This window comes from Lepisma saccharinum, chromosome 23 (assembly GCF_977018435.1).
Source record: "Lepisma saccharinum chromosome 23, izLepSacc3.1, whole genome shotgun sequence".
Taxonomy (NCBI): Eukaryota; Metazoa; Arthropoda; class Insecta; order Zygentoma; family Lepismatidae; genus Lepisma; species Lepisma saccharinum.
The window spans coordinates 25404729-25548907 of NC_139251.1; the positions used below are offsets into that span (position 1 = coordinate 25404729).

Sequence of the window (144179 nt, forward strand, 5' to 3'; positions counted from 1 at the left end):
ACATTCTATGATGATGGGATACAAAAACTAGTGCCACGCTACGACAAATGCTTGAACAATGGTGGAAACTACGTAGAAAAGTAGTTTAAGGTCTGTAGAATGCAATGCAAATAAAAAAAGTTACGAAACTATTTTACTTTATTATTTACACCCTTTCGGTACTTACTTTCCGAATACACCTCGTATTTCGGCCTTTTCTTCTACAGTAAAACCTCGTTAATCCGGACACCGATAAGCCGGACTTCGCTTAATCCGGACAGGCAAAAGAAGAAAAAAAAAGCAGAATGCAAGGTTTTAAATGTGGCTAGAAGTCAACAAGAAAACTTCCCAAAGAAAAGGCAGTCAACCACTGATGAAATTCTGTTTCCCGCAGACGTTGTACTGTACTGTATAGTGTATTTAGGCCTATGCCCTTTAAATACACTATAATAAACGTGTTTTGTTGCTATAAACGGAGTTTTAATTCACTTTCTACTATTATTTTAGGTTATTGCAGTTAATCCGGACTTACGTTAAACCGGTCAACATATCCCCCTATTAGTCCGTATTAACGAAGTTTTACTGTACTATCTTTCATTTCTTGTCCCTTCTCTATCTCTCCTCTTTCCTCTCGTTTCCTATCTCACTTCCACTATTTCTCACTCTCTCTCACTCCTTCTCCCTCTCATTCTCCTCTCTCTTTCTTCTTGTTTCCCTATTTTCCTCCTATCTCCTTTTCTCTTTCCCCTCTCTCTCCCCATCCCTTTCTTCTTAATCCTTCTCTACATCCCTCTCTTCCACTCTATTTCTCTCTCTTGCTTCTCTATGTTCTCTTTTCATCTCTCTCTCTCTCTCTCTCTCTCTCTCTCTCCTCTTTCGAGAGAGAGAGAGAGAGAGAAGGAAGAAGAGTCTACATAGCAAAAGGGTGCAAAAGTACTTTAGCACACACCACAACAACTACGCAGCCTCCGAATGAAGTCGGTGACGTCCCTGCCTGAGGGAAATTTCCCCTAAAAATTTCCCTTTCGCATCTAGAGATTTCCTGTTGTTCTTCTCCAATGCATTAATGCAGTGCATTAACGCATAAAGTTTAATTTCTCCGCTTCACTTACACACTTTCAGACGTTCATTCCCTTTTCCGTTCCTGTAATTGTGATAACAAAATTCCCCCGTTACTAGGAAAAATCCCTGTTGCGAATAGCACTACGATCTTAGAATGAAGCGTGTAATACTACGAGAAAACCAGCTGTTCTTGGAACGACGATTGCGTGGACTTCCAACCTCACTACGAGGAGAAAAAAAGCATCTACTGGCTTGACCTTGACCGTTTTCGTAACACGCTTGACTTCTTGCCGCACCAGAAGTGTACTTTTCCACACTCGCCACTCGCGGCGCTAGTTGACCTTCCTTATCGTAACCATAAGAAATAGGTAATGTAAAGGTCTTGTCCAGGACTTGCGTCATGGATACAAGATATGATTCCCAGACTAGGAAGACGAATACCATGCATTTCGTGCGCTACATCTTCTGTTGATATTTTCACAACTCTGCCTAGACGATCTTTTTAATAGAGTTTAGTAAATTAAAGTCACGACTCACGACAGCTATAAGGCATAATTTTGACTACAATTTCTGGATAAAAGACCTTGCAAGATTATATCAATGTTTGTTTCAAGTCCATTTCAAACTCAGATAGGCCAATAGGGGCTGAACCAGTGTTGCCACATGAAGGTAAATTTCCCTTTCGTGGGGAAATTCGGACCGTTTTTTAAACGAAAAGGGAAATTCGATTAAATATATAACAATATTAGGAACATTTTAAGACATCTGACTCTACAGTATTACAGTTTACGTTAAGTTCAAGGCTCATATTCACATCTTTTGTTTTTATTTATTTATTTTGCTGTTACTTTTTATTTCTGCTTCTTTGAAAAACTTGTGTAACATTTTTTTATTCATAGGAACATGGACCAACGGAAATAATACTACTACTACTACTATGTTTGGGTGAAGGGAAAAAATTGCTCCAAAAGGGAAAATTTTGCCCCTTGGAAAGGGAAAATTGTGCTCTCAGATTGTGGCAACACTGGGCTGAACCCCTTCTTTACAAGGCGACCATGTTTTTGGTGAGACATAGCTCCCTCTCCCCCCTCTCTTTCTATACCTGAATAAGTAGGAGTGAAAATATGAAAAATATATTAAAGGGACTCCCCGATAATACTTGAGTGCACAATGAAGGGCGGCTCAAGGTAAGATTTTCACTCTGGTGAGGTGAACTTTTGGCACCCCCTATTTCCACCCTGCCATCCCTAACTTTCCAACCCGGCCCCGTACTTTCCACTCCTAATAAAACCTTGTTGCACATTTACTGTTTTAAATAAGAAAAATAAAAGCCTTATTTTTAAATACTTTACGTATTGCTGTTAAAGAATACGTTTTATTAAAGGTATGCATTTATTTAATACTTTCATAATGACATCAAAAGTACACTCATCCCTTTGAAAATTAATGCTGGCAATCTACTGTTACGCAGTAGTAAATTTTTACTTCGTTGAATATTTCTTTATGCGAGCCTAACAATTGACTACACGCTTTAACTTGTTAAATAATGAAAACAATTTTTATTCCTTTCCATCTATCACATATATTTTTATGCTTTGTCTTAATCTTTTCTACATTTTTTTCTTCATATTTCTACTTTCCCTAAATCAATATTTATCTTACAACAATTTATTTATATTCGTTCACCTTGTGCTGCTATCTATGTTTGTTTTTCTAAACTACTACTTTCCATTTTGTGTCATTGAAATGTCTGGTTTGTAACAACTCTTTTTGAAACAAATATGTAATCAAAATTAAGGTTTTGGCGCTACTCAAGGAGGACATACCAGTTTGGCGCCCCCCTAAGGGTCACCCAGCACCTAAGCCGCCCCTGTACACAATATACAATCAAAACGATTGTGGCAAATTTTTACAGTAGGTGGATAGCAGCAGAGATTGACGGTCTTATACAGCCATGTCTCCAGATAACTGAATGTGGAAGAAACCGCTAAAAGGAAGGAAGAGGGGCAGAGGGGAGAGAGTGAAAGACATAGACAACGGGAGCGAGAGAGAGAAAAAGATAGCATAAAAGGAAGATAGAAGAAAAAGAGAAAAGAGAGAGAGAGAGAGAGAGAGAGAGAGAAATATAGAAGGAAAATTGGGAAAAGCGAGAGAGAAAGAAACAAGAACAAGAAAAGGAAAATAGATAGAAAAAGGATTTAGAGAAACTCTCTCTCTCTCCACTCGTGCTGAGGTGTAGCTATTGAGTCCATGAATAGAGATTTCATAAATGTCAATTACCAAATGGTAACATGCGAGAAGAAATTTTCCAGCGTCCTTGGTGAAAGATAAAAACAAAGACGAAAATAGTATCCTAATCGGCCATTAATGTGAAGGGAAGCTATGATAAACTAATTGGTCGTTGGCTCAGCCGCGCAGTAATATGCCACTGGTTTGAAAACAATTCGGCTCGATGGTTGAGGTTCCGAGGTTCGAATCCCGACCTAGGCATGGGTGTTCTTTATTCATCAATATCATCGAATCATCACTCATCCTCATCGTCGCGATTAACCAAGAGGGGCAGGAAATCGACACTATACTCTATCCCAAGGATCTACGAAGCCAGAGAAGGGAAGAAATCGAGTGGGCGGAGCGAAGCAGCTGCTGCGCTTCCCTCCCCCAACACGCGATCCCGTTCCTTCTCACGTGTTCATTGGTGGAGCTGTCTCGCGTCACTACTTGCGCAGAGACTTGCTTTCGTTCGGTCCAGAGATACCCCGGACAGAGTATACATCATGAAAATACAAATACGAAAGCAAATAGGTTAGAAATGCGATTACATCAATTGCGTCTTTTGCCGGTGCTGATCTAAAGTGGGGCGGGGTTCGTGTTACGTACCTTTCAGTCAGCTCAGGAATTTACCCTTCGCTCATCTTGTTGTCAAAATACACTTGTAATCACCAGGCGTGGAAAACAAAACTTAGGTAAATTTCTCGTATCGGACAAACGGATTTCTTCAAATTTACAGGAGAAATTACTTACCGAATGCAGTTTCTTTATACTTGTGGAAGTTCGGGGAAGTGTTTTCTCGCATGTTCATTGAATTTTGCCGGTAATTCATCTATTTTTCGATATAAATGTATGACCGATGCACAAAAGCTCTTGCATCCATTTACTTCCAGGCGGATGTAGCCTGTGTGTGTGATGACGTCCCGGTCAGTGTTTCCAAACACGTGTTTTTGTAACTGAAGAAGGTACGTTTCCGCAAATGGTTTGTGGGGCTATGTGTCAATGGTTCATGAGGCTATGCGAGAATGATGTGTGGGGCTACGCATATTTTTTTTTCGAAACCAATTTTTAACTATTGTAACCTATACGTGACCCTACCTAACCTAACCTTACCGGAAATGGTTCGTGGGGCTATGTATGAATGGTTCGTGGGGCTATGCGTCAATGGTTTGTGAGGCTACGTAGGTATTTTTGGGTGCAGTGGGGTGGAAACACTGCATGCCGTGTACGGTAGTGAAACTGTGACCGCCATTTTGCGTGTTACCGAAGGCAAAAAGAAACGAAGAAAACTTACTCGATATGTCACAAATATATATTTCCGTGAAATAAGCAAAAAGCCACCTTCAGCAATGTTTCTCAATGCAGAATACGTAAGTACGAATATTGAAATTAAATGAACTAGCAAATTTCAGCCGTTTGTCCGATACGAGAAATTTACCCAAAGCTTACTATTTCAACTTAGTAGTGGTGGTGGGGGAGTTCACCAACCGAAAATGGGGCTCGGTGGGGCTCGCCTTAATGGATTTCTCTTGTAAGGCATGAGCCCCATTTTCTCGCAGTGTTGCCAACTCCTCACTCGAAAAAATCACCAAGATTTTTTTTGGTCTAACCTAACCTAAAGCAAGGAGCTGGCAACTTTGCTTGAGGCCTCTTAATGGTTTGCTCTTGTAAGGCATAAGCCTCATTTTCTCGCAGTGTTGCCAACACCTTACTCGAAAAAAATCACCAAGGTTTTTTTCTTGGCCTAACCTAACCTAAAGCAAGGAGCTGGCAACCTTGCTTGAGGCTTGCCTTACAGTGCATAAAGCAAGGTTGCCAACCTACTGGTGCTTTTGCCATGGCTTTTTACAAAAAAGAGAGAGGAGAGAAAGAGAGGGAAGAGTTAAACAACCGACAGCCTACCTACAGCTTTTTTTTGGTCTAAGGCCACGTCCGAATTGGCAGCAGATGTCACCTAGAGCACCGTTCCATCCGGGGACTCAGCCAACCTCCGTTGTCCGAATTCGCGGCAGACGTGGAGTCGGAGGGGAGAGCAGAGAGGCGCGACAGATGCATGCTTGAACTCGCTGTGACGCTGCGCTTGGCAGCCATATTCTAACCTTTATTTTGTCCAGACAACATTTACTGATTAGACGATGTAAAACTCAGTTATACTTTAACATTTTATCAATAATACTGAATGTAGAAAAATTGTAAATGATGAAATAGCGTGTTACATTTTTAACTAGGTGGAAATTATTGTCATGTTTGTTTGGCGTCTGCCTTCTGCTTCCGTGAGATGCGCCTGCGCCCCAGAGCGCGGTTGGTGAAGTTCGGGCTGACACCTGGCGGGAAAAGTGACAACCGTACTACAAGGGGACATGTAGATTCGGACGACTTGGACGCGACTTCTACGGCACTCAAGAGCAACGGTAGAGAACGGGGCGGAGTGCTTGCCAATCTGGACACGGCCTAACCTAACCTAAAGCAAGGAGCTGGCAACTTTGCTTGAGGCTTGCCTTACAGTGCATAAAGCAATTTTTGCCAACCTACACACACTGGGCAAGGAGAGCCGGCAACAAATATGTACTGCCGTAAAAGAGAGATGGGTGGATGGCAACACAGTATGCTCCGTATGGAACGATGTGCCACACACACGCACGCGCGTGTCTCTTATTATTTCCGTATTGTGACGCAAACAAACAAATAATAATTGTTGTTTTTTAGGATACCTGGCCCCTATAACCCCGCCAGGGTGCGTGGTGCCCAACCAAAAAAAGTAAAGGTTTTCCCGTACGGCCTTCGAACGTAAAATTGATTGACGTGGGGGCGAATCTCTTCGGGGGTGTTTTTCAATTTGTACATTTACCCGTGCATACTATTCATCATTAATTTAGCCGTGTTCTGTTTGGCTTCCACGCCGCCGGTGTGGGATTCGTGACGCCGCGATAAACATCAACTTCCGTACCGGGTGGAACGTCCGCTCCGGCGGCGTGGAATTTGCGCCACTCCCAAGTTCACGCTGAAAGGGGGGGAGGCCAGCTGCTGTACGTAACCCCCGACCAGCTTGTGATAATACTCGAGATGCTGCCGTGGGAAACACAAACATTGCTTGTTCTGCAACGCTTTGCTGAAATAGTAATGCGAGAGATGCCAGTTGAGTTTGTGCCCTCGAACCTGGTCCGCGCGCAACACGCTCTGGCAGCACAATTCGGGTCGCCCTAAACTCAGAGGCCTAGTGAGTTGGCAATACTGACACGACCTAGTTTTTGCTTATATTGTCACCGCAACCGGATGCGACGACGGGTGGAGAGAAGAGAGAGAGGGGGGGGGAGATGACTTTCGTTTTCTGTGGAAGCTTCTAGACAGAACAGTGAAGTTTTTGCGACTGTGCGCGATTATACTACCATTTGTGAGTGTTAAATTGCTAGCAGCTTTTTGTAGGTAAGTTTTGTTTTTTTGTTATTTGTTTTGCATGTGTGTGTGTGTTAATAATAATAATTACGAGTGGCGTTAGTGAACAGAAAGTGTTGTTTTGATTAAACATCGAAATTTACGATAAACAAAAAAGAATATGAGCATACATAACGTGCGCTTGAAAAAAACTATTCTTCATCGCGAATAACATAAAAGCGAGGTAATAATCGGAGGGAGGGGAGGGACGATGATTATGATCATGTTAGTTTACTCATGGTGGATGGTATTGACGCGTGTACTCTAAATTGGATTTGTTGTTTTATGCACAGTAAGGTTAAGCGAAACTGGACCTACAGTGGGATCTGCCGGGTATCGAACTTGGAGATTAAAATTATACATATACACAGGGGGAAACTTTATTTTTTTGAATGTGTTGATACTTTAAATTGGATTTGTTGTTTTATGCACAGTAAGGCTAAGCGAAACTGGACCTACAGTGGGATCTGCCGGGTATCGAACTTGGAGATTAAAATTATACATGTACACAGGGGGAAACTTTATTTTTTTGAATGGGTTGATACTTTAAATTGGATTTGTTGTTTTATGCACAGTAAGGCTAAGCGAAACTGGACCTACAGTGGGATCTGCCGGGTATCGAACTTGGAGATTAAAATTATACATGTACACAGGGGGAAACTTTATTTTTTTGAATGTGAAGGTTCTAAGGTTTTGTGAATATGTTGGAAAAGCACTAGTATATACATAGAGCAAAGTTACAAGATTTTACGTCCCATAGGAGTCCTATTGGAAACATAATGATTAGTGCTTAAACAAAAACATTTTCATAGTTTCGCACCTCTACTAGATTGGTAGAAAAATATACTAGTAGGCAATAAAATCTGAAGAAGATTCGTGTCTAGCAAAAATAAGCTAAATAGAATTACACATACATACAATATTTATTGTGCTTTTTCTATCTACAATCATATTTTTTCTTATATATTTTTTTATAGGGTTGACTAAAACGCATATTTGAGGAAGACAACACCACCCATATATAAATAAACCCCTCAAACTAACACTAATTAGAATTAGCTTACAAAATTTTTCTCATAAGGCATTTTTTCGTAAACACTCTACCACCAACAGATCACATATAAATAAACATACCCCAAAAAAAAATGCGCTCCATGAAAAGTTGCCCTGTGTGCAAAACAACCATATCAAGCAAACATTTTGCAAGACATTGTCGCACCTGCGTGCCAGGCAAGCATTTGGCTGCCACCGAACTGTGTTCTGGATGCAATAAACGCATCACAATTGCGTATGCCAAGAAGCATAAGCTTACTTGTCTAAGCGAAAGTACATCTGGGGCTCAGCCTTCGACCTCCACCAAGAGGAAGGCAGAAGCAGCCTCCATCAATGCACCACCCACGAAACGCGTCAAGCCTGCGATGAAAGCAGACCGGTCTGCTTTCGAGCGTTTGTTAGAGGACTTTGTCCTCACTTCGGAGGGCTCATGCGACGTGCGTAGCTTTTTGGAGAACGTGCAAGCCAAAATTATTTCCATCCTCGGCGATGCACTGGCTACGTACTCCACCAAATTCTACGCATCGCTACGTTGCCAGTACAAGAAGCCGTCTGATGAAATTTACAGCTTCTGCCACAACACCAAGGCGAAGACGCTGCATCTGGCGGATGTCGACAACCTCGAGGTCATCTACAACCAGTTTGCCGAGGAGCTGGTGGCAAAACAAGAAGAACATCAAGCTAAGGGCTCGGGGGGTTCGCTGTGTGGCGAGCCTCACGAACTGTGCGTCAAACTTTGCAAGTTTGTGCCTCTCTCCGCCTCCAGCTACGTCCCCTTACCATCTACCATCGTGGCAAAGAAGGCCGTCCTGAACATTCAGAACAGTGACGCCAAGTGCTTTCTCTGGTCGGTGCTTGCAGCGTTGCACCCTGTCGACTGGAAAAACCAACCACACCGAGTTAACCACCACCTACCCTACGAGTCAGAGCTGGAAGATGCGATGGTTGGGATCGACTATCCCGTGGAGGTCCCGGACATTCGAAAGTTCGAGGCCCGTACACACAACCCTCGGTTGGCCATCAACATTTATGGCCTCACTGACAAAAATATGGTGTACCCCATCCGGGTGAGTGACGTAGAGGGCGATGGTGCGCAGGAAATTCACCTTCTGCTCATCAAGGACGAGACCCACCATCACTACACTCTTATTCGCTCGCTCTCCCGGTTGGTGTCGAGCCAAAAAAGCAAGCATCATGGTAGTATAGAAGTTTGTCGAAGGTGCCTGATCACTTTTGACAATCGAGAACAGCAGGATTATCAGCGCATCAGAGGTCCCAACATCGCTGCAGAGAAGCTCGCTCGCCACAAGTTCTACTGTAGTAACAACGAGCCGGGTGTGGCAGTCTTGCCCAAACCTGGCACCGTGGAGCGTTTCCACATGCACGGTGCCATGGTGGAGCACCCCGCTATCATCATCGCGGATTTTGAGGCCTTCCTCAAACCCTTGTCCACTTGCGATCCCGATCCCGAAGTTTCCTCCACCACCCCTTACCAACTCCACGAGGCATCCAGTTTCGCATACGTTGTGGTGCGACGTGACCAGCACATCGCCCCTGAGCCCTACGTGTACCGTGGTCCCGACGCAGCCAAACACTTCCTCGAGAGGATGGTTGTTGAGGCCATCGAGATAGGGAAGGTACTGTTGGCCCCCAAGTCTATGCTCCCACTGTCCCCCGACGATCAACGTAGACACGACGAGACCATCGCTTGTCCTGTCTGCGCCAAGAAGTACACCGCCAAAAGCCGTAAAATCCAACACCACGATCACTTTAACGGTAGGTATGTTGGTCCTTGGTGCAGCGGATGCAACCTCATGGCCCGGGACCCGCGATTTATTCCGATCTTCTTCCACAACGGCTCGGGGTACGACTTTCACCACCTGATCAAGCATCTTGGGTACGACAACGAGGGAATCAACGTTCTCGCCCAGAACGAGGAGCGTTACATCAGTGTGAGCAAACGAGTGTCGATCCCGGGATCACGCTCTACCGTTGAGCTTCGCTTCCTCGACTCCCTGAGGTTCCTCCCGGCAAGCCTCGATGCTCTCGCGGGGAAGCTTAGCGGCGAGCAAATGCTCATTACCTCCGGAAACTTTCCGAACTTGGACGCCGGTCTCTTCAGGCGTAAGGGGGTCTACCCCTATGAATACGTCGCAGACCCTTCCAAGTTTGCGGAGACGTCGCTACCTCCCCAGGCGAAGTTCTACAGTCAGCTACGAGGCTCGAACATCACCGACGAAGAATATCACCATGCCCAGTCCATGTGGCGCGAGCTGGGTTGTCGAACTCTCGGGGACTACCACGACGCCTACCTCAAACTTGATGTGACGCTCCTCGCCGACGTGATCCAGGCGTTCCGTGCAACCGCAATGAAGATCTACCAGCTGGATCCCGCCTACTTCTATAGTCTCCCCGGACTGGCGTGGTCAGCCATGTTTCTGGTGACGAAAATCGAGCTGGAGCTTCTTTCCGATTATGACATGGTGCTGTTTGTGGAACGCGCCATCCGGGGTGGCATGGTCCAGGTGTCGCAACGGCACGCGCGCGCCAACAATCACCACATGGCTACTGGCTACGACCCCTCACAACCGTCCAGCTACATCATGCACACGGACGTGAATAACCTCTACGGACACTCCATGATGCAGCCACTCCCCTTTAGAGGGTTCGAGTGGGCTGACCCTTCCAACTGCAACATTGAAAGCTTCGACGATGTGGAATGTGGATTTTTTGCCGAGGTGGATCTTGAGTTCTCCGAGAAGCTGCAGGATTTGTTCTGCGATCTTCCCCCTGCACCCGAGTTCAAGTGTCCACCCGATTCGAACCAGACGAAGCTCGTCATGGATTTCGAACCCAAGACGAATTACGTCCTGCACTACCAGAATCTCCGGTGGTTGATGCAGCGAGGGGTCACGGTCCACGCAGTTCACCGCATCCTCAAGTTCGAGCATTCTCCGTGGTTGCGTCCATATATTGAAGTCAACACCAAACACCGCACCACAGCCACGTCCGAGCTTGATAAGGATTTCTTCAAGCTCATGAATAATGCGGTGTTTGGCAAGACCATGGAGAATGTACGGAATCGTGTGGACATAAAATTAGTGACGAGGAAAAAGCGATGTCGTCAGCTTGTCGCGAGTCCATTGTTCAAGTCTCGAACAATATACAACGAGCAGCTGGCTCTGATTCACATGAATCAAGGTGAGGTGAGGCTCACCAAGCCCATCTACGTTGGAGCCACGGTTCTGGATCTGAGCAAGCTACACATGTTCGAGACGTACTATGACATATTACGTCCACACTACGGCCACAACATCTCGCTTCTCTACACGGACACGGACAGCTTGGTGTACCACGTTCGCACAGCCGACGCATATGGGGATATAGCCACAGTTCCATCTTTGGTTAACCTCTTTGACACCTCGGGCTATCCCCAGCAAAACAAGTACGGCATCCCGGCTCGCAACAAGAAGGTGCCTGGAAAACTCAAAGACGAGAAGGACGGTGATGTAATTCTCGAGTTTGCCGGTCTTCGCCCCAAAGCCTATGCTATTCGGGCAGAAGAATCCATCACGAAAAAGGCTAAGGGTGTGGGCAGGCAGGTCGTCCAAGAGTACCTCAAGTTCGAGGATTACGTCAAAACCCTTCAAACTAGGACGTCAATTCCAGGAGTGGAGCAGCGCATCCAGAGCGTCGACCATGTGTTGACAACCAACCGGGTGAGAAAGGTTGCCCTGGACGCACACGACGACAAGAGGTGCGTTCTGAAATGTGGGATTCACACGCTCCCATGGGGCCACCATTGTCTAGAAACTAGTAAGATGTGCCTCAAATGTAGTAAATAGTATGTATGTATGAAAAAAAAAAAAAAAAAAAAAACAGGTGGAGGTTTGGGATTTTTTTTAGCGGGACTAACTCCCTGCCGCGCCCTACGGGGTGAATATGGGGCACACGCAGGGCCAAAGGGGAAGTTCCTTTGTGCGTTCAAGTGTGATTTATTTCTAAAATGCATTAAAATTAATTTTTTTTATTATTTTTTTATTCCAGATTATTCTCACAAATGTAAGAAGGTGTTCCTCGCAGTACATCCTAAACATTGCGTTGCAGGTTAATCTAATATTTGAACCTACGGTCAGTATAATTTTTTGAGAATTATTTGATTTTTTTTTACTTAAAACTGTTCGGTCACTCTTTCATTCTTGACATCATACACAAAAGACTTCTCTGCAATCAGGATGACACTGCATAGGGTATCATCGGGCAGCGCGTCGTGGAACTCGCAGACGACCTTCATGTTGGTTCGATCGTTGACCACCACCTGCTTTCTCTTAGATGTGTTGATGACGAACATGGGTCTGTGGGTTTTGAATTCGCTGGGCGTGTAGTACACGTCCACGCTTCCCTCGGTCACGCGTTTGTAAGCCGAGAACGCTTCGTAAAGTTTGAGGTAATCGTTTTTGGTCATGTCGAGGTTGTAATTCTCGCGCGGGAACACTTCGTTCCTACCGTTCTTCAGATAAATGTTCTTGATTTTACAGTCGTCGAATTTGCTGGAATCTTTTTCCTGATCGTTATTGCGTCCGGTCTGAAAGAGCACTACGACAAAATTTGGCATGTCGAACTGTATGTTGTTGAACTGCGTCGTCACGTCGAATTCCATGTGACTTCCCGACGCCATCTTCTGCACGCACTGGTAACCGTGAAAGTGAATCGGCACCTGCGGACTTTTCAAGATCTCCGCTTTGTACTTGAGGGCGTAGTTCGTTTCGTATTCCACCACCGGCATTCTCAATTCCATGCTCCGGATGACGCATTTCGCTGCTTCGGGTAAAGTGTTGGCTATCGGCGTGGTGCCGTCCGGACCCAAAGTAGCGTATCGCATCAGTGCGTCGTTGTCGTTGGCCGCTCTTTGAAAGGTAGCGCGCAATCCTCCCTTCCACATGATCTCCTTGTAGTCCGAGAAGAAACCAGGCAGCAGACGCATGGGAAAAAGCGCCGTGTGACTTGTCGTCGATATTTTGGTCCCGGCTTCGAATCCTCCCGCTTGATAGTACGCTGCGTCCGTTTTGGATAATTTCGTATCAATCCCTAAGATTGTATGTTTATTTTATTAAGTCTCTCTGAACGCTTCATGTTGACCAGGGCATTCACTTGTTTTTCTCAGCTGTCTCAAGCCTCTTAGGCATGTTTACAATGCATTGTGTTGTGCCATGCAAACCTCCTGAGCATTCAGGAAACAGGTAACACTTCTGGGTTTGGTGTCAGCGGTTTGCATGGTAGCAATTATAATAAACACGATTCGGCGATTCGGCATCGAGGAAGAGCTCGATGGCCAGGGAATATAGAGGTGAGACAAGCTGGGAAGTGACTGGACTTTGGGAATTGAGTTGGTAGAGAGAGGAGGTCAGCAAGACAGGAGGTCGATAGTGGAAGCACGCTTTGGTCAACAAGTTAGAAGCTTACAGAGGACTTCGCTATTTTCATCCAGCTCAGAGACTTCAGTTAGACAGGTAATTATCCTACACCCAGCCATGATACAGGTTCAACGGTTCACAAAATCCAACGAGTTGCCATTGTCTTTTCAGTAGTTTAATTCCTTTGTGTAATTTGTACCTTTCGCATGCCAAGCAATAACTCGTCATGTCAATGACGAGTGGTCTCATCAAGAGGATGAATGATGAGTAGTTTACATCACCCCATCAATTAACTGGTTCAGATCCCTTCATTCTATAGAATGACACGTGGTGGAGATTAGCGGGTCTTTTCATTTTTTCAGAAATGAAAAGAAATTTTTAACCAGTTTAAATTCAACCCCACCCCAAATTTTGTTACATGGTTTTAAATTCAAACCCACCCTAATATTTTGCTCATTTATTTAGTTTCTTTAGTATGTCCTTGCCATATTTTATTTTTGAAAATACATAGGGCTTAAAGGTTTTCAAATTAATGGGGGGAGAAGAATTTACTTGTGCCATGATAGATGTCGAGCTTTCACCTTGCTGATGAACTCGACGAAACATAAGATCAATTATTAGATATAGCACGAGGGACTACAAGTTTTAATTTAGATGTCAGCGGCCCAGCTGCAAGTTCCACCCCCAAGTTTAAACGTAGCCCAATCTTAACTAGACGCCTTCAGCGAGAATTATTGGAAAAACAGAAATGTGAACCACAATTAGAGCAACAAGATCAGGATTTTAGAGATTTAGACCAAACACAATTCGCAACAATGGCTCAGTCGCAGTTTGTTCCCCCAACTATTTTAGAGGGTATCCCATTTCAGGGGATAGCCGGGGAGGACGTGTCAAAATTTTTAGATAAAGTGGATAGCCTTGCCATATTAAATGGATGGAATAATGCCCGTAAACTGGAATTATTTCCAGCCCTTCTGGCCGGGCCAGCATTACGATGGTACCAGACCTGGAAAGATGGTACAGAAAATCAGGAAGTTACTTACGAGGAGATACAGAAAAAATTTAAAGACGAATTTACAGGGTCCTTGGATCAACTCCAGATCGAGGAGCAAATTCGATATAGATTACACAAAGAAACTGAGCCAGTTACGAATTATGTTCGGGACAAACAATTACTTCTACTCAAGGCAGACCCCAAAATGAGTGTTCAACAACAGATCAAGCAGATCATTTTGGGATTACAGGTGGATTATATGAAAGATATCCACCGTAAAGAGTATGAGTCCGTGCATGGGTTGCTTAAAGATTTAAAATCCTTTGAGAAACTCCAATTTTTGATGAGACAGCGCAAGCTGAAGGAACTGAGGTACGAAGAGCAAAGAGAGAGTTTATTCTCTCCTTTGCATAATACACCAGCACTTTCGCAACAGCAGCAGATTTTACTGCAGAGTAATAATCTGGCTACTGCTGAGTCTGCGCAAGCGCGACCCACTTTAGACATTGAGGCAAAATTCAAAGCATTGCAAAAGGAGGTTGAGCTATTAAAATTATCCAATAATCCTCCCAACACCAAAGCTCAAGCCCAGGCTCAGGAAACTGGTCTGGAAGCGAGATTAGCCAGTCTCACTTTGAGATTGGATAGCATGGAGGATCAAAAACAGAACCCTGGCACCGACTCATCTACTCCACAACAATTTAGAGAACCTTATTATAAGGATAATTATCAGTCAAGTAATAATTATAGAGGCTCCTATCGGGGTAATAATAATAGACGACAATTCAATAGGGGGTACAGGAATGGACGTAATAATAATGGCAACAACACAGATCGCAATAGGCGATACGGCAATACCCAACAATGGCGAGGACGTGGAAACTTCCGCGGACAGAACTCGCGGGGTTCCTCGTCTTCAGCAGGGCGAGACCAGGAAAACAGGGAAGAGCAACGGGGGAGACCTCGCTGCTCAATTTGTAATTACCCTAATCACACAGCAGCCACTTGTTTTCAGAACACGGAGGCTTTAAACGAACAGTGACTGCCCATAGAAGAGACGTATGTGCAGATTTCGTTGGCAAACAGATATCAGTCTCTACTTTCCCCTATGAGGAATTAATTTATATTAACGCAGTATTAGGGGGACAACGTCAGAGGTTTCTCGTGGATTCCGGAAGCCAAGTATCCGTCACCAGTGATCGAGGGATTCCTTCAACCGCCAAACGTTTTAAAATTCATACGGCCATAAGGGGAGTAGCAAAAGAACAGATTGAAATTAAAGAGATTGTCCTATTAACTTTTGCAATAAACGGCCGCAATTTTACCCATCCTTTTCGGATGATTCCAAATTTTGAACATGGGACAATCCTGGGAAACGATTTCTTAAGAGCTCATAAGGCAAATTTGGATTTTGATCAAAATCGACTCACATTGAGGAGATTTGGTACTCCTCCGCGAAACCAGTTAAGGACGGAACACAGAAAGACCTTTGACGTTTCCATAAAAGTTGCTAGTCTGATCAGGGATTTATATGTGCCGGAATTTGTAACTTCCAGACAAATTAGAATCAAACCTAGATCTCATTTGTGTATTCCTGTCAAATTGACAAATTCTAGTAATCAAAATTTAACTTATTTGGAACCAGATTTACAGTTTCAAATGGACACAGGCTTAATGGTGCCTCGAGCCATTGTAAATCCGGAGTCATTTTTAATTTGGATTACTAATCCAAATTCTTACAAAGTTAAAATTAGGAAAGGGGCACGCTTAGGTACCGCAGAGGCATGGCAAAATCCAGTACCAGCTTCACGTCATATTGCAGACGACGAAGGACCTAACGTTATGGTGACCAAGGAGACTGGCACCGTGACAAAACCAGTGCACGACATTACTAAATTTGACATCAATCCAGCATTGGAACCCGATCAGAAATTGCAACTTAGACAATTATTAGAGAAGTATGTAGATGTATTTTCTTGGTCTGAGCAAGACATTGGTTGCGCCACTAATTATACGCATCGTATAAAGTTAAAGGACGATTCGGAATTTCACGTCCCAGCCTACCCTATACCAGTTCATCTGCGTAAGGAAATTAACCAGCAAATTGACAACTTGCTAGAAGCAGGGGTTATCAGTCCTACAACATCACCGTACAATTCACCAGTTTTTCTTGTCAAGAAGAAATCAGGAGCTTATCGCATGGTGCAAGATTTTCGATTATTGAATGCCAGGTCCGTTTTCGACGCAGTTTCAATTGGAAACATTTCAGAGATATTGCACAATATGGCCGGTAAGAGCTACTACTGTAGTGCTGATCTGAAACAAGGATTTTTTCAAATTCCTTTAGCAGAACAATCGAAAAAGTACACTGCCTTTACTATACCAGCCAGGGGACAATTTGCGATGAACTTTACACCTATGGGACATGTGACTTCTCCTGCGGCAATGACCCGATGTGTTCAGCTCGCTACAGCGGGGATGAACGACAATAATTTCGCCTTCTATATCGATGACATGTTTGTTTTTGCCAATACATTTAAGGATATGTTAGTGAATTTAGAAAAAATGTTTCAATGTTTACGATCTGCCGGATTGAAATTGGCTGTACCTAAATGTTCATTTGGATACTATGAGACAATTGCCTTGGGCCACAATGTGGGCAAATATGGCTATCGTATAAGTGATAGAATACTGTCATCCATTAAGAATTATAAGGTTCCCACCACCACGAAGAAGGTTAAAATGTTTTTAGGTCTTTGCAGCTATGTGAGGAAATATGTCAAGAATTTTTCTGATATTGCATCACCATTACAGGGTTTAATTCGTAAGGGCAAGAAATTTACATGGGGTCCTGAACAACAATCGGCATTTGAGAAATTGAAGGAAGCTTTAATTACTGCACCTGTTTTGTTACCGTACGATCCAGCGAAGAACACCAAGGTTTTCACCGATGCTTCATCTCATGCGGTCAGTGGCGTATTAATGCAGCCCAATGCAGAAGGAGAGTACTTGCCATGTGCGTACTGCAGTAGAACGTTGACCGACACTGAAAAAAGATTGAGTGTTATTGAGCAAGAATTAACAGCAATTTTATATGCTTTCAAATCATTTAGATTTTATCTTGTTGGCCGCCATTTTGATTTATATACGGACAACAAAGCAATTACGTACATTAGGACATCCCGTAATTTGAGCTCAAAGCTTCTTCGATGGAGCAACCTTTTGGAGGATTTTTCATTTACACCGATCCATGTTAAAACTACGGAGAATATCGCCGATCCCCTCAGCAGAGAATGTGGAGAAAGCGTAGAGGATGGCAACACTGAAGAGGACATTCCCGAACCCAGGACACTTACTTTATTTGATGCAAGCACAGATGTCGCAGAACATCAGAGACAGGATTCATTTTTTGGCCCAATTATTAAAGTTTTGGAGGACCCAGACAGGGACGATGGAACATTACCTTTACACATCCAGAGGCAGGTCTATCATCATGTGTTGGAAGATGGATTATTGTATAGACAGCAGAAATTAGGAGCTACTACCAAGAAATTATTATGCATTCCAATGACATTACGTGATTCTGTGATTGAGACACTCCACGCTTCACCCATAGGAGGTTCTCATCTTGGATTTACCAAGTGTTACAATGTGGCCTTACCAAGAATTTATTTTCCAAATATGAAGTTGTTTATACAGAGGAAAATTAGGGAATGTATAACATGCCAGCAGAATAAACGCCGTCCAGGTCTACCAGCAGGGGAACTGTGCACTTTTCCCGCACAGAAGCCATTTCAGCGGATTTGCCTGGACTTTTCAGGTCCATATCCTCCTTCATCCAATCTTCGTCATCGATACATAATCGCTGCCACAGATTTTGGGACGCGCTATTTAATAGCCAAACCAGTTGCAGATTGCACGGCCAGTACAGCAGCAGAATTTGTGTACGAAGAGATAGTGTTACGCTACGGAGTCCCACAGGATATCTACACGGATCGCGGATCTGCATTTAAATCTAAGCTTTTCCAGGAATTTGGCACTAAATTGGGAATCACCATCAAGTTTTCACCAGTCGGTCTTCATAACTCTATAGGTCTTTCGGAACGTAACCACGGGGTCTTACAGAGTATAATGAAGTGTTATGTCAACTCAAAACACACTGATTGGGTCCAATATTTACAGCCAAGTGTATTTAGTTACAATACTACCAGGAATCAGAATTTGCGGTATAGCCCATTCTTTTTAGTACATGGATTCCAACCTACTTTGCCCTGGGAGCTTGCATTACACACACCAAGCTGTGAAAATGTGGAGAATGATGTACGGTTCCGAGTATTGGAGAAAGCAAGAACCAATGCTACGGATAACTTAGCAAAACGACATGTTGAAGTGAAGAAATATTATGATCAGAAGAGGAAACAGATCAAGTTTCAACCAGGCGATCAAGTATTAATTTTTGACAGCACCCAGAAAATTGGAACCGCACGGTGCTTTTCAGGTATTTATAAAGGCCCAGCCACAGTTATTCGAGAAGAGAATCCCAATACATACCTGGTGGAATTCCAAAACAAGCGCGGAAAGACAGTAGTGGACTCTATTGCCGTCCAGAGACTCAAAAAATATTATGCGCCAGATGACGGTGAAGGCGAAGAGAATTTGGCAGGTGAAGATGAAGATCAGCAAGAGGACAACGCGGACTCACGCGCGGACAATGGTCACTAAAATTGAAAATTCATATAAGTAACAGGTTTAACATTTTAATTTCACTTGCATGACATAATAATAATAATAATTTATCATAGAATAGCACTAATAATATTAAAGATTAAAAGCAGAGTTATTATTTAATAATGTGCTTTAGGCACAAAAGTTTTTGCAGTATGTAATAATACTAGCTCAGCGAATACATCACTAGAATTTTATAGTTACTCTTCAGAAGAAGGTATATGATTATATTAGCAAAGTTTATTTTTAAGCGCCAATTATGAGAATATTTATATTATATGAATATGTAGACGTCGACGTCAGGATTTTTTTGCGCTCCTATAACAAGTATTTTCCTTCGGATATTGGATCTAGACCAAAATCCTGGAAATCCATTCTGCCATCGCAGAATGATTATGGTTAAACCAACGGTTTTAGTTTAAAGCTTTGCCACAATAATATGCTAAGCATATTTTAGAATGAGTAGAGAGAATTAAAGATTCTTCAAGTTTTAGTGATGTTAGTATTTTAATGCATTTAAAGATCGCATAAATAATAATTATTATTTTATTTCAGGTAGTCAGGAGTAAATCAGACTCAATTTTTCCTTACCTTGTACTTTAGTACGGTTCAATTAATTTTAAGTATTTAAACATAACGTTAACACCTGAAATTAAAATAAGATAAGTTTGCAGTAAAATTTAAATAACATAAGTTAAACAGTGCTAATAAATTTAGAGAATAAAGAAATTATATTAAATAAATAAATTACGCAGATAAATTGAGCCTAGAGTCAGAAATAATTAAAAGTTGAGTTAAACTATCTACTAATTAGACTAGGCAGGCTTAAAGTACGTGTTAGCTTTGAAGAACTATTTGTTTTGATTGCCTAAGCAACATGAAAATCATTGCGATTTTAGTTATTTTAAACGGATTACTTCCACACGTAAAAGCTTCTAATTTTATTTATCTGTTGAACAAGTCCTTTGATTATCCTTATAATATAATTACAATTTTATTATTAACAACATTTATTATTAGTATTTTTATAATTTTCCTAATCTGTTATTTTCAATGTCAACGCAAGAAATCTATTACTTATGACCATGAGTGTACCAACGAGTTACAGTTAAGCAAACTTAATAATGATCCACCGTCCATTGATCAGATTTACGACGATGTTACACAAATTGTTGAAGTGGTACCATTAAAAACGAGTCACCCGCCAATTCCCCCTCCACTGCCTCAGTCCATTATTATTCAACCTAGGGTACAAGAAGAAGTTCAGGATGCATCCAGAAATAGTTTAGTCACTAAAGATGACAGTATAGATTTGCCGAAGAATATTTTATCCGTTAAAGATAGAGTTCAAAAATTTGCCGTAAGCAAGGATCCTAATTTTGTTCAAAACAGTCGCAAAATGGAAAGTGAATTGCCTATTTCACACTGTGTTCAGCCAGTTGTAAATATTAAAGAGTCATTTGCGAATCAGTCACCAGTAAAAGTCGAGAAAGTTTCAAGTGTTACTTTAAAAGCAGAAAGTAAGCCAAATTTTCAGGTTCCCGAACCTGTTGTTTCGTTTACAGACCACATTTTCTACGACTTCATGTTCACCTAGAATTTTATATTCATTACGATTTAAATTTTAAGTATAATTCATTTTTTTTTTTTACGTTTCATTGTACCTTATGCAGGTTTATTAGTCATTTAGTTTGCTAGCAGCTTTCCAAATTTTGTTATTGTACGAGCACGGAAGTGTTCAAGTAATACGCTGTCGCAAGCGCAGCGAAGTTTTTTTCTTTCCATCATATTTATTACGTCATTTCAAAGTCCTTGACTTTATTTCGAACTCCCGCAGCGCTTACTAGACTTTGTTCGTAGTAAGTTAAAGTTTTGTAAACAGTTACGCGTCATTCAATGTATCAGCGAACCATCGCCTTGCATTTTCTCTCTCCGTTCCTTTGCCCGCTGCTCGAAGCAGCGACCTTTTCCCCTCCACCTCCCGAACGGAACCCGAACTTCCCCGAAGTCACCGATCACGGCAGCGAACTTGCCAGAGCTCTCGTTGTCGCCATAGAGAAATTTTCAGTTACGTCCAGCGACCACAAATGCAACCTTGCACAATTTAGAATGTCTGGTATCAGCGAATTCCTTTTCTGCACTCAAGCGCTCTCCCGAGTACTTTGAACACGCTGGAAGCTCAGAAAACACTTACCATAGGCTTTGCATATTTTCTCGCCTCAGTGGCGTTCATCCATTAAAATTTTATGGGATCAGTTTAGTTACGCATATAGCCATTAGAATTTGATTTTCACGATAGAAGTTCATGTTAACAAGGTTAGGGATATTTTGTTTATATAGATAATTTTTTTCCGTAAAACGTCGCATTTATGCACTTCAGACTAATCACGACCAATAAGTTTTTTTTTAAGGAACAACAAGACGAAACTTTTGCGTTTTTTCCTCGCAAAATTTTCCCGTTTTTCATAGAGACATTTATAGTACGTAAATTTTTGGGAAATCGACGTACATTTGGTTTAAATCAGGATAAAAATAAACGTAATTTTGATAAAATCAGGGAAATTTCTACAAAGGGCAATTTTAGCACTTTATGCACTTAGAGTAATCAAGATTATTAGCAACATGCCAGGCTAAGCCTCGGTGATTGGCACAGGCATGTGCAGCAAAAGTCGCCACGGCATCGTTAGCCTTTCCAAATTTAAACAGTGTGGTTTGCCACAAATGTTAGAATTTGAGAAATTATTATTATTTATTATTAGGAAATTTAGCTCACTTACCCAATTTGCATCTTATTTGACAATGCAGCAATAAATTCATTACTTCTTACTGATTAACTTCATGTTAATTTTAGTACAGTAGGTAATAATTAGTAATTTCTATTTATATTTTAATATATTGCATAACTATTCTCTATTTATTTTGTTTAAACATTACTAAGGGATTGACACACCATTCTTATATGGGTCAAGTATACCTTTCCGCGGCGGGTCTGTTTTCACGACCAAGTGATTTGAGGTATACGGCGGACTCAAGAAGTTTTGAGTGGATACATTTCTTTTGTTTAAAGGAAATTTGAAATTGAGAAAGTTTTTATTATTTTTATTGTGTTTCAAATTTGAATTTCACTTTTTTAATTCCCTGATGCTATATTTTGTTACCACCTGGAGTTTCAACGAAACTCAGAAGTAGCATTTACTGAAATTTTGTTTTATATTGCATTATATTCAACCACGGCAAATTGCACCGGCCTATCATTTATTAGGAGGCCATTAGAGGCTTGTCAAAGCAACCTCTTAGGACACTAATAGCTTGCTTTGCGCAACTCCAATTTTATATATTTATTTTAAGGGTTCACGACATAATAATTTTTTTTTTACATTTAAACAGAATTTAGAACATGCTTGCAACACTTATCTTTGTTTATTAATTCTACATTTTGTAATTTTGAAGTGAAGTCTATTACTGACAATAAATTATTTCAGTTTATCAGAACACGCAATGGTATTTTAATATCAGGTTCAGGTCAATTTATTGTCATTCAGAATTTGAATAATAATTTGAACACGCACAGATCAGTTCAGCTTAACGAAGGCCAATCTTTATTTTTTAATTATCAGGATTTTTCGCAAATTATTGTGGATCAACAAATTTTACACACAAGAATTTTAGCTTTCGAACAAGTCAAAATGAAGGAAATTGAGTTACTACCTAATATTCCCAAGAATTTATCTGATTTCACTATTCCCCAATGGACTCCGCTTGAACTTGCTTTAAAACAACTTAATCAATCAATTAGTAAGAACATTTCATTTCAAGAATTAGTTTTAAACCCTTTGCCCATGTCGATATTAGTTTTTGTTATTTGGAATGTTTTATTAACCGCAACCCTAGGATATTATTTGTATAAACATTATCAGCTTTCTAAACAAATTCATTTAGAGCAGCGCAGTAATAATTAATAGGTTAAGGCAACACATTAATCATGGACATTAATATTTTAATTACGGTTGGATATTTTATTTAAATTTTCCTTATTTATTTTCAAAGAGTTATGGCAATTATTTTATCAATTTATTTTAATCATATTTTAATTTTGATGAGACAATTTAATTTGATTTTAAAGAAAAGGCAGTGGAAATTAGTTGGTTTTGTGTACATGCATACTTGAATTATATATACCCATCCTATTGCAATTTCCTTTCTTTGTCATAATTTTTCCTTTTAACCTAACCTGTCTATACGGAGCACCATGGACAAGCAATGCCTACACCATCCATGGGCATTTTTCGTGACGGACATCCGCAGGCAGTCTATTACCAGGCAGAAAGACTGATTACCATTCTACGAGGGAGACATGCAGACATTTGAAATATTATTTCAAGGAGAGACTCGTCACCACCAATTTGAGGGAGACATGCAGACATTTGAAATATTATTTCAAGGAGAGACTCGTCACCACCAATTTGAGGGAGACATGCAGACATTTTAAGTACTATTTCAAGAAGAGACTCGTCACCACTAATTTGAGGGAGACATGCAGACATTTCTACTTATTACTGCACGGAGACTACCTTTTACAGGAAGGATGTACAACCATACATTTCCCAGTATAGCGGACTATACATTATCAACAATACCTAGTGATGGAGCTAGATAAAATTTCCCTCCACACTGTTTGCAGTTCAAACAACAACTTTTCCCCATTTCCCAAGTTCTACGGGTAATTTACCACATTTTTACATTACCCCAATGCAGTCAAGACGACAAGCAATCCAGAAAGAAGAAGAAGCATAGAAAACATACTTTCTACAAACAGCAGTTCTGGTCACAAACAATAATTACAGAATTGTGCTACAGTGTTTCTACACATACACATGTGAGCTCCTATCATGTGTATCTATTTGGTCATTTAACATGCATTATGGGAAACAGTACTTTTCCATAGCCCTTGTATACATTTTCAGTTTTGTGCCATGCATAAGAACCAGTTTTATATGCATTCAAGTTTACAGTATATTACAAGGAAGCGACAAGCACCAGTGGTGTCAAGTGACCAGTGCTAGCATCAATTAGTGCATATTTTTTTTTTCTTCTCAAGATGAAATTTTGCACTTTGAATAATAAACGGACATGCAAGCAATAAATAACATAATTACAGCACTTTCGAACATTTTAGAAAGCTTGCTTTAGTGACAATATTTTATGCATATATTTATAGCATGCAGTTATTATTGTGATATATTTTTTCTTTCTTCTCACCAACATGGAATGTTAAAAGCGACACATTTGTTCGCAGAACATTTTTATAACTCAAGCACATAGTTTTGTCACTTGCAAGATTAATAATTTTTGTGTGCAGTCATACAAAGGTAATCACCAAGCCAGATATATGTATACAGTGTACAGTTTAATGTAGAAAAGAAAATTGAACGCTATAATTAAGTTTTACCAGCGACAGTTTTCAGTGTAACTCACTATATGCTTTGAATATTGTATAATAATACATTGGAATGTGCAACACAGCCATGCAAGTTTATATATTTGGCGATGTTAGGAGTGCAGTGCTTCGTAGTTCGTAAAACATACGCACTTTGATATGATCAGGTTTTTACACGGACAAAACAGTGAGAAGTGACAATGTTTTACATGCTTACTTACGTGTACTTACTTGTGCACCTTTTTAAGGTATTTTTTATTTTGAAGAGTTTATATCGAGCGGCAATATAAACAAACATTGTGAATTCCGTTCTATTTTGCAAAGACGCTCCGCTCCAGCCGTTAGCCTCGCGGAACACACAGAGTCGTTACCGCGTGGCGAGGCATCACAGACTCTTGACTAGGAGCAAATGGATGAGCAATTATACATAATACACATTACGTACACGCACATGAGATACATTAAGAGTTTTATCGCTTAACGACACGAACGTTTGTGATTTCTAGTCCTATAATAGTATATATTATTGTTTTTTACATCGTATAAACATACGAATTTGTTAGTATTAAGGGTATTATTCATTTTAGAGTTTAGGGAATAAAATTTTTTTTTCATTTAGGCTACGGCAAACAAGGGAAAGTTATGTTTTGGTGGATTTTTTTTTGTATATTTGGTTTTTTATGAAAATATATGGAATTGGCGAACCTGAGTCATGTCAAGCTTTGCGATTTGACTTTTAAATTTTCAAAGGAGAAAATTTTTCCTAGGAGGCGCGAACGTATCAATCCCTAAGATTGTATGTTTATTTTATTAAGTCTCTCTGAACGCTTCATGTTGACCAGGGCATTCACTTGTTTTTCTCAGCTGTCTCAAGCCTCTTAGGCATGTTTACAATGCATTGTGTTGTGCCATGCAAACCTCCTGAGCATTCAGGAAACAGGTAACACTTCTGGGTTTGGTGTCAGCGGTTTGCATGGTAGCAATTATAATAAACACGATTCGGCGATTCGGCATCGAGGAAGAGCTCGATGGCCAGGGAATATAGAGGTGAGACAAGCTGGGAAGTGACTGGACTTTGGGAATTGAGTTGGTAGAGAGAGGAGGTCAGCAAGACAGGAGGTCGATAGTGGAAGCACGCTTTGGTCAACAAGTTAGAAGCTTACAGAGGACTTCGCTATTTTCATCCAGCTCAGAGACTTCAGTTAGACAGGTAATTATCCTACACCCAGCCATGATACAGGTTCAACGGTTCACAAAATCCAACGAGTTGCCATTGTCTTTTCAGTAGTTTAATTCCTTTGTGTAATTTGTACCTTTCGCATGCCAAGCAATAACTCGTCATGTCAATGACGAGTGGTCTCATCAAGAGGATGAATGATGAGTAGTTTACATCACCCCATCAATTAACTGGTTCAGATCCCTTCATTCTATAGAATGACACGATTTCAACGTTCCCACTTCCGTCGACGTGATGCCTGGATAGTCTATTCTGTCGATGACGGTGTTGTGTTTCCTCACCTCCACCTGCGAGAACAGGTGAGGCACGAAATTGTCCACGAGTATCAAGTTTGCTGCTGCGGGAAACGCTTCTCCGCTTTCCTTCTTCACCACGTCGAATTGAAGGTAGAGGTCCGCTCTGTGAGGATGAATGAACCCGTCGCCTACGTCCACGTCGTATTCGATCTCCCTGTTCGCTTCGTTCAGATTGGCGAACGTGCGACGGTTGGGAGGGAAAGATTGCAATTCGTAACTTTCGATTTGCTCCATTTTACATGTATGGTTATTTATTATACGTTGATCTCCACGATGGCCGTCGTAGTGGCACCTGCGAAATCCACCACGTCTCCTTTCTCGTTCGTCACCACCAACTCTATGTCGTCTATGCGGTTGCGACATACTGGAAAATAGATCGGCGAAGAGGGCGTGTAGATGATCGGTTCCATGAACTCGGAACTTGGTTTGAAAGTGGCTATGATTCCCGTCTGCTTGTGACTTCCTAATAATCTGTCCGAAGATTTCGTGATCATGCCTTCCGCCACGTTGCAGTGTACGTTCAGAGTCTCTATGGCCAAGAATTTAGGAATGTTGGTTGCCGTGTGCTTGATGCCAGCTTCGAGTTTGGTGTCGTTCTCGAAACCTAAAAGTTCTCCCATGGTGCCCAGGTCCACGGTCTCCGTCGCGGATAGGATTTCCACTCTGTGCGTGACCGAATTTTGAGAAAGGTACGTGCCATTGGGTAACTGAGCTTGCAAAGTGGAAAGATTGTATTGTCCTGGCGTGACGACGATGTGTTCGCTTCCGACGCTAATTTTGTTGTTGTGCTGCGTGACGTTAGGTATGAGGTACATGCTGTAGAATGCACGCAGAGCCACGGATTTAGGATAGACGATGTCGTCGTGCAGCGTGAGTTTCAAGATTGAAGATTCGCTCGTGAGATGGAACACGCCCATCCTAGTGATGCTGTTTGAGGTTCCACAATGCTTTCTGGAAATCCTCGATCGTAGGGTTATTTATTTTAGAGAGAAACGCGAGCACGGAGAGGCAGAGATGACCGCAGTTCACGTCTCCGAAATTTTGAATGCGTTCGTCGTTGTAGTATATAGAGGTTTTGTTCGTTTTCAGATAATGAATTAAATTTGTAGGTGGAACACCTCCGAAAGAATCGAAAACGAATGCTTTATCATCATTTTTGTGGTAACATATCCAATGCGTGCCTGGATTTTCTTGACCGTCCAAGTTGACTACTCCGCATTCTCTTTTTTTTCACGCTTGAAGGTAACGAGTCGGACATAAAAACTCCTCGGAAGTGTTTGATTTGTAACGGTCCGATCAGAGATTCAATGTCTCGGTTGGTGAGTGCCGTCGTTTCTTTTTTTTAAACTTTCTCATCACGCCCTTCCCCCCTTTCTTCTCCATGGCCAGGTTGTGACGTTTCTGTTCTTCCAATTCCGCTTTGTTCTTCTTCGAGTCGATGACGGTTTTCGCGATGGCGGCGCTACCCCCAGCCAAACTTCCAACGGCCCCCAATGTTGCCAGGATGGCCGGGATGCTGAATATGAAACCTCCGATCTTTTGCTGTTTCCGCGAACGCTGCAAGCGTCTCAATTGAGGTGTGCTGAGCAGCAATTTCATTCCATGTCCTTTCGACAAGCAAGAACGTTTCTTCTCGCGTTGTTTCTTGGTGAGTAACCCATCGAGGGCACCTAGATTTTTAAGATTGGAGTATGGTATCTGGTACACGACACCCTTGGGCTTCATGTTGATGCTCTATGTGTTATTTTCGCGGTATGTTATTTATATATATATTCTGATATTTTTTCTTGTGTAGTTTTTTTACGGTATGTTATTTATATATAAATGTTCTGAGATTTTTTTTTCACGGCCCCGCAGTCGCTACACAAATTCTATTACGTGCTTCGTTTTCTTGCCAAGAAGTTCCTTTGTCCCCTTGTACACGATTCGAGTTTTGTTCTCGATTAAAATAGATAGCTTCTCGTCGGATAACATGTTAGCGTATCGATCTGGTAAAAATAGACTGTATTGTGCGTTGAGCAACAGGCGTACCTTGGGACCATACTGGGTAGAAACGATTGAACCGGAAGTTATCGTGTAAGGTTTGTCGACTTCCAATTCCTGAATTTTTACATACTCGACTGACAAATTTAGCATTTGTTTTAATGCTTGGAGGTCACTCATTTTTTCAGTTGTCATATCAAAGAAAAATTTCAGAGTGTTAGAGAAATTTAATTGTTTTTTTTTTCACAATGTATGTTATTTATATATACCGAAGATTATTTTTTTTCACGATGTATGTTATTTATATATCAAGTTTTTTTTTCACGATTTGTATCGAAGATTTTTTTAACAGAGGAAGAAAGTTCGTGCTTCGGAGAACGCGATGATGTGCGTGATGATTTCTTCAGTTTTTCTGTTTGGACTTACGCCAATCATCAGTATACCGTCTTCTCCCCTGCCTCGCCTCGTGCAGTTCGTCCAACCTCTCGTTCAATTTCTCCCCCGCGGCCGACAGAAGAGTGTCGAGATCACCGCACCTCATTCCACTGATCTCCCGAAGGTGGTCCTTGAGAACTATTTCGCATCCCATGTGAAATGCCGGCGTCGTTTTAGCTACGATCACAAGTTTATTAACATCTCCGTTAACTACCTTTTTGAATATTTTAGATAGTAGTTCGTGCGGCAAATCAGTTATGCAAGCCATGTTGTTTTTTTTTACTGTATGTTATTTATATACCCCACCCCAATTTTTGTTTCGTGTTCATGGCGATGGTGGTACCCAGTGCGGCGACCCGTTCACCCAGCGATGCGTCTCTGCTCACGAACCTTTCGAAAGCTGCGTGCTCTAACTTTCTGTCTGCTTCGTGACGTGCATCCAGATCCGTCTGCGTGGTGTTGTAAGCGATGTCGTGATCTTTGCATGCGGCGTCCAACGGATTCACACCCTTGTCTCCTCTCTCCAATCTTTTCTCGAGTTTGGTACCCGGTCCGCAATACTGGTAGCCAGGTAAATGCATCTCGAAAGGTAACTTGTTGATGATGTCGTTCACGAGTCCTTTTCCTTCGGCCACGTTCCAAAATTTCGGAGGCAGCGTGTTGATGATTTTGATCAGGTAACCTATGCCCTTGTCGTCGTTCACGATGAAGTTGGAAAGTTTCGTGCTGATCATGTCCACGATGCCAACCTTCTCGTTGTAGAAATTACGATTGCCTGCATTCTCTTCGCCGGCTATCACCAACAATCGGTCCACGAGTTTCCTAACGTCGTCCACCCAAACGAATTCTTTGGGTAACGTGTTGTAGCGTTTGACGCCGCTGCCTGTTTTGACCTGGTTCCAAATCGGTTTGATGAGATTCCTGTACTTCTCGCCGCTGCTCGATTTCACCCTATTCTGCGAGGCGTCGTTGTTCTGGTACAAGGCATCCGTCATGATCAGAATTTCCTTGTAACTTTGGTAATCATCGTCGGTGTAATCTTTCGGCTGCTTTTTGGCAACGAGTTCCCACAGTCCCACCGTACCCGGATACCTGGTCCAACTATCCTTCTCGCCTAAATTAACTTTAATGTCGTTGCCTTCGAAGGTCACCTTCGATTTCCCAATCTTCCACACCACACCACCGCCTTCGTTGGTTTCCATGCTAGGATACAATCCGAACACTTCATCCTTGTCGAATTTCCCCGTACTCAGGTAGTCTCGTGCCAAAGGTCCCAACTCGATTTTATCCGAAGACGACGACGTGCTACCTATAGCTCGACGTCGTGCCGGTGCATCCTTCAGTTCGAACGGTGTCGAAGGAATGCTCGAAATAGGCGTGGGTACGGCGTAACTTTTAGCTGCGAGCGGTACGAGTTCGTTGATCAAATTTTTATTTTGTTCCGTGACACTTTTAATTTCTTTACCTAGACCGCTGATGGCATCGATCACAGGTTGATCCTGACGTTTCTTCTCTTCGTAGAATCCGCGATTCTCGGATTTCCAACCTTTGAAGCGTTTCGCGAGGTAATCGCGAAGCTTGAGATTTTCGTCTTCGATTTTTCGTTTCGTCATGACGTTAATTATATACGTCGTTTCTCACAACGTTGCAACGTTTAGAAAGTCGTTGATTTTGTTTCTGTATTTTCCGTCGTTGGGTTTCCTCGTCATGTCGATCGTCGCGAATCCGAAATCGTCACCGTTCCAGCAAGTAGAGCAGCAGCGTTCCGAAAATTGATTGTAGTTCATGTCTCCGCCTACGTAGTCATCGTACGCGTGCTTGAGGTTGGTGTGATCTTGACGAAACAAACATATGAAATTAGCGTTGTCGCGTACTAACTGTTTTGGAATTTTGGAAAACGTTTGAGCTAGGTAGAAGCAATCCATTCCTTTGTGACGACCTTGCGTGAAAAAGTTGCGAATTTCATTTTGATTTTCCAGGATGGCGTCGTCGAACACAACGACTGAATTTTCACGACAATCGTCGAGTGGTTTTATTTCCGAGGCGAACGTTGCAATGTCCAGACCATTGTACAGTTTCATCAGTTGCTGGTATTTGGATTGCTCCAAACTTTTCGAGAACACGTACAGGTGCCTGTTCTTCCAATCTAACCAATTCGGTGCGAGGAGAAAATTGTCCACGAGCAATGTCGTTTTCCCGCACCCCGAAGGTCCTACGATCAGACAGCGGATGCTGTCGGGAAGCAACTCACCGTTTCTTTTTCTCGTTTGACTTTCCGGATCCGGTAGACGCTTCACCACGTTCCACGTACTCACAAGATCACTTCGTTCGCGTCGATCCAACTCTTTTCCGGAAGTCCCAGCCATTTGACAAACAGTTTGTCGCCTCTCTTACGCAATACTTTCTCGATGAGATACGTGTCGGGGTGTTTCGTTTTAGAGAGTTCCTCTTCGTAAAATCTTCCTTTCAAAATCTCGCCGCTACTATCTTTTATTATATACGTGTGTCGGTTTCCGGGTAAAACTAGAACCACCGTAAAGAGTTCTGTGCTCCAATTTTTTGTGAATCCCTTCTCGAAGGTGCGTTTGAATTTGCTGATCCTCACCTGGTCTCCAATTTTGTATTTAGCTCTTTTTGTCGTGGGTGTGTACTTTGGACAGTAAACTGTAGAAATTAAACGCTGCTCGTCAGATTTCGTAACGTCAACTGGCTTCATGCCTATCGTTCTGTGTACCGTATCATTATAGGTGTCGACGAGTTCCGGCAGGATGTCGACCCATTTGTAATTTCCCCGAAGCGTGAATCGTTTCCACATGTGTGTTTTCAAGGTTCGATTAAATCTTTCCACGATGCTGGCTTTGATGTGACTGAAGGTCGAATAATGTCGAACGTCATGTTTCCGAATAAACTTTTGGAATACGGCGTTGTAAAATTCCTTCCCCTTGTCCGTGTGCAGAAACCGAGGTCGTCTGCCGCCGCTTTCGCGAAAAATTGTCTTGAATGCTTCCGTGACGCACGATCCCGTTTTCGCCTTCAAAGGTAGAGCCCACGCGAATTTCGAAAACGTGTCTATGACGGTGAGGAGGTACTTGTTGCCCTTGTTCGATTTATGTACGTTTTTCAACTTGCCGCTACTCATCTCGACGAGGTCGCTTTCCCAGAGGTCGTCGATGCCCTTGGTTACCACCGCCAAACGTTCGTAGTTGCGGCGTGCAGGTTTATGCAATTCTTCGACAATGGCTTGCCTAGACATTTTTTTAGAGATTACGTTTCAAGAGAAGCACAAGCGTGATGGGATTCAAAGAGGGTGGCACTTCGCTCGTGTTTTGAATGATCAGCTTATCGCCGGCACTCACGTCGAAAACGGTAAGATCTTCGTCTTCGTGTATTTCATATACGTTGCGCGTTTCGTTCCAACGTGCCAGAGGAATGTTTCCTGCTTTCTGGACGCCACGATTCGATATCAAAGTCATGGTGGGAACGCTAGCTTTTCTGCCGTGAGACCAGTACGAAAATTCGTTTATCTGAATCGTGCCATCGAGGAGAAACTTGTAGTACGGATGATAAGGATGTAGCATGTACAGTTTGTTACCTTCGACGAACGTGGAGATTCTCTGTTGATTGGGAACGCTGTTGATTTCAATGGCTTGCAAGGTGAACAATTTGGCGAATTTAGTGTCGAAGGTGACGAGATTACTGTGAACTTGTCCGAGTTTATTTTCGATGGGCAGCAAATGCTCGATTATGGTATCCGTTACGGCAGAAAACGACGGTTTGATTTTCACTTCCACGTTCAACTGCTTGTAGTTTTCGTTGAGTTCTTGCAACTTGGCACCGAAAGAGGCCAGCGTCGATTCCTGCGTGGATTCCAGCACTCCAACTTGATCTCTGATGTTGACGACAATGTTCTGAAGGTTCTCGACTTGATTCAATTTCGAGCTCTTCTCGGTAAGATCGTTCACGATGCTTCGCATCTCTGTAAACTGCGTGTGAAGGTCGGCGACGCTCTGCGAAGTGGGCAGCGTCGACACCAGCGAACTGATTTCGTCTCGAATCTGTTCCACGTTCGCCGTTTCCGTTTCTAGTCGTTTCAGCATTCGAGATATGTTTCTTTTCAAAGCGTGCAATTCTTTGGAGGTGGGGAGATTGGCCACCCTACTCTCGAGATCGCTCAATGAACTTTTGATGTCGCTCGAATCGGATAGTGCCGTCACCGCCGTTTTCAATTTTTCCAAATCTTCGCTCGAAGGCACGCTCGTCCGTAACGATTCCAAGTCACCCTGTATGTTGTCGAGTACGTGATGAAAATGAGCGAGATTCGTTTCGACGTTCAAATTTTCTAAATATTCGATCTTCTGCTGAACCGTGCTCAACGTGTCTTGAATGCTCGTCAACGCTCTCGCTTCAGCGTGAATATTTTTAATTTCTTCGTTGATCAATTCCAAGGACGTCTGAAGCGTAGCGATGGTGGTTTGAATGTGTTCGAAATCTCGATACGCCTCCAATTGAATTTTTATGTTCGCGACGCTTTTACCGATGACCTGCAGTTCGTCCGACGATGGTAGGTTCGTCATTGTATCTTCCAAAGTCTGCAACTTGGATTTAATTTCTTCCAACGTGCTGGTGAATTCTTCTTGTAATTTGGAAACGACGACATGTAAGCGTTCTGCATCTATATCGTTCACGACGGTTTGAAGTTCAGAGAAATTCTTTTCTATTGCGGAAGTTCGTTCTTCGATTTCGAGTTTCAATTTTTCCAAATCTTCATTTTTCGATTGAAATTGCTGTAATTTGGCCAAATCATTTTGAAGCGAATCCACGCTCAACTGTATATTTTGAACGTTGTCGTAAGAAGGTACGTCGACATAATTTTTTATCAGCGTCTTCAGTTCGGAATCGATTTTCAGAATGGGGTCGAGACATTGCGTTTGGAGCGTAGCGATTTCCGACTCTAAACTTTTGTTTAAGGTCTCCTGCAAAGCGATCAAATCGGTCCTCAACTTCTTAACTCGAATGTCCAACATGAGAATCTCTTCTGCGTGGTCTACACGCTTGGTGTTGCCGAAAATGTCGTTAGGCATTTTTGGTTAACGGTTATTTATAATAGGATAGACGATTCGTAATTCTACAAAGAGAGGAATGAGTTTGTCGTAATCTCCGAGAAGTTCCATGTAAAGATAATCTCCTGCAGAAACATCGTACGTAATGTTAGAAAGCATCTTGTCGTGCTTGATTCGAAAAATATTCTTGCCGGTAGAAATTTTGATTTCGCCCGCGTTTTCCGGATTCACGGTGATTTGAAGTTTCCCGTCGATCGGAATTTCGTAGAAATGTAAATTGTTATTAAAAACATAAAACATCTTGCCCACATCGTCATTCAGTTTCGTCCAAATGCTGTTGAGATGAACAATCAGTAAACCATTGAGTTTAGATAACACGGAAGGTAAGAGGTTATTGAAATTTGGCGGTGCAGTCTCCATGTTGATCTGTTTGCGGAAGCCAAAAAGATATATTGTCCTTGTTAGTTATTTAAGAATACGGTCAAAGTTTTTTTTTTTGTAATGACAGGCAAATTTTTTTTTTTTGCTTGCGTCACAATACAGGCACGCGCGCGCGCCAGTGAAAAATCATATAGTGGAATTTTCTTCGGATGGGTTGGCAAAACCCAAGCCTCAAAAAAAACATCCAATAGAGTTGCCAAATGTAAAAAGACAATAGGTCCCCCTCATAAAAAGCTACAGTAAGAGCCCACAGTGTTGCCAACACTAGGCCCCCAACAGTGTTGCCAGACATAAAAAATACATGGACCCCTCAGGCCCTTTGATGAAAATTTACAGTGAAAAACCCAGTAGGTTAACAACACTGTCAAAGAATCTACGGCGGTGTTGCCAGATGTAAACAGACAATAGGCCCCCTCATAAAAAGCTACAGTAAGAGCCCACAGTGTTGCCAACTCTAGGCCCTCAAAATATACATCATAAAAGGCTACGACGAGCCTCGAATGATGATTCGAGCCTCAAAAGAGGATTTAGAACTGTCTTATTGTGTCTACGGCAGTGTTGCCAGATGTAAACAGGCAATGGGCCCCCCTCATAAAAAGCTACAGTAAGAGCCCACAGTGTTGCCAACTCTAGGCCCTCAAAATATACATCATAAAAGGCTACGACGAGCCTCGAATGATGATTCGAGCCTGGGGGGGGGCCATTGCCCCCTGTTTACATCTGGCAACACTGCAATAGACCCCCTCATAAAAAGCTACAGTAAGGGCCCACAGTGTTGCCAACTCTACCCTCAAAATATACATCATAAAAGGCTACGACGAGCCCCACATGATGATTCGAGCCCCAAATGAGGGCTTAGAACTCTCCAATTGTCTCTACTCAACTTTATAAACGGTTTATATTTACATAAAATCTCTTAACAGCAATTTATAAACTTTAAACCACACATTATTACCATTATGCTCGACCTTTTCCCCACTATTCTATGGTATTTTATGCTTGTTGATAACTCTATCAGTTTGTTAAATGTTGCCAGGTCATGGCACATCAAGGTTAGTCTATTTGTCCATCTGTCACTAGTTGTATATGACATCATAAATATTTGCCAAATTAGAAAACGAACAAACCCAATATTTTAACTAAATTACAAAGAATTACAATGTAATGTCCAGGTCATTACAATCGAACCAGGACCTCTTTATCGTCCATGTGGGAAGCAGCAATGCTCATTTAATGAAAATTGGGCAGAGAAGGCAAGGTAGTCGAGAAATGTAGAGTGAGAATCAATAAAAATTGTGTAATAGAATTGATTTGCTTTATTTTACTTCGCTTTTTGTGCCACTTTTGGCTAATTTGCGAAAATGGGGATGAGTGATGATATGATGAAATTGATGAAAGGACACTCACAAATATCCATGCCCAGGCTGGGATTTGAACCCGGGATCCTGCTGTCGTAGCGCGATGTGCTAACCACTCCGCCACGAGGGCCGGCAAATTGTGTAATAGAAAAACGTGGTAATATGTTATAGAAAAATCCAAATCGAAAAGGTGGGTAAGGTCACAAGATTTAAATTAAAAATGAATGTTTCCAGTATTAGTCAAGCAGTGACATGGACCTTAATGAGCAATGTTCAACTCGGTTCACATGTAGCACAAAAAGGCTGTCCAACGTTGGCAAATTATTATCGTTTCTTGCCATGTGTACCATGCCATTCATCTCCCAACCATTTGCCAACAGTTAGGGGCCTCCCCGATGTTGCAGTGGTAGCGTCGTCGCCTTGTACTGAAGGCGGTCTCGGGTTCGATACCTGGTGGAGGCACACTGTGATTCTGATCACATTTTAAACTGTAGGTCTAGTCCCGAATAGCCTTACTGTGCATAAGGTGGACTTAATAACACCAAATCAGTCAATCAGTCAAATCAGCCAACAGTGGGTTTCGCCCAAAGTATTGTAAGTTTGCTGGATGAAAAAATCAACAAATTATTTAATCCATTGCCAAAGATTTCAGTTGAAAATAACTTGTGGTTTTACATTGCCCATATTTTCGATGGCATACCTGTTAGGAAATTTACATATGCAAGTTATGCTGGAAAATGCATTTAAAACTCACAAAACCACAGGAAAGGTGCAAAAAGGAACTTCAAATATGATTTTAAAAAATGCAACAAAAAAGGCAAAAAAATACCTAAAAGACAAAAAAGGCCGGAAAATGAAAAAAATTAAAATAAAAACAAATTTATCAAGTTCAGAATTGTCTTCAAAACCCATGAAAAACGATGATTTTTATCAACCTCTGAACATTAATCTTAACACAAAAGGGACAAATTTTTATGAAGCATACTTGTTTATGCTCACGTGACCATTCGCATCAGATACGGTCTATTACCTTTCGGACACGGCCCGCGGGTAAAATGAACTTTGACACTGCGGAATGCCCAGTTCAAGTCAGCACCATTCGTGCCCCATCAGCCACTGTTTTGCCTTCATATCATTCCTTTTCAGCAAAAGGAACCCGCCTGAGTTGACGAAAGTGTCGATGGTGAGGCTGTGCAAATGAGGAAATGACTTGCAAAATATCTGTTGACCTTGAACTCTTGAGTAATTGCAAAGCAGATTTCCTTCGCCGCGGGCAAATTCCAAGCAACGCTGTTTCGGCATGAAGTTTCGAGTTATCGTTTCGGAGGCGGTAGAAAGGTCCAGAGATAAATCTCGTTTGCCAAATGCTCCATGGTGGTGATAAGGATGCAGGAATAGGATGCTGCGAATGAAAGAGAGATAAGCATGTTAATTATAATGGGGCGGATTCTTTGTGACCATGAACTCCCATAGCAGCCAAGTTGAGGGATAAGAACGGCTAAGGGTACTAAAAGAGGGAAATAAGAACAGGGAGAGGCACTAAAATAAGAAATATGAGCAGGGAAAGGCACTGATATATTAAATATGAACAAGGAAAGGTACTAAGAATAGAAATATGAGCCGGGAAAGGCAATGATGAATTAAATATGAACTAGAAAAGGTACTAAGAACAGAAATATGAGCTGGAAAAGGCACTAGAGGACAGAAATCTGAACAGGGAAAGCCACTAAAAAAGATACCTATGAACAGGAAGAGACACTAAAGAAAGAAATCTGAACAGGTAAATACATTCAAATATAGTAATATGAACAGAGTAAGTTACTAAAAGAGAGATTCTCGAGCAGAAAGATAATAGTATGAACAGAAAAGCCAAATTGCTACAATACTACAGAAGAACATACATTCGCATCAATATTGTCAGTTATTATACTACGCCATAACTGCTCAATGGAACTATTACCAAGACCCAATGGAAATGATTGACCAGGTTATGGATCTACCTGAATGTGCCCAGGGAAGCTGCTTCATTTACGGTACCAGGACAGAGAGATTGTTCTGGAATGATTTTCGTACTAAATTTGTTATTTCAGTGATCGAACGACTTACAATTAGATACTGTACGAGATATACAACTGTAATAAATAGGAAAATGAATGTTAGTTCATTTTCTGAATAACAATTGTAGAGGTTTCATTCAGAAGCCAGATTGGACACATCTCGTTTTACTGAGGACGAGGCAGCGAGTAGTTGAAAGGAATTCAGGATTTGATTGATTAGTTGATTTAGTTTATTTTACTTCGCTTTTCTTCCACATTTAGCTAATCGCGAAGATAAGGATGAATGGTTATGAGATGAGGTGGATGGATGATGGATGAAGAGAGACTCACATGTTTGGTACGACACATACAATGGACATTTCCACTCTAACCTAAAATATAATTTTAACTGTATCACTGCATGCCATTCACTTTATATTAACGTTGTGCAAGATAGTTTGAGTTAATTCGAAATAGTTTGCGAGAAATTGGCCTTAGAAGTTGTGCTAAATCGATGCTATACGTCACGAAAACCGAACGGCCTCTGATTGGATATTCCAGTTATGACGTTCTCGTTCGGCAGTGAACTCGATCGTTTGCTTAGAGCTCTAGAAATCCATGCACGAAGGCGTTCGTTGCTCCTCGTGTTTGTAACGCTGAATATTGAAGAGGATTCTCTGCGATTTTCAAAATTAAAGTTTCGATTATGACATGCGAGAGATGTACGAAAGCCAATTCCGGCAATCTAACATGTGCAGATGCATTCACGGTAGCTCCATATTTTGCACAAAGAGAAGCGAAAGCAGGGAGTTACGTTTTCCAAGGGAAATTTGGCATGGTGTTTACTTTCATCGACAGCTTATTCACGATCATTTAATATTATTCTGTTGAAAGATTTTTCTCAGTAGCAATCAATCGTCCGACTCCCCTCCTTTCGAGGACCATGATTCCAACAGAAAAGTCAAAGTAAAAAAGGTGCGAGATCGAAAAAGTTGAGTGTAAAATGCAGGAACCATATTTTTTATTATTTAATCCAAGGAATAGGTGGTTCAAGTTTTCAAAATTCCAAAAATTAGATTTCTTATGTGAGAGGTCTCACTATATGACCAAAACTGACTCCTAACTTACTTTTTCCTTGAACAAGGCGTGTGAATGTAAATAACAAAATATTGTAATTTGCATTTCAGTACACTAACAGTATTTGAAATGTAAAAAAAAAATAAAAATAAAATAGTTGCGCTGCATATTCGCTCATCTGGTGGACCGAAAACAACAGCCTACCCAAGGAAGGATGTAATAAAATTATTATGGAAATAAAAACTTTTATTTTATTAGTTGATAATAGTTATTGTTGTGCAATAACAATCATAACCATTATTATTATTTTTAATGTTTTAACTTTTATCTGAACCTGAACCCCCCCCCCCACCTCCGTACAAAAATTTCTGGCTACGCCCATAGTAATGCACTACAATGCAATCAAATAGAACAGTATTTTTAGTAACTTGTACTTTTACATAGCTTTCACAGACCAATTTCATTGTTCTTGTAGCTTATCATTCATGTGGCCTCGCCATGTAAATCGCACACAAACAAGTCGTCTGTTTTTTTTTCTTTCGTGGGTACATTGAGAAATATCATATTGGAGCATCTGGTACTCGTATTTGTGCATAATGGTGAAATCTTTATTTTCCACTGTGATATCCACAACACTGACCAGCTATAAAATTCTGGCTGCTCTGCTGTTGTAATTCACAAGATGGAAACTTGTTTCGGCACAAGGCAACAAAAAATCTTATTTGTAATGTTAACTCAGCAGATAAAACTGTGGTAAAGCACTGACTTAGTGCTTGCCTAGTGGTAACGACCATTTCCTGTTCTAATAGTTGCGTATCATTTCCAATCCATTATCTCATAGCAAACGCAGACACGTCCTAACACCAAATGCAGCCAACGCGAAGTGCAGACGACAGGACGAGCCGAACGACGACGTCACAACATGGCGTTTGCGCGCAACGCTCGGCTCGAAAATTAGAAACTCGATTTTGTTACCTAAAAATGAACGCACATGAACGTGGCAAATTGCAGGGGTTATTTGTCGATGGTGTAAATTTTAAAAATGATCTTCAAAAAAAGTAGTGGAAATGTCCGTTGATTATACTGGCTATAGGCAAGCGCGAATCCATGGGAAGGACGAATCAGAACAAGTCTACAAGGGAATCACTGCAGAGAATGATTTTTTTATTTCTTTGTTTATTCTTTTTTACTTCTCATATCTGACCATAAGTTTACCGAGACAATGGGAGGAATTATGATGATAACAACAGAGGCGTAGCGAAGGGTGGGCGAAGGCCCCTCGCGTCCAAAGGCTTATTTTTCTCTTTTTAATGTAATAGAGGTGAGGAAAATAAATGGAAAGGGCTATTTTTGTGGACGATAAAACTGCAACATTATGTTTTTAACCGGTTATAAATTCTAGTGAAACATTACACTTTGATTGAATACGTCAACTATTTAGAATTTTAAATAAACCAGGTGATAGTCGTCTGATTTTAGAATATCCAGGAAACCAAACAACAACAACGAAACGTTCTCTTACCAAGGTTGATAAGCATAAACACAATTTTTGACTTCTCATAATTTAGCGGTTCGAGAACATGGAGAAACGTGATACACAGCAGAAACGGCAGAAAATTAAGGAAACTTCACGTATTTGGTGAAATGTCTTTCGAAATATGAAAATTACCACAAGAACATTTCAGACGTACACAAATAAATGATTGATTGGTTGATTTGGTATTCGAAGTCCACCTTATGCACAGTAAGGCTAATCGGGACTGGACCTACAGTTTAAAGTGGGATCCGAACCATTATGTGCCTCCACCGGGTATTACAACGCGACGACGGTACCACTGCCCCATCAGGGAGGCCCCACAAATAAATGAGATTCACAATAATTATCCACGTTCTGAAATTGAAAATGAACTGATACAGGTAAAGAGCAACGATGTAAAAATGGCTATATTAAAAAAAGATTAAAATTAGCTAAGTACTGAGATTTACTAATTTCACGTTCAGTTTCAAAATTTCCTATCCTTACGTTCGAAACTTCTTTTACATTCTAGATTATTTCGTAACGTGACCTAACACAAAACACCACAACAATGTCTCGCATGCAACAGTTATTGTTCATTGTTGAAGCTCGTTACAGTAGCTATGAAACCACATCCAAAAACTGACGACCAGACACGCATAAGAATTATTGTACTAAACCTTCAATTCAAAACTGGAGGGAGAGATTCTGAGGAAAGTGCGTAAGTTTTTTTATTTTTATTATTTTCAGTCGTTTATTTCTGGCTAATAGCGATGATGCGTAAATTAATGAAAGGGCACTTACGATCTCAGATCGAGATTCGAACACGGAACTCCTGTGGCAAGATCGAAAGTCGGCCACTTAACATACTCGGTCACCGAACCGGCGGTGTTATTAATGCTACATTTATTTGTCTTATTTTACTTATCTTTTCTACCACTTTTGGCTACTCGCAAAGATGAAGATGATGGGGCAGTCACAAAGAACACCCATTTCCAGGCCGGCATTCGAACCAGGGTCCCTTATTAATGCTATATCTGTTCAAAGGTGTTTGTCTGTAAAATAGATACACCCTGTGGCCAACAAGTCTTAGAGTGCCAAAGCCTGCCAACCAGATTTCAGTTAGATGGCGTCTACTGAACGCATAGAATCCCATCGCCGCTGCTGGAAACAGCTTGATAGAATGCTAGTTATTCTCTTTATCTGCTATTTTATCTATTAGTTATATCCTGTGTGTTATATTATGTGCTAACAAAATATAACACACAGGATTTTCCTGAAGTAACTTGGATTCTTGCTGTAACACGATCATGCCTTGTTTCCATATTGAGCACACTATGGTTGCTAACAAAGGCAGTTTTTTTTTAAAATTAAGAGCACCCTATATCTCATGGGTTCTTGTCATTAGGATGGCAAAAAAAACTGTAGGATCTCTCCCGATAAGGTTTTTCCCTACCGTTTGGTAGGAGACCTCGTGGAAGTTCCACCTAGGACAACGGGCCTGCCTATGCGTTGGTGGCCCTATACTATGGTGCGATAGTACATGAGGTTTTCCAAGCTAGTACAAGTTTGTCTGCTCTGGAATGTTGCTGGGTCGGGAAGGTCCTACGTTTTCTCAGCATCCACTGTTGTTATGCTGGGGTGAACTTGGCCAGCTTGCCACAATACAATTACAGCAATGACACTAATCCCTGAGATGTTTCCATGTCACTTCAGGAAATGTAGGTATGTAATGAAGTAAGTCTTCATAGCCAGTATGCAGGTATTCAAATAGCAGGTATGTAATGATAGACCAGTTCTTCCTCTTGGGTCAGCGAAGTAATTCCTTTAGCTTGTAGGTTAGGTTGAGTGATAGGTATTTCAGTACTTTGTGCAATTTTTATTACCTTAGATTTAAACATGTCAGTATTAGAGACTCAAAAGGAAGAATGGTGTATTACAAGAGATCGCTATGGACATGAAAGCGAGATCTTGTTATACACAGATGCAATCGACATATATATCGAGTGTATTTGCAAGCGATATATCAAGTCGATTGCAGTTGGTTCTCCGGCGCAAGGCTGTAAGGTACAAATGGCCTTGCGTCCCTCTTCCAACTGAAAAAAAGAGGCCCTCACAGATGGTAGAGACTTTGACGCAGTTGTGAGGCTTTCCACCAGCGTCTACCTGTACCATCTTTTCAGGACCTTGAGAGACATAGATTGCCCACGAACCACATCAGATGTCTAACTTCACGGCCTCAAAATCAGCAACGCAATGATCCATTCTAGGTCCCGAATTGTGGAATGTAAACTTGGAGCCATGTCTCAAAAAATTAGGAAATGTATCGGAGATCAAAAGCACAATATACTTTGCTGATCATGTAATAATTGTTATGGAAGATAATTCAAGAACAGAGTTGGAAAGATAGACCAGTATTGCGATAAACTCTTTCGAGGACTTGTGTGATACGGTGAAATTGACGATTGCCACCCAGGAGACCCACTTTATAATCCTAAAGGGTTAGCTGAATGCTAATAAACACCCGCAGATGAAACTCACAAAAAATCTTAGAAGAGTAAAGGGCTCCGGTACCCCTTTCTACACCCTCGATTTCAGGCACATTTCAAATATTTTCGTGAAAATATTTAGTTCCTCAAAACTTCTATGATGGCGAATGATGGATTCATGTCACAGGCGCACGTCTGATTTTTTTCTTTTTCTTCTTATGACTAACTTGTGCAATGGGAACATTTGCGATTGCGATATGTTATTTGTGTGATATATTGGCGGATTGGACATTTCAGACATTGGATTTCATTTATGCGACTTCAGAAATTGGAATTCATTATTTATTTTTGGCAACTGCAGGCCGTAAAGAGAAAGGTTGTTTTTTTCTAAATGACTTGTGGGATGGGATAATTTGCGACTTCTTATTTTTATGATGGGAAGGGAGTGGAGAGTGGTATTCTGTGGAAAAGGACAACAAGGACTTTCAACGTAGGAGTTACTTCATTTTTGGACTTACAAATTTAACTTCGACCCGCAATTCAGTGCCAAGCCTTGGTAAAAAGAGGTAAGTTACCTTCTTAGGTTTAATTTTAGCCTTCATTTTTGGTATCTTCATGTGTCAATACGGAAAACAGTGAGAAATAGTGTTGGGGGCAGGTGACTCCGGCCAATTTCTAACATGCCTTCAAAAGGGACTCTATAGATAAAGGCGGGGCCGCGGTAGCGGAAGGGGGCGGTAAGTCAATTACCCCAGGGGCGGAGCCCGGAATCGGTGGGAAATTTGGACTCAACAATTTCAAACGACAAAATCTAAACTTTAAACGGCTGTACAGTCGTAAATACTTATTTCCGCGCTCCAATTGTTTTTTATTCACAATTAGGATCACATAATCTTCATAATGAAAGAAAAAAAATTGAAAATTCGAGGGTGTAGAATAGGGTACCCGACCCTAAAGGGCTCCGGTAGTGGAAGGAAGAATGGACTAACAGCCTCCACGGCAGGAGACTGTGTCACTTCTTTCCATGTATAAGAGAAAGAGGCTGATAACGACAGATTGCTGTCGTTGAAATCTCCAACAACGAACGGACACTTCACTTACGGTAAATGGTCGACCAGATTCACGGTTTCCAAATTCCTCAGCACACCAAATAACTTTATGTTTAAGTGATGCATGAGTGATGTTTCTGTCAATCCACTTTTAATGTCCGTTTGATGTGCACTTTGCTGGCTCACTGGCCACCTATTTACAAGAACACCAGCATGAAAACAAATCACAAAGATCACTACTAAAAATGGACTGACCCTTTGTTGTGAAATGTTGATTGTTCTAACGCTACAAATTTAATGGAAACAACATTTCGTTAACGGTGATATTTTTTTACCACTACTTGTACATCGGTAAAACATCGACGAGAAAACTTGATTACTGGAATTTGCAAGTACTTCATTCTATATTACACTAATACCATGGTATATTTACCCACAGGGCTAGAATTCAGGCGCCAGTTCCTTTTTCTCAGGAGCACTGGCGTACGCAAGATTTTTTTTTCGGGAGAGGCTAGAATTGTAACGTTGATATTCTCAAAATTTCGGAGGGGGCTGAAGCCTCCTCCTCTGCGTACGCCAGTGCTCAGGAGCCAGCTCTTTTCTTTTTTTTTTATTTGCAAACATGGTCTAAGAAAGCCATGAATCCAACTAAGATAAAGCTACACATTTTGAATTATGATCTTAAACATTTAATTTATTAATTGGATTTGATTAAAAGTAATTAATTCTTGTTCCTCAAGAACGCTCAACTGGTAACAACATGAAAAACTATGCAAAAATTCTAATATATGCCCGACTCAACCATACTGCCACAGATTTTAAAATTCGCTAGCAACAGTGAAAAAAATATAATGGCATGCTTATTATTATGATGTAATGTTACACGTGATACAGACAACACAAACATTAAAAACCCATACTGTTCTCGTTATTTTTAAAAAAAGGCAATGGAAATTTCCATAAACGAACTAAAAAAATGAGCACTGAATTTGAAAATTCAGGCAGTAGGTGAAAATTTCGAGGCGTCCTGTATTTTTCTACCCCTGTTTATGCATATACTCTGATCAATGCACCATCGAATCCAAGGTTCACCTAAATTTTCAAGATCAAAGACCCCGAGCAGAAGGTGCGACTGGGATTCGAAGAAATGCGGCATTTAAATTTCATAATACGTTTGCTGACGTTATGCCTGAAGATTCTGTATCTATGCACTTTGAGATGTAAATTTTAAACAACGGATCGGGGTTTGCATTCTGATCTCGCCCAGGCCCTGCAATATGGATAACAATGTAGAAAAACAACCATATATTCCGCCCTGGGCCCCTTAAAAGAGCTAATCCGTAGAGAATAGTTGTACCCTGCTAAAATAACCATATATAGGTATTATTCATTGTAGGTTCGGTGAGGTACCCAACTCTGAAATTCGCCCCCACCCCCAAACAGTAATTTCTGAATCAGCCACTTCTATGGTTCCAGACGCTAGAGCCTCACTATAATATCCTTGAAGAAGGTCATCCTATACACCCCAGGAATACAGGAAAAAGTAACTCTGTTACTTGAAGGGCTCGGCTCGGGTTTAAAACATGGCAAGTAACATTTGGTCATTTTTGAGTTCCAAAGTTAAATGCGCCATCCTTCAATTTTCGAGTGAGATTGCCATGTCATACAATTTGCACTGGACTCACCGAAGCCTTGTGAAATTGGTAAACACAACACGAAAACAATTTATCTACAGTATAGCTTCAAATAACCTTTTATCTTCATGAACTCAGAAATTACCAAAATGTCACCATGCTTTACACCTCCAGCCCTTCAATTGTGAACACATGAAATAAAAAGAAACGTTACAATTGTTAAACAACTGAAAATAATTGTTAATTGTATGGAATTCATGAAGAAAATATTACCCAGAATTCTCTCCTCTTTTATGACTCATTGTCCATTTCCGCTCAAGCCATTCCCTGCAGATTTTATACCCAATGTTTCTGCTTAGAAAAATAAAGAGCGTGGAGAGAACTATTGTGAAAACCTCCATGTGTCGATAATATCAAGGTCTGAAAAAAGCACGTATGTAATCCATTGTTAGCGACGCATTTTCCCATGGATGAATTGATATGTAGGAAGGTGTGACAAAGAAAGGTGCAGGCAGTGGAGATTACATTTCTAAGGAGTATATTGGGGAAGACTAGAAGGGATCGAATAAGGAATGAGGAGATCTGACAGACAGTGGGTGTGGTGAAGTTCAGTGTTCAGGACAAAATAGATCAGGCACAGATAGGATGGTTTGGACACATGAAGAGGATGGATGAAGAAAGACTACCAGTAACAGCTTACAATGCACAAGGAGTGGGAATAAGGCCAAAGGGGAGTCCAAGATGTCGGTTGTTAGCACATCGCGCTGCGACGCCAAGGGTCCCGGGTTCGAATCCCGCTCGGGCTTGGTTATTTGTGAATGTCCATTCATCAATTTTATCACTCATCCCCATCTTCGCAAATTAGCTAAGAGGCACAAAACGCGAAGTAAAATAAACTAAATCAATCAATCAATTTTCCAGCTAGTTTCCTTTTACTTGGGCGGACTACTTTTCACTAATTCCATGATCTGTAATAATAGCACTTGTACACTTTAAAATATTGATACGTCTGATTACAAATTATTCATTAAACTTCGATAAAACAATACATTTAGATTTAATAAGAGAACACACACCTAAAACTGCAAGGCAAGAAATTCCTTCGTTCTACCTTCATGGAATAAGCAAGTATATGGATCACAATATTAAGGAATTTTAATGGTAGATTGTCTTCTGCCCCTTCAGCGTCTCATTTTTGTGCTGCCCCCTGGCTATAGCCTAGGATAGCCTAGTGCCAACGGAGGCGCAGGTCGCGGGGGCGAAAATCCGCCATTTTCCAAGATGGCGGCCGCGTTTTTTTTCAGAAATCTCAAAATCGCATTCGCAACTTTTATTCCCTTGACGTGGGTTACCTTTGTGCCGAATTTCGATTCCCTGGCTCGAAAATGAAAAAAAATGGCTTAGGGGGCGAGAAGCGCTCCTTAGGGGACGAGAATGGAAAATTCCTATGTGTGTAAATTAACTGATCAACAAATTATGCATGGATTGTATGTTTCCCCAACCTTTCACTCTTAATTGTTAAGTATGGTAGAATGCCACGTGCGTGTTTCAAATATCCCATTCATTCCCTTCAGTGTGTGTTGCAAAACTGCACACAATGGTCTCGACGAGAAACTTCCCAGAAGTCTTACTAAAATGCATGTGAAGATTCTTCAGAGGTTGCAATTAGGCCAATGCAGCGAGCGATGATCACAATGACCGAACGCGAGGGTGGGTCGGTCGGGAGGGGGTGGGGGGTCTCCCTTTTTGTTTGAAGCTTTGGCCGAACTAATTGTCAGCGAACTTTGCACCGGAAGCAAGCATCATGGTCTATTTGTCCTTTGCGGAGTCTTTTCGCCCAAGGCCATTTTTGTTCTGAAACTGAGATCACGTGCTTTCGATTCCGCGGAAACCAAATGCAGTGATGCCTTCTGCAGATAAAATTTCCTATTCCTCGTCCATTGCAAAACCGAAGTCAATATAAACAAATTCACGTGGTCTATGATAAATCCTATTGGTGTGCAGGAATCTTGCGCGTAAGAATATAGTGCGTGTGATAACGCCATGCCACTGAACGTTGCTGCTGTACTGAAGTTGTGGAACCTTAATTTGTATACGTACGACAAATATATTCATTGGCAAAATAAAGCCAGAACTAACAGAAAGGAACTATTTTTCAGAAGTCGCGTAGTTTTGTTTGTATCAACTTTGTTCTTGCACTGGGGAGGATAGAATACCTTCCCGAAATGGAAAATTAATGTACTAAATATAAAATCTCGAAAATATGATGAAATTTGAAGATGTTTATACCATTCAGTACAAACTGATTTTGATCCTAAGTATGAATTTTGGATCTTTTTTTTTTTTAACGTTGATTTTCCACCTCTGATAAAATTGTTAGCCGAAAAAAAAAATAAAGATTAAAGAACCAACCAATTGACAATTTACACTATTGTTCGTTAGTATCACAGTTTCTACATAGCCTATGGTTATGTATCTCGGGTTCGATCCCCGACGGAGTCTCCAAAATTGCATGAGGACAATTGGGGAGCTATTTGAAAACGATAGCAATGGACTCCGGTCTGGAAAGCGAGTGATGAGAAATTGTTGCTCACATATTTTTCATAGACTTCCTTGAGTATGTTCATGTTCACTTTGTTTCAAACAACTGTACACTGTCAAAACAATTTCGTCAAAACTCAATAAAGATAAATCACTTTTGTGTGTATCCTTCCACTATAATTACTACCCCGTAAGAAAAGAGTCCCCTTTTATTTCAACGTTTATTGCATGAAAAACTGGCAATTTTGAAGCTTAGAACAGTTTACTTGCATTATTAATTTATTTGTTACGTCTTCTTCTGCGTGGCGAAGTTAAGGCTGTGGAGTCTTTTCTTCCACTTGGCCATGTTTTCAAAAATTTTTGAATGTGGAATATTGAAATATTGAAAAAAGAAAGAAAGGAATAAAAAAAATACATATAAGAATGGTAATCTAACCTGTAGATACGGGCACACACACTCACACATTCATATTTTGGCCCTTACACATACACACATACAAGCAGATACATAACATTACACTTACTTAAACACAGTCCAAAACTGTATACTTTGATGATAATTCATCTTAACTATTACCTTAAATCATTTTTGTGCCTCCTATCATTCTCTGCATAAGCCACTTTATTAGGGAAGTCAAACATTTAATTTTCATTATATAATATGTGTAACTTTAACAATGTTTTGAACGTCACAATTGAGAAAAGGACATGAATTTCAGGTGGCAACTTGTTCCAAAGACAGTAACAGTAAAAGAATTTGCATAAAAGTTGGATTTGTGGAGTTGAATGGAGAGCAGAGACCTTTCGCGCGATCTGGTGTTGCGGCTGTGAAAGTTGGAAAGATGTTGAAATCGGTTATAGAGATATTGCGGGTCTTTTATTTGGAGGATTTTGTGCAGTAAAATTAACTTATGAAAACTACGTTTATCGCTTAATTTAAGCCACTCGACCTTCGCAAAGTACGATGTCAAATACTCTGAATATTTTAGATCGAAAACGAAACGAATGCAGGCATTTTGGATTCGCTGCAGTCGTTTAGCTTGCTCGTGATTGACATCCAAGAAAGCAATGTCGCAGTAGTCAACAATGGGAAAGACAAGAGACTGGACCAGTTTAATTTTTATGCGTTCAGGGGGGAAGTTTTTGAGCCGATAGAGTGAATGCAATGCACCGAAAGCTCTTCTAGATACAGAGTTAACTTGCTCTGCCCAGGTGAGATGGCGGTTGAGTATCACACCCAGATTCTTATTGCTAATCAGAAGAAAAGAATTAATCCGATTTATTCAACTGTAAGACTGTCAAATGTTAGTTGGGGAAAGCAACTCTTTGAGCCAGGCCAAGTAAAACATGAATATTTTAATCTAAGGACCGAGACATGTTAAGTTTGTAGCAGGCTTTATATATTAATCCACGCGAGAACTGGCATCTCCCGTGCCAGCTCAACCGCCGAGCATATCACAACAGTGAGAATATCGGCAGTATTGCTGCGATTCTGCGCTTACGTGGGCTTTAGTTACATTTGGCTGTCAGATGAAATAGTATATTTCCAATGCGAAGTTTAAGAACTCAAGAAAAGCCGGCAACAAAACCGAAAATAATTCTGCTTCAACAACAAAAGGGTATTTTCTACCAAAGCAACGATGCAAGTCCACAAACAATTGATATCATTATCTTCCCAAATGGCGCGCTTGATTAGTTATTGCTAAAAATCAAGAAATAGTCCACGAGAGAGTTTTGTTTCTCAAGATACGATGCAAGACGAAGGATTTACATCGTTCTTTTCAATAAATTTGTAATGAATATAAATTTCTCCTTAACGTATAACCAAGTTGGCATTGCACAATAACGTGCAAGCAGGTGAAACACACTTGCATACCTGAAAGAAATCGCAGCACCCTCTTTCGTCAGAAAAAGAGAAATGTTCAACGTTCTGTGACCTCTTCCGTTTTTTTCAAATTCCCCACTGGGTGTCTCCACTTTACAGCAAGGTCGATTGTTACTGGCTACGACAAAAAGGTTTTTGTGTTCACACGCCCTTTCTCAAAGAAATAATTACTTATTCGTCTTCCTTCATTTCTGTTTCTTTCCATACCACATCCCACTCTCTCTCTATTTGTTACAGAGGAAAACTTATTTATTTGAATCAACAAAACACGTTTGGTTAGTCATTTAGTTAACCTCACACAAAGAAATTGATAACTGCTAAATTTGAAAATTTAGACTAAATACTTTAGTAACTCTAATCAAATGTGCACGGTTACTAAAAGAATCCGGTTATGGCGAACAATTATTGGATTGTCGCTTGTTTAAACAAACTGTTTTTAATTCGAATTGCTAGATAATTCGAACAGAAGTTTATTCCCCTCGAAATCATCTTTAATGACGCGATGTTTTTGTTAATTCGAATTTTGTATAATACGAACCTGTTTCGTGTTCCCTTGGAGTTCGAATTAAAAAGAGACTCCTGTATTTGGTTGCTACAAATGTTATTTTTAGTTGTTCCAAACAAACTTTTCCTCCGTAGGCCAATGCCGGCGGAACACTTTCTGGTGTGTGTGTGGGGGGAGGGGACCATTGGATGACTTAGCCAACACTAAGTTTAAATATTGGAGTAAAAAATAATTATAAAAATTCAAGTGTTTCAGTGAGAATATGTTACACTGAAGATTCGATTACATTCAAAACATGACTAGTAATAATTAAAAAGTTATTAAACTAATCAATAGTATAATGTGTTAAAGGAATTACACTCTATGATCCTAGGCTTTGGAGAGCGTGCTCCGAAAGCAGAGATTCTGGGTTCGAATCTTCTAAGGTTTCCCCCATCATATTCATCATTGCCTGTATACGTTCACTTAATTTTTATCATTATTTTTTTATTTTATATTATGTTTTCTTAATTTTGGGTGGGCCATGGCCCACTCTGCCCTCCCCCGTGACGCCGCCCCTGGTCTAGATTATTTGGAAGAGCTTAGACGTGCAACGAAGACATTTTCACGTTGGGGGTCAAAGCCCACCTTCTTGCTTTTCTACCCCTTTAGGCTCATCGCTACGAAGGAGTGTGAATGATAATCAGATGAAACTGATGAAGGAACACCCTTGACTAGGATTCGAACCCAGAACCCTTGGTGCTGAGAACAGAAACCGACCACTCAACAGCATGTAAAATATTTGCTCTGCGAAAAATTGTTTTACTTTTGTAAGCTAACAAATACATTTTCGTCTAACAGCAACTAAAGCATTTCGCGCTTTTTTTAAAAAAAATCCTCTCTTACATTTTGGGGAAGGCCGAAACTCCACTAGGCCCCTCCTTTGGTACACCTAAGACACAAATGAAGACGCGAATAACACAATTCATTCTTTCATTTTGGACCTAACAGCTTTTACGCCGCTTTTTTGTCCATAAGTTTAAGAGAAAAGCACGACTTTAAACGTCAAGACTGACATAAATTGTCCATAACATTTGCTATGTTGCAATAAGTGGCCCCAACCGCAGACTTTATGGGTAAAAGTTTCTGGCCAGCGGTAGCCTTTTTGCCCTTCGAGAAAGGTGACTGTTGAAGAGAAATAGAGGCTGTATGTTACATAACTCCATTTATTCAACCACGTAGGGTTCTCCATGTGGCCTCATGTCCTCCCTGACATATTAAACCGATCTGTAACGTTGCATGGAAGGATGTTGCGAAGGTCGTCTACTTTCTAGCGCGGTGCAGCACGTTCGAGAGCGTCGATTGATCGATATAAATGTCAATGATCCGTTACCTATTTGACGCAATATGCACCTCGTTTTTCAGTTGCTATTATTGCATATTTCATTGTCTAAATTTCCTCACCTTTACTTCCGTTGATTTCGTTTTGTCAATCTGTTTCGTTTGACCTTGAGATTTCGTTCCAAGGACCAATCTTTAGTCTCTCTATTTCCTTTGTAACCTCCTGTAAGTGGGTCAGTTTCTTGGTATTTTTCCTCCTTGCGTAATTTTTACTCTTCCACTGGGTTATTCCTGTTCGTTTTCCTTGTTGCTTCTTTCTTGTTTTTTAACATCATTCTTCTTTTAATATTAACGCAGTGGCACCAACTTATAGAAATAAAGTCCCCGCGTTAAGAAAATAAAATGTATAAGCACGCCACTGTGTAGGATGCAAAACAACAGTGAATGAAATTAGTCATGGATAATTTGTGGAGCAGATCCTTCAAGACCAGATCCAGAATCAGACAGACAAGACTTGGTGACGTTCCAGACTTCAGTAAACAATGAAAATCTCTATCTTTTCCTCAGACACACCAGACGCAAATATACCTAATTATTTGCAATAAGGTCATATTTTCACATGGTAATTGCAAAGTCAATCTATAAGCGAGAATTCACGCCGAAGCAACAAGCGACAGGCGACACCTGCCGCTTGAGGATTTCATCAATCGAATGCAGACTTGTACGGCCTGTCATGTCGCTACTGATTGGTTCTCCCGGCGGTCTGAAATCTCCATTACACAAAACTAAGCAGATGTGAAACGTGGTTCCATGTATTCAGGATAAAACAGCCGTTTCTCAAGAGTTCGTAGACAATTATTATATTCTGTTTACTGATTTCATACTTCAAACTTACCTGGAATGTTAAGTGCCAATTGGGGACACTGTTGAGGCGAGTGTACCTATCCGGAAGTCGAACCCGGGACCCGTGGTGTCGGGGCTGGTTGCTCAGAACGACCATGATACGGGGTTAAGGAATTTTAAATGTTTTTCTTGATGCTTTCTTTCAAAGTGAACAGTTAAGTCAACATGGGAGAAAAGTTGGTCATTTCTTCCCTAGGTTGGATACACTGTCCGCTAACAGAATCGGCAAAGATGGTCTTTTATTTAGCTAAAAATCAAGGACTGCTTGTGACGCACTATATTTCATCATCAATGTACATAAGAAAAGGCAAACATATAATAAAAAGGATACGATTGATGCCTCCTGCATGTACCACCATATGGCTTTCGTTTTTAACACAGAAGAGATATCAATCATTTTTTTCTCACAGCCTGTACGTTTTTTGTTGTACAACAGTAGATTCTCACACCGATGGCGTGCTGTATAAAAGGCATCTAATGAACTCGGCAACACCCGCCAAACAGTGTCTGCGTTATGTAACCATGAAATGCAGCACTTCAACATCGCAGTTACTTCTTTTTTTGCTGAATTCTCCCCCGCCTCCTGACCCCCCTTAATATTAGCGTAGAGAGAGAGCACCTCCCCCCTCTCCCGACCCATGGAGTGGAACTTCCTCTCTCTCTTTGGATCACGTTTGAAGGGAATATGAGTGTGTGTATGTGTGTGTGCAAAATTAGGTCTCCTGACGTTTCGTTTGAAGGTCATTCGCTAGATGGCAGTAGTGTGCAACAATTAATTTAGTGCTCGTGTAAAGTCATACGCAAAAGTTCTACTTTATTTGTACTTACAATATTGTTGCCACTATTTACTCCGGATGGCCAAACGGATCCGGATCCGAAAGTTCCGGATCCCAACATCCGGATCCGGATCCGAGAGTTTCGTATCTCAATTCCATTATAATATTACCACACCTTAAAAGGTATTATGATCTTCGATTACAAAGAAATTTTTTATTAGTTGGTCTTCAAGATTTCTTTACAAGTGTCGTTCATAAAATACTTTGCTACGCATCGGCTAACACACTCGTGCACAAAAATAATCTTACTTGTTTAACATAAAATGTCAGAGGTGATTTTGTAAATGCCATTGAAACGAATATGTATTCATTCGAATATATTGGAAATGGAAACACACATAAATGTGAGACATTCCATTCCAGGATGAAACCTTTAACACATTTAACAAGATAGAAATGTTATACAAAAATTATGCAATTGTTCTACAGTTATAGTTTTAGAAATTAAAATAAAACATTATAATATATGCCGTGTTATATAATTACAAAGTGTAAGACTAACAAGGGAGGTTATCTAAGTGTACCTCTCCGATTTCCATGAAACTTAGCAGGTGTATAGAGGGGCCCAAATGAAGAAATACGTGTTTTTTTTGTTTCAGCTAAAAAACGGTTTTAGGGGGCAAAACCCCCTCAAATGTCAAGATGAGGACAAATTGACGTAGGGATCTGACCCCTGTGTCCCCCTCCGATTTTCATGAAACTTCGTAGGTGTATATAGAGGGGCCCAAAGGAAGAAATACGTGTTTGTTTGTTTCGGCTAAAAAACTGTTTTAGGGGGCAAAACTCGCCTCAAATGTCAAGATGAGGACAAATTGACGTGGGGATCTGACCCCTGTGTCCCCCTCCGATTTCCATGAAATTTGGAAGGTGTATAGAGAGGCCCTATGCCCCCTGTGTCTTCCTATGCCATATTTACGTGGTTTCGGGGTCAGCTCCCCACTTCAATTTCTCATCTTGACATTTGAAGGGGGAGGGGTGCCCCCTAAAACAGTTTTTAGGTGAAACACAAAAACACGCATTTCTTCCTTTGGGCCCCTCTATACACCTGCCAAGTTTCATGGAAATCTGAGGAGGACACAGGGGTCAATTCCCACTTCAATTTGTCCTCATCTTAACATTTGAGGGAGGGAGGTTGCCCCCTAAAACACTTTTTTAGCCGAAACAAAAAACACGTATTTCTTCCTTTGGGCCCCTCTATACACCTGCTAAGTTTCATGGAAATCGGAGGGGGAGACTTAGACCTCCCTTGTAAGTGTATTAATTACAAATCGCGCACGCACACACACTATATATAGGATATATATATATATATATATATATATATATATATATATATATATATATATATATATTTATTGGCAGGTAACAATATGTTATAAACTCATTCTTACTTTCCAAACAAGCGCTCATGTGGGATGGCAAAACGGATCCGGATCCGAAAAATTTTAGGATCCGGGTCCTAAGGATCCGGAACCAACCGGATCCGGATCCGGATCCGGCCATCCCTACTATTTAAAAGGTACACAAATTTCAAAAAAATGATTCAGAATTTTTCATACGTAGTGATTATCGCTGATATGGGGTGAATATCTCAGCTTCAAAAATGAAAAGAATAGCAACAAGTTATGTCAATGTTTGGGTAAGTATTATGTGCGTCTTGGCACTTCTCCCTTTCTTTCCGATCATATATTTCTGTCTGTCTTATCTCTCATTTTGTCACATTACTCTCTACTTTTATTGCTCTTTCTATTTTACTTCTATCTCCTTCCTTATCTTATTTTCTCTCTCTCTCTCTCTCTGTCTTGTTTCTTTATTTCTCTTTTTATCTTCGGTTCTCTCTCTCCCTCTCTTCTAGGTCATTTCTCTTCTCCCCATTTCCCTCTTTGTGTGTGGAATCCCGTGGCTGAGCCCAGATCGTATCCAACGGGAGGCAAGGGCCCTGGGGAACGGTTGAAAAGTTGCATCTGATCCATTGCGCTTTTTACATTGGAAAGTAAATATTCCCTTTTATTAATTCAAAATAAAACATTGACACAATTTCGAAGCATAGGTAGTATATTACTTGCGCTCCCTAGGGAAGTGTTGTTTGTCCTGATAGAAATAAATGTTTAACGACCTTGGAAAAGGCTCATGTTGCCCCCATATACAATTTAAATTGTAACTTCTAGGCCAAGCTATGTCAAGTAATCAGTTATATTTATTATCTTTTCAAAGTATTTTTTTCCAAATGAGTACCTTCTGCTGGCGGACCGAGACTGTATGTATCCTTACCCAAGACCCTCTTAAGGCGAGGAGGGACAATTTCCCCTAGGTCTTTCTCGCTGGGGCAGCTGCTGATCACTGTTGCCAACTTCGCTCTTTTGGAGCTAGATCTGGCTCTTTCGTGCACTCGTTTGACTGTGAACTGTGGCACCCGCCCTCTGCCCCACTATGATGCCACCACTGGCTCCGGCTCATAAATACCAACTTTTGCCATGAGTGTACATTTTGCACGTGACGTGATATTCGTATAGCTATAGGCTGCGTCACCCACCTCTTCTTTCCTCCCCATGTATTTTTATATATAGCGCTGTGGCTAAGATGAAGATGACAATTTTGTTATCCGGGAACCCTTTATTTTCGATTTTATATTAACATCATTGGATTATTGAGATGGGTGATGCCGCCAAATCTAGGCGGTGAAAACTAAGAATAAATTGCCATCAGTTTAAAGCTAACGGTAATAGCAGCACCCCCACCCCTCTGACAACTAAAATTACCCTAGTAGGCACTTTATGCAGCCTTCGTTAATCTAGCTCCTTGAAAGTCCTCTTTTGCTATATTAATGGTTAAATTTAGCTCTATTGTGCACATCAGGTTTGGCAACACTGCCAGGATGGCCGTAGGAGGCAAGGAGAAATGCACTAGGCTGATGGGACCATTATTTTATTCGTTCTCTCGGGAATATCAAACATCCGATGACGTAGAAAAGTACATGGACGGAAAAAGGACACGTTGAACTATGTCATAGTAGTAGGAAAAGTCGAAACTCCCATTTGATGAGCCGTAACTTGAAGTTGAAGTTGATGTCCCATAAGGAATACATGGGATTCGGTAAATACTAATTCATCATATTTTTCAAAAATCGTATAAGGCTTAATAATCAACTTAGGAAACCGCTTCCACTTGCCACATGGGGAGAAATTCATACTCTTCATTTCTGGCGGAGATCTTTTTAGTAGCATTTTTATTAGAATAAATGCATGCCTGGTGCGTAATTGTCCCTCTTCGCCTTAATCAGTGCCTCTGTGCGCGCGTGTGTGTGAGGGACAGAGACTTACTTCTCTCATTGTACATCGCTTCTTTCACATCTATCGTTTTCCTGTCTTCTCTTCCAAAAAAACAACAACAAAAAAAAAAAAACAGTTTTGCTTAGAAAGTTTTCTGCGCACATGAACACGCACTGTATTATTTGGAACATCTATTTTTTTTTATATATAGAGTGCGCGTGTGCGTGTATGTGTAGGTGGGAGGTTGGCAACTTCTCACGAATCATTGCGATATTATATATGAAGCATCCTCTACAGGACTAAAAAAAAATGGAGAACTCCCCCTACATATACATGACTGGCGACTGCGTTGTATGGGGCAACGTTCGTCAACCAAACGCTTCATGGATTTCTGGAACAGGAACAGCTGAAAGCATGGCAACTTATTTCGTCATAAGCGTTAACGCATAAAGAGGGCGAGTCCATGCGAGCGGGAGAGATGGTATCAAGTAGCAATCGGGCAACATATTGCATCATAGAGGTCGATGACGACAACAGGAAGACCAAAAAAAAAGGAAGAGAACTGAGCGTTTATGACGCAACATTTTTCGGAATCATTGAGGAAAACTGTACTAGGAGAACAGTTGTTCCGCGGAAGAAAGAACAGTTTCACAGAACAGGTGGTTGCCCTTGAGTCTCAGTGTCTGGAAACCGGACCTTAAGGGCTAGCGAGGCTCTGGCGTCTGGAACCACTCCGTGAGGGTTGTGTCCAGTTTTTGTCCGTAGGATTTTCTTTTGTGCTAGACGTCGAAACCCGGTTCGTCGGTCTCCTCTGTAAATAGGCATGGCTCATTACAAGAAAAGGTGTTAGTTTCATTGTTACTAACAAAAATAACGTCCAGTTAACATTCGAACAGAATAACCAAAGTAAGAACTGAATGCGAACAAGAACCAGTTGAATGTTAGTGATAATGATTCTACATTACCATGCAATGTTAATTGGACATTATTCATTGTCTAGCGCTTAAAACTATATTATAACACTACTTTTCAAAAGAGCAATATCGTATCTCGTCTTCAGATGAAATTTAATTTGCCGTGTGTAACGAACCTGAGAGTTTAAGATTTTATATTTGTAAGAAGTTAAGATTTTTAAAATGTTTGTTACTTCAAATAATGTGCAAGTTGTCACAGACAATTATAGTTAGTTGGAACTTTTATGTATGTTTATAAATACGTCAAAATCTGTTCGTGTTGACGTCACTTTCTCATGTCAGCCGAGGAAGTGAACCCACCTGAATGTTCCTCACCTGACGACAGTCGGTGTTTGAAAAAACAGGTGAAGGTGAGGAATCAACAAGAACTTGGTAACAGTTAATGGAATGCCGGAATAATGTAATTGGTAACTATTTTAGTTTCATTCTGGCTATACTCGAAATAATAATTAAGTACAGAAACTTTCGTGTATTTATGTTTGTCTCGTCCAACGTTAATTCTCTATTAAGAAAGTGTCTTTAGTGATTGTGATGTGATTTCATATGATATAGAATTGTTCCTCTTCAGGCAGAAACGTAAGCAAATCTGTGCCTTGCTTGTAAGTACACATACGATAGAAAATATAAGTGCTTATAAAAACTACGTTTAACTTTGAAAACTGTGTTGTGTTTCTTTTCTACCCAGCAAGCCCTGATGATTTGCAAAGATTCTAAAGGAGTAGCGGACTAACTTTGTGATGACTGGTGTACAGTGTCTCTCAAAAGTTTTAGGACAACGACATTTTAAACTAGGCAACCCAATTTACACAAGCCGTTGGTGGGTTGCGTGCAGTGTTAGGCTCAATTTCAGGGTTGCCACATGCACAATAGATATCTATAAAATACGCGAAAGAAATATAAACAAGTATTATTGTATAAAATTATTAAAAATATCACTATTATATCGCAAATGACAAAATTCTTTCTGAAAGAAAAAAATAGGGTTTCTAGTATTTCATCGCTGATGAGTCTACAGCAAGGAAAAGAGGTGAGAGTAAACGAAATGTTACAAAGGAGAGGAGAAAGAGAAAGCGAAAGGAGAAGAGGAAAAGTAGTGGAGAGAAGAAAGATAGGATAGACGAGGAGAGGAGATGTAGTGAGGAGAATGGAAAAAGATTCGAGGAGAGATGAGGAAAAAGAACAAAGAAGAGAAAAGAGGAGGAAAACGAGAGGAGAGGAGAGGAGAGGAGAGGAGGAGACGAGCAGAGGGAAATGGAGAGTAGAGTAAAGGAGAGAAAAGGAGAAGATCGAAAAAAGAGAGTGCAGTGGAGTCGGAAATCTAAGACAGGAAAGGAGATAAGAGGAGTGGAGAAGAGTGGGATGGAGATAAGATGCGAGAAAAGTAGGGAAGGCGATATGAGATAAAAGCAGAACAGAAAGAGGGGAGAGAAGAAGGAGAAGGAACTGGAGAGAAGAGGTAGTTGCAGAAAATATCGTCTGAGCGTCAAGAATGGATGCATTGGTCAAATTATCGACATGAAACATTCAATAACATTTTGAAATGTATTGGAGAATATATTAGATCGGTGCGAAATGCCTTTTGGCCGAGTTCAGAGCAAATTAAAATCTTCCATGTAAGATCTTTGATTTTACCTGCGATTACACCACTAAAAATATGAACGTAATTTTTAATATTTATAAGAATTATTCAATTTTTCTCCACTTCTCGGTTCGTTGAAATTGAGATTTTGTAATTCAATATTTCCCCTCCCCCCATCGTTAATTCCAAACTGAATCATTCTGTTCCACACGGCGTGGACAATGAACACAATGGGATACGTCTAAAACTTACGAAAATTTTCTGCCACCGGAAGGGTTTGAACCTACGACCATCAGATTGACAATCCTGAACGGTAGCCACTACCCTACAAGCTTTCGCTCCTTAAACAAGGTAGAAGAAGGACTACACCACGCCTTTACTTTCGAATGAAACAACATTTTTTTTTAACAATTCTGTCCCTCCAATATTGTAAATGTCGTTTGGTATACGTGTAGTTGAACTTTTACTTTAATTTTGATTTGCTTTCTTGTAGTATAACCGATATCTTCGAGAAATAATTTTCGAAGTGATTAAAAACGAGAATATTGGTAGTTGTGAAAATGCGAGTTATTTCTTCTAACTTATTATTGTGATTAGACATTACTAATGGAAAATATCTAGAGGCTTGAACATTACAGGACGATGTTCTTTTCCTGTGATACTGTAACAGACAAAATGCTTGTTTACTGATGCAAGTCTTGTGTCCAGAACAGTCTTATGAAATGTACGTACCGTGCGTCCATTTCGATCTGCAGCCGAGAGATCGGGAGAAAGGTGGCGGGCGGCGCTGACGGAGGTGCCGACATTTGCGGCCTGTAATGCCCGCATATTTTTATGGACATATGCAGACATTTATATAAATATTGCAAAACTAGCACTAACCTGTGTTATAAGAGTTGTTCAAAGTGATGTCCACCTACATTCACACATTCCTGGCATCGTTTGATGAAATTTTGATTCACACGCAAAAGTTCTTCTTCCGTAATTCTTCCTAGTTCTGCCCTTATATTGTGTTTTAGTTCGTCGATGCTATGAGAGTTATTTCGGTAGACTCTATTTTTCAAGGTTCCCCACAAATAATAGTCACATACGGTAAGATTTGGATAACGTGAAGGCCATAAACCTCTTGAAATTATTCTGTCATCAAACACCTCCCTTATAGCGTCCAAAGAATCAGCGGCGGTATGGGCTGTGGCCGAATCTTGTTGAAAATACCCATATTGTCTCTCATTATCTGATAACAACTGAAAAAACGGCGCGAGTATTTGTGTGCGGTACCTCTCTGAATTTATTGTGTCTTCAAAAAATATAGGCCCTATTATTCTTTTGGCACTTACAGCACACCACACACCAATTTTTGCATCGTGTAACGGAACTTCGTGTATTATTCGGGGATTTTCAGTGCTCCAGTATCTATTGTTCTGTGAACAAACATTACCACGCAAGTGAAACCATGCCTCATCCGAAAAAAATATTAACTGTGGATCAACAATACCATCTACAATATTCTGCAAAACCCAATTACAGAAATTTACTCCACTTACGTTGTCAGGGGGCCGTAATTCTTGCACTATAGAAACTCTGTACGGTTTTAATTTTAGTAGCTTAGTGGCTGTATGTGCTGATGATTTTGACACGCCCATCTCCTGTGAAACACGGCGTAGAGGTTGGTTTGGAGAACGTTCTAACGCTGCACCAATTTCATCGAGTTTTGCTTCGGTTAGAATCCGTCGTTTTTGCTTAGGTGTTTTAAAATTTAACGATCCAGTTTCTCGTAATTTACGGACAAGACGTCTAACCGTATCTCTATGTGGGGGTGAAACGCCTGGGAATTTCTGTACAAATTGCCTACACACGTCTCGACACGAGTCTGTTTTCACGTAAGTGTCATACATAAAAAATCTTTGTTCTAACGTGAACCTTGCGGCTGGCATTCCAATCGTCCGACTGACACAACACACATACACACTGCAATAACACAAACAAGTAACGGCAAGTAACCAAGAATAACACTCTTACGCACAGTACGAAATTAACACGCTCTTGGTTTACATCTGCCTGCCACTATATTCACAGCTCTGTAGTCGCGAAGGAACAAAAAAATTGAGCTAGGAGATTTCGGATTGCAAGGAAGCTCACGAACACCATTAGCTTTTAACGGTTCGTCTGCAGCGTAATCTTGATACAGTGTTGCACATTCGAAACCTCCAAACGATCCCCATCGACACAAAACTCTTTCAAGGATATAAACTTAAGCAGGACGTTACTGGTCAAAACTATGATTAAAATGTTTTACAGAGTATTATCTGTGGCTCTTAATATAATTTCTAAAGCGTATTTATTTGTGTATATAAGGGTGGAACTTGGAAGAATTACAGAAGAACTTTTGCGTGTTATAACACAGGTTAGTGCTCGTTTTGCAAGATGTCCACAAAAATAAGCGGGCATTACAGGCCTCAAATGTCGGCATCTCCGTCAGCGCCGCCCGCCACGTTTCTCCCGATCTCTCGGCTGCAGATCGAAATGGACGCACTGTATTTGCTGTTGCGTAAGGTAACACGAAATAATTACACCGTGTGCGAACTACCAAATCTGTGCAATGTTATACGTAAACAGGCGGAAAATTTTATTCATAAAATCATGTCACATTTGACAGTATTAGTCAAGAGAGACTCGTGGGACACTGTGTTAAGGTGCTGGACTAAATCCTTCTAATTTTTCTTCCTCGAAGAACAACAATTTCTAAGGAAGAGCAACAGTGATGATCTTTCTTATTTGTTTTAAATGCTTACACTTTCCTTTAATTGGGTTAAAAATAAATAAGAATATTGCTTGCATTACTGTCATTGACGTAGACCAGAGAGAAAGACAGACAGACAGACAGATATTACAAAATAGTTCAAATAGTGCGAGCGCCATTAAAAAGTCATGATAATTCTATGTTGCGTACTTAGAATTATTCATACAATAAAGAACATGTCTAATTGTGAGTTAACAAAAAAACAATTATAAAGAGACATTTTCGCATCACGATTGATTGCAGTTCGAAAAAGTCGGGACAGGGATTGAAAGTAACGCACTGTCCTGACTAAATCGCTGAATCGGACGTCTGGTAGCCTTGCATCAATGATTATAAAACTAAAACCACCCAATATTGCAGTTTGAAGACTTTTGCGCAAGAAACAGATTCATTTATGCAAGAGCAAAATTGAAATTTTTACACATTTCTAAAATCGACGATGTTATTTTTGTATTTATTTATTTATAGGTTCACATTTAAATATTTTAGGGTTCGAGGGGGGAGCATGGCCCACATGGCCCCTCCCCTAGGTACTGACCTTACGTAGACAGTGGAAGATAAATTTTGGAGAACCTTTCTATTAAATTTAGTATTTACATTCACCTTATGCTCAGATAGGTTAAACCGTTTATTGACAATCGTGAACTTTTCGTTTAATAGATAATATTTGGTTTTAGACGACGGGAGAACATTGGTCGAATTTCCTTTCCTGCTCTTTTGAGAGAATATATACTTCTATACATTGGCAATCGCGTTCGGAAACCGTGAAAAAAATGACTTGGTTTTCAAAGGCAGACAAGCTTGGTAGTCTAGCTTGCTCGCGATCAAAGTGACTCACTCACGCTATTCAAGGCCGCTTCTTATCGCAAAACAGTGTGCTTCGATGCACAGTGTCTGCACCGAGTACGTTACAAGTGACCAGAGTCGAATTTTAAAGAGAATCTGAACAATGGTAGATTCCATCAGAGGCGGCTAGGTAGGCACCAGCTCAACATGCAATAGTTTAAGTGATAATTCCTGACAAACAAAAAACCATATTGAATAATTATTGGGATAGTAATACGTGTATCCGCTCCTTTTTAACAATGTAAGCTCGAAGACAATCTGTATTCCATTTATTTATATTGGCAACTTGGTCAACCGGAGGTTATTTAATCGCCTTCGATAATCGAATTGTCTGATGGATTACTTTTCGTTTATCCAGGAACATCCCCCATAGGAGATTTCCGAGACCGGGTTACGCTACTCACCCGTAGCTCCCCAATTTCCTCAGGATGGTGGGTTGCTACCGGTCCCATACACAGGCCGAGAACCTAGAGAGTGAGCATAGGCGGACTCGAATCCATGCCGTCCTGCAGTCGGAGTCCAAAGCACAGCTCCTTAGACCGCACGGTCACGGAGGAGGACTTTTCTTATTTTACCTTTGGCTAATCGCGACGATGAGGATGAATTATGAATAGAAAAATAAAGAAGGTCAGGCACAACGTAGAGGACGATCTTCAACCTCTTAGGTGACGAGTTCAAGCCCTAAATATGAGGATTTCAACCTTAGATGACCTCAATTTCAAAATTATATACAAAATGCCTACTTACACTAAACTTCTCATCAAGGCCAAAATAGTGTGTAACTGTGAAACTACCCCTGAATACAAATTGACATTTTTTTCCATGTGAGTAAGAATTAAATGTGTGGCATACAGAGATAGATGATACCTTTTGAGAAACAATTAACTGTACCCTGTCCCAGCATCTCTGGAGCAAAGCCGCGCATAGCGGAAGAGAAGTGGAGAGAGGGGAGAGGGGTCGAGTGGACAGAGCGAATCAGTGCACGCTGCTGAGAAGGCTGGTAACTGCAGTGGTTTTCCTCCCTCCACGCAATCCCATTCCTCTCACGTGTTCATCGCTGCTCAGATACTTGTTTTCGTTCACCTGCTCCAGAGATAAGTGGGACAGAATGTAGTTCGCATACATGTAGCAAGTAAAGAAACTTATCCCAGAATGAAAATTCCACATAGTTTTAAAACGTTTGTTTAAGCAATGAATGACTGGAAATCTTGCCAAAATCTAGTGGTCGAAAATTAATTTCAAGACATTTTATATCTATTCACCATATTCCAAGTTATAAGGAACTACAGGGAGGTTATTTCAGTCGTTCACCGCCAGCGTGACGGCCGTTCGTCGGAGTCTTCATGCAACAGGTCCCGGCAAATTGCATTACAGGAAGTCCGTAACAGAAACCGCTTGTTTTCTAATGTTTCCACTTTTCACAATTACAATTACAATTGAAATAAGCACGTACCTTGTCGCAAGGATGCTGGAAAAGGTGCCCTCCCAAATACAAATATTTCTGGCACCTTATTTCTGACATCTAATCTTAGATTAGACATCGCTACTTTATCCTCAGTTGTCGCGACAGCGCCGGCAACTTATCGGAGGTTGGGGGAGTTGTCAGCCGCGAGAGGGCGCTTCAAACTGCACGTATCGGCAGTGATGCCAACCGTAGGGACATGTCCCTACGCATAGGGACTTTTCACTAAATTTCGCCCGCGTAGGGACGTAGGGACAGATTTTGCCAAATGAGGGAAATCGTAGGTACTTTTTTCTATCTTGGAAAATTACATTTTATGTATTAGTTTATCTGGATACTTTAGCGAGGAGGAAAAAAAAGAACTAACTGACAAGTCTCCATCAGAATTTTGGAACATGTTATCGGTTACCAAAAACTTTCAAGGCACGTTCTTTTTTTAAAACATTTCCACTCTCGCGAAAATAGTGCTAACATTGCCCCATTCTAACGTGGAAACGGAAAGAATATTTTCAATGTTAAGTGATACAAAAACAACAAAGGGAAATAAAATGGGACCAAAATTGTTAAAGACTGCAGGAAATACAGCATATATCACCAACCAACATCTATCTCTTCACAGCAACACCATGTATGACTTCAAATAACATAATCAATAGTAAACGACTCAACGTTATTCATTAGGGGTGTGCGGGATCCGGAAAAGTCAGGACCGGGATCGGGAAAAAAAATTACCGTCCCAATCCCGACTTCGGGAAATGACTTCCCGACTTTTCGGGATCCCGAGCAGTCGGGAAATACCGAATGGTCACTTTAAAAAGTCGTTAATTCTCGACGTTTTCTGCATTGTAAGTTTTTGAAACTTATCGAAAATTGTAAATTTTTATTCTAGAAATGCAAAAACAATCACTTAAAGTGAAAATGACTTAAATTTCCAGTGCTTCGGAAAATTTCGAACATTTCCCGTCCCGAAAATTTTCCGACTTGGTCGGGAAATTGCAAATTTTTCAGTCCCGAATGTCGGGATTTAAAAAAATTACCGTCCCGATCCCGACCCAAAAAATTCTGTCCCGCACACCCCTATTATTCATTAAGGCAAGAATTTACAATACCGGACCCTTCTGTAATTTCTATGCTACGTCTTATACTCACGAAATAATTAGTCGTGATGATTTATCTCAAGTTAACAGGTTGGGGTGAGGTGAAAAAATTGTTCATTAACGTGTAGAAATTGTAAAATAAGCTTTTCAATTCTCGCAATGATTCTCCGTATACAAGTATGGTAGCCATATTTGTTGATATGAACAATTGACGTTTGCAATTAGTTACGCTTTCTACAGCGTTGCCACACTGTTGATTTCATACTTGGAGAGCATGAATTGTGTAATAATGGCGGAAGAGAACAGTAAAAAGTTGTTAATGTTGTACAGATTGTTAGGTTGAGTGTGCAGGAGGATGGCTGTGGGCTAATTAATAAACTTATGGATTTCAGTATATTGCCCAAAGAACGTCCTTACATGTGACAGCGACAATCACGATGTAGAACAACTAATTTGATTACAGGTAAATTTGGAAACAGTACATCAATCATAAAATTGCAGGATACGAAAATGGCGTCTTCGATGATGAACGTTTGCCGTTAAAGTGCTACGAAAATAAGATTTTTTATCGGTTCGTAATCACCATTAGCGCAAAACCATTCACGGATAGCCCCACTGACCATTCTCGGTAAGGTTAGGTTAAGTTAGGTTAGGCAAGGCAACCATAGTTAAAATTTGGGCTCGAAAAAAACATGCACGGGTAGCCCAACAAACCATTGACGGATAGCCCCACGAACCATTCAGGTACGGTTAGGTTAGGATAAGCAAACATAGTTAAAATTTGGGGTCGTAGTAATATCATGAATGTATATTTCGTTTAAGTATTGGAAACACAAAATCTTCCGGTAAATAATGAGCAATCGTGCCGATCGCGGACCACTCAATTTAACTTATTTTGCAATTTCTACACGTGACCCACAAATTTTAACTTCAAATTCGTGATTAGGAGGCCTCAATTAGTGAGTATGCCAAATATTACAAAAATCGGGGAGGGGTCCTGTACTGTAAATTCGCTCCTTCATTAATTGTGGAAGCACCGAGCAGAAAGATTTGGTAAGTAAATGTGTATATTTTATCTTCTGTCTTGCATGCTCATGAGGTGTTTTTTTTTTTTTAGTCGCTTTACGTGGAGCAGGAACATTTGGTCAGTTGTAGGGACATTTTGACTACGTCTGTAGGGACATTGCCGAAAAATGGTTAGCAACACTGTCAGCTACCAGACGTAGTCACTGTACGTTCATGTTCACTTCTGTTTGCGTTTATCAGTACGCGTGTTGTTTATACTGTGTTATTGTAATGTGCTACTCATGGCCAGTGTTTATTGTGTGTTAATTGTTATTCATTCATTACTTATGCCGTTAAACAAATATACTCTTGAACAGAGTTTTTATGTACGATAATTACGTGAAAACGAATTCTTGCAGAAAAGTGGTCAGGGAATTACGAGAGACAGGATCTCTTGAACCTAAGAAGGTTCAAGGAGGTCATTTTCAACATCTCTTATAACACAGGAGGTTAGTGATCATCATTATTATTACTTTTAAATATCATTTTACGCTTTCGGTTTGCTTTATGCGCCGGGATGCTGTCTTCCCTTAATGTCAACTGAGGATAAAGTAGCGATGTATAATCTAAGATTAGATGTCAGGAATAAGGTGCCAGAAATATTTGTATTTGCGAGGACACCTTTTCCAGCATCCTTGCGACAAGGTATGTGCTTATTTCAATTGTAATTGTAACTGTAATTGTGAAAAGTGGAAACATTAGAAAACAAGCGGTTTCTGTTACGGACTTCCTGAACGCAATTTGCCGGGACCTGTTGCATGAAGACTCCGACGAACGGCCGTCACGCTGGCGGTGAACGACTGAAATAACCTCCCTGTATTTCGTACATGTTCATGAAACCGTTATAAAATTACAAATAAAATATATTCACAAGCTTAGATATACTAATACGAAGAAAGAAATTCAGAGTTAAATTTCAAATGCATGTGTATAAAGTAATTCTAGAAGTACAGAGCTATATCTGAGTATTTAACTTTTTTTGCAGATAACGTTTACAATATTGAGGCGACAGAATAATTAGGAACTGTAGCTCCAAGAAAACAAAGGGCGTAGTGTATTGGTTAGAGTTCTTGAAAGCATTGCGGTCCCATGTTCGATCCTCCATACTAGATGTTCCTTAAAAAAGAATCCCTTCCATTAAACAAGAGCATGGTAACATTATTTGTAATAGCAGTATATACTGGCTACATTTTTCTGCATATGGAATTTATAAGAAAAAAAATAAACAAATAAATGAATTGACACACGATCAACGGGATATTTTTATATAAAAGATTGTGAATTATGACACTCTAACGATAATTGTGTACTCTTTCAAAGACATTGACAAATATTAATGAAATAACTATTTATATGTGTGGCAATTCAGGACATGCTAATTTTACCCCTTTTCCCACTTGAGTTCAATGCAAGGATACCTCCGCAAATATCGAATGAAAAGTTCTCACCATGTGCAATTCTCCATTAAATGTTTTCCCCGAGTCGTACTACTTTCGTTTTCTTTGTTACAAACAATAATTGTTTGCACGTTACATGCAGCAGAGTTACATCTACATTTCACATTGGTCAGCTCCTTCTACCTGTCTTATGGAGCGAAAGCTTGTAGGGTAGTGGCTACCGTTCAGGATTGTCAATCTGATGGTCGTAGGTTCAAACCCTTCCGGTGGCAGAAAATTTTCGTAAGTTTTAGACATATCCCATTATGTTCATTGTCCACGCCGTGTGAAACGGAATGATTCAGTTTGGAATTAACGATGGGGGGAGGGGAAATATTGAAATACTCAATTTCAACGAACCGAGAAGTGGAGAAAAATTGAATAATTCTTATAAATATTAAAAATTACGTTCATATTTTTAGTGGTGTAATCGCAGGTAAAATCAAAGATCTTACATGGAAGATTTTAATTTGCTCTGAACTCGGCCAAAAGGCATTTCGCACCGATCTAATATATTCTCCAATACATTTCAAAATGTTATTGAATGTTTCATGTCGATAATTTGACCAATGCATCCATTCTTGACGCTCAGACGATATTTTCTGCAACTACCTCTTCTCTCCAGTTCCTTCTCCTTCTTCTCTCCCCTCTTTCTGTTCTGCTTTTATCTCATATCGCCTTCCCTACTTTTCTCGCATCTTATCTCCATCCCACTCTTCTCCACTCCTCTTATCTCCTTTCCTGTCTTAGATTTCCGACTCCACTGCACTCTCTTTTTTCGATCTTCTCCTTTTCTCTCCTTTACTCTACTCTCCACTTCCCTCTGCTCGTCTCCTCCTCTCCTCTCCTCTCCTCTCCTCTCGTTTTCCTCCTCTTTTCTCTTCTTTGTTCTTTTTCCTCATCTCTCCTCGAATCTTTTTCCATTCTCCTCACTACATCTCCTCTCCTCGTCTATCCTATCTTTCTTCTCTCCACTACTTTTCCTCTTCTCCTTTCGCTTTCTCTTTCTCCTCTCCTTTGTAACATTTCGTTTACTCTCACCTCTTTTCCTTGCTGTAGACTCATCAGCGATGAAATACTAGAAACCCTATTTTTTTCTTTCAGAAAGAATTTTGTCATTTGCGATATAATAGTGATATTTTTAATAATTTTATACAATAATACTTGTTTATATTTCTTTCGCGTATTTTATAGATATCTATTGTGCATGTGGCAACCCTGAAATTGAGCCTAACACTGCACGCAACCCACCAACGGCTTGTGTAAATTGGGTTGCCTAGTTTAAAATGTCGTTGTCCTAAAACTTTTGAGAGACACTGTACAACCGGGAGACGTTGCACGTGGTGGGAATCGAACCAACGACAGACCTGTGAGTTTTACTAGAAATTCGTAGCACTAACTAACTACTCCACGGCGTAAAAAGTATCTTGGCCTCAAAATCCCCCCCACCAAAAATTTCCCGTGAGGGAGAGTTTTTGTTATAACAACAAAAGATAACCAATTAGTGTTGACTTTAAACATAATATCAAAGAAGCACACAAAGTAGCATGTTGAATACTCTCTCTCATACCGTGCCAATGCCAATGCCAGAGTCCTGGTCGAGCCTGCATTCTTAGCTGAAACTTCTACGTAGAACATCTCCTGTGTGTGCCTAATTTACTGAATGTTTAACCAGTTAGTAAAGAAATTAGTTTGCTAGTTTATAGCCTAAGTATCTGAAACATATAAAAGGAAATTAATTCTTTTATATGGATCTAAAAATGTATTTTAACTATTTAGTAATCAACTTTTATATTTAATAACATTATAAATATGTATTATAATGTGTGTGTGTGTGTGTGTGGATATTAAGACTTTCCTCTCCCCATCAGTCTTCAGTGATTTCGCAATCTGAATTATTGGGTGGGCTCGAGCCCCACATGCCCATACAAGTTGGCACCACTGGTCATATTAGTTGAAAAACGAGCTTTGCCACACGAGAACGGAACGAAATTAAAGCACAAGGAAAAGTTTAGGCCGTGAAACAGATAAAACAAAACAAGACAGCTACTTCGTTCGCAAAGCAATAAAACATTACAGTTTCCTCCCCCGTCTCATGTAACAGAGTCACTTTTACTTACTTAGCTCGGGTAATTAGACACTTCTATGACAAAATGCTACTCTAATCTAGAAACACTGTTGACGACAAGCAACAACAAAGAAAAAACAAAGCATAGAAGCTAATTGATTTCTACCGCTGTGAAATCAACCTCTTTTTAAGTACTTTTCTTTCTGCAAACAGGTTCTTTCTGCCTCTCACTGTCTGGCTACATTGCAGTGACTGGCACATTTATCAGAAACAGAAACGTGTTTGCCAAACAGCAAAATCCTGTTTGCCAGTTCACGGTCTGGAATCTGAAGGAGCAAATAAAAGAGAGAAAAAATTATAGCCAATGGGCGCTCGTTGACGTCACAGTCTCCTGAGAAGTTGACCAATGCTCTTGAAGACTGCACGGTGAGAAATTTCATGCAAAATTTATCGCGTGCTGCATTTCGATTCGTCTTTTTAATGCTGAAAACAACTTGAGCTGTTAACTTTCATTTGACTAACCTACTTAGAACACATTTTTTTTATTAATATTTATTGCTTTTTCTTGCAAGTGAGAAGTGAAGGAACTGATGAAGGTGACCGATACGGAGACAGAACAAGTTTGATTGTAATTACCGGCATTTTTATCTTTCTTATTTTCAAAACTTATCTGCTTGTTTGTCTGCAATTTCTTCAAATCTGAGAAGGAAACGTTTATTCATGTTATGAATACAGACATGGGGCACGCGTAGGATAGTTTTCGATTGGGGGAAGAGGGTCAAATCGAAAATTTGTGCTTTGATATATTTACTGACCATGATAAGAGTTGATTTTTTTTTTGTTTATGGACAGATAGGCTATACAATGTGCCTCCTCAGGGGTTCGAACCAGGGGTCCTTTAATTATAAGGCGACGTTACCACTACGCCATCGGTTTTGATTGTTACTTCGCATGCCTGCCACTTATGGCTAATCGTGAAGGTGAGGAGATTGAGTGATGAATGATGTAATGAAATTGACGAAGTCACACTCACAAGGAACACCCAGGTCGAGATTCAAACCCGGGACCGCTGGCGCCGTAGCACGCTGTGCCTTACTACTACCCAATCGGGGAGGCCCAGACCATGATAATAGAGAAAAAGAGAGAAGAGAAAATATGTAAAAGAGGAGAGAAGAAAAGAAAAAAGAGAGAGAAATTGAGGATATAGAAACAGTGAAAAAAATGGGGAAATAACAAAAGAAGAGAAAGAGAAGGCGGAGAAATAAGGGAAGGGAGGCAAAGATAGATATAGATAAGATCAAGAATATAAAAGAAAGAGAAACTGGGAGAAAAAATAGAATGAGAGAGAGTAAAACAGAAAACGAGACGAGAAAGCAAAATAAACAATAAACAAGGAAGGGATTATTGAAGAAGAAAGATGAGGTAAAACGGACGGAGGTGAAAATCCAGTTACAACAAAAAGAAACATGGCACATGAAAAAGGGAAAGAAAATGGTGAAAGGAAGAGATAATATTATTTTATTCCAAGAGGGAGAGGCACGTGACCCTCTTGACTCTCCCTGAGGACGCCCATGGATTCATGGCATTCATGGTAGTCCCAGAAAGACGAGCAGTGGACAGGAAGAGAAAAAGCATATAGTGACGTTTTTGACGTATAGATGGCTCTGGTGCTCAAATTTCTTTGTTCGCAGGGAAATTATTACACACTTTGGAGGGGAAAATCAGAAAGCTCTTAGTATCTAGATAATTTTAAGCTAATATATAATTTTAAGCCATTATAATGTAAATGGCAACAAATTGAGATGTACAAGGAAAATTTACCAAAAGGCATAAAATATTTTCATTAATAATATACTAAAGTTATTATGGTAGAGTGGTGGCTGTCTGTAACCTGTCTGACTGTCATGCTAAAGGTCCCGGGTTCGATCCCCGGCCGGTTCAAATGCGGGAACTTTTCTAACGTTGGAAGCGGTCCCTGTGCCCACCTAGCGTCGAATGACATGGGTACCTTGGGGTAAAGGTGGTCAGGGGCGTGATGCTGGTCACATCACCCCCACTCACGACTGGATCAAGAAAGTTTGGGGCGTTACCCCCACACGCCTTTATGGCGTGGTGCTAAGCACAGGGGAGACCTTTACTTTATTATAGTAGACACAAATAATAGCTACTACTAAGTCGTCTATGATATATATATACTGCTGGACAAAAAAAACGGACACTTGCATTTTTTGTGATAACGCATAAATTCTGATTCGAAGGCTAAGTAAATGTTGCAGAAATTATTGGAAATAAGAAATCCTGAATATATTCAACAGAAAGCAAATTAAAATTTATTGTTAATAAGTTAAATTAGAACATAAACGAAAGTTACAGAAAACTACCAAAAAAAATCTTAGCAATATATATTTTTTTTTTAATATTGTTAACTGGTACTGGTGGGGTCTAATAGCGGGTGTTACCTCCCCTGCCATCAATTACAGCTTGTAACCGCCGTGGCATACTTCGAATTAGGTTGGCAATCACTTCTTGGTCCAATTGCTCCCATTCTTCTTGAATAGCACGTCTTAGCTCTTCAATTGTTTCTGGAACTATTGCGCGGTTTCTGATATGTCGTTTCAGTTGATCCCAGACGTGCTCTATCGGATTTAGGTCCGGACTTTGTGGTGGCCATTCTAATCGCGTAATCGCAACTTCGTCCAAGTACTCCGTGACAATATTCGCAACGTGAGGACGCACATTGTCATGCATAAAAACAAAGTCCGGGCCTATGAATGGTGCATATGGTACTACATGATCTGTCACACATTCTGTAATATACCTGCAAGCTGCCATTGCCTCATTATCTACAAGAACCAACTCTGTACGTCCTTGTAAAGAGATACCTCCCCAGACCATTACACCACCACCTCCGAAGGGTGTTATTTCAACGAAACAACATTGTGCATAACGCTCATTAGGTCTTCTATACACATGTTCAAGCCCGTCTGATGAACGTAGGTTGAATTCTGACTCATCAGAGAATAAAACCTTTTCCCACTGCTCCACATTCCAACGTAAGTGTTTTGTAGAAAATTCCAGTCTTCGCTTCCGGTGACGTGCTAACAACCTGGGACCTGCACCCTAGCAATATAGTGTACACTACGACCATCATCGCGAAGAGCTACTGCTTTTACACTACCTCTTCACGTCTCATTTTCAAGCTAGCAGCAAACTTACAATACACTTGCAAGAAAAATACCAGCAATGACAATGTCAATAATATATGTTACTATGGTTACTATGAACCAAAATTCATGCCTCTCTAGACATTAAACAAAATAACATCAACAGGAATTGAAAATCAATAAATTAAAACAAAATTGCATGAAATTAATTTTGAGCCTACTAAGTGTTCCAAATAAGTAAATACGAGTAAATAAATAAATAAATAGATAAAAAATAAACGGAAAACTGTGGAAAATGTTCAATAATGAATGTTCAATTGTTCAATACTTAACTGAGAGCGTAATTCATAAGTAATTGCAATTCAGATGTCAAATATTAAGGTGTCCGTTTTTTTTTTTGTCCAGCAGTATATTTAAACAAAGACAGGACACTCACAAAGAACAATCATGCCCAGGCCGGGATTCGAACCCGCTACCCTGGCGTTGTAGCACAGGTCGGATCTTGCTTCTAAGATATGTTAGTCAAATACGATTCAGGGACGAAGAACCTTTCAATAATCGAGGCCAGATGCATATTGTTGCATGGAATTACCATAGAAAGGCAAGAACGTTGCAACAATCATGAATAAAACATTAGAGAAGGAACCGCAGTGAGCATCAGCCATTCTATGGTGATTAGGGTCGCGGCAGAACGCCCTCCGACGTGTTCACAAATTAGCCTCATGATGAAGGCAGCAGCAAGCGCCTCTTGCACTTATGGAAACGCAATTAATACCACATAAATTCAAGCTCGCCCTTGAACCGTGAAGCTTAATGTGTGTCTGTCCTTTAGTTGTTACATACGCAACTGTGTCTTGGGTGCGTAAAAGCATCTCTGTTCCCAGACTCAGCCAGGCCCTCTAGAGCAGTGACGAATCCAGTGTTGCCACGTGGAGGGAAATTCCCTTGCGCAGGGAATTTCAGGCGGGATATTAGCTGAAAGAGGGAAATTCGAGTTGTTACAAGACCAGTGTCCCAACATGGAGGGAAATTTCTCTTCGAGCAGTGTTTCAGCATGGACGGAAATTTTCCTTGGAGCAGTACAGAATATTAGGTAAGAGGATGAAATGAGACGTCACCAGACCAGTGTTGCAACATTTAGCAGGGAAATTGAGGCAGAACATTAGATGAAACAGTGAAATCGAGAAGAGACCAGTGTTGCCACATGGGGTGCAGGGAAATTCATGCAGAATACTGAGTGAAAGGGAGAAAATATTCAAACTACATCGAAATTTGAAGATAATCGAACTAATGCATTATAATCAACGTGAACGGAGTCTGAAATATATTTTCCTTACTTTATCGGGTAATTTTATCCCAAATAAATTATATTTAAAATTTAGGGTTTGGAAAAAATAATTCTTACCATTATCATATTAACTTTTAGAATTGTTGCATTACTTCAGTAAGTATAAACCAAATCATAGTGCAAATTTCAACATTGTGTGTATTTTTTTTCCAAAGTGTACACTTTGCTACCAATATTCTTCATTACTCCCAGATTTTCATGCATTCAAAAGTTCCTATTACTTTCATGGCTCAATGGAAATATAAGTGATAATTCTAATACAAATGCTAACAAAAATAATAACTGATCAAGTTTTGAGATGGCGATTTCATTCTCTTAGAAAAAGTAAAAATTTACGAGGGGAATTTTTTAATCAAAACGGGAAATTTTGCACTTTGAAAAGGGAAATTCTACTTTCTTCTTATGGCAATGCTGCATAAGACGTCAGCTGTGTTGATGAACGTCTAGGAATTGTGCATCATCCCACTTATCGCACAAGCCTCTACCACCCTCCCCACCTTTCGCCTTCTCTGCAGTTTTTCGAGTTTGACCAGCAATTTATGTTAAGATAACTAAATCATATTAATCGTTGTTACGTTAGGCTTGTTAAAGTTCAAGAGCCATGTATGTATGTATATGTTTACGTGCTACGATGGAGAGATTGTACCACTAAACACTTCGCCAGTAATTGGGGAATCCCCGCCGAAACGTCACAGGAGGCGTGCACATGACGTCACTTCCTTCCCGCCAAACTTCCGCATGGGCGTGATGTACTTACTTTCGGACCTTGCTGCTATCTCGAGTTGCATAAGTTTCTACGAACGCGCCGTCCCCTTCATTTGTCATTTCATTTTTCGAGACTGTCTCTGTTCTACGGAACGAAGTGACGTGGGTGGAAGACTATCTGCTTCTGCAATGTGTTATTTGGCAAACACGTTGGAGTCTTCTTGTGAATTTTGACACCTCTCTAATAGGATCCGACGCTTTAGGAAACAATCCAATTAGTTTTTGGATGATGAGTATTTAAACATGGGTGGCCAACTCACCCGAAATATGTTCCTGGACCGAATTTAAATTCATCCGGAAAAAAGGTTCCTGGACCGAATTGAAATACTTTACAGACAAAAAGGTTCTTTACGGTCCAGAACCCATTTGCGCTTACTGATTTTCTCTCCTGGACCGGCATTGAATTTATTTAACATTCCTGGACCTTTACGAACCCTACAATTAAGTTCGCGAAATTTCAGTTCATTACGATACAATACGAATTCACCGAGCCGTACAAAACTTCAAGCCGACTGCGAGATCTTGCATGTTGAATCTCTGGCGGGCGGAAGTGACGTCATATCTTGCAGTAGTTGATTGATGTTTAGTTCTGCAGCATATGGGTTAGGACTAAGATACATGCACATTTGTAAATTGTGTTCTGTATATTACATAAAACGTAAAATTTGTTTAATATTATCCATTCCATAGACATCTGCTGGAGTGATGCGCAAAATTTGTTGCGTCCAAATCTCCCGTAAATTCATGGCCGAAAGGTGGTCATCGTAGATGACGCTGACACAGAACGGTTTTCTTTATTATTGGTAGCGCAGCGCCACCATATCTTTGCCCTCCCGTGATGCCAACCCCAGCACAATGGTGCTAAGCCTAGCAGAATTTGAAATCCTTTGAAAGTTAGCACACTGTGTTTTACATAATGACAAAATCTAATAATCTGCAAACGCACGTCCCTAGGAGACAGATTAATTCTAAGGAATATATTTTGAGGAAATATTTCTTTTGAATCCGGAGATCTTAATTGTAGTTCTCGGGGAGATATGTTTCAAAGAAAAGGTAGTATGCCGACCTAGGGACAAGTGTTTCCATCCACGCCTTGGTCCATTGCTTTTAATCTTTTATCGTCCTCGAGAGGAACATTTTAGGAAAGGAAGGAAATCGGTAGAAATAAGTCAAGCGGCCCGCCGTTGCTAGTCGACGAATTCTCTCAGGCTGCGAAATCCTGGGGGGGGGGGATTTTCCCCCCACCAACAATCTTGGCTTCAAAAATCCCCCCCACCAAAAGTTTCCGGGGGGGAGTGTTTTTTTATAAAAGCAAAAGGCGACCAATTATTTTTTGCTTCAAATATACTTTACTAAAGATAGCATCGAAAACACACACAAAGTAATGTGCTTGTGAGTGTAGAAATACTTCCTCTCTCTCATTCAAGAGACCATTTACAGATCTTACGCCAATAACAAATGTTATATTGATATAATATATTCATAATAAAGATAAAATATCAATGCAAAACAAAAATGACTATGAAATCTAATCGATTTATACTAATAAAGCAAAAAGTAAACAAAAACTTAAAACATAATAAAAATATTTCAACTATTTTGTCATTTATTGACATTCTTAACCAGTCAGTAAAGGAATTAGTTTAAAACTTTTCAAATATCTGATATATATAAAAGTATATACTTAATAATAGTAATAGTAAAAATAATGTATTTTAAATATGAATTTACTTGTATATATATTATTATAAATATGTATTATATGTATAAGTGCATGTATGTGTGTGTGTAGATTAAGATCTTCCTTCCCCCCACCAATCTTCAATGATTTCGCACCCTGATTAAACCATTGTAATTAATTTAATGGTAGAAATTCCAATATAGCTTAACTATAGGTTGGTTTCATGTGACGTCAGGATCCGCACGTCCGCCTATTTGCGGCCAATTTTATTTGTAGTTTGCGAGGAAATATCCACCACGTAGCGTTCGTGACATCTGCACCAACTGCGCGTTTGTTTTAGATCACGAATGTCTGTGTTTGTATCTCCCGACCGCCCGCTTGAATTACGTATGCTTACAAGAACTGGCCTCAATCATGGCTGCTGGAAGCCACAACTCCAAAGTAGATGCATCATTGAACTTACGACTGCAGTCATTTGAAAATAACAACAATAATAATATGTATATCACAATTTAGTTGCATTAGCTTAATTTAAAGAGTGTATTCAGCTAGCTTTTTGTGAACAATGCCAACAGATGTCGTGGTAAGACAGAATAAACAACGCATTTGCCGCTCCGGCCAGATACGATAGAGGTCATTAATCTAACAAAAAAATTAAATCGCCACGTTTCTCTTATCCCATATAATACACTGTATAGTTTTCTTTACAGTATTTAATTCTTGCTAAATACAACCTTTCACTACTAAATTCATCGGATCCAAACTCCTCCCTTGGTTTAGTAAACATTTTGCACCTGTTCAAATCAACAATATTTGGAATAATTTTGAACAATATAATTATGGTTTATTCATAATGGATGGTTACGTCTTTTTTAGTGATATTGCTATATTTTTCATAACCTAAGTATGTTTGTGTCTCATGGAAAAAGTGAAAATTAATACATATTCTGATGAGTTTTTCAAAAGTTGAAAATAGAAATATGAATGCACACCTATAATAAACATAATTAAGAATAATAGTTGTTATAATAGGTGCACATTGATATATATATATATATATATATACGTATATATATGAATAGTGTATAAATATATACACTATGAGATTGTTTAAAATCTTGATTAAGGGCCTCCCCGATGGCGCAATGGTAGCCTCGTTGCCTTGTAATCAAGGGGTCCCGGGTTCGATACCCGGTGGAGGCACATAGTGGTTCGGATCCCACTTTAAACTGTAGGTCCAGTCCCGATTAGCCTATGCACAGTAAGGCATAAAGTGGACTTAAAACACCAAATGAATTGAAAATCTTGATTGATTGTGAACAGTTTGTTAATAACAATTAGTAACGCTTTTAGAAATTAATAATTAACATCAAGCAGTGGTTATTACTACGTATTATTACTAACGGTGCATAACTATTACAAATTTACTATTCCTGGGCTTCTGAAAGTTGAACCTCCCCTATTATTTCTATATACCTACGGCCATGCCACATATATGTCTATCTTATTTCGTCTTACGCATTGCAGTCTTCTTCTGTTTAGAAAACGGCGCCATCTGACTATTGACCGACAAACCAGAGTGGCCAGACAAGTTACAAAGTTCATTGCCCATCAGATATTCAATCTTTCTTCTCGGAGACAGGATCAGAACTTTCTACTTTGCTCATGCAAATATTTTGATTTCCTTAGCGGCTTCCGGTCCAAGTGACACGCAGAAGGCACTACATAGATCCACAAAACTGGTAACTTTTTCAGCTCTGCCCTGGCAACTTTTGTTGAGAACATGAAGAGAATGTCAAGAAGACTTGAAAGTGGCTCAAAAACGTACACAGTGGTTGCTCAGAAGAAGAATAAAAAAGGAAACAGGAATTAATGTGAGAAAATTAGAGTTTATAAATTCTTCGAAGTTTGTTTAGAGTCAGGCACGTACCCATGAGGGCCATGGGGAGCCATTCCCCCGCCGAACTATAAAATATTTTACAGCGAACCTGTAAAAACCTACGAAAATAACATTGACGATTTTTCTAATTTTGCAAGGATTTCGTTCTTGTTCTTGCATAAATAATGGATTTTTTGTGGAAGGAGACATGCTCCAGAAGTCTGCAGTCGGCAATATTTGGTAATTTTAATTTTTTAGCCATTGATGCAAAGGATACCAGACGTCCTGATGTAGTCGGAAGAGTCCATTCTTATTAATCCCTGTCCTGGAATTTAGGTAAAAATGGCAAAGGAAAAATTGGCAACGGAAAAAATGGCAAAGTGAAAATGGCAAGCGGAAATAATGGCAAAGGGAAAAAATGGCAAAAGGAAAAAATGGCAATGGAAAAAATGGTAACGGTAGAAATGGCAAGAATAGAAATGGGAAATGCAATATATTCTGATTTTATGTGAAAATTGAGAAATTATGTCTAGCGTTGAATCATTTGTAATTAAATATAATATAATTTTTGTCTTAACACTGTCTTTGAAGAGATAAATTGTATTTGATGTTCCCAAAAATTATTATTATGCCGTTTAAATTCTTCATTCTTTAATGTGGTAGAACTTGCGGCTCCTATAAAATTACTATAAAATCACATGTTAATGAAAGGTGACCTTTGTGAATAATTTCAAGCATGTGAAATGAAACTTGGAGAGTAGCATAGCAGGTGTTTTAATTTTGACTGAAAACAAGTTTACATCTTGCGCGCACCTGCTGACAAATCACACGTGTTTAATACAAGTATAACTTCACCCCAACCCTTATCTACCCCCAGCACTAATTTGACGAAATCAATGGTGATACATATTGTTAGTTAAATAATTGTAAAGTGACGAAACCTATGTTGAATATATACTATCTTTGTTACATACTGCATCAATATTTTTCTTCCTTCCGAATTACATATGATTTGCTTATAACAATTATTTATATTTCCCTAGTTTTGGAACCCAAACGCAACCACTGGATATGTACAATAAATAAGAATTGTTGCTGTAAACCAAGTGAAAATTTCTAAATACGTGCCTATGACTTTTGCCTTTGTGGGTACATGCAGCCGTTCGCATTCTAAAAAGGAAGAAGAATAAGTCTGTAGTAGTCGTATTCTGATACTTTGTTACGTTCATGCAATCATGTAAGATTGATTTCGAACTGTACCACGAACATTTTATTAGGATTGGTAACCTTATTCGGTAATATAGTGTATAAATTATCATAAATTAATTTCACACGTATCAGGTATTGCATTCTTAAGAACCTGATGAATACTCTTTACAATTTACATGTGAATTAATTATATCAATTATTTATCATTTGCTTTTTGTTTCTTCTTGTCGGCATTTTTACTTTCGCCATTCTCACTTTTGCCATTTTTTCCGTTGCCATTTTTTCCTTTGCCATTTTTACCGGACACCCTGTCCTGACTTTTTCGAACTGCAATCGTGATGCGAAAATATCACATTCAGACATGTTCTTCATGATAAGAATCATTGCCGATACGTATAATTTAATTTATAAATACATTATTTTCAAAACATAAAATTACCATGGATGTTCAATGGTGAAGGTAAAATAAAATTAAAAAAAAATGAAAACATTGTTAATGTGCAAAATAGATAAAGTACTATTTAAACAATTCTGAGAATTGAATGTAAACAATAAGCATCTGTGTGACAGCCTTTGTCTGTAAGGGATTGTGTTGCTGAGTGTCTGGTAAGGGGGTGGGGGTTATCAGTGAGTTTAATTTTGGACCATAATGTTGCAACTTGATAATTGTACGTCTAGTTGTAGCACTACCATAGCGTCTAATACCCCATCATTTCGAACGTTTTTTTTTTTTTTTTTTTTTTTTACACATTTTCGGATCTGCCCCTCCCCCCAATCTTTCCTTAAAAATCGTGGATACGGTTCTGTTTTGACTGCATTTTTACGCGCCAAAGGAATGAATGAAAGAACAGGAAACTGATGTGAGGAAGAGAGAGAAAGATGATAAAGGTAAAATAAAAGATAAAACCACAAAACGTGAAGAAAAAGAAATGAAATACGAAAAGGAAGTAAGGAAAGTTGCGAAACGAGGATATGAAAGAAAGAGAAAAAGGAAAGTTAGATAATGAGGGTGGAAAGAATAGAGAAAGGATATGACAGAAGAAAAGCTATGGAAAGAAAAGAGAGAAGGGGCAAGAAAGAAAAATGTAAACGTATAAAAAAAGAGAGAAGAAAATGCAGAAAGGGAATAGGAAAGGATTGATGAGGATGAATGATGGTGTAATTGATGAAGGGACTCTTACAAAGAGTCCGCCAGCCCGGTATTCGAATGCGGGACACCTGGCGCTATGCTAACCACTCCGGCACGGAGGCTGCCGGAAAAAGGAAGCAAAAACATGAAAGAAAAAAATATGTAATCGATTTAGTAAAGCATGTGGGATTACAAGTATGCTTACACTAATAGAACATTGGCAGATGTGACAGTTCTTCTACAATGTTATCTCTTACCACACTATAAAGACCATCCGTTGTTTTTTTTTTATGATGAAACAATACAGTGGACGAAGTTTAAAACTCTTTCCTTCTCCACAAAGCGACTCGGATACATCAACAAGAGATATGGGCCATGAGGTACCGTAAACTTTTCTTCGCAACCATTCTCCAAACCCTTTGAGTACTTGGAGGTGAGATCGTTAACGCCCAAGTGCGAGTCCAACAATTTACGTCTCTCTCAGACTCGTATGGAGTGCGTAAACGAAGCTACGCGTGCGGCGGTACATGCTTTACGCATGAGGCAGCCACTCAAATATGGAAGTCACGCACTCATGTTGTAAACGCCGAGCCTCGTTGGATGAGCTATTAAACCATTGTTGCGTTTGTCACTTTCTTCTTTCTGTTATGATGCCCTTTTGTTTTCTCTGTCTTCTAGGGCTTCTTGGGCTAGCCCTTTATTTCTTTCCTCTTTCCATAGATTGATTGATATGGTTTATTTTGTAGCCTCCCAGATGGCGCAGCGGTAGCGTCGTCGCCTTGTAATCAAGGGGCCCCGGGTTCGGTACCCGGTGGATGCACATAGAGGTTCGGATCCCACTTTAAACTGTAGGTCCAGTCCCGATTAGCCTTACTGTGCATAAAGTGAACTTAAAACACCAATTCAATTCGTTTATGTAAGCCACTGACCTTTCTTCATCGCACCTTTCCTTCCCGATCGGAAGGGGGGGGGGGTGCGAGGGAATCGTAGTGAGTGGCTATTTAATAACACGAAAAAAACTGCTTGTTCATTTCTGTTTCCGTGCCGCGCTTGGCAGAGGCAGTGTTGCTACATGAAGGGAAATTTCTCTTGGTGCAGGGAAACCTAGGTCAAATTTTAGGTAAAAAAAAAGATTTTATGAAAACTAAGAATTGCCTGAAAAATTTGTCGGACTTCGTTTTTGTGTTACTACATGCCTGCATTAGTGATTAATTTATATTATATCTAATTAATGTAGATGGGGTGTACAATCATGGACATTTCTGGATTGCAACAATCGCACTGAGTTCCAATGGGATAGCTACAACTAGTGTTGGGTGATATATCGTCCAGACGATATATTGCGATATTGAAAAAAATATCCTCCTGGCGATATCAACTAGACGATATATCGTCACGATATATCTTCACGATATTTGGCGATATATATAGTGAAGAGTAGTATCGTCACGATAATTGGCGATATACATCGTGTCGGCGATATATATATATCGTATCGTCTGTGACAGGGGCGCCGACTTGTCAAAATTATTGGGGGGGGGGGCTCTGATCACTGAAATAAATTAATGAATGACTCACTCTATCCCTTTTTTAAGTTTTGGCCTCAGTGTTCGGAATCTCATAAAAGCCCATGAATTCCTGAAAAATATCAAAAATTTTATTCACAGTTCGAATGCAGAATTGTCCACGGATAGATATGTCACAAGTTTCGTCAACCATAATAGCAAAATATTCCAGACTTTTAATATCTGCTACCACGGAGCGCAAAACAGATCTTCCTAATATACAGTATGAATGATCTCGTTCTGAATGTCATGTGAGAGCCATTTGTAGCCCGAACGTCCCATCCACTCTCCTAGTTCATGCACATCGTCTTTTGAAACTCTTTTTAGTAAAAATTTTAACAATGCTTATAATTACAGTAATAAGTCAATTGTTTTGCTGTCTCCGGTCATAGTCCCCCCCCCCCAAGTTGATGGTTTAGCGGTCTCAGCCCCCCAAAGTTGATGGTCTAGAACATTTCAAATGTGTATTTAAGTTAAGTTCCTGTGGCACAATTCAGAGTAAACTTTACAAGAGAAGCAAAATAATAGCTACATTAGAACCTCTTAAGCAAAATTATTTGGGGCGCTCTGCCCCCACATCGTTAACATGGGGGGGGGGGGGGCTCGTGCCCCCCAAGCCCCATGGAGTCGGCGCATATGGTCTGTGAAGATATTTTCTTAACGATATATCGCGATATCAAATTTCCGTTACCGTCCATCCCTAGCTACAACCCAGAAGTGTCCGTGACTGTACAATAAATATACACAATAAATCAGAATTGTTGCGGTAAACAAGGTCAAATTTTCAGTATACGCCACTGTAAGGACCATTTCTTGTATGAACTTTGCTTGCCTTCAATTCAGACATTATACTTGCAAGGAGCTGGACTCTTCTAAACCAAGAAGGCGATCGTAGACAAAATAAAATTCGCAAACGGCGTCACGGAGGCGGTGTTCTGTTACATGCGGCTGCATTCCCTTCCCCTACTACTTGCAAGACATGTGCCGTGAGAATATGTGCTGAACGGTGCAAGAACTTCTTTCTGCCTAACCCCAAGAAGGTTGTCGCGAACAGCTTCTGGCAAAATGTGATTCAGCAGCCTTCAATGCCCAGATACAGATGCAGCGGAGTTCGAAATGAGGACACTCAGGGGGGAAATCCTTGAATTTTTTGCTGCATAACTAAGAAAACCCTTATGTATGAATTTCATCAAAAAATGCTCCTCCGGCCAATAGCGTATCTCTCTAATCATATCATAATCCCCATAAAATATTCAATTACCAGATAGTGGTACCACACAAGGACGTATTTAGGGGGACGGTCCAGGGGGTCTGGACCCCCCCCCCCGAAAGACTTACCAAGTACTAAAATTAAACAATGAAAATATACTCGTTTAGCATTTGTCGTATAATCGATGGCTATGAATTTCCCTTGAACGTATTGAAAGTCAATGATTATATTGGGATAATACGGCTTTGAATTACATTGCAAAGAAGAGTTATGCACACTACTACTCATAATAAAATGCATAAAATATTAATGAGAAACTTTACTTTTCTCCAACTGCATTTACCATCATTTTTGTTTTTCAATAAATACTAAATTCTTCTATTTGACAATTTCTTTGCCAGAGCACATGTTTTTTTTATATAAATTATTTCGATATTAACTACAAGTAAGGTATATAATGAATATGTCCTGTTATATCTCTATTCTTGTACAGTGGGATCCATGAGTATCACCGTGCAAATTGTCCATGACTATTTTCATTAGTTTTTCCCTCGCATCCTGTGTGTTTTTAAGCGATGGATTTTTATGTATGCTGGTGCAGAAGTTGTCAACAGCTTTTGCTTTTAATTCTTGAAGCTCTTATTTGGTCAAATAAAGTGCAAGAACATGGTGATGGACAATTCGCACGATAATACTTATGGATCCCACTGTACCGTCTTCTTACCAAAACTTGTAATAATAATAATATAATATTAATATGTATATTGTAATTATTATTAATTTGATTCAATATAATTATTATCATTTAAACATTATTATTATTGTTATTTTTTAGTAATTTCTTTCGCCCCCCCCCCCGAAACATGTTTCTAGATACGTGTCTGGTACAGTGGGATCTATGAGTATTATTGTGCAAATTGTCCATCACAATGTTCGTGGACTTTATTTGACCAAATAAGAGCTTCAAGAATTAAAAGAAAACTCAAAACAAGCTGTTGACAACTTCTGCACCAGCATATATAAAAACCCATCACTTAAAAACACATAGGATGTAAAAGAAAAAAATAATGAAAATAGTCATGGACAATTTGCAGTGTAATACTCATGGATCCCACTGTACCACATACTATCCCATTACTGAAATTCACTCTTCCTTTTGGCTCAGAAGATCCGCAAGGCTGCAGAACCAGAGACGTCAGAAAGCTTTCTTTTTAACACAAATTTTGCCAACCATGCTCGTATACATCTTCGCGGAGTATTTCACGTGCGCTGCCAACAAGCAGTGTTGCCACAATATGAGGGCACAATTTCCCTTTCCAAGGGGCAAAAGTTCCCTTTTTGGATCAATTTTTCCCTTCACCTAAGCAAATTATATAATAATAATAATTAGTAGTAGTAGTAGAAGCAGCATTATTATCGTTTGAATAAAAAATACTTTTAAAAAAATCACATTTCAGTTTCATGACTTCCTGACCAGATGTCCCAGGTTTGAATCCAGGTCAGGAATCCATTTAATCGTCAATCCTCATAGTTGCTATTTATCCAAAAATGCATAAAGCAACAACGTACAATATACTTAAAGGAACAGAAACAAGTAGAAATAGAAAAATAAATAAATAACATAAAAATGTGGCTATGAAATTCAAAATTAGCATAAACTGTAATTATGTAGTCAGATAATCTTAAAATTCCCCTGCGATTGTGGTATTCTTAATCAAAAATCCCTTTTGGCTAGAAAGTCGGTCCGAATTTCCCTGCAAAAGGGAAATTTCCCTTCATGTGGCAACACTGCCAACAAGCCGTCGAACCAGACTGATGCACGTCTCCACACCTCAGTGCTGTTGTGCTGTGGGAACGTTCATCGATATCGGCAAAGCAGCGCGGCTTTGGCTATTGGCCTTGTCAGTTGACGTAGTGGGGATGACGCTACCCAATCTGAAATCTTTCCTCTCAAGCCATCCTGATGCGTCGCAGGCAACCCCCTGTTCCCGGAAGTTCCCACGATTACTATACTCAGGTTTTACCAGTACTCAGTGGCGTACCCAGGGGGAGGGGGGTTGATGGGGGTTATAACTCCCCTTTCGCCCAGTATTCCTAAAACAAAAGAACGTCAAAGGTAGAAAAATATGACAAAATGATAGCTGACTGCCAATCGCCCTAACCAACAATAAACAAAAGAAAGAAAACTCACATGACTTAAGGCGAAGAGGGACAATTACGCACCAGGCATGCATTTATTCCAATATCGTCGGAATGAGCAATGCTACTAAGAAGATCTCCGCCAGAAATGAAGAGTATGAATGTCTCCCCATGTGGCAAGTGGAAGCGGTTTCCTAAGTTGATTATTAAGCCTTATACGATTTTTGAAAAATATGATGAATTAGTATTTACCGAATCCCATGTATTCCTTATGGGACATCAACTTCAACTTAAAGTTACGGCTCATCAAATGGGAGTTTCGACTTTTCCTACTACTATGACATAGTTCAACGTGCCCTCTTTCCGTCCAAGTACTTTTCTACGTCATCGGATGTTTGATATTCCCGAGAGAACGAATAAAATAATGGTCCCATAAGCCTAGAACCTAGTGCATATCTCCTTGACTCCTACGGCCATCCTGGCAGTGTTGCCAAACCTGATGTGCACAATAGAGCTAAATTTAACCATTAATATAGCTAAAGAGGACTTTCAAGGAGCTAGATTAACGAAGGCTGCATAAAGTGCCTACTAGGGTAATTTTAGTTGTCAGAGGGGTGGGCGTGCTGCTATTACCGTTAGCTTTAAAGTGATGGCAATTTATTCTTAGTTTTCGCGGCCTAGATTTGGCGGCATCACCCATCTCAATAATCCAATGATGTTAATATAAAATCGAAAATAAAGGGTTCCCGGATAACAAAATCGCCATCTTCATCTTAGCCACAGCGCTATATATAAAAATACATGGGGAGGAAAGAAGAGGTGGGTGACGCAGCCTATAGCTATACGAATATCACGCAACGTGCAAAATGTACACTCATGGCAAAAGTTGGTATTTATGGGCCGGAGCCAGTGGTGGTATCATAGTGGGGCAGAGGGCGGGTGCCAGAGTTCAGTCAAACGAGTGCACGAAAGAACCAGATCTAGCTTCAAAAGAGCGAAGTTGGCAACAGTGATCAGCAGCTGCCCTAGCGAGAAATATCTAGGGGAAATTGTCCCTCCTCGCCTTAATTTACACAAACAAGTTTTACGCCTCATGTAAGCCAAGCCTGTACTGGTTACCACAACAGAATTGGTAATAAATTAGAAAAAAATAAGTATTGTAACAAACATATTGTAACCATATTAGCAGTGTGTTTGTCCCGGCATAACTCTCGAACGCCTGGATGGACTTCAACCAAACTTAGTACACATATCACTTGCAATCTTGAAAGAAATACTGTGAGGGTATGACACCCTGGCACCCCTAGAGGTGGGGGTGGGAGGAGGGTGACATGTAAAAATAATAAAAAACGACCGATATTAGTGTGGAATCAATAGTTTTCGGGGTCGCTAAGATGAATAGTAACACTCCCAATTCCGTTCAACTTCAAGACACCCCTGGCACCCCTAGAGGGTTGGGGTGGGAAGGAGGTGGCATGTAAAAATAATCGAAAACAAGCGATACTAGTATGGAATCCATAGTTTTCGAGGTCGCTAAGATGAATAGTGACACTCCCAATCCCCTTCAACTTCAAGACACCCCTGGCACCCCTAGAGGGTTGGGGTGGGAAGGGGGTAACATGTAAAAATAATCGAAAACGACCGATGTTAGGGTAGAATCCATAGTTTTCGGGGTCTCTAAGATGAATAGTGACACTCTCAATGCCGTTCAACTTCAAGACACCCCTGGCACCCCTAGAGGGTTGGGGTGGGAAGGGGGTAACATGTAAAAATAATCGAAAACGACCGATATTAGTGTGGAATCAATAGTTTTCGGGGTCGCTAAGATGAATAGTGACACTCTCAATGCCATTCAACTTCAAGACACCCCTGGCACCCCTACGGGTTGAGGTGGGAAGGGGATGACACGTAAAAATAATCGAAAACGACTGATATTAGTGTGGGATCCATAGTTTTCGGGGTCCCAATGCCTTTCAATTCCAAGTTCATTTTACACTATAGTTAGAATTCATTATTTTCCTGTCTAATAGAAGATTGGGATAAATAGATACCCGGGCAACGCCGGGGAATCAGCTAGTAGTGAATAAACAAAAAGTTAATAAAAATATACGGCCTGTCAATCACTAATTGCCCGATACCGGAGGAGGCGTGTTCTTGAGGAGTCTTGGCAAAGCGGGCTTGGACAAAACATATGGTGTTGTAAAAGCAGTGCGCTTCCTACCTGCAGGAGGAAGGCGAATTCTCAAAAAACCCTGCCATGATATACCCTCGGGATAATAAGCGCACACCTTCGAATGTGTGTGGGTGGAAGATGGACACAAGTAGGGGGTTCCCCCCTTTACTTTGAACTACATTGACTCTCTTTGCCTTCACTGAACACTTTACTTGATCTGCCCCCTCAAATTCTTCCCTGTAACGGATTAAATATACGCAGGCTGTATTCGAAGATATAAGAGTTAGGTAAGAAAATCCTTGTTTAATACGAAAATAATGTTTCCATACAAAATCTGTAGCAATGATTCCAGTACAACTTGTAGGATACTACTTAGCAGATTAGGTAGTTCTAATGAAACAGTGTGTCCGTTCATCCGTCCAAGTCAATTATTGGTGCGCTTACGGACCAATCAGATGCTAAGTAAATGCATATGGTGTTGCAAGCGACAAGAAAAGCAAACTGAAATGATTAACAAGAGATGGCAGCACCATAAAGAAAATATTTTACGAGTTGTTACAAGGATAAGTCGAACAGAATGATAATGAATTTTAGATTCAAAAAAGGGGTAAATGAAAAGAAAGATGTAAAAGAAGAAGTAGGAATGTAGAAGAAGAAGAAAGAGAGATGATATAAACAATAAAGTGTAATGACTCGCTATAGCTCTACTGAGGCAATTTGATTAGTTATCAGAGCATCAAAATTTGAAAATTTGTGGTTTCACTCTTGAGTATAATTTTCGTGTTACTTACTTTCCTTTCCTAATTGCAACATAATCAGTACTTGAAAAGTCAAAATCTTCCTGCAGCCAAACTCACATGAACTAAACAGAAGAAAAAAGGAAGATATAACCTTGTTAGAGGAATTGAAGTAAATATGCGGTCACGGATATAACAAAATTTGTGAACTGTCTTTGTAAGTGGAAAGCTTCTAATAAAAATACCCTCAGGTTCCACAATGAAGCTTATGCATCGAAATGTATCTTGGATTATGTACAAAGAACAAAGCAAATCCTTAACGTTTTTGCTTTTGGTAATATTCTTAAGAGGGAGAGGGACAATTTCCCCTAGATCCTTCTCTCTGCGGCAGCTGCTGAGCACTGTTGCCAGCTTCGCTCTTTTGGAACCATATCTGGCTCTTTCGTGCACTGGTTTGGCTGTGAACTGTGGTGCCAGTCCCCCTGCCTCACCATGATGCCATCACTGACTCAGGCCCACAAAGACAAACGTTTGCCATGAGTATATATTTTGCACGTGGTGATATTTTTTATATTGGCTGCGTCGCCCCACCCCCTCTTATATCCCCAGCTACTTTTTTTTATAGCGCCGTGTTGAGGTGAAATTGGCATGATATTGTTATCAGGGATTCCATTATTTCCAATTTCATGCAACCATTGGTGGATTATTGAGATGGGTGAAAACTAAAAATAAATTGTCATCACTTTAAAGTTAAAGGTAATAGCAGTGCCCACCCCTCCGACACCTAAAATTACCCTAGGAGACACTTTATGCAGCCTTCGTTAATCTAGCTCCTTGAAAGTCAACTTTAGCTGCAAGGTGAAATTTGGCTCTTTTATTAATATCACGTTTGGCAACACTGCCAGGATGGCCGTGTATGCATTATGCTTATGGGAGTATTATTTTATTCGTTCTCTCGGGAATATCAAACATCTGATGACGTAGAATAGTACATGGACGGAAAAAGGACACATTGAACTACGTCTTAGTCGTAGGAATAATCGAAATTCCCATTTGATTAGCCGTAACTTGAAGTTGAAGTTGATTTCTCATAAGGAATACATAGGATTCTGTAAATACTTATTGATCACATTTTTCAAACATTGTGACTAGCTTAATAATCACCTTAAAAAACCGCTTTCACGTATAGTGAAGGTTTTTTTTTAGTAGTAGTGACCATTCTGACGATATTGAAATAAATGCACAACTGGTGCATAATTGTCACTCTTCCCCTTAAATTCAATACAGTAAACCCTCGTTAGTCCGGACTCCGATAAGCCGGACTTCGCTTAATCCAGACAGGCAAAAGGCAACTGTCCCAACATAATATAGACATGCACTTCAAACCAACTTCCACAGGAAGAGTTTCGAGTGTTGCAGAGCCAGGTCCGTGGGGCACATCATCATAATATGAGTATCGCGTATGTACGTACTGCATTGTTGTATTGTCTTACATTTTACTGTACTGTATAGTGTATTCGGCCTATGCCCTATATGTACACCATAATAAACGTGTTTTGTTGCTACAAACGGATTTTTAATGCACTTTCTACTGTTCTTTTAGGTTATTTCAGTTAATCCAGACTTTCGTTAAACCGGTCAACTTATCCACCCCATTAGTCCAGATTAACGAGGTTTTACTGTAATATAAAACAATAAATCTTGTGTCACGGTTGTTACAAATTATATACAAGTTCAAGTTTAATACTAAACAGACATGTTAAAAACAAAATGAAACAATAAACTCATTGGATCCATACAATTTGATATCTTTTAAAGGTGTTAAACTAAAAAAAGAATCTGGTTAATTAAGAATATTTCCCCAATATTCCCACTTTTCATGGATTTCCTCACTAGTTAACACACTTTTGGTAGAAGTTTGTTTTCTGGCACGCATAATTATATTTCTATTATGTTATAAATCGGCTCAAGGCGACGGCACCAGCATGTTTTTTAAGCATAAAAGTAAGGGTCATTCTTGTGAGAGCGGCTAGAGCTCTCGCCACGAAAACAGTCCAGTCAAGGTCAAGCCACTTACAGTGTTGCCAATGAGTAACAATTTGAACCGACGAAAACAACCGCATACGTACAACGCGCGAAGTGTTGACCGAGCAGCTTAGAACATCGTTTCTCAACCTATGGCGCGCGACCCACTGCTGGGTCCCGAGGGGTCGTTTGGTGGGTTGCGAAGTCGGGTTCGAAAATGTATTTACTGTGTCTTAAAGACCTATTACATTTTAATTACTAAGACATATTGTTTTAACGATTTAAATTCAACCCGTGTTGCATGTAGTCTAAACTCTACATTTCTGTTAGTTCGGTGAGTAAAAATAAAATTTGTTTTCAATTTCAACATACACACTCCTGAAAGTAATTCTGTCGGCGCCCGCTCTTATGGGTCCCATGAAGTGTAATATCCTTCAAGGTGGGTCCCGGACTTGGGTCCCAGACTGAAAAGGGTTGAGATTTGAGAGCCACAGGCTTAGAAGTGTGGCAATCCTGGAGGGCCAGGGGTGTGGAGGAGGCAAGTGGAAGCAGTGTTGCCACATGAAGGGAAATTTCCCTTTTGCAGGGAAATTCGGACCGACAATTTAGCCAAAACGGAAAAGGGAATTTCGATTACGAATACCACAATTGCAAAAAAATTTAAGGTCATCTGACTACATTATTACAGTTTATGTTAATTTTGAATTTCATATAGGCTACACATTTTTATGTTATTTATTTATTTTGCTATTCCTACTTGTTTCTGCTCCTTTAAGTTTATTGTATGTTGCTTTTATGCACCTTTGTATAAATAGTAACGATGAGGATTAACGATTAAATGGATTCCTGACCAAGATTCAAACCTGGGACATCTGGTCAGGAAGTGATGAAACTGAAATGTAAATTTTTTTCAAACGAATAACGAATTCAACGGAATACTAAACTATGTACTACTACTGCTTCCACCACCACCACTAATAATGCTGCTACCACCATTACTACTAATTATTATTATTATATAATTTGCTTAGGTGAAGGGAAAAATTGGTCCAAAAAGGGAAATTTTGCCCCTTGGAAAGGGAAATTGTGCCCTCATATTGTGGCAACACTGAGTGGAAGCTCCGACCTTGACTGGACTGTTTTCGTGAGGAGAGATTTAATTTTCTTCCTGCGAGTGAGTTATTTGCTTTGCGATAGGCATGGAAAACTCGAGGGCTAGAAGTTACAAAAATCCGCCCGGAAGTTCTGGAAGTTTCTGTTGTGTGTTCTGTTATGATTTAACTGGCAGGGGGAAGTTATGATACATTTCAATACGTCGGAAAGTAGAGTGGGATTACTTCCGTAACATACACAGTGCGGCAATTTGAAATCGGAACTGATTTTTTTTTCTCGGTAGATGGCACCACTGTTGTGCGAACAAGTGAGTTTTCTCACGAACGATGCAGAGCTCATTGACCTCGAGTGACATTACTGCGTGTGGTGTTGTTGAGTGCGTGCACGTGTTGTGAAAGTGCGTCGTGATTTCAGCGTGGAACAAAGAGCAAACATCAAGTTTTGTGTGCGCCTGGGTAAAACTGCTACGGCAACATTTCACATGTTGCAGCAAGCGTACGGGGACAATCGTTTATCCCGTACGAGTGTATTTGAATGGCACAAGCGTTTCAGTGAACGACGGGAGTCAATTGAAGAAGACGAGCATCCGGGTTCAGCAAGGATGGTGAGAACACCGAAATTGCTTGAGATAGGGAGGACAATCATTACTGATGATCAAAATTACAGACAGACTGTTACTGCTGCATTTTATCATAAGGTATAGAAACGTTTGTGCAAAGAATAACACGTGTGAGGCTCGAGTATCGGGTTGATGGCAGCTGGCGTCTGCTTCATGACAATTCCCCAAGTCACAAGGCTGTGATTGTGAAGCACTTTTTGGCCCGAAAGGGAATCTGTATGTTGTCACACCCTGCCTATTCACTTGATCCGTCTGATTTATTTTTTTCATTTCTTAACTCTTTCGTTGCGGAATTCTCTGGCACACAATATCCCTTGGCTGCGTAATTAAATTTGAAAAAATATTTTTTTTATAAACAAATAATTTTCACAATTACATTTCGTTATATATGAGAGAGAAGTTACAAAATTCATTCCTTGCACTGGAAAACCATTCTGTAGTCCCTGGTGGTATGATATTTTGAAAAATTTTGAAATTTTGAGAAATTTTGAAATTTTGAAAAATTTTGAAAATTTGAAAAAAAAATTACATTGCAAAATATGTTATAGAGAAATTACAAAAGTCATTCCTTGCACTGGCAAACCATTCTGTAGTCCCTGATGGTATGGTATTTCTCAAAACACGGTATGACGCAGAGTGGTGGAGCGACGTGGAAATTCGTAAGTAGTATCAAGATACTGGGTGGTGAAAACTTCAGTTTGTTCTGCTGTGTGTTCAAATATTGAGCGGGGGAAATATTTGATAAAACAAGAAAATGGTGTGCTAAATACTGTACTGTCACCAAGTATCTTAGCACTTGCCTGTGTCGAACTTCCCGCACCTAGATCAATGCTGCTTTGCACTCTGCTCCATGATGTTACGGACGGCGGTACAAATTCTTCATCAGACACTACACAATCACTGTCACCACTTGAAGTATCATAAAAACTGTCGCTATTATCGTCACAACTTAATTCACCTTCTGATTCAACAGTTGAGTAACATCATTATCAGACAAGTGTTGACGACTTGACGAAGCCATGTTTTTTACATTCGAACATGCATTTGAAACTGACATGTCAGAGCACTTATCGCTCGTATTCTAAACTGAGGCGTAATTAGCGACATCATACGGATATAAACAAAACTACAAGTTCAAATAGTTCCAAATAGTATCAACAGATGTCTGAAGGCTACTAAAAGCGACGTACTGCGGAAGCGAGTGAAAGTATGAACTCGCAATAATGCGACTTCCGCGGAGCAAGGCACCTGGCGTGCTGTGCATAAATGCGACGAGCGCAGCGAAAGAGTTAAACTGAAAGCTGCACTGAAAGGTTTCTACTTTGTTGATGTACCAACAATCAAGAAGGCTACGACAAGGATTTTAAACAGGATTACACAAAACGAATTCCAACAATGCTTCCATGCACTGGTAGGTAGAGCTCAACGATGTGTGTGATACGTTCAAGCCTGTATTTTTATACTATTAAACGTATTATTATATTTATTAATAATAACTTCATAATACTCAGCGGTGAACGATGAGACTCGGTGAAGTACACAAGACTCCTCTCAGGTACAGGGATAGTGTTAGGCAAAGACAATATTCACAGCACAGAGAAATAAAACCACATTACTGCAGAATGTATAAACTGAAAGGTTTTTTTCTTTATTTATTGAAATTATAATGCAAATATACTTGAGACGAAGGCGAGGATTTCGCTTTGTCGATGAATTGACTCAATTAAAACGCATAAACTCAATGCATGGCTATCGGCAAGCCTATGATCACATAGACCTAGCTTGCGCCCCGAACTACCACACCAAGAGATATGCAGTAATAACTCAGCCAATATTTGCTTTTTAGCCTTTTATTTCCAAATTAATCCTTAGGCTAGCTTTATTATTTAACGTAGAATGGGTGCAGTATTGTGCATAGCATCAATGCATGGCTATCGGCGTACCTATGATCACATAGGCCTAGCTTGCGCCCCGAACTACCATACCAAGATGTATGCAGAACACCGAGGAGTTCTTTTTAAGTTTAAAAGCTTCGTCGATCCGTGGCAAAAGTGTGTAATTTCTTACGCGATATCCTCGCTTTTATACTATTTTCGAGAACACAGAGTCAAGTACAGATGAATCACTCATTATCTCCAAAAGGATACTATCAACAAAACTGACATCTACACATGTTCAGAAATACAAATTCACATAGTGCACTCTCGCAAACATGAAGATACATTAAACTACTCACAATAGAGCATAAAATACAATAAACATTAAACAAAAGATATACATTACAAACAAGGTGCAATATTACATATAATAACACAACATTTACGTGTCCTTTCATAAAAGTATAATATATCAGTGACATATTTTAAAGTTGTGACGTCACATAAAAATATGGATCATATCATGTGTATGCAGGAGGATCCTACTTTGAATGATCCCAGGTAGGTAACTTTTTGTGGACACTTTGTAAACGCCCTCCCTTGCCCGGGAAAACAAAAACTACCACTACCTAGATAGAGGCGGCAAAATCTCCCTCGGACAAGTGAAAGTGCTTAACGGTCCAGGTTGAGTTCGTGTATAGGGACGGTGACCAACAGTGCATAGCGATTAGCCATATCAAAAAAAGAAAACACATATACTTTCGATTACCAGACTTTTACCTGTAGCCGGGAAGCGGCTAGCTGCATACCTGAAAATCACGGGTAGCGACATACGTATGAAATGATATTGCCCAAATTAACATAAAAAAATAAAAAGTATATTAAATTCATAACAAAAAAATCAATTTAGTACAGGTCCCCACTCTTGCATTCACACATTCTCTCACAGATCCAGGCTACGGGGTCATCAACAAAAATAATACATAAAATGCACAGGTTTTTGACGACGAGCCCTAATTATTGCATTCGCATTTAGTTTTACATTGACTTTTGTTTAATCAGGTCATTTGTGAATTTGCTCCAATGCTACTTCAAATCACTAGCCAGCCCTTACTGAAGTTTACGTTTAATAATAGGTCGGTGCGGTGACAATACATTATTTGTCCATAATAAACAAAGCATCTGAACGGCAATTACGCTCGCGTGGGCGGACGTTTTTCCTTTTACTTGAACTCACGTGGTCCTAAACATAACAATAACCTCCGTTGAGTGACGCAAACATATACTCTCTAGCGGGCGGGACTTCAACACTTCGCCGCGACGAGCAATTAATGTTACCAGGCAAATACTTTAACCATAATCACAGACGCGACCTGACGTAGCTAGCAGCGACACAGCGCTGACACATATTAAACTGAACAAACCTCAAATAGGTAAAACAATTAAGCGGGCGGCGCTTTACCCAAGCAGTACGCACTTCAATCAAATACAAAAGGAGCACAAACAACAGTCAACTTAAGAACATTAAAAATCACAAGAAATGAGTAAAATTGACCTGAGACAATTAAATACAAAATTAAGCGCAACGGGAGTCTGATACGAAGTGTCGAGTTGCGTGGGCGTTTTCAAAACATCGACGAATTTCTAGGGCATTCTCTAAATATCAATCGAACCGGTACGTGTTGACCTTCATACAGATGAATACGTTACCATCTCTCTGGTTCCACGGCGCATCCTGGTGTCTTCGCGGGCGATTGAAATCACTTAGTATGCACACGAAAGGTTTTCCTATTCTTCCTCGATCGCGACGACGAGAAGGTGAAGAGCGTTCATGCATCTGGTTCCTCGGCGGATCAGTGACGATGGGTCGTCGGCGTCGCTCGGGGAACGTCAAGGGCCTCGGCGTCTCTTCCTCTCGGGGTCGGTGAGCATCTCCGTGGTTAGGTGTGATTCGGACGTCGCATCTGGGCGGTACTTCATGGGTCGTCGGCGTCTTCTCCGTCACCGTCGGACGATCTCAAGCGTCGGGACGTCGATATGGCAGCGTTCGACATCTCTCTCCCTCTCTGTGGCAGCTGGTAGGCATCCGGCGGCGTAGCTCGGGTTTTCGGCATGATGTAGGAATTCGTCGTGGTGTCTCGTCTGGCATCGGGGCGCACCGAGGTTGGCCCTCCTTCTCTCTTCTACCGTTAGCCGGCCATGCTTATGAGCGTTTCACTTCACGAAAAGGACAAAATCTCGCTTACAGCCACTCCTCACAAACTCGCTCGGACGACTACCGTAGGCTGGCGCACTTCCGCTCGTCCTCACCAAAAGTTAACAACACACGACGAGTCGGCACAATGGTAGTCTCAACGTTCGGAGCGCGGGGATGTGTTCTCCTTGGAACTCGCGGTAAAACTGTGTGTCGAAATGGCAGGTTCTTTCGTTTTATGCGGATTTTGAAAAAGGACGGTTGGCGGTCGTTGAAGCTACGCTTCCCACGAGGTCATTCAACTTCGCTCCATTGTCTCCCAGCCTGGACAGAGCGTGGTCTGGTAGGGTACGTTCGGATTAAGTGCGGACCAGCCCGGCGCCGACAGCTCAACTGCAATCTGTGCCCATAAACTGATCGATTATAACTAGGGAACGGAACTTTATGTGCTAAAAAACACAGAAATATTTATTTTTTATGTGTCATAAATGTTGAAGATATGTGATAAAAACAGGAAAATATGTGACAAAAATAAAAACATTTGGTAACAAAAACAAACTATAACATGCATTTTAAACACCTGAAATTAGTTTCTAAATGATTACCTGTTAGCGAGCAATTTTTTGGAAGAGTTGCAGTGGATCACCATAGTTTTTTCCAAATTCTCCATTGTAAATCTGTGACGATTATCTCTAAAAAGCATCTTATATTGTGAGAAAGATCGCTCCACGTCACAAGAAACAATTCTTGCATATTTGAATCACGAAATGTCACTAACGCTTAAGTTTTCCAAAGCTTCCTCTTCCTCTACTTCACTTTCCAAAACACATGCAATTTGGCACAAAGTTTGAAAACCTTGTTTTTTCCCAAAAAATTCTGTACATTTAGACACTTAGATCCAGTGAGTTCTTGCAGTTTCGATTCTACTATACGGACTTTAACAATGGAAGCTGCCAAAGTGTTCGCGGACATTTCAAGCTTTCATATGGAATTAGAGAGAATGGACAGGTTTGTTGAGATGTATGCCAATTCGACTTTTACGGAGTGCTCCATCAACAGTTCTTGCAGAATTCTTCTTTGTCGAGATCATTTACAACAGATACAATTTTTTCAAAGTTCTGGGCGTAACATCTGCATCCAACCAAGTGCCCCATCGCGTAACTACAGGTGTAGGGGGAAGGGGAACCTTAGGACATTTTTGTTTAAAATTGTCTATTCTTCTAGCCAACTTGATAAAAACTTTCTTGCCATTTGAAACCAGTTTATCGACATTGGGATAAAGAGCTCTTATCTTTTCACATATTCTATGCAACGCATGGACCACACATTTAAGTGCACCATTTTGGGGTAGCTAACGGCAAGGCCTACTGCAGCTATTTTCATGTAAGCTGCAGCATCTGTCACGAGGAGAAGAACATTGTCAAATGTTATGCCTTCCGGCCACAATAGCTGCATTGCTTCATTAAAAAGCCTTGCTATCATTACTTGTAGCCAGCCCCAGCTACTACTTACAGCTATTTTCTCCCAATAGGATCATAGGCGAGGTGCCAGAAGTCTGCCAGCGAGGGTGTTCAAAGACAAAACAAACCTAGCACTCTCGATATGAAAGAGGTGCAGAGTAGCCTATAAACATTTTTCCTTCGAGGATTTCGAGGTGGATGAAGTCAATGAGCGATTTTATGTATTTAAAATGAAAATTCGCAAAATATGTATTTACATACGGAAAACTGGAAAATATGTGTTTTTATGTAAAATAAAATTTGCTGTGTTGACATATAAGGCTATAATCAGAATTTTGGCAAAAATGAGGGGCTGTATCTTTTCGCAGAAAAAACATTTAATTACCTAAAGTTCCTTTCCCTAATTATAACCAATTCGATCTGGCATCCGTAATTCTTGCTTGATTGCGACGAATCTCCACACATCCGTCCTTGCATACATGTTGCTGCGCTGGTAAAAGTTTCACTTCAGTCCGGCTGCTAGAACCCGATATATTTGAATGGTTGTCGTTAAGGTCGAATTTCCTAAGTTTCAGACGCAAAACGTGACCTTTCTGGTGCTCGCCCGTCAGACTCGCGACTCCCTTTTCTTTCTCCCGTTGGCTTGGCAGATCAAATATATATACATACAAATAAAAACACTCAACACCTTGATTAAACACATTTTTCACGGCTAATGATTAGAATAATAATAATGATGAGGCAGGTCGACGATAAATCTGACTGTGACAACTTGTTTATTTTTTTACAGCATGTATTTCCTAGATAATAATAGTCTAAATGTAATCTGAGACTCCAGAGACACAATGTGAACACAACAAAATAATTTTGTAAAATTCTCATTTCCACAGATATACCTAGGTACACACACATTGTGTTTATCTAAACTTCAAGTTACGATCACCGTTGGTTGTCTTGTCGAATATATTTTATTATCACATTACCCACTGCTGTAGAAATATTCATTATTCTTTTTTGTATAATTGAGATTAAATAAATACACAATGTTCTACCGATCCGCCTTTTCTTTCTCGCATGTCACAAACACGTGTTTACACTTTCCACAGAATAGAAATAAATAGCATTCTGTACCTCGATGCTTCTTTCCGATAATCGATTTCAATAGCATGAGCTTTGATTGGTCGACAGTCAGGCTTGAATTGAACAGTTCCAATAGGGAAAATGACGTGGTCTCTGACGTCATTTCCTTTCAAGCGTTCAATTCAACGACTTGTTCGTGATTCATTTGATGGTGTGCCAGGCGCTTAACGGAGAATGGAGATGAAGTTCTTGAACATGAAGACTAGAACATGCTTATTTAGCATGACAGAAATTATTACGATTCGTTCGTTTTTGTGTACCCACTAAATACGATATAAGTACATGACCGATTCTCTAAGGCAGGCTTTCTCAACCTGCGGGTCGCGAGAGGATTTCATGGGGGTCGCGAAAGGAGGCGAAAAAAATAAATGTAATTAGGGTCTAGTAGCGGGAAAAATATTTTTTTAAATTATTTTGAATTTATTTTGATAGACACATTTTTATTTCTATACTTATGGTTAAATATAGAAAATAATATTAAACATTTTTTTTAACAGATGAAGAATCGTTTAAAAAACAATTCAAATAAAAGAGGTATGAAACTAGTGAGAACTGCATATTGAAATACAAGAAAAATACAAATAAAACTAAAACTGCATATTGAAATACAATGCAAAATGAAGGCTAGTGTGAAACCTGAGCCTGGTGTGGTTTCACTAGTGCGGCAATGTCCGGTTCAATTTTCGTGACGCGACGCCAAGTGTCCCGGGTTCGATTCCCGCTCGGGCTTGGTTGTTTGTGAGTGTCCATTCATCAATTTCATCACTCATCCTCATCTTCGCAAATTAGCCAAAAGGCACAAAACACGAAGTAAAATAAACTAAATGAAATCAATCAATTTTCGTGACGCACATTATTAAGTCATTCCCAACTGACAAGCGGTTTCTGGTCTTTGTTTTAATGCTTACCATGGAAGAGAAACCACTTTCTCACAGATACGATGTAGCAAAGGAGTAGTGTAATTGGCTATAATACTGGGACGAGAAAGTATGAACCCCCCTCAGGCAGATTTGGCTACACTTAAAACTAGCTCAACATGCCCATATGAGTTTTTTGCTCAAGTGTGGCACCCTGTCTAATCCAAGATTTTTGTAAAAATGCCCTCGGGAATTTCCCGTGAAAGTATGACCCCCCTCAGATTGATTTGCCTACACTTATAAAAGGCACTTCTGTGAGATTGTTGTCCATAAATTTGTTAAAAATATGCCCCTCTTGATATTTTTTTTGGATACACTTAAAACTAAGCCAAAAAGTCACCCACACACACCCACACCCACCCACATACACCCACCCACACACACACACACACACACACACACACCTGTTTACTTCTGGTTTATTTCTATTGCATCATGTTGTGCAACAAATTATTATCCAATATTATGATGCAAGAGCTTTTGCATTATGTTGTGCAACAAATTATTACCCAATATTATGCAACAAATTATGATGCAAGAGCTTTTGCATTACATATCAGTTAGTATTGTGAGAGTGGCTGAGGAGTACAGATGTGTTGTTGCATTGCTCCTCATACAGGTCTGATATTTGACACATCTTGCTTGTTTGTTGTAATCCACTCATATTTGGAGTCAGGTTTATATCTGCCCCAGTTTGTTATACATGACACATGGTATTAGGTTATTGTTTTTCTAGGACATGCCTGTGTAGACATGCATTTGTGCTAGGGCAGTGCTTCTGTACTTATTCTACCTTTGTGCATGTAGGCTATCAGCTTTATAGAACCTGTCATAGGTTTATTAAGTATAGAGTTTTGATTTGAACCCCAAGAAATTTTATATAAATACCAAAGCCAAAAATATTAACACACATACACACACACACACACACTAAATATACAAAGCACACTGCTGAACCCAACTGATCTTTTTTATTAAGCATAGAATTTTGATTTGAATCCCAAGAAATATATATAATAAACCAATAATAAAAATGCCAAATCAAAAACATTGTAATCAATGCAAAAAGAATATATCCAGCCCCAATTGGGCTAAGCATCAAAAGAATTGTAATCCAGACAAATGCAGAACTCCCACAAAAATATGCCCTAAATGCCATAGAAAATATAGTCTGGAATATTTCTTATATAAACATAAAGGTACTTGTTCTGTACAGTCATCAACATTGCCCCCACAACCATCTACATCTGGTCTGAAAAGGAAGCATGAAACACCTGTTAATGCTAGACCGGCAAAGCAGCCACGCTATGAACCCATCCATAGCAGTTTTAATGGCCAACTTAGGGATCACCGTTTTGTATCAGAGCCAAGATGTGACATTAAGAAATTTTTGAACAGTATAAATCCTGATGTGCAGGCAATTCTAAATGCACAAAATGGCTCTTATAAGCTGTCCCTCAAATTGTTTACACAATATAAGAAACCAAATGGCACCAAATTTACACAGCCCCACATAACAGAAACTGTAGCTATATATTCAAATACAAATTCAGACAAAATAATAAGCAGTTTGATAGATCAATTGAATATTAAACACTCTGAATTTGCAGCAAAAGAATCAGGATGCAGCCTATGCGGAACTCCACACAAGCTCTATGTTAATATTTCTGAATTCAACCCATTACAAGGATCTACATATGTGTCTTTACCTGATAATATTAAAAACAAAAAAGCCGTGGTTAACATAAAAAATAATGATGAGAAATGCTTTCTGTGGTGTATTTTAGCTGCTTTGTTTCCAGTTTTAGATCATCCTGAGAGAATAAGTTATTATAAACAATATGAACACAATTTTGATGAAGCAATGGAGGGCTTAAAATATCCAATGTCAGTTCAGAATATTGATAAATTTGAAAAAAAAGGCCAGGGATATCAATGGTAAACAATTATCTATTAATGTATTTATTTGTTCTACTGGCCGTGGCAATTGCTTGATAGATCCTCTCAGAATCAGTACACTTGATGATGATTCTGCTGTTCCGATTGATCTGCTCTTAATTGAAGGGGATGACACACACCATTACACTCTGATACATAATCTTGAAGCTTTAATTAGAACACAACTAGACAAATCTAAGACAATATTCAAGTTGTGTAGAAGATGTTTAACTGTATTTGATGGTAGAAAAATGGTGAATGGGGTTCGGGAAGTGAATACAGAAATTGCTAAAAACAAGTTAATTGAGCATCTGAAATACTGTGGCAATCATAAACCTGTTCATATGCTTATGCCTAATCCAAGTGAAAATGCCAAATTCAAAAAATTTGAAGCCTTGTTGGAACACCCAGCATATATAGTCTGTGATTTTGAATCAAAATTCAAACCCCTTGCATTCTGCAGCCCAGATCCTGATGAATCTTCAAGTACATCATACCAGCTACATGAACCTTCTAGTTTTTATTATGTGATTGTACAGGATGGTGTGGTTAGTAAAGAATATTTATACATGGGAGCAGATGCCATCAAAGAATTTGCACATACAATAGAAAATGAGTGCCATGACATAGCATCTAATATCTTATTAAAATCAAAACCTATGTTGCCTTTAACAGAGGATCAGATTGAAGATTTCAATAATGCAGAAAAATGCCCGGTTTGTGATTCTGAATTTTCAGATACAAATATCAAGGGGCATCACCATTCCCATACAGATGGTAAATTCTTAATGGCCCTGTGTAATAGCTGTAATATTAAGATCCAGAGACCAAAATTTGTCCCTATATTTTGCCATGGTGCATCCAATTATGATTTCCATCATCTGATCAGGTACGAGGGGTTTGACAAGCAGAATTTAAATATTTTAGCAGAAAATAATGAGAAATATATTGCTATTAGCAAGAAAATTAAAGTTAATGGTGTTCTTTTTCACTTAAGATTTCTTGATTCATACAGAATTTTATCGGCTAGCCTGGCTACACTGGCCAGTCAATTATCTGATGATCAATTCAAAATGACATGTGCTTTGTTTCCAAATCAGGACCTGAAATTAATTAGGCGGAAGGGTGTATACCCATATGATTATGTTACAGATTTTTCTAAATTTGATGAGTGTTCTCTGCCACCACAACAAGAGTTTTACAGCAAAATCAGAGCATCTGGAATCACTGATGATGATTATCACCATGCCCAGTTGATGTGGAACAATTTAAAATGCCAGACATTTGGTGATTATCACAAGGCATATTTAAAACTCGATGTCACTCTCTTAGCTGATATACTTCAGGCATTTAGAAAATCTTCCATGGAAAATTATAAGCTGGATCCAATGTATTTTTACAGTGCTCCAGGCCTAGCATGGTCTGCAATGTTTTTAAACACTAAAATGCAGTTGGATCTGATCCAAGATCAAGATATGTATCTGTTTATGGAACAATGTATAAGAGGAGGCATGGTTCAATGTTCTCAGAGATATGCCAGAGCAAATAACAAGTATATTCCCGATTATGACCCAGCACTGCCATCAAATTATATACTTTATGTGGATGCAAACAGCCTGTATGGTTATGCTATGATGGATAAATTGCCATATGCAGGGCTTGAGTGGTTTGAAGATTTCAACATTGAAGATCTTCAGGATTTTGATGGCAATGACTATGGGCTGTTCTTAGAAGTTGATCTGACAATTCCTGATGATTTACACAACACATTTTCTGATCTGCCCCCAATTCCTGAGGTTAAGTGTTCACCTGGCTCTAAACAGAAGAAATTGATGATGACTCTAGAGCCAAAACAGGATTATGTCATATATTACAAAAACCTCCAGTTCCTGATGCATCATGGTGTTCAAGTGACCAAAGTTGGCAAAGTTTTGAGGTTCAGGCACTCAAGATGGTTGAATCCATATATTGATACAAACACAGTGCTTCGAACATCTGCAATGAGCCAATTTGATAAATCTTTGTTTAAATTGATGGTCAATTCTGTGTATGGCAAAACCATAGAAAATGTCAGAAAACATACTGATGTTAAATTAATTACTGACCCCAGCCGGAGCAAAAAATTGATAGCAAAGTCCAACTTCAATTACAGAAGAATTTATGATGAGCATATGGCACTTTTCAACATGAAAAAAACAAAGATTAAGTTTGATAAGCCTATTTATGTAGGGGCTGTGATATTGGAATTGGCCAAATTACACATGTTAAAATTGTTTTATAATGTGTTGAAGCCTTTTTATAAGGATCGTGTAAAACTGATGTACATGGACACAGATAGTTTTGTTCTTGATATTCAAACAGAAGATGTTTATCAAGATATGGCACAGCCTGAATTGTTTAAATATTTTGATACCACTGAACATACAGAGATTCAACACCACAACAAAAAGGTGCCTGGCAAGTTAAAAGATGAGACACTTGGTGATGTTATTGTGGCATTTGCTGGGTTAAGAGCCAAGATGTACAGTTTTGAAACATGTAGTGGCGCTGTTGCCAAAAAGGCCAAGGGCATTGGCAGAGTAACTGTTGACAAAGAGCTTGAATTTGAAAATTACAAAAATTGCCTCAAATCATGTAGCACAATCAGAACATCAGAATGCAGAATTCAGAGTGTCGATCACTTGTTGACTACAAATGTTGTAAGAAAAGTGGCTCTGGACCCACATGATGATAAGAGATGCATTTTATCATGTGGCATACATACTTTACCATGGGGTCATTGTGATTTGAAAAGTGGCAAACAATGCCCAATTACAGAGCATGATTTGAAATAAATAAACATGCCTATGAACTTATTTGGGTTCAAAAAACAGGCTATTATGGACCTGCCAACACCACAACCCTCTTCTGATATAATATCTAAACTAAGTGGTTTGTTAATTATTCATCTGAACAGCATACTTACAGATGTTGATGATAAAACAGGTAAAACATTGTACATATTTAACAATAATTTAAATCATTACCAATTACCTGTAGGTGGTCAATTGCAATTTATTACAACCCCCGAGGGTAATGTCAAGATTTCAATAGGGAGAAATATTTATAGAATAAAGCACTCAAACATGATTTCTGGCACTGTATATACTGTTTCTGCTGGTGACTGCTTATATATTGAGGTCCCGGGATCCTATGACAAGCTTATACCTTTTTGTAGAATTAAGAATTAGATATTCAATAATAAATAACCACTAAAACAAAAATGCCTAATGATATATTTGGCCATACAAGGCATGAAGATCACAGTGATGAGATTCTGATGCTTGATGTCAGAGTGAAAAAATTAAGAAGTGATTTACAAGCTTTACAAACCACACTCAATGCCAGTCTTCAACTAGAAATTACAAATTTACAATCACAATGCATGGACCCTCTTCTTAAAATTGATTCTGAACTCAAATTGCTGCTTCAGAAATATACTGATTTGGCTACATTGGATAATTTTCAAAATTTAGAGGAAGCTGTAGCAGCTCTTCAAGCCAAATTTAAGACCCAGGCCACCAACTCTGAGCAATTGAAACAACAATTGGAAGAGCAGATAAATAATGTCCAGACACAGCTCCAAACAAATGTCAAAAGCATAAAATCACAAGAAGATTTTGATCTAGTGATTTCCACTCTAAAGGAACAGATTCAATCACTACAGATACCTAATCTGGACCCTCTGAACAATGCCATAGCCGAGGTTAAAGAAAAAATTGAGACACTTGAAAATTTTATGAACAACTTGCCATCTTCTGATGCTTTGAGTGCAATAACTCGGAGTGTTGCCAATATTAAGCTGCAACTTGAAACATATGAAGATTTTGGAAAAATTCAAAGTACCATAACCCATCTTGAGGGTACAATAGCAGCAGTGCAAAGTGATTTGACAAATGTACAAGAATCTCTAGAATCCCGCTTGCCTGGTATTGTAGATACCCTTGTCAGTGTCCAGCAACAGATCACAAAACTTGAAAACCTCAACACTGAATCTGAGCTATATCATTTTCATCACTTGATCGATGATATCCAAACAAAACTTGAAATTTTACAACAATCAACACCTACTCAGGCAGATATAGCCCTGCTCCAAGATGCTATGCGTGGTGTGGTTGATGCTTCTGAATTAAATGATGTGAAATTGGCACTTGAATCTTTGCAGAATACTGTATCAAATCTGCCTACATCACAGGAACTTAAAAATATTAAGAGAGCAGTGAATCGCATATTGAAATCAGAAGATATCAAGAATATCCAAACAGAGATCAAACAACTTACTCAGACAGTGGCCACTCTACCAACTAATCAATATATTAATGAACGGCATGCCCTGTTTGAGGATATCAGAAGACAAGTCCATGATCTTACTGCTCAAAATTCAAAATTGGCAGTTGTTGACAATTTACAGCAAATTGTAGCTAATATCAAGCAACAGCTAGGGACCATGGAATCCAATCAAGCAAATGCTTTGTCTGTTTTTGCCACCCAGCTACAAGAAATTGTGCAACAATACAAGAAACTTGTTGTGGACATAAAGATCAAGCCAGGCCATGATGATGTTGTTAGGACTATCAATGAGCACCTTGAATCTGTAATAAGCAGATTGCTTACAGCAGAAAAAGAAATAACTGGCCTAATCGAGAATCCTAAACATACAGTAATTCTTGAATTGTACAGTATCCCCAACAAGGAATATGATTCACCATTTACACCAGGAGGCAAAATATATATGCTGTCCCCTGCACAATTTTATTACCAGTTTTTTGTTGGGGGCACACTTAGACCAATCAAGATCAAATATTGGCTACAACCACAGGCACACCACTACCCTACCTTATCAATAACAAATGCTGATAACAAAGCAAAGGTCACCAGTGTAGAGTTAGAGGATTTTACAGACCCCAATACATTAGAAACATCTTATGCTGAAGATGATGGCTCTCTGGAATTTAATATACAAATAGGAGACAAACTGTATTTAGAAAATCCTGTAGTATCAGCTGCTGAACACCCTATAGTTGCAATATTCTTGTTTACATACCATGTCTAGACAAATTATTGTTGATGAATTACACAGACAAGCCAGACATAATTATAAGAGACTGCCAGTGATTACAAAAGGCATAGATGATTTATGGCAGTGCGACTTGGTGGAAATGGCAAGTGGAAAGCTGAAAAACTTAGACAAAATCAACAAGGCCTACAAGTATCTACTCACTGTCATAGATACATTTTCAAAATTTGCCTGGGCTGTGCCACTCAAATCCAAGACTGGAGCATGTGTTACAGAAGCCTTCAGGACAATCATCAATCAGAGTGGAAGATCACCGCGCTATTTGCAAACAGATAATGGCAAAGAATTCTATAATTCTGTCAATACAACATTACTCGAGTTACAGTGATCTCAAGGCCTCAATTGTAGAGAGATTCAACAAAACCCTAAAAAATCATATGTATAAACAATTTACCCTTCAAGGTAATTATAAATGGCTTAATATTCTTCCAGAACTTCTACATAAATATAACAACTCGGTCCATTCCACAATCAACATGAAGCCCTCTGAGGTAACTTCATCTGATGAGCAAAAATTGATCAGTACTGTTTATTATCCTAGATACCAGCCAACAACAAGAAAAGCCAAATACAAGGTGGGTGATCAAGTAAGAATCAGCAAATATAAGCACTTATTCAAAAGAGGCTTTACCAGAAACTGGAGCACTGAATTATTTACAGTGGTTCAAGTTAAACCTGGGACCCTTAACACATATATAATAAAAGATCACCGAGGAGAAATTCTCAAAGGCAGGTTTTATGAAGAAGAACTCAGCAAAACTAAGCAGCCTGACACATATCTCATAGAAAAAATCATCCGCAGAAAAGGCAACAAGATACTGGTGAAATGGCTAGGACTCCCAGAACACAGCTGGATCGAGGCAAACAAAGTGATACTATGAGCACCTGGGATGTTATAAAGAGGCTGCCAGAGCCTGAACAGCAGAATAAGAGAAATGGAATGCTGCTGCCTGATAATATTAGATGTCTTATTGTTGGGCCATCGGCTTGTGGTAAAACTACACTAATGATTGATAATTTTTTATTGGCACCCAACTGGTTAGATTGGAAAAACAGACACTTGTATGTTTTCTCTAAGAGCTTGGAACAATTAAAATATCAGCAGCTGATGAAGCTATATAATGGACTGGATATAGCCACTTTTGAATCAGATGTTAAGCCACTCCATGAATGTCTTGATAATTCTGTTGTTGTGTTTGATGACATTATACTGGATAATCAAAACAAGGTTAGAAATTTCTTTACACAGGGCCGACACAAAAACATAGATTGCTTCTACCTTGCACAGACTTTTTCTAAAATTCCAAAGCAGCTGATCCGAGACAACAGCAATTTTATATGTTGTTTCATCAAGATCATACCAACCTCAAACACATACATGATGAATATGTAGGTGGGGACTTGAGCTACAATGATTTTTCCAAGTTTTGCAGTAGGTGCTGGAACCAGGACAGTTATGGGTTTGTCACAATTGATATGACAAGGAAAGCCAATACTGGTAAATGGTAGGATCATACATAGAATTGGCAATTTCAGAGTAACATTTATGGGAGATGATCTCATTGTATATTCAGAATCTCATCTTGGAGATAAAGGTGGTTTTGTTAAATATCCCGGCACACCTGGGTTGTGGGAACTGATGACTAGGAAAAGGCCTGGCAACTATACAGATCAAGATTATGAGCACTACAAAGAAATATTAATAAAATCAGATGCTCTATACCAGAACAATGATCCCACACAAAAAAGAGTCAAGTCTAGCAGTGGAGCAAAATACAACAACTTAATCAAGCCCATATGGTCACAAATCAAGACAGGTAGTGGAATCAAACAATACAACACCCTGCCTAAAGAATTTGTGTGGGTTGATGATGTCAGGAAACTTGTAGATAGGTTGCTGGTGATAGCTGGGGAGGAAAATGCTGGCAACCACAATTTTTACAATGAAAAGGTTGGAATTATGGACATGATAAGCACTAAATTGTCTAATTTTATAGTGAATGACACTAAGGGGATTGGATATCTTATAAAAATTATTAATACTCTACCACCTAAATTTTGGAATATCTCTGAGGGTCGGGGGTTGGTTAATGACATCATAAACAAGCTGCCATTTGAACTACACATTCCAGGCTATCAGTATTGTGGTCCAGGCACAAAACTAGACCATAGATTAAACAGAGGGGACCCTGATGTTAATCCCCTAGATGCTGCTTGTAGAGACCATGACATAGCATACAACACACATTCTGATCTTGACAAGAGACATGTTGCAGACAAGAAATTAGAAGAGGCTGCATTTGGTAGATTTGTAAGTAAAGATGCTTCTTTAAGTGAAAGAATAGCAGCATTGGGAACCACCATAGCTATGAGCACCAAACAAAAACTGGGGTGGGGTTTGTGAATATGTAAATAATAAACCTAGGATGAAGGCCAAGGGTGTTATGTATCAGATACCTTATGCAGGCCTTAAATCTCTTAAAACTATTGATAGTCTTTTAACCAAAAAGCAGCGCAAGAAAAAAGCTCTTGTCTTGCCAAGGGCCATGGTATGAAATTATTACTTAGTACCCCCCAATTAAAAAAATTACAGCAATCTAGAAAAAAATCACATGTGGGTGGATTTATTTTTACTATCCCGGCCATCTTAGCAGCACTTGGTGCTGTTGGGAGCTTGGCTGGGGGATCAGCTGCTATAGCAAAAACAGTAATAGATGCCAAAAAGAATAAGGCAGAATTAGATGAATTGAAGCGCCATAATCTGGCCATGGAGAAACAAGGCAAAGGTATTAAGAGAGCCATGAATAAGTTTAAAAAAAACAAGAGCCGCTTACAAACCAAGATATTGAAGCTTTAATCAAGCCACTGGGCATCAAAAATTTTAGAGGTGTGTACATGTCTCATTCTTTACCAGAACAACCACTCAACAAAGAGTGTGGCATAGTTAATTTGGATAAGTACAAAAATCAGGGCACTCACTGGATCTGTTATCTTAAATATTTAAAAGATGAGGCATTTGTGTTTGATTCATTTGGAGGTATTCCACCTGAAATTATAGTAAAATATCTAAAATCAACTAATCTTTATTACAATAATGCCCGTGTTCAAAATTTCAAAGATGTTAATTGTGGACATCTGTGTTTATCTGTTCTTAGATATCTGTCTCAAATAAATAAACCATCAATTGAAGATTTTCAAAAAACCTTGTGGTATTTAAAACATCATGGGGTATTCCATCTCACCAGCCAAAATTCAATATTGAAACTTAGATTACATGATGATATAGTGTATCCCAAAACAATAGCTCTCAGAGCATTTTATGGCATGTACTTGATCCCTAATATTACACACCACAACAACACAATTGCAGTTGGGGATGAAAAAATTGTCATTACTCCAGGGCAATATAATCTATCTACTCTAAATGCTCAGTTACCCAGAGGTATAGTTTTAACTCAAAATTCTGTCACTCACAGAGTAGAGATTGTATCTGCTACAGAAACAGTGGATCTGGGTACTATAGGAGAGCTGTTAGGCTTTGAGAACAACACAAAACTTGAACCAGCCATCAAACACACTGCTATTAATATACCTAAATTCTTAACCATAGAGACTCTAAATATTCACTGTAATGTGGCCGAGGGTATGATCACCAAATCAAATGGCATAGGCACTCACAAACAAACTGGCATCATTGAAACATTCAAACCTAACTCTGAATTCATGGAGCCCATCATCTACACTCCATCACCAACATTATATTTTCCTGTATGCCATAATAGAATAGATTATATTGAGTTGATGGTTACTAATGAAAAATAAGAATTAGTTGATTTTGCTGGAGCCACAACAACTGCTATCATAGAAATTAATATTTAAATAAAAATACATACAAAAAAAATGGAAAATATTGAGAGTTATGAGCTACAATCATTCCCCCCAAACAGGAGGACATTTGCAAATTTAAATCAACCCAACACAGAGATTGAGGTTGATCTTGATGTAGGGGATGGCTTTATACACCCTCACAGACCAGATCTATACATCAAATTTGATGTTGTAAAGCTCGATGGTACAGATTATCCGGCAAATTCAAATATAAGATTGGTAGACAATTTTGTGCCACATCTGTTCTCTGAAATTGAGATCAGAGAACATGGTGTTGTTATAAACAGAGTAGATTACCCCGGCATTACCTCTACAGCTTTGGCCACACTAAAATTATCCAAAACCGAGGCTTCTTACTACAAAATAGGTGGATTTGAGGCTGGTGATAAAATATTATCCAAGAGCCACACAGTACTGTTTCCCATGCGCCTGTTGCCAGGATTCTTCTCAGATTACAAAGATATTATGTGGAAGGGTGGTTTAAGAATCACATTTAGAAGAGCTGCCAATGATAACAATGCTTTGATGAGGTACAGTACATTAAACTCTACCGGGCAAGCTCTGCCTAATACCCTACCTGATGAGGGCAAGTGCTTTATTCAGACTATGGAGCTAAGAATACCAGTTGTTGAATATGAAGCCAGTTATGCTCTTAAATACAAAGCTGATATCCTAAAAAATCCACTGATTCCTTTACAATTTTATACATATCAATGTGTACAGAAGCCTGCCACTGGTACCTATTATGAGTTTGATGCTACAAATTCATTCTCCAGTATACAATATGACATGCCAGATTTTGTGGTGGTACTGTTTCAGACTGGAAGACACAATAATCAGGAAAAAAAATGCAAGTAAATTTGATAGCTGCAACATCAAGAACATATATCTTAAAAATGGCAGAAATGAGGTATTCCCTAGAGAAAATTATAATTTAGACATGTCCAAGGATGATTTCCTCAAATTATATGAAGCATTTACAGCATACAAAAGGGTCACTACTGGCAATACTGACATGTATTACACACCAGATGAATTCAAAGCACAGAGACCCATGTTTGTCATCAACACCTCAAAAAGGAAACAAGTTGTGGTTAATGACAGGACAAACATTAAAATTATCTGTGAATTCCATGATACACTCCCCGATGACACCATATGTAGTGTTATCCTTATAGGTGAAAAATCATATGTTTATGATGTAAGAAATGAGAGAGTCACAGAGCAATTCTAGAGGGCCTCTGCATATTACATTGTCTTTGTACTAGATATGCAAGTTGGGCCTGGTGCCCAATTGAACTTAAACCGGAAGTGGACCGGAAGTAAATAAGGGTGGGTGTGGGTGGGTGTGGGTGTGTGTGGGTGACTTTTTGGCTTAGTTTTAAGGGTATCCAAAAAAATATCAAGAGGGGCATATTTTTAACAAATTTATGGACAACAATCTCACAGAAGTGCCTTTTATAAGTGTAGCCAAATCAATCTGAGGGGGGTCATACTTTCACGGGAAATTCCCGAGGGCATTTTTACAAAAATCTTGGATTAGACAGGGTGCCACACTTGAGCAAAAAACTCATATGGGCATGTTGAGCTAGTTTTAAGTGTAGCCAAATCTGCCTGAGGGGGGTTCATACTTTCTCGTCCCAGTATTATAGCCAATTACACTACTCAAAGGGAATTATGATTTTTATAGAAGCAGATACCACACCGGGATATTCTTCTCTCCTCTTCAGCCAGAACTTGTCCAGGTCTTCATTATAGAATGCCAGTTGCAAAGATTTGTCGCGCGATAATTCTGTCAGTTCGTCAAGAAGTTGATGGCCTCTTCATCTTTAACCGGCATTTTCATCAAAGGAAATATATTCTACCATATTTTCTTGAAGCCCTTCTAGATGTTTGCACATTAAACTGGACAGCGTCTTCATGTCAAAAGAATAATCGCAAGTTGAAATAAAGTCTTGAGTCAGAGGAAAAATGTCAAAATTGTGGGTTTTTACTCTGGATGTCCAAACTCCTAATTTCTTCTGAAAAGCATTTACTTTGTCTCGAACAAATAAAATGGTTTTGTCCCGTCCTTGCAAGGTCAAATTTAAATCATGTAGATGAGTGAAGATGTCGGCCAGATAAGCCAGCTGAAGCAGCCATGTTTCAGAGGTAAAACATTCAGCTAGCTGGGGATTGGATTCCTGTAAAAGCTAAGCACCAATTCGCAATAGCTGTCCTGTGTTTGTTAATAAATCAACAATGGAGAAATGATTTCCTCAACAATTGGAAAAGGATTGGTTTCGTTTGGGATCCTTTGTTGTTCTTCGCAGAGTTATATATGTGCTTACACACATAAACGCTTATTACTAGAGCCCGGAAGTTTGGCAAAATGCCTCTTTTTATCTACTGCATACATTGATAAACTTTTTCCGAATATACGTTTTGTATGTTGTTTCGAATGTTTTAGAAGCCTTTTCATTTTGCCTATTTTGCCTATTTGGGACCCCACTGCCTATTTTTAATTATAATGCCTTTTTTTTGCCTTTTTCAATGAAATTTGACAATTTATTTTAAAAAAATGTGTAGGATAAATTATTTTTCTCCCAAAAAACGTTGTTGGCATTTATTTTTCTTCCGTTTATTATGTGAATAATTTTCGCCTTATTAAAGTAATATTTAACTCAGGTATGTTTCAACATTGCTGAAGGAGAAAAGTGTGAGAAAAAAGTATTTCATGCTGATTTAGGATATTTTCTTTCCGTTAACATTTCCTTGTGCATGATTGACTGATGAATACCTGTTGCAGAACACCTGCACAATTACGTCATCATGTCCAGCGTCCGTGTCAGGAGGTTATTGACAAGAAACAGCACTAATTCCCAAGGGCCTTTGCATGGATTCCAAAATCAAGTTCTCTATTTTTAGTTTAGTTCTGCACTTTGGAGGGAAAGGATCGTGTAGTTGTCATCATGCCGAAATTTAGTGTGCCATTAAGTGGTAAGTTACATGGTTACGTGCGTGAATTTGGTGAAAGCACATTTTCGAGAGACGGTACTATTCTTCTGTGCAAGATATGTTAAAAAACAATCAACCATGAGAAAAAATACTTTATATCTCAGCATGTGTCAACAGCAAAACATAAATCTGCAGCTGCTAAAATGATCGGACAGAAGAAGATATCCCTAATTTCAACAGTGGGCACTTGATCCAACAGGCAATCTGTTTTCTCTTGAACTGTGCAAAGCTTTCATGCAAGCAGGAATACCTTTCTGGAAAGTGGAAAACAAGTCACTGAGGAAATTCTTGGAGAAATACACTAAAGAAACGGTGCCGTCGGAATCTACGCTGCGGAAAACATATTTAAGCGTCTGCTACGAAGAAGCTCTGCAAAGAATTCGTGCTGAAGTTGGTGGAAAAAAAGATCTGGATTTCAATAGATGAAACTACTGACGCTATGGGACGCTACATAGCCAACGTCATCATAGGAACTATGGAACCAACATGCGGAGAATCCTCGTCATTTCTTCTCACGTCAGAACAACTAGAGAGAGCCAATGGTTCTTCAATAGCTCAGTTATTCTCAAATTCCCTACTTCTGCTCTGGCCAGATGGTGTACATCATGATGACGTGTTACTTTTTATCAGTGATGCAGCTCCCTATATGAAGAAGGCTGCCATAGCATTGAACATTCTCTTCCCGAACATGCTTCATATCACATGTGTAGCCCACGCAATGCACAGAATCGCCGAAGAAGTTAGAGTGTTGCACCCAGAAATAGACAGGTTGATTTCGAATACAAAGAAGATATTTCTGAAGTCTCCCTCTCGAACCTGAAAATTTTAGGAAGTTGCGCCTGAGCTTAGTTTACCTCCGCAACCAGTATTGATGAGATGGGGAACCTATATATTATGCTAACAACCTTGAAAAAATCAGTGAAGTGATCGATGCTCTTCCAGAAAATGAAGCGGCTTCAATTCGTGAAGTGAAAAAACTCCTATGCTATTCAGAACTGAAGAATGAACTGTCGTTTATTTTTGCACATTATGGTGCATTGCCAGAGAAAATTTCAAAGCTAGAGAAAAGAGGCGAGACTCTTATAGCATCCATGAAAATCTTCGAGGAATCTATGCAGCAGATGATGGAAGTGCCAGGAGAAAAGGGGTCAGCTGTTGCGGAAAAGTGCAAACGGGTAGTAAGTGCAAATGAGGACCTGAAACAATTGAAAACAATTTGTGATATTCTAAAAGGTGAAAATGCTGTTACCGAAATGAGTCCCACTACATTAGCTTGTTTTCTGTATGCTCCAATAACTTCTGTCGAAGTAGAAAGATCATTTTCTATTATGAAAAACATTCTCTCTGACGGATGACTATCAATGAATGTTGAGAACTTAAAAAAACACCTTGTAGTTATGTGCAATTAAGACGAAGAAAATTGAAATGCTCTTCCCAATGTAGATTTTAACATTTTGCCAGATTTTATAGATAAATGTAAGCGACTTCCAAATGTGCCTTTTTTTGGTTTATTTTGCCTTGTTTTCATTTTCAGTGCCTATTTTCCACATTATAAATGCCTTTTTGCCTGCCTATTTTAAAGAAAATAAATGCCTGAACTTCCAGGCTCTACTTATTACAAACCAGAAGTTACATGTGGGGGTCGCTGGCAAGAGGATGTGGTAAAAGGTGGTCGTGATAGGAAATAGGTTGGGAACCACTGCTCCAAGCCTTGGAAGTTAAGGCATTTATCCATCCATAGCCAACCCATGCATGCATTGAAGAAAAGCAAACAGATATAACAGCTATTTCCCGGAAATAGCACAAACATACTCTCGAGTACCACCAAATCATTCAACCAGGAATTAGGCTTGAAGCAATGTGTTTTTGTCCTGTAAAATCATGAATGATACACAGTTACATCACATTGGTTATCAATCTTTTGGCGCTTGTTCACAATCAAGGTCGCAGCGCCATCTCTCAGTGCGTTTTTTCAGCCCACGCTCTAAGAAAGTAGAAAAAAATGAAAAAGGATTTCCGCATGTTCGATGGCAGAATGCATCATTGCTTACGTTGTCGCTCAGTAGCAAGGTCAGAAGATGAGAAAAACATAGAAGTTGTGCCACATTGACCTATTTATCTCGTGCGTATTCTCCTCTGACGTCATTTGCAAGTGCAAAACATCCACCACGACGAAATAAGAAAATCGCTTTCGTTGCACCTTGTGAAAGATATATGGATGATACAAGATAGGGGCGGTTTTATCGAGGCAAGACTTAGCAATTTCTCGTCTCGTGTGTGAGGAAGGTCGGTCTCGGTCTCGTATTGAAATATACAGGGTGTCCGGAAAAGAACTCCGGGTTTGAAAACACCAGCATGTTAATTTTGTTGCAGCATACAATGGAGCGTAATCATGAACACAGTGCGAAATACGTAAGCTTTCTGCTTTTCTTGGGAGGGGGTGTGCCCCTCAGTGGCGTATTAGTGGTATTAGTGATTTCACTTTTGGAGGAAAACTAAATTAAGTTGCCTTGCTGTTGCAAGTGCCTTAGAACATTGCTTCTTGATTGATTGATTGATTGATTTTTGTTTATTTTACTTCGCTTTTTGTGCCACTTCTGGCTAAAATGCGAAGATGAGGACGAGTGATAACATGATAAGATGAGATTGATGAATGGACATCAACAAACATACATGCCCAGGCCGGGATTCGAACCCGGGACCCCTGGCGTCGTAGTGCGATGTGTTTAACCACTCCACCACGGGGACCGGCATTCAATGAAATTGAACTTTCTTATGAGTTTATTACAGGTTGGCGGTCTTCAAAAGGGACGGTGATAAATTTCATTCATTATTTTGATTTTTAATAATTTAATTATAATTAATTTTAATTATAATAATTTATTTTCCCTTTAATTAGCTATATGTGGTAATAATAATAATAATAATTTTGAATAAAAATTTGTTTTTATTTATTAGTTTATAATATTTATATCAATTTTAAATTTTATCTATTTTTTTTATTGTTATTATTTATACTATTCAAGTTTCCCATGCAAAAATTTCTGGCGACGCCCATTTCACAATATAAATATTATTACAATTATATATTTAATTACATTATTATTATTATTAAACATAAAAATTACATAAGCATTATTACAATTAATATACAATTTACTTTCGTATTATTACCTAAAAGAAATAAACAGAACATGTTCAAGGTTAAATCCAAGCATTGTAGGAAGCTAATAAAAAAAATTAATAACTGTTTCTGTGCATTTCCGATGTTTCCCTTGTACATACGAGGTACAAAACTGGGTGTGTTCAATATGAAACTATTATTTTGCCTATCAAAGTGGGAATTTTGAATGATATCCAACAACATTCTCTAATAATTTTCTTGTTCATCGCGATTAGCCAAAAGTGGAAGAAAAGCGACGTACAAAACTCATTCATTCTTTTCTTTATTTTTCCTAGGATTTTGCCGATGTAGTGAATTTACAATTTTTACATAGAAAAATATTTAATTATTTACTTATTATTTTCCTATTTACAAGATATATATATATATAATAATAATAATAATAATAATAATAATAATAATAATAACCCGTGGCTCTACAGTCCTGGAAGGGGGTTGGTCTATCTCCCGACTGCCAATCTCCCTCCCACAATCCTACCTAGAGATGTGGAGATCTTCAACCGGTAATGTTGTGACGTGGGGTCAGCATGTCGAACCTTCAGCTGTTATAGGAGATTTCCCAGACCGGATTACGCTACTCACTCGTAGCTCCCCAATTTCCTCACGATGGTGGGTTGCCACCGCTCCTATACACAGGCCGAGAACCCAGAGACTAAACCCAGGCGGACTCGAACCCATGCCGTCCCGCAGTCGGAGTCATGAATTACATGTAACTTCCCATTTCTTATATAAAATATTTTTATTTTAATTATTAATTATGTGCGAGGGGGGAACTACACCCTCCTTTGGTACACACTTCACTGTTCACACTTGAAGGAAAAATATGTAAGCCTACTAATTCTCACAAATACACTATTTTGTTTAAAGCTTATGAATTTTTAGGCAAAAAATAAACAAGTTATTGTTCTTTATTCAATATGATGCCACCACACGATAGATGGTGGCGGTCTTTAAAAAAAAAACAAATTACTGTTAGTATCATATTTACACACTTACACTTCATACACTGTTTTCAAGCCTTGAATGTACCATGTCGTCGACAAATTATACCGGGTGGTCCAAAAGTCCCGGGACGGTCACATATCGTGAGAAATACACATCGAATCGAAAAACGAAAAGATACGTGTTTAGTAAGTGAAAGAAAGCTATTCAATGATATCACACTTGATTCCCCAAACCCGTCCCCTGGGGGTGGGGCGGGGGCAACTGTGAAATTTTAAATGGAAATCCCATTTTGTATTGTAGAATCGGAAAGAGGACTTCATTCCGAGTCCAACGAGCTATCTATCAACCATCCCCCTAGCTCAATTAGGAACGGAGATATGGAGATTTTAAATTCTTGGAAGAAAAAAAGAAAGAAAAAAAGTGAAAATTTCAGAAAACCCAAAAAATGTTCAAAGGGACGTATGTCTGCCTGTAATTGAGCTAGAGTGAAAGCGAATGCATATTCGGGAATCTGCACGTCAAGACCTTTCAATAGAGTATATGGAAAGGGAGGGGGGTAATACGATCACATGCAGATTCCGAATCTTCAATCGCTCTCACTCTAGCTCAATTAGGGGCAGAGATACGTCCCTTTGAAAAATTGTTGGGTTTTATGAAATTTTCACCTTTTTTTTAATATATATAATTAAAATCGCCAGAGGGCGGTGGTGGGGAATCAAGTGTGATATCATTGAATAACTTTCTTTCATTTACTAAACACGTATTTTTTCGTTTTCCGATTTGATCTGTATTTATCCCGATATGTGACCGTTCTGAGACTTTTGGACCACCCGGTATGTGGTTAGCTGAAAGTTGGTAAGCACACAATTAAAATTTTAAAACAAAGCAATAAGTACAAGTAAATTCCAAATAAATAATAAAGAGTTACGTTAAATATGTTCCATTCTAAATGAATGACTTATTCCAGAAAGGGAAGTGAGTCACTTTTGCACAATTCCGAATAAAACAAGGAAAATCGTATAATATTGATAGTGTAAGAAAGAAATGTACCGTTGTTGGCTCAAATATTCAGCATAATGAATAGTTAATTTTGCAACTCACAATGCGCCTCCCCGCAGTATGCTGCTAGAGACAGTGGAGATGAAAAAGTTGTGTTAGTCTGTTCTTCACAGACACCACACGTGTCTACCTGTGGCCTCCCGAAACGAAACGCAAAATTTTCCTTAAAATACTTGTAGTAGAAACTGTATTTTATTCTGGAAGTAGGGTATTTTTAAAAAAAAGCAGTTCGTACATCTTTTGAATTGACAGGTTTTCATGTAGGTATTTGATGTCTGCATAATGTCCACGTTTAGTTGGAAAAGACGCGATATGTCCGTGCACTGCTTCCATATCCTCAGCCTTAATCATATTCCCACTTTTGCTCTGTGCGCGCATATCATGAGGTATTTTACCCTCTAACAGTAACTTCCGCAAACGCCTTATTCTTTTCTCTGACACATCATAAAGTCTGCAAAACGCCTCACGACAAACTTGTATTTTGCTACTTGCCAGTAGTATGTGGTACTTAACAACTCTTTGCGTGGACGATGTGTCTTAACATTTTCAACATGGATCATTCTCTGGAAATGTATATCCTGTTCATCTTTACTTTGCATTCTATACAATATGTCAAAAATTGCACGTTGTTCGTCTTCGTTGAATTGCTCATAACATTTTTTTGGGCACTTACGGCGACCGCACTCTTTTCGCAGGTGTTGTAACACCCCTGGAGTTCACATACTCCTGTCCATTCACCCTTGCACTTCTAATCACATTTCTGGTATATGTTTCCGGATGTCGAATTCCTTTCCAACGTTTTCTTGGACTGTCAACACCCACGTCGCTAACACTACTCTCGTCCTGCATATCTGTAATACAACCAACAAACCATCTCATAACAGTTGCCACCGCTCTGCACTAATACATATCACCCTCTACAGACCACGACTACAGACGCACTTTTCTTACGGAAATCGCTCGTCACTTGTTTCAGAGTTGCCAATTTTATTTTCCACGAAGTTATTTCTCCTTCTCTGTGGAAAGGGACCAGTGTTCGTCGCTACAGAGTAGCTAGGTTTATTGCAGAAAAGGACCCGAGTCAGTGACTCAGGTACCTTTCTGCATTAAAGTACACTTTTCACTGTGCATTTTCTTGGCTATAGCCTCGTGTGACTGACGTCCTTTCTGCACTAAAAGATGTGTCTGTAACTAGGAAAACAAAAAAATACCATTAACTCCGATACCTCAAAAATGTGACTCAGGTTCCTTTCTGCAATAAGCCATTCAAATATTCTTTACACATCACTGACTTAGCAAAAAATACATGAATTTTTAACAACGCTACTGCCATCTATGGAGAGATATAGTAGTAAGGTGTGGGATGAATTTTAGTGGTATGTCTTGTGTGTGATGATGTGGATTAGAATAATGAACACACACGTTATACGGTCTCTTGATGCAGCGTGTCTGTATCCTGCCAATTGCAAAGTCAACAAACTTCACGCAATAACAAGGAGCTCATGGAATCATGGAGAATAGAGTCCATGGTGTTTGGTACAGGCGTAGGCATGTGGTAAACATGAATACTGCCATGTGTGTCAAGGATATATGTTTTGTTCGGTTGTCATAGCGGGTGTATGTATAAGGGAATGTTATTTTCTTCCGCTGTCCTTTCTCCATGTCTCGCTCTCTGCCCCCTCTATCTCTCTCTCTCCCTCCCTGTCTTTTCCTCTTTTCATTTGGAAGTTTTGGTCTCAAAATTTCGGAGCGCGCTGCACCCCCTTCAGCCCCTTGCATACGCCAGTGCCTTTAAATTTGCTCTATTTTTCCTCTCTCCTTTTCTATCCGTACGCTAAACCGGGATGTTCTCATTGGGTAACTCCAAAGACTTAATTTACAAAACATAAGCGTGGCTATTTGTTTTGAAAAGAGCTTTTACCAGATATTTCATATTGGCAACAATGACACGAGATGCAAAGGAGTTTCAAGAAAGATGGCATAGATGGCAGCACAAGATAAAAGGCCATAAATAAATTTTTGGAGATTAAGTATCGATTTAGTCAAAGTAAATTTATGACAGAAATGTGTAGAAAAGAGGAAGGCAATACACGAAAAATAGATAATAAATGGAAAGAAAGTATGAGTGGTTTTCATCATTCAACAATTTCAAGCCTGTTGTCATTTGTTAGGCTCGCTTAAAGAAGTGGTCAAGGAAGTTTACTGTTCGTTGCTACTATCCCTTGATAAAAGAAATCTTTGAATTTAACGATCCATACATTACATAACAGTTGGGCTGAAAAGTTCGTAGGCTGACTCATAGATGGCGTTACTAGAATTAAATCCATGTGATTTTTACTTAGTACTAACCTTCAAAAGATACGTGTATAAATTTCACAGCTGCCGGATAATTAGTTCACTCACAATAGCATTGTGAGTGAAGCAGCTTTTGTTATTGTCAAAAAATGGATAAAAAAGAATTCGTGTGTCAATAAGACATTGCTTTTTGGCGAAAAAAAATACTGTTGAAGCCAAGGCTTGGCTTGATAAACATTATTCGGACTCTGCACCAGGAAAATCAACCGTTGAGAAGTGGTTTGCTAAATTTAAACGAGGCGAAATGAGCATCAAAGACGATGCTCGCAGTGGACGCCCCAAAGAGGCTGTTACCGACGAAAACATCAAAAAAGTCCACAAAATAATTTTAAATGATCGTAAAGTGAAGTTGATCGAGATAGCTGAGACTTTAAAAATATCAAAGGAAGGTGTTGGACATATTGTGCATGAATAAACACATTTATTTATTTAATAGAATATTCTAAATGCAATGTTACATTGGAATGACAACAGAAAATGACAACAAAAATAATAATATGACCTAAACTTACATTTGGTTAAGAGACTCGCATACTTTAAACCAACAGTCTTCTAAAACGTGCCAGATTATCAAATATGTCTATTTGGCTTGTCAGATTATTACATTGGCTAATGGAACAATGAACGCTGGATGAGCCACAATCTTGGCTTCTGAGAAGCGAACAGTTGAGTGCTTCTTGTTGAGCTGGGCGGCACTCGAAAGGGAATTTCCTGAAGAAGGCGGTCACTTCCGATAGTGCCATTCACTATTTTACGCAGGAATATGTGGTCGGGCAGTCTATGTCTCTCGTGAGGAGTTTGGATATTTAACATCTTCAGAAGAATGTGTTTTTGCAAGTGTTTTGTGGATGGAATTCGGTGTCGAACAATGGCCAGGAAGAAATTTAGGACGGATGACCCTCTAAATTTGAGGGGCATCCTATAGACGATATCGGAGTCCCTTTTCGTTAAACAAAAGATTTGTAAGAAAGTGCTGAGAGCAGACAGGTTGTTTATTTCGGTGAAACAATAGAGTAGACCCAGCATACGCATGGAACCCTTAGTGACCAATGACGTATTTATAGGGGGTTCAGGGGGTCCGGACCCCCCCCAAAGATTTATCACGTACTAAAATTAAATAATGAAAAATATATTATTTAACTTTGTTGTATAATTTCCTCTGAACTTATTGGAAGACAAGGATTATATTGGAATTATACGGCTTTGAAGAACAGGAAGGACGTATTTAGGGGGTTTGAACCCCCCCCCCCCCAACCAGAATGACTTATTAAGTACGAAAATTAAATATAATGAAAATATACTCGTATAGCTTTGTTGTATAATTTCCTCTGAACTTATTGGAAGAAAGGATTATATTGGGATCATATGGCTTTGAAGGACAAGAATGACGTATTTAGGGGGGGTGCGGACCCCCCCCAAAGATTTACGAAGTACTAAAATTAAGTAATGAAAATATTAGCATTTGTTGCATAATCGATGGTTATTAATTTTCTTTGAACTTTTTAGAAGGCAAAGATTATATTGGGATCATACGGCTTTGAATGACATTACAAAGAAGATTTATGTACACCACTACTCAATATGCATAAAATATTAATCAGAAATTTACTTTTCTCCAACTACATGTTACATCATTTTTGTTATTCGATAAATATTCAATTATTCATATATTTGCCATTAATTTCATTGCCAGGGCACTTGTTTTTATGTAAATTATTCCGATCTTAACTACAGGTAAGCTACGTAATGAATATGAGCTGTTTGTTATATCTCTATTGTTATACAGTCTTTTTACCTATTCGTGTAATAATAATATAATATTAATTTATGTATCGTAATTAGTATTAATTTTATTTAATATCTTTATTTTAATTTAAACATTATTATTATTATTCCTGAGATACTTTGTTCGAACACCTCCCCCCCCCGAGATGTGGTCAGAAAAGGAGAATTTCTTGTCAAATTTGATGCCCAGGTCCTTCTGTGCGGCAGCTATTTGAAGACAATTTTAACAGTAATACTTAACGTATTTAAAAATAAGTCTATTATTTATCTTGGGTAAAAGCGTAAATATTAACATGGTGAAGCCTTTTTATTCGAAGTGGGTTGGGGCGGCGCAAAAAATCCACTTCTACCAACATTTATTTGCACTTTTGGCGTAACTTTCGCCTGCAACCCTGGACGACGCACCTGCCTTCGAGCATGAATCCGTTTTTCTTTTCCGAGAAACGAAACTTGCCTGGCCACCATTCTTTAAGCAGGTCGCAATGGGTTGATTCCTTCTTGGAAATCTAAAGCATAAATCCTGCATAATTTATATATTTTCTCCCCTCGAAGGTTGCTGCTTATGAAATTCAAATAAAGAGCAAAGCCAGTGTTGCCAGATGGCACTCGTTTCGGAAGGAAGATTTTCAATGTGACGTCACAAGTTGTTCCCTGTGGAATGGTAGCGACGATACGAAGGGAAAGGTCTTTTTTGCGATGCTTATTAAATAGTGCACAACAGGAAAGCAAAATCTGGGCTAGTTCGTTTTTAAAACATGCGTATAGTAAAGCAAGAATGGCTGAACCAGGGGTGTTGACATCACTACGTAGTGGCGTAGGAAAGAAGGGGGAGGGGCAAAGTATTGTAAACCATAAAAAAATTATCGGCTCGAACTGGATAGAAGAAGTTGAATATGGGTCTCAAAAGTTCACGTGCAAAATTTCACTTCGATATGTCATCGATATTTTTGTTTGCATCACCTTATCGATCGTTTATTATTGATTAATTGATTGATTTGCTTAATTTTACTTCGCTTCTTGTGCCACTTTTGGCTAATTTGCGAAGATGGGGATGAGTGATGATATGATGAAATTCATGGATGGACAGGACACCCACAAACATCCATGCCCAGGTCAGGATTCGAACCAGGGAACTCTGGCGTCGTAGCGCGATGTGCTAACCACTCCGCCACGGGGGCCGGCGTTTGTATACTTTCCCGTATTTTCACATGAAAAAGATTACTGTTTTGGTGTATCTGAAATAAAGGTGCGCGCGTGTGTGTGAAACCTACAAGAACTATTCTAGGAATACACTCATTCCTATTATATGAATATCTGGAATTCGGGTTTCATATGCTTACAGATGGGGATTCAATACAAATCGAAACGATCTTTTAATGTTAAAATATCACCGTTAGATGGAAGCACTGAATCATATGTATATATCTGCATGTATTGTAATAGCTAGATTCAATTAGCTGCAGTCTGTTAATTTTATTTTACGCACTAATTTATTTTAATTATTCCGTAATGAAAACATTGAGAAAATACTTTCTCTTTCTTTTTGCATACTGTTTGCAAACAAAGATTCTTCTTTTCAGATTAGATTGAAAAGAAATGAAGTAAAGTGAAAATTCCAGAAAGACATTCAACTTTAATATAACATTGAATGCAGATATAGAACTTGTAAGGCCATTTTACACTGAAAACTCTAATAAATCAACAAGAACAAGTCAAAATGGTTTTAGGTAAAAACAAAAAAGGTAAATATAAACATGATAAGACTAATAAGGAAACAAACAAAAGATTTATATATTCATTCTTAGAGAAGATCGGAAAATACTTTCAGGGGCAAAAATGTCGATGTTTCTGGGTAGTTTTCTTATAGAATTGGGGCAGCTTGCGGAAGAGAGAGCGCTGTACGAGTGTAAGGGAAAGCCTAGCGGCAGAGTTGTGGGACAATTCAGTGTTTCGGGTGGATCGAAAGGGAACTCTGAAATTGAATTCTGTAAGTAGAAATTCTGATCTTAATTTTCCATTGATGATTTTATAGAAAAATTTCATATCGGCCATATCGCGTCGCGTCTGCAGTAACTGGATGTTCAAAGTAGTCAGGATGTCAGGTTTCTGAAGATGCCGCAGAGAAAGAATTCTATGACGAACAATGGCGGCAAAGAAGCTGAGGACGGAATCCATGCTAGAAAGATTTGTATTGGAAGCCATGGCCCAGACTGGAGAGCAGTATTCGAGAATCGGAGAAATGAATGACTTGAAAAACAGGCTAAGAGAAGTTGAAGTATCAATTTCAGTGAATCTGTAGAGGAGGCCTAAGAGGCGCATTGCACTTTTAGTTGTAGCTGCGATGTGTTCCTTAAAGTTCAGCTTTTCATCTATGATAATACCTAGATCTTTTTGGGTCGCAACTGTAGTAATATAATTGTTTTCAAGAACATAGTGAAAATGTATTTTGTTCTTTTTTAAAGAGACTCTGGGTTAAGTTGTAGATTCCACTGCTTACACCATGTGAAAGAGCATTCTGGAGAATCACAGCATCTTGTGTGGTTGAGATTTCTTTGAAAAGTTTACAGTCGTCAGCAAACATGAGTATACTGACAGGAAGCGAGGAAAGTCTTTGAGGGAGATTGTCCATGTATAGGATAAACAAGAGAGGACCCAAGACGCTCCCTTGTGGCACCCCAGACAAGACAGGAAGAAAATCAGAAGAGGCGCCTGAAAGGGTGACACGCTGTGTCCGTGAGTGTAGATAATTCTGGATTAAGGAGAGAAATTTGCCATGTATGTTAAATCTAGTTCGTAATTTGTGAATAAGAAGAGCATGGTTTATTTTGTCAAAGGCTTTTGAAATATCCAAGTGTATCACATCTAGCTGGGAATTTTTCGAAATAACCCTGGTGGCATGTGAAAGGAGAACTGAAAGATTAGTCAAGCAAGAGCTATCTGGAAGAAAACCGTGTTGGGCGGTACTGATATGCGGAGATGTAAATCTGAATAATCTGTCCTTAATGATTTTTTCACAGATTATAGACAGAGGTGACAGGAGTGATATTGGTCTGTATTATGTAGCACTATTTTTATCTCCAGATTTGTGAATGGGTACAGCGTTGGCTTTCTTCAACATCTGAGGAAACATACCTTCAGAGAAGCACCTATTTAGCAAGAGAGAGAGAAAGAGGATGAGCCAAGAAGTCGGCAGTGTTACGGAGGAAAATTGTGAGAATTTCATCTGGTCCTAAAGAGCGGTGTATGGGTAATGAGGCAAGGAGAGATTTAACTTCATGAGAAGAGGTTTTGATAGTGGAGAGAGAGTGTGAACAGACCGACTGCACGGCGGGGAGTGGATTGGTTGTACCGTAGCATGCGAGGTGAATTTTTCGTGAAAGAAATTGTTGAATAAGTGCACTCTTCTATCTCCACAGGCTGTTACCGATTTGTACTTGATTTCCATGGGGACGCGTGATTTTTGCTTTCTTGAATTTAACAATGTAAAGAATTTCTTTGGATTGGTAAGGCACTGTGTCGTTACAGTGTCTACGTAGTCCTTATATTTTTTCTTAAGTAAATACTTGGAGTGACGTCTAATACTACAGAACGTTTGGTGTGTATGCACATTGGGGCTTTGTTTCCACAGGTTCCAGGCTTCCTTTTTGTTTTTTAACACCAGGAGAACTTCATTGTCAAAACACACCGGGTATTTTGGCGATTTCGGTTTCCTGGTCGGCACGAAGTCATTAATCACGGCGTGTAGTACGTCCACAAACATCTCCACTGATTTGTTGACGTCATCATCCTGCACCAAACACCAAGGGTCCAAATAAAGAGCTCGACGAATGTCGTCCCAGGGTGCATTCCACCACAGGCGATAAGGTTGCTTTTGCGGCCGATACTTTCTCTTCTCCACGGGGGGCAGGTACACAAGGACATCTAGTGAGTCGTGGTCCGATGGTAAAATGTTTCTTTCCGGGTTATTTCTGGATCAGGCAGTGTTCCCAGATGCCATGGCATATTTCATGGCATTTCTCAAGGATCCGTCCTATTTCCATAGCATTTTTCGTAGCATAACCAATCAGAAGCGACCTCTAGGTCACGAGTTGTAATGGCGGCCGTGTGAGATGTAAACAACGTATCACTTCACACTTTTAAACGACGATAACTATTGAACCGAGAGGAATATCGCTTCGTATTAAATGGTTTTAGGTACAAAACAATGGCGCTGATTAAATACATATTTTACAACGTTTACTGTACACGTATGGAAGAATATTTTAGCTTTGCCAATTGTAAACACCGTGCACTCAGCATAGATGGTGTAACTCGACGTATCTTTCGTGCTGTATATATTATACATTGCAATCGCCGCTACTCAAAATGTTACATGAAATACTTCCGTGTAACTGTCTGTTGTAAGATTTTTGGAAGCATTTATGTAGCATTTATGCTAGCAAAAATGCTAAAGGGAATATTTTCGTCTAAAGACGGCCTAAGTTGCTATCATGCTAAGTCTTATGCATGTTGAATTGCTTCAAACCAATACCATTCACGAATGTGTCCATGAACCATTGGCCAGCCGGGCAGTTTGTAGTACATTCAACGGCAATTACATTGTGTAATTCAGACCGAATGAAAATAGTGGTGGACAATTCGCCTACTGTTTCTTCCGCCGTTGGGTGTACCAGACGTGGGAATATTCCAATCGATTGAAAGGTTAAAGTCACCAAAAACCATTATGTCACCACACATTAAGGCTGCCAAGACTGAATCTTGCAGGCTTCTAGAATTTGCAAGGAAGAGTTTTTGTTCGGTCGAATGAACCAATTAAAATTTTCCTACCTTTTTCGATGTTAATTTCAACCCACACGATTTCACAATCACGGTTCAGATCTTTTAAATTCTGCTTTTCCACTTCACATTTACGCACACCATCACACCCCCTCCCCTTCCAACGGGCCGATCATTTCGAAAAATATTGAAGTGATTCGCAAAAGGCAATTCATTGGCAATGTTATTGTTGATAATGGTTTGACCGTAAAGCACTGATCAATCAATCCTAAAAATTGGGTTGGAGGGTCCTTGTAGAGTGTGGTGGGATATGGTATGGAGCAGTGTGCGAATTAACGGGGGGGATGCTTAAGATCTCCCCCCCCCAAAAATATCCTCGGCAAACGAAAATTAGTTTTGTCCCTGCCAGGGATGTTTCTATCCCCCTCAAAGAAAATGGAACTGAAGAGCATATAATATGTGCCTGCTGATATTTTACATGCATTACAGTGCTCACAAGAAACTTGTAGGTAAGCTAGGTAGGTTAGGTGGAGATTAAGTTTGAACTTGGCAATAGGAATTTGGTCACGTTTTCGTTGTTATAAGTTCGATAGCTCTCTTTGTACGTATATGACTTTAGGTTGAAATGTAAATGTATATACTAAGTGCCTTTAAATTACTTTTAAAATAAATCATAAGATTTAGTGACCAAGGTTAGAACCAATGTTCTAAGGTTTCTTCAGAGTTGGCAACCTGATTTCTTTAGAGTTGGCAACCTGATTCCTTTAGAGTTGGCAACCTGATATCTTATGAGCTGGCAACATGATTTCTTAGGAGTTGGCCACCTGATTTCTTTAGAGTTGGCAACCTGATATCTTAAGAGTTGGCAACCTGATTTCTTAGGAGTCGAACCGAAGCAATAGTTTAGTTTACTGACTGGAAACGTATACAAATTTGCACCCGCCAAAAAAACTACCTTTCGAAATGAAATCACAAATACGCCACTGAATGCCCCCAAAGCAAAAAGCTTAATTCGCACAAGGAGGTATATCACCATTCTGTAATGAAAAATCTAGATTTTTCAGCTTCTGTGATCTGCGAAGCGTGAAGTCGTTTCTTGTGCTGAAACAATATCAGTGGGAAGTCATTGATTGCCTTGAAGGTCGTTTCAGCTGTAAACCTGAGGTTTATGCCCCATAAACCCCCGCCAGTTTTTCCTTTTCTTACTCTCCAGTGGTTCAGCCCATCGTAAACGGTTGGTCCATGTTCAATCGAGCGTTTCTTTCCTGCGACTGCAGAACTATGAGTGATCATTAAATGGATCTGATAAAGAAACAAAAAAGCTCAGACCGCGAATCGAACCCGGAACGTCCAGTAGCGAGATCGTAATGTGTATACGTTTAAGGAGGCTTTCAACCAAAGTGGCAGGCGACAAGTGACGCGGGCCTTCTCAGTCTATAACAATCAACATGTGCAGTTTGTCGTGTCGCTTCGGTTCGACTCCTAACAAATCAGGTTGCCAACTGTAAAGAAATCAGGTTGCCAACTGTAAAGAAATCAGATTGTCAACTCTAAAGAAATCAGGTTGCCAACTCTAAAGAAATCAGGTTGCCAACTCCTTAAAATCAAGTTGCCAGCTCATAAGATATCAGGTTGCCAACTCTAAAGAAATCAAGTTGCCAGCTCATAAGATATCAGGTTGCCATCTCTAAAGAAATCAGGTTGCCAACTCTAAAGAAATCAGGTTGCCAAATCCAGATTCGTCATCATCTTCATACCGAAATCAATAGGTTTTCGTTTCGCAATTTCTAATAAATATTTCTCCTGTACTTTAGGCTCTGAGTTTCAGACATTTTTGTCTTTTCGACCGTCGCCGCCTTGTAATGAAGGGGTCTCAGGTTCGATACCCGGTGGAGGCACATATTGGTTCGGATCCCACTTTAAACTGTAGATCCAGTCCCGATTAGCCTTACTGTGCACAAAGTGGACTTAAAACTGCAACTCAAACTTGTCTATTCGACACTACGATATGGTGAGATAGCAACATACGTCACTGCCACTGATATTTATTTATCCTATAGGAAGACTGTAGTGCGTTACGAACAGGGTCCATAATACATAAATTCAAAGGCTCCTTTCTGCTATGTAAAAAGCCCTGAGCAACATTGACAAAATATTTCGTTAATATAAACTTTTCAAGCGCAATAAAAGATGTCATAATTTGATGGAAAAGGTTAAATACCCAGCGACGTTAATCTGGTAGTCTGCTGGAACACTCCCAGTTTAAATCCTACAGAGGACTATACTGGCTGTGAGTCCAGTGTTGCCACATGAAGAAAAATTTCCTTATTTCCAGGGAAATTCGGACCGAATTTTAAGCAAAATGGGATATTCTACGAAAAATACCAAAATTTCAGGAAAATTTTGAAGACTATTGCTGCTCTTAAATTTTATTTTTTTATGATTTCTTCAGGCGAACTGAAAAATTTGGGGACATTCACAAAGAACACTCATGCAAAGATCGGGATTCGAACCCGGGACCTTAGAGAGGTTGACATTTGGATGTCCTCAGAAAAGGTTAACTCCTATAGCCCCTGTATAATTTGGGTAGGGTAACCAAATATAAAAGCGATTACGAATAGGATATTTTATTGTCGATCTGACATTGGGTACATTGAATAGTGTGGATCTTGAAGAAAAACTTCACTTCTTTGCTGCAGAACAATGGTAGATCAGAAGCATCCACGTATGTAGGAGTTGGTGTTGCCTGTACAGAAACGCCTATAGGCAACCCAGGCGCCGAAGCCTTGCCTCTGCTTGATTGTCTTAGCACACCGAACATCGTCGCTGATGTTGTTGTCCAGGAGCTTCTTGCATGAGACGTTGCATCCGTTCCCACCGGGAGAACACCACCAGCGGCTGTTGATCTGGAAGATTCCGTAGTCGACGCTCTTGTCGGGGTTCCTGGTGTTCTTGGCGCTGGTGAGGAAGGAGGATTCGTGCTCGGCGATGCACACCCACTTGGACACCTCCCCGCGTGAGATCCTGTGCTTGCTCACGAGTTCCTTGGCCAGGGAACACCTGGAGAAGCGTTTGCCGTCCGCTAGCATCGAGCACGAGACCAAGAGGACGGAAGCCAGGATGAGAGTGGACGGTGCCATGGTTCAGACTGCTTTCTGGAAGATAAATTGGCGTCTATCATTGTTGCATTGACGATATATTCAAGCCCTGCTTACACTCTATCCTTGTAATCTATGGAGCAGCAGAGAAAGGTGGGGGGATCGAGTGAGCAGAGCGAAGCAGTACACTCTGCTCGAAAGCTGGTGTGCCTCCCCGATGGCGCTGTGGTAGCGTCGTCGCCTTGTAATCATGGGGTCCCGGGTTCGATACTCGGTGGAGGCACATAGTGGATCGGATCCCACTTTAACCTGTGGGTTCAGTCCCAATTAGCCTTTCTGTGCATAAAGTGGACTTAAAACAACAATTCATTCAATCAATCGAAGGCTGGTAACAGCTGTCGCGTCCCCCCTCCAAGCAATCCCGTTCTCTCTCATGTGTTCATTGGTGCCTCGCGTCATTACTTGCGCAGAGACTTGTTTTCGTCCGCTTGCTCAAGAGATAACCGATATAGGGTATAGTTCCACCGACACACACATATACCCCGTACCAGTTAACTGTAGACCAGGCAAACGGGAACAATTCTCTGCGCAAGTAGTGACGCGAGACGGCTCCACCAATGAACAGTGAGAGGAACGTTATTGCGTAATGGGCGACTGGAGTCACTCGATTTCCCTGCTTTGCTCTGTCAGCGTTGCAAACTTTTGAAACAGATAACTGCGTACGCACATGGTAAACGGACCGTATCTTTGTCTCCAGGTCCGTACGCTTGGTTTAAGAATTTCTTAGGGATAAAAAAGCAAGTGCAAATTTTGACAAGCCGTACATTTAGCTTAAGGACTAATGTCTGGACCGTACGCCCGTACATGCCATGAAATTTCTATACATGTACGGTAATGACCATACGGTTGGTAACGTTTCGCTTTCACCACTCGATTTTCCTCCTCCTCTACCGCTATGCGCGGCCCTGCTCTACAGTTAGCTGGAACAGGGTAATTATCCTCTACAACTTTTCAGAAAGGCACAAATTTTGGTCATTTTGGCTCTACGTTTACTCTTAAACCCTTTGACAAGGAGTGTTCTTTCATTTGTATTAGCTATTCAAGGGCGGCTCAAGACAAAATGTTCACCGGGCGAGGGGGATTTTTGGCGACTCCCCCCATATTTCTAACTTCGCACCCACTATATTTCCACCAGCCCTCGATAAAAATAGCATGACCATGTTATATAAAGGGTTTTCCAATAAGAATGCTATGATTTTGAAATGAACTGGCAACTATGCTTCAAATGTTATAACTGTCACTAGTTGTCATTTGTGTTTAGTATACTGTGACAATTCATCATGGCTAAATACACGCTTCAAATGTTTTGTTATTATCAAAAAAAATTATGAAAATAGACGTTCTTTTGAAACTTGAAACGGATCATAATTTTGGGCAAAAAATTATCTTCTCAGATGAAGCTCATTTCTGGTTAAGTGGATATGTTAACAAACAAAATTGTGTTTTTGGTGTGAAAACAATCCACAAGACATTCACGAGAAGCCCTTGCATCCGCAAAAGGTCACTGGTATGGTTTATGGCATGGTGGCATCGTCGGACCATTTTTTTTTTCCAAAATGAGGTAGGAGATGCAGTTACAGTGACTGGTGAGCGGTACCGATTGATGTTAACAGATTTATTATGGCCAAATTTAGATGAAATTGATTTGAAGGACATGTAGCACCAACAAGACGGTGCCACATGTCACACTGCTAATGCCACTATCGACGTATTGCAAGAACAGTTTGGTGAAAGGATAATTTCAAGAAATGCCTCCAAGAAGTTGTGTTGTGATTTAACACCTTTAGAGTACTTCTTGTGAGGTTATTTGAAATCTATAGTATATGCAAGCAGACCCTTGATGCATTAAGATTGAACATCGAACGCTGCATTCGTGACATTAGGCCCGAGTTATTGCACAAAGTCATCGAAAATTGGGTTCATCGAATTCACTCGTATGCACGAAGTCGAGGTGGACACTTAAATGATGTGTTATTCAAAACATAATGTAATAAATATGCTTCAAAATAATATAAAAGGTTTGGTTGTATCTGAAATAGTTCTAATTTTATTTCATTGTAATATCATATCGTTCTTATTGGAAAACCCTATATTTACAACCTTAGCGAGGAAAAATAATAGCGTTATTTTTTAAACACCTTAGAAGTGTACTGCTAAAGAATGCATTTATTGTTGATATGTATTTATTTAATGCCTACATAATGATTTCAAAATAACAGTAATCTATTAGTTTAAATAGCTGCATCATTTTGCAATATACTTATTTATGTTATGAAGCAATACTTTTTGTCTACACAAATTCAATTATTTTAAAATAAAGACCCACGCTTATATAATTAGAAATAAGCGCAACTGTTGGGGGACGCCCTGGGGCTATTCAACGATTTTTCATCTTCCTGGAGATTTAAAAACAGCCAAGGCATTTACTAGTCAACATCTTACGGTAACTGTGTGTAACTTCAGTACTTATATACGGCGATAATAATAAACATCATGTTAACTGTAAAAGCTACAAAAGTGTAGCTTAAAGTACAGTGGGATCCATGAGTATCACCGTGCAAAATGTCCATCACCATGTTCGTACACTATATTTGATCCAATAAGAGCTTCAAGAATTAAAAGAAAACTCAAAACAAGCTGTTGACAACTTCTGCACCAGCATACATAAAAATCCATAGCTTAAAAACACAGGATGTAAGAGAAACATTAATGAATATAATCATGGACAATTTGCACGGTACAAGTAGTAGTTATGTCTTTCTGATGCAGTTTGTAGAGTGTCCCGGTGTACCACTTTCTACGACTACACTACTGAACAAGGTATGTGCATCACAGTCGCGCAGAGAGGGCGCGTGGGGCCCCTCCAGAAATTTTGAGAAAATGAACATTTTGAAATGAAAGCAGTAAAGACTTGAGAAAACCAAAGTAGTGAAGTCAAATTCCCCTTAAAACGACCCCTGATTTTCTGTCTCGAGAACTTAGAAACCGAAGGTTAAAATTGGTAATTTACGAAATATTTTGTATGTAGGCCTATACGGCCCCAATCTAAAACGCAGAGGAAAAAAAACCTGGTTAGGTTAGTGTAGTCACACGAATGAATTCATTACAATTTATCGTTTATCCACAGACACGAACATACCAGGATTACTACTCAAACTGCAACTGTGCTGCCGATAACGCGTAGCCAACCATGACCTACCATTGATGACGTTGCACAGTAAAAAACTGAGATACCTCATACCTACCATTGATGACGTTGCACAGTAAAAAACTGAGATACCTCGTTATGCCATCCGACCGACGAAATGTGTGCTGAATAGGCGCAAAATTGGCATAGATTGCAAAAGATCCACCAGGTCTAATGCAATATAAGTTAAAAGTTATTTGATTTTGATCCGAAAGTGATGGTGAAAGATTTCCACACATTTATTTATTTATTTGCAAGACAGTGTGTAGACCTCAAATAGTCAATTTTCAATCTATACTTCAGATATATTTATTTAGAACCTCATATCGTAGATAAATTTGATGAGAAATAGCATCCTCATCAATTGGAAAAAAAAAATCTTCATTCCTACGATATAGCATAGGCCAATGGTGTGTTTCAGAAATACAAGAAAATTGTTTCAGTAAATTTTAAATTCATATCAAACATTACTGTAATTATGTCTGCGAAAACATCTCCTGATTAATTATTATAATGCAGTAGGCCCATACTATGTATTCCATTCATTACGTGTTTTCTAGGCGTAATGGTAGACAGAAGGAAAAAGAGCTATATCTTACCTACAAGATTGTGCTTCTCCAATGTCAAATATTACATTACGTAGTCTCTTTTATACTCTTTGCAGATATGAGGAAAACGACACTAATATTAACATCCTCTCTTTGTACACAAATGAATATTTCTTTGTCACTCTTGGAATTAATTACTGTCATATTTTTTCCATTTATGTACAGAGGTGCCATCTGTAATCGTAATAAGGAAGTTTTTGGGAATGAATTGTCTAAACTTTGGTTAACCTTTCTTTCGAGCAAATAACAGACGATTGTGCATACACGCGCGCGGATTTGAACTAAAGGAGTACATAAGGGAGGGATGTCGGGTTTTACCCCGATGATTATATGACTTTGCGTAAAAAAAAAATACGACAGCACTACATTCTTCTTGGGGTTCATACTCTTCCCATGTAACTGTATAATTTAGAACAGTTTATGCTGGTACACCTTCGACTTAACCAAATAGAAACTAGGGTGCTGGACAATTGTTAATTGTAAAATGTACTGAAATTATAACTTACAATGTCCTATCACTATGCTTACCGATTGTAACTACTATATTCATAAAATACAACAAACTATAAATACGTTAGATATATTTAAATTTATAATTAGGGATCATTTAAAAATAAACCCCCATTTCTGAAAAAGTTTGTATGAATCTTGTGTCATTGTTAACACAAACTATGGAGCAAATGGCACATTTCGTAAAATCAGATTTAGGTTTTCGAATCTTTTCTCTTTTTTTTCAGTTTCTGTTTTTATGATTCTATTTCGGTTATTTATACGTTGTCTTTCGATTCATATTCTCCAAAAAATATTCTTGTTTGGATTTTTGATGGTTAAACCTCAGTTTTCTTCTTAACCAACAGTGTTGCCAAAGGTTTACTAAAAAGATTTAAATTTCTCCTCAAATTGAGCTAAAGAAGTGACTACCAGTGAGCTGGAACCATGAAAAGTGCGAAAATAATTGTCTACGTCCAAGGTCGTATATAGTTTTATCTTTAGTTCTGTCCCCTCCCCTCTCAAAGTTCGATTCTGACCCCTCAGATTCAGTCCAAGTTCATTAGAGTGTGAGATACATTTTCTTTTCATTAGTGAATAATTTAACTTTTAAAATTATTGTAACAGTACGACTAGTATGAACCTAACGTAAAACTGCTCAAAAATATTTTATTCAAATGGCCATTGTGTGTTATTTTCTCTTTCTTTTAAATTAAACCTAATATTTCTGTAAATTTATATTATAGGTGAGTCAATGAAAACAGTAATAATTCTTCTACAACTATTACCGATAGTAACAATAATAAAGTTTTGATTACTTCATAGTGGTTTCAATGTTTTAAGAGCAGGGGAAATTTAGATGACAAAGGGGAATTTAGCATTCTGGTTCTGCCAACACTGCCATCTATTCGTAGAATGGCCGTTTTCGTTTGTCTCTACTCGGCGACATGGGAAGGAAAGAAACAACAATAAAAGATTAGTAAGAAAAGATAAGAGAGAGTCTATTGCCCTCTGCGTGAATCGACGGTTGTTGATTTACACCCTCTGCCGAAAGGCCTTCTGGGAAACTTCCGTTTTGTTCCTCTTCGATGGAATTTTCCGTTTGTCCCATTCATCTTTTACAACCAGGAGTGTCCTTTATTATCATGGGAGGACATTTCCTAAAATTGTCAAGAGAACACAGTTATCCGGTGTCCTCAGAAGTGGTACAAAAAGGACCAAGCAGGGTTGCCAACCTCGAAGTAAGAGATGGCGCGAAATATGACACAATATATTTCGTGAGCTACACTGGAAATATGTTATTTTCAGTAGGGTGACCAGATATTTTTTGACCAAAAAGAGTATAGTCGATAGGTTGAAGGTGCGCATGCATTTTTGCTCTTTCACGGGGTGCGCAGAAATCCCGCGCGACTTCATGACAGTCTAATTATCCTGGAAATTATGCAAAATTAAAATTTCCTTTTTATTTTACACTAATTTTGCACAATAAAACTATATTTTGTGACTACATAATATCTATTTGGAACGAGTTTACAATACCGGACCACTCTCCAATTTCTATTTTCTATGAAATTTCGCCTACTTACTAATTGTAAACTCCTAATCACGAATCTGCATGTAATAATTGGCGGTCGAGTATGGAAATCGAGAAAAAGCTAAATAAACTATGTATTCTTAACGTAACGTAACCCTGCCATAAGAACAGTAGCTCCACGGAACACGCCATTTTCCCCGAATGGGTGTCACTTATCGCACAACACTTTAGCATTTAGCAACATAGTGTTTTGACGTCACGGAAGACCGCTTTTTCATGTTAGGCAAGACAAGGTATAGTTCTCTTAGCCAAAATATTAATTTTTCTTTGTATTTATGCTAATGGAACGTAACCTAACCTCGTAGGTATTCCTCGTCTGACGTCAATATTGAAGGTTAGCAAGATTGTTGTGCGTAGAATTGCGAAAGAAAGATGGTTCCGAATTGCTCTGTATGGACAATGACCGTGGTAAATCGCAAGGTTATTTTACAAGTTCTACACGTAAATGTACAATTTTAACACGTGACCGCCAAATATGAACTACCGATACGTCATCAGGACACCGAAATTAGTAAGTAGGCGAAATTTTATAGAAATTGGAGAGTGGTCCGGTATTGTAAACTCATGCCGTCATTTTTACGCGTAACATAATGAAAGAAATTAAATAGCAAGGAAAAGAGTATATTTGGGGATTTTTGCAAATTGAAAAGAGTATAGAGTATATGAATCTCTAAAAGAGTATAATACTCTTAAAAAGAGTATGTCTGGTCACCCTATTTTCAGCATTATGATTATTATCAAATGGAAGTAAGTCCTAAGATGGTAAATGGATTCCTATTTATATTTCTTTGAAATTTTACGTCACTTTTTATATCAACTTCAGGTAATCGTGTTCGTGCCGATGAAGTTGAAATGGTAATTACATGATAGAAGGGTGCCAAGAACAAGACTCGAACTTGCAACCCGCAGTAATAAGTTGATGAGACGACTGTTCAAGTGTTTGTCATTAAATTTAGCGTCAGACTGGCCATTAACTCGGTTTATTTTTCAAAATGACATGTGGTGTGTAGTCAGTGGCGTGCCCAAGAGGGATTGGCGGGTTCCTAACCCCCCTTTGGCCCAGTATTTCTTTAAAAAAAGAACATCAATGACAGGAAAATGTGGCAAAATGAGGACGGACTACTAAATACGTCCACATAACCATAACACCCCCTTTTTGGAAAACCTTGGGCACGCAACTGTGTATAGAGAAAGCATGGGGGATTTCAATAACCGCGGCACATACAAGAATGGACAGCCTTGCAATTTAAATATTGTTCATTTTGTATTATTTCTAATTGGTAGTATTATTTAAATGGGTGTGAACCTCGATAATTCTTCTCGGCTCGCTCTTGGTGGTGTGTGGCAAGGATGTATAGGGGGGTTGTCCCGGTGTCCGAACCCCCCCCCCCCCCAAGACTTTCCAAATACTCTATTTAAATATTGAAAAAAGAGTTTAGCATTTGTTACATAGTCAATGGTTATTCATTTCCGTGAACTTATTGGAAGGCGAGACGAGACACCTTTCTTTGGTATTCAATAAACATTTAATTCTTTATCTATTTGACATTAATTTCCTTGCCAGGACAGTTCTCTTTATACAATTTTTGGCGATATTAACTATACGTAAGCTAGATAATGAACACGTATTGTTATACTTCCATTATTTACCATAGTTTTACCGATTCATGTAAAGTAATAATAATACAATATTAATTAATTTACATATTTAATTAATTAACTTTATATTATTATTATTATTATTATTATTGAGAACTTGGTCGGACCCTCCCCTCGAAATGTATTTCTAGATACGTACCTGTGGATATATTACTGTTACAAGAAAGAAATCACGGATTTAGCTGAATTTTGCCGCGATTAGAAACACTACGAACACGAGGTCACTTTGACGTGGCAACACTGCAAGCCTCTTCAGAGGGCAGTTTAGAAGGATGATTGCTGCTTCCAGTTAAAGAAATTGGTAGGGTCCTACGGAGGGTTGGTCGGCAGCTGTGTTTCGGTGCAGACAAAACCTCCTCCCTCTGTGAAGAATCCCCAACAATGGTCGCCAAGCAAGTTCTGCCCCGACGCCAGTTCACCCCCCGAGGGGCCAGTCCTGCTTGGAAATACTTTCACCCTGTCTGCATTGTTGATTCCCTGGAACCGTCTTCTTTGTTGGCGTGGTAGAGCGTGGCGGTTTGCGAGCTGATTGCACCAGACAGTCATCTGTTTCTCTTTCCCCCTCCTCTCCTTCTTCTGCACCCTGTCATCAAAATGACGAGTTGGGCTGATGCAACAGTGGTGTGGCTTTTCGTCTTGCCCGTCATGGACGAATGAGCAGACTCTGTGAACGGTACGTTACGTGGTAAGGAAGAGAACTGTTTCAGAAGAAATAACCTCTCGTATGTGTTTAGAAACGTATATTGTTTTTTTCATTAGTATACTAGGGATGGATGGATATCGGAAATTTGATGTGATATAACGTCCAAAAAAATATCGTCACGTCTATACGATACGATATTTTTTCCGTATTGTGATATCGGCGATAATATCGTCTGCACAACATATATCGCCAAATATCGTGACGATATATCGCCAAAATATCGTGACGATATATCGCCAAAATATCGTGACGATATATCGCCAAAATATCGTGACGATATATCGCCAAAATATCGTGACGATATATCGCAGACACGATACATATCGCCAAAATATCGTGACGAAATATCGTTTAGTTGATATCACCTGGTTGATACTTTTTTAATATCACGTCGCGATACATCCAACACTACTGTATACACTGGCGGATTTAGCGGGAGGGGCACGGAGGCACATGCCCTTTCCAAAAGAAGTGACTAAGTATATCATAAAATATATACTATTAAATCAAAATATATAATCATATTAAAGCGAAACAAAATTTATTGTTCTCTTTGTGAATAAAATTTGGCAATAACTTTTAAAGCCTTTTTTTTAATGGAATGTGTAAAAGTTAATCAAAATACAATAACAATGAATTTCAGTACAATAACTGTACACAATGTAAACAAGTAATGGACAACAGTTGTGTTGGATATTCACTCATACGGTGCATCGAATAGCAAGGCCTCTCCACTTATATAATAATAATAAAAACAAATTTGGATTAAAATTGGTTTATTTTTAATAACTTATAATAGTTATTGTTGTAAAATGACAATTATAACCATGGTAATAATTATTGTCATTATTATTTCTAATAATGATGTTTTATCAGTGGTCTGCTCCCCCTACAAATATTTGTGGCGACGCCTGTGCTGATAAGGGATGAGCCCCTCCCCTCCCCCGAAATAAAACTCTGGCTACGGACCTGGCGTGGAGGGAAAGCGACTGCAATTATTAGAAAAGTTTTTACTTTCACTAAGAAGCAAAAGACGTATAAGATTGTACTAAAAAAAACAATCGAAAATTGTCGGTCGAATTGCGTAGCTTGGAAAAAAATGTGGGCACATTAGCCTGTCTGGACATGGAAGTGGACATAAAAGTGAAACTCAATGTTTTGTTATTGAATTCATGTTCTTCCAAAGTTGCGATTACTTAGAGGGCAACAATGAAAGTAGATATTGTACACCAACAGCCAGTGAGATTGCAAAACTTTAGGAACTGAAAGATTTAGGCAAAATTTGGAAAATATCCCGTTTTTCCCACTTGCTTCAAAATTTCCCTCCAATTTCCCCATCTATGAAGGCAATTGCCAAGAATGTTTGTTTTGCTTCGTATGATTCTTTTCCCGCCACTCGTGGTCGGTCCCCTCTTCGAGCATCCTGCCTCTTGCACCACAAAACACGTGTGGAGCACATGGGGCGGTCGGAAATGCCTGGGAACCATCCTAAAAACGTGAAACGGACAAGGATAACAAATGGTCTCTTTTTTTTTGTCAAGGCCAGAGGCAGATAGCGAGGGAGGGTCTGGAAGAAAAAAAATTGGAGCCCATCTCTTGCTTCGCTTCTACAGAAAAAGTGCCAAAGTCTGGAGCAGTGTTGCCACATGAAGGGAAATTTCCCATTTTGCAGGGAATTTCGGAATTGCAGGGAAATTTAAAGACGTCAGACTCAATATTATATTCAGTTCCAATTTCATATCCATAATTGTTCGCTGTTTCTTCTTACTTAAAATTGTACGTTAATTTTTCTACATCTCCAATTATAATAGCAACGATATGGATGAATGATGAACTTGTTAAAATACTACCACTATTTATTATTATTATTATTATTATTATTATGTGATTTCTTATATAAAGAAAAAAATTGGGCGAAAAGGGAAATTTGCCCCTGACAAGGGAAATTTTGCCCCTGATAAGGAAAATTATGCCCTCAGAAGGTGGCAACACTGCTCTGAAGAAGAATAGTGCTCTTATTCGTCTAGGTCAGAAGATATGACGGCCTCCGATTTTACAATATCATGTCGAGTTCTTTTGTAAGCGATTCTGAGACTAAATGAAAAGAACTGAAAAATAATGCAATGGCGCCAGTGATTAAACCTCTGATTTTAGGTTTTCAACCTATTTTTATCATTTACAGGTATGTAAGAAATAATAAGTTATGCTTGTTAGATCCTATTTTAAGTTTATGTGCCTAAATCAAGCCTATTTTTAGATTTTTATATATTTTTAAAGGTTTTTACAGTATTTTTATGTCACACAGAGGCATTTGCTTTGTTTGGTCACGAAAAAATAAATGACAAACGTGTTTCAAACGTACTCTCTATCGATTTCCCCTCCTCCAAGTCATGGTGATTTTTCAAAGGTCTAAACAAAGCAAAATGTCTGGTGCCACTGTTACCTGTACAATCCAAAGTGGTCTGATCTGTGTGGTGTTGCTCACTTTCGCGTCATTTTGGTGCTTTGTGGCATTCACGCCTTGCAAACTAACATTTCAGCATTGAAGTTTGCACCACTGACTATGATTTTGTTGAAAGATTATTTTCAGCATATAAGATGATCCTTACAGACAAAATTGCGGAGTTTGACTGTGGATAACATGAAAAAAGACTGTTGCCTAAACAAATTTCCAATGGTAAGTTCTGCCATCGCCGTAGGGTTAGGCAACACACATAATGTTGTATTTCAAGATATAGGTGTCCCAATTTCATTGCCGGTGACTATACCCATGGCCGTATTTAGAGGGGGGTTTTCTGGGGTTCAACCCTTCCCGAAACTTCTGACATGTTGGATTAATGGAAGTTCAGAAACCAAAATCTGTAACAAATTTTCAATTTTTTTTTCGAAGCATCACAAAAATACAAGGAGACAATGTTGAAACGATCGAGCTAGAATTTTCATACATTTGGAATTCTGAAAGTTGAGTGAAACAGGATTTATTCTCAGAATCGTAACCAACCCGCGACCCCTCCATTTTCACTTCTGCTGTCATCTTTCCAGTGTTGTTCCTGCGTCACAAGGAATATAGACTGAAGATTCCCTTATGATTGTCCCAAAATTCCCTTTCCAACTTTTAAATTTCCTGTCCGATAAAGTCGAAAATCCCCCTTGATAGGAGTTCAAACCTAGGATCTCCAGTTTCGTAGCGCATTACGTTCGCGATTGAGGTTACAATCCATGCACCAGGCTTAGTTTTTTAAAATAATAACTGCTTCCACACTTTTCAAAATTCCAAAAATGTAATTTTAAAGTTAAACAACAAAAACTTTATGACTAAAATTTCCATCTAACTTTTAAAGCTTTTTCTTGAAGGTGTCTAAAGTTCAATGACGAAGTATAATAATTGTGCATTTCAGTACACACTGTATGAAACGTAAAAAAACAAAAAGAAACTTGTGCTGGATATTCATTCATCTGCTGGATTGAGTAAGCCCCCTCAAGGATATAACAATAATATAATAATAATAATTATTAGTATTATTATGGAATAAAATTGTTTTATTATTATGAAATTTTAATAATTATTGTACAATTATTGTTATTATTTCTATTATTCAAATTTCTGGCGACGCCCATGGGAACAATTATGAATGAACCCGCCCCCCCGAAACTTCTTCCTGCCTACGGCCGTGACTATACCTAATCAGCATTTTTCAGGAATTTTGAACCTACTGCAGGATTTTTCGAGCCTAACTTTAGATTTTTTAGGACCTATTTTAGGATTTAGAGCCTATTTTAGGATTTTAGAGCCTATTTTAGGAATTTTAGAGCCTATTTTAGGAATTTTAGAGCCTATTTTAGGAACCTAAAAATCCGAGATCTATCCATAAAATACCAAGACATCCTCAAATATTTCTAAACACCCCTAAAATTCTTTCCAAAGTCCCAATTTATGGTAATTTTAACACCGAATTTACCATTACACCATCCCTAAAAATGAAAGAATGGCAACACTGTTAAGCCTTGTTTTAATGTTAATAAAAACAAACAAATGCTAAACACTAAATGCTAAACACTAAAACATAACGTTTCCACCCTTTAACTGGGTCTTCTTCAGACAAAGGTTAAATTTTCCCTTGGTCAGCATTGGAATGAAAGAAGAGTGAAGATTCATGAACAGGGATAATACCACAAAAGAATAAAATAAGAACATTAAGAATAACGATGAGAAGGGGAAAACTGGAGAAGACAATATAACAGGAAAGGGTTAATTGACGATTGCGGAAGTATTCTGATAGCCACCGCAATTGTCAAGCGCCTTTTTTCCTTAGCTTTGTTTTCATTATTTTTAAATTTTTGATCTGGTTGCTGCATAAACTGTGCATTACAATATGGCATCCTGTTCTGACGCTTCTGACTAATCGCGGGGATGAGGATGTGATGATAGAGATCCCACAAAGAACATCCATGTCCAGGCCATGATTCGAACTAGTAGCGCGAGCAGCGTTCGACTCCTGGAGATACGAAAGTAAACGATGTCAGCCGAAGACCAAACAAATCACGGATGCTAGCTGAAAAGGCGGCCAGTATGAACTTTACGTGAAAGACAGAATGAGAGGAAGTGTACTGTATTTATGAGCAAGATTGTTGCTGAGAAATCAAGGCAGGCCAGCGTAGGATACACTGCAAAAATAATGATTCTGATTCATGTTGCTTGTTTAATTCTGACGTTCATGTGCAAGAAGGAAGAGCTACCATTCTCTTACTCAACCATATATTGTACGCGGATTACTCATTTGATCCTGAACCAAGATCTGCACACGTGGAAGAAAAACATGAAGCAGTCGATAA

General features: G+C 39.4%; 1 protein-coding gene across 1 annotated transcript; it reads right to left on the reverse strand.

Annotated features, from left to right (window-relative positions):
- Window positions 1-130565: 130565 nt before the first annotated feature.
- On the reverse strand, window positions 130566-134982 carry LOC146005190 (lysozyme c-1-like). The gene is made up of 2 exons (XM_083144229.1): window positions 134893-134982; window positions 130566-131103 (listed from the first exon to the last, which is right to left on the reverse strand). The coding sequence occupies exon 2, from the start codon at window positions 131086-131088 to the stop codon at window positions 130660-130662; it is 429 nt and encodes a 142-aa protein (XP_083000355.1). The 5' UTR covers window positions 131089-131103; window positions 134893-134982; the 3' UTR covers window positions 130566-130659.
- Window positions 134983-144179: the final 9197 nt, after the last annotated feature.

Bases quoted from the DNA above. Each gene is read 5' to 3' on its own strand.
- LOC146005190 (XM_083144229.1), bottom strand. From the start codon at position 131,088: ATGGCACCGTCCACTCTCATCCTGGCTTCCGTCCTCTTGGTCTCGTGC.